Here is a 144,179-nt window from a genome sequence, read left to right as displayed (position 1 = left end):
GAAATTCCGCCTCATCCCTGTTTTAAAGGATCGTCTCTTTACCCTGAGGTTGTGCCCTCAGGTTCTAGTTTGTCCTACTAGTGGAAACACCCTCTTCACATCCACTCTATCCAAACCTTGAAGTATCCTTTAAGTTTCAATGGATGAGCAATTGAGAAACCCAGGTTTATGTCCTAGGCACCTGAGTTCAAATTCCACTATGGCAGATGATGAAATTTGAATTTTGTGAAAATCTGGAATTAAAAGTCTAATGGTGACCATGACACCATTGTCAATTGCTGTAAAAAGCCACTGGGGCAACACAGTGGCATAGTGGTTAACACTGCTGCCTCACAGCGCCAGGAACCCGGGTTCAATTCCGGCCTTGGGTCACTGTCTGTGTGGAGTTTGCACATTCTCCCCGTGTCTGCACGGGTTTCTTCCAGGTGCTCCAGTTTCCTCCCACAGTCCAAAGATGTGCAGGTTATTTTGATTGGCTATGCTAAATTGACTCGAAATTGGTGTCATGGGGATTAGCAGGGTAAATATGGTGGAGCTATGGGGATAGGGCCCGGGTGGGATTGCGGTCAGTGGTGGCTAGATGGGCTGAATGGCCTCCTGCTGCATTGTGGGGTTTCTATGATTCTATGTTCAGTAATGTCCTGTCGGGAAGAAATCCTACCATCCTTACCTGGGCTGGCCTACATGTGACTCCAAAGCCAAAGCAATATGATTGACACTAAAACGCCCTCTGAAATGGCCTAGCAAATCACCCAGTTCAAGGGCAATTAGGGACGGGCAACAAATGCTGGCCCATATCCCATGAACGAACAAAAAAATGAAAGTACATAAGAATATAAGAAATAGGAGCAGGAGTAGGCCATCTAGCCCTTCGAGCCTGCCCCGCCATTCAATAAGATCATGGCTGATCTGTCGTGTCTCAGTTCCACATTCCCGCCCTCTTCCCATAACCCTTAATCCCCTCGCTTATCAAAAACCCATCAACCCACGTCTTAAAAATATCTAGCGAGGCAGCCTCCACCACTTCAACGGGCAGAGAATTCCAGAGATTCACCACCCTTTGAGTGAAGAAGTTCCTCCTCAACTCTGTTCTAAACCGCCCCTCCTTTATCTTGAGGCTGTGCCCCCCAGTCCTACTGTCCTTTCTGAGCGGGAAGAGTCTCTCCACCTCTATCCTATCCATCCCATTCATCATCTTATACGTCTCAATGAGATCTCCCCTCATTTTTCTAAACTCTAACGAGTACAAGCCTAGTTTATTCAGCCTCTCCTCATAGCTCAACCCCCTCAACTCCGGTATCAGCCTAGTAAACCTCCTCTGCACTCCCTCCAAGGCCAAAATATCCTTGCGTAAGTATGGCGACCAAAACTGCACACAGTACTCCAGCTGCGGCCTCACCAATGCCCTATACAGCTGCAGCAAGACCTCCCTACTTTTATATTCAATCCCCCTCGCTATGAAGGCCAGCATCCCATTCACCTTCCTGACCACCTGTTGCACCTGCAAGCTGGGTTTTTGCGACTCATGCACAAGGACCCCGAGGAGTCACACAGGAGTACGCCATTTAGCCTTTCGAGCCAACTCCACCATGACTGATTTAATAGTAATCTCAAATCTACATTCCACCTTTCTCTGATACACTATGATCTTATAAAGAATCTATCCACTGCTGCCTTAAAAATATTCAAAGACTTCGCTTCCGCCACCTCCTCAGGAAGAGAGTTCCAAAGACTCAGAACCCTCCGAGTGAAAATAATTCACCTCATCTCCATTTTAAATGGACCCCTTTTTTTTAAGTGACCCCGAGTTCTAGATTCTCCCACAATAGGAAACCTCCTCTCCTCTGCCATCCAGTCAAGGCACCTCAGGATTGTTATATGTTTTAATCAAGTTGCCTTTTACTCCTCTAAACTCCAGCAGGAATTGAACTTGTGCCACAGGCATTGGCTCTGCATTGATGAACCAGCTGTCCAGCCGACTGAGCTAACTGACCCTCCCAATGTATCCCATGATCCTTTACAACCTATCATGCGTTGGAAGGGAAGGAGTTAAAATTGAGGTTATTGCTTTTGGAGATTAGAATTTGCCTTCCCAATTCCCTCAAGTGGAGCCCATGCCCCCTGATTCTACTGGACAATGCGGGATAGTTAATCTTTATTGTCAACTCTGTTTTGGACCTTTGGCAAACATTAACTCCAAGTAACAAGATATAGGGAGAAATGAGTGGTACAATGCTTGACCTCACACAGTGCATAAACTGCTCATTCTGTGCAGAATGCCAGCATTCTATCTGAGCGCCACTCTTCCAGCACTCAGAGAATCAATTATTACGATGGAGCCACATTGATGGAGAACTTGTCCCACTGGTGTTAACGCACCTCTGATAGCAGTATGGTAGAAAACAGCGAAAAAAAATTAACTTCACGTATTGAAGTGCTTTTGTTATCATAGTTGTATGTGGAAAACATGGCAGTCAGTTTACAGACAGCAATGTTCCACAAATGGCAACAAAATATATTACAGATTTTAGTATGTTTTCACAAAACATGGGCACCAGTGGTTAGGTCAGCTTTTTTATTGCTCATTCATAATTGCCAAAACTAAATGTAAGACTAACTCAGAAGAAGAATATAATCATCAATCTGAAACACAATTTCAATACTGTTTTCTTATACTAACAGGTATGAGAAAGGTCCATCATGGCTTACCAGATGTTACTGAAGTGATTAATGAAAACAGTCAAGACGCGACAGAGCCAGAAATAGGTTAGAGCATGAGACATCTGTATAAGCATTTATCTCCATGTAGTTGTGAAGGAAAGAAAATAGCTTCGTTAAAAATAAGAGCCGGAATTTCCCTGTTGTTCACGCCCAGCCACCGTGTGATGTAATGTCCCACTCCGATATTATCGATGATGGGTGAAGTAGGTATTGTGATCTGGTCTCCTTTCTGGCAACCAACTAAAAGACAGGTCGTGAATTTATTTTTATTAGAGGAGAAACATTCTGTTGACGAAGGAGCAGGAAGTCTCCTCCAACTTGATAGGTTTCACAATCCCCCAACCAACTCTGAAGAACTTTCCTGAGGATCACTGCCAAATTCCATTTGAAGAGTGGCTCTGCACACATCCAATAGGATCCTTCAAATTTTCATCCAGATTCATGAACAGAGAAGATTGAAGAGTTAAAAAAAAAACATTGTGGGCCGAAGGGCCTGTTCCGCGCTGTAATGTTCTATGTTCTTAATGTTCTAAGACTTGGTCTGATTTTTCTCTCTTTCGGTTTGTTATTTAGATAGTTAGATAGTGATTTCCCATTGATTTAGATAGTTATTTCCCAGTGAGCTCATTGATTTGATTTGATTTGATTTATTATTGTCACATGTATTAGTATACAGTGAAAAGTATTGTTTCTTGAACGCTATACAGACTGTTTATCTGAAGGCGGTGACTATCCGCTGGAGCAGATTTCCAGAACCACTTAGCCGCTCTCATGTATTGAACCCAAGGAGCTATTATTCATGCATGGTGTAAATGTTGGCAAGTTATTGTACTACAAGGAAGAGTTACAGGCAAAGGCTGACCTTGTGTTAGCAAGGCAACAGTACAGGTCACTGAAGTAATTGAATAAGAATACAGAGTAAGAGGCTGGGCCAATTTTTCTATCACAGAACTGTGGGCATTGAAACCAACTGTAACAGCCAGCTAAGGTTAACTAAAATAATATATGTTGCTTCCTGGCATCTGATATCCCTCACTGCATAGGTGTCAACTTGCTTTCTAGCATGGAATCAGCAAGAGCTCAAAATACAGAAGCCCACTAATGAAGAATTTAAATATGTTTTAATATGTTAATGGTGCAATATCAGTAAAAGTGGTCTTATTTTAAGTTATCCCAATGCTATGCCTGTTGTGAACCTGGAATGGTTCTTTTTATTTTAGTTTATTTATGCATTAGTGTCACAAATAGACTTACATTAACACTGCAATGAAATTTCCCAGTTGCCACACTCTGGAGCTGTTCAGGTACACTGAGGGAAAATTTAGTTTGGCCAATGCACCTAACCAGCACGCCTTTTGGACTGTAGGAAGACACTGGAGCCCCCGAAGGAAACTCATGCGGACGGAGAGAGAATGTGCAAACTCCATGCAGACAGTGACCCAAGCCAGGAATCGAACCCAGGTCCCTGGTGCTATGAGGCAGCAGTGCTAACCACTGTGCTGTGGTGATGCCCTTTGGGACACAGTATGGGGGCAATCTGTGACTTGACTTTTGACCAGCATGTTTGGAAGGAATAGGTGACTACACACCTATGTTTTGTTATAGGCTAGCAGATAGAAATTGCTGTCATCTGACATGGTAGGTGGACATTTAGTGTAACATCTCATCTGAAACATGGCACCTCTGATAATGCAGCACTCTCTCAGTGCTGCACTAGAATGTCAGTCAAGGTATTGTGCCAGGTCTCTGGAAGGGAACCGGGGCACAAAGAATATCATAAATTAGCTGGCAAGGCTAAGCTTGACATAGTAAGTACTCTGGAATCCAAAATTGATGAATGTTGAGGATTTGCAAGTAAATGTCACCATTACTCCAGGAGTTCAGTTTCCATGTTTTATGAAGGTATTATCTTACAATCTGTAGCACAATGCATCTGTTGTGATATTATGTACCTTTAAGGATGCCTGCATTAAACCGCTTTCAATGCTTTGCCACTTTGAGGCAGTAATGTGTTGGACTAGTCCCATGACTTGTAGTCAGTCTACAAGCAGCAGGAGTGAAACAGAGTGAAAAATGAGCTTTTTTCCCAGGTGGATGAGGCAACTACTAGGGGGCACAGGTTTAAGGTGCGAGAGGCAGGGTTTGAGGGAGATGTACGAGGCAGGTGGGTGCCTGGAACCCGCTGCTGGGGAAGGTAATGGAAGCAGATACAATAATGAGTTTTCAGGGGCGTCTGGACAAATACATGAATAGGATGGGAATGGGGGAGTATGGTCCCCAGAAGGGTAAGGGGTTTTAGTTCAGTCTGTTTGTATGGTTGATGCAGGCTTGGAGGGCCAAAGGGCCTGATCCTGTGCTGTCATTTTCTCTGTTCTTTGTTCTTTGAAATTCAGATGTATTAAATTTCCAACTTCACTGTATTTATTACTATATTTTACTTATTCTTACTTTTATTTTTCCACCTCCTTCCCAAGCCCCCACAACCTCCCCCCCACAACCAACCCCAGAGCCAACTGCCACACTCCGCAGGTAGTCCCCTAACAATCTGTACCTTTGTTCTGCCATTCACTCATTCCGATCTCTTATCGGACGCTCTTCCTACCTTTCTCAATCTATATCATTCCCGGATCGGTCACATGAGAAAGGAGGTCGTTTGGTGATTTGGCTCGTTCCATTCTCCTCTTGTGCTTTTCTTGTAGTCCTGCAATTAATTTATTTCCCTCTTCCAAACTCATGACCACTTCCATCTAGAAGGACAAGGGCAGCAGATACATGGGATCATCACCAACTGCAAGTTCCCCTCCAAGCCTCACACCATCCTGACTTGGAAGTATATCGCCATTCCTTCACTGTCACTGGGTCAAAATCCTGGAACTCCCTCCTTAATATAACTAAACCACACGAACCGCAGCGGTTCTAAAAGGCAGCAATCAACCACCTCTTCACGGGCAATTATGGGGGTGGGCAAGAAAAATGCTGGCCTTGCAATCAGTGCCAATACCCCATGAAAGAATAGAAAGGAGGTTTTAACCAAATTCCCCTTGGGAAGCCAAGATTGAATCCACTGCTCTGGCAGGCAGTACATTTTAAATCACAATCATTGACTGTGAAAATAATTTTTTTCTCAAGTGGTTTTATCCAATCACTTATCTGGTTCTTGGGCCTTAAGAAGTAAAGTTTATTTATTAACACTGCAGTGAAGTTACTGTGAAACTCCCCTAGTCGCCGCACTCCGGCACCTGTTCGGGTTAATGCTTTTAACCAGCATATCATTCAGGCTGTGGGAGGAAACCCATGCAGACATGGAAAGAACGTGCAAGTTCCACAGACAGTGACCCAAGTCAGGAATCGAACCCGGGTCTCTGGCACTGTGAGGCAGCAGTGCTACCCACTGTGCCACTGTGATGTCCTTGTGCCAATGTGAAGAACTTCTCTCTGTGGATAGAAATAACAAGCATCAGGGTCATTTGTACAGAAGGCTAAGAATAAGATGAATAATTGTAAACGAATGTAACTATAAATATAAAGTTAGAAGATTAGAAAGAGCGATTCTCCTCTGAAGTAAAGATTATAAACAAAGCGTAGAGTTCATCTGCTGGGCGAAGATTCAAGATGTTTATAACCTTGTCTGGACATAACTGTGTGCGCAGGACAACAACATCCTGTGGTATAGGATATGGTATACTCTCTAATACAAATCAGTCCTGAAAAATCAGGGGGGCAATTTTCCCTAAAGAATTCTAAGTGTCAAATTCAGGTAAAAATCAGAGTAAATCCCGCTGTTTTCTTCAGCGGGAGTTTCAGAATGAATCTTCCTCGCTCTGTGCACCGCAGAGTACGCTAGTATGAATCATGTGAGAAATCAGTGGGCGGGCCAGGGCCTATTCCTGCTGGAGAGGTGGGCATGACATGGAGATGCCGGCGTTGGACTGGGGTAAACACAATAAGAAGTCTGACAACACCGGGTTTAAGTCCCGCCGATTTATTTGATAGTAAACTCGCAAGCTTTCGGGGTTTGTCCCTGCGTCAGGTGAATGGAGAGTTCTGGCCTCAGAGGTGGGCAGCACAGTGTGGCAGCACAGAGGGATCTGGGCGTCCTTGGGCATACATTACAAAAAGCTAGCATGCAGGTGCAGCAGGTAATAGGGAAGGCAAATGGAATATTGTCCTTTATTTCGAAGGGAAAAATAGGGAAGTTTTGCTAAAACTGTACGAGGCACTAGTTTTGCCACACCTGGAATACTGTGATCAGTTTTGGTCCCCTTATCTACGGAAAGATATACTGGCATTGGAGGCAGCGCAGGGAAGGTTCACTCATTTGATCCCAAGGATGGAGGGATTTTCTTGTGAGGAGAGGTTGACTCGGTTGGGCCTGTACTCATTGGAGTTTGGAAGAATGAGAGGCGATCTTATTGAGACATATCGGATTCTCAGACGGATTGACAGGCTGAATACTAAGTGGTTGTTTCCCCTTGTGGGAGAGTTTAGGACCAGAGGACATAATCTCAGAGTAAGGGGGTCACCCATTTAGACACAGATGAGGAGGAATTTCTTCTCTCAGGGGGAATTCGGTGGAATTCGGTGGAATTCTTTACTGCAGAAGGCTGTAGAGGTTGGGTCATTAGGTATATTCCAGGCTGAGAGAGACAGATTTTTAATCAGTAAGGGAATCCAGTGTTATGGAGATATGGGCTGCGATTCTCCCAAAACCACTGAACTGGCTGGAAAACTGTTCTAAGTCTCGACTGCTTGTCAGTTCAGCTTCTCACCCGCATCTCCGCACTCTGTGCATTGCAGAGGGCCCAATTGTGAATCTCATTAAAACCTAGGGGCCTATTCGGGCCGGAGTCTGACTGTTCTGCAACTCTCTGCATGCGCAGTGGCCCTGATCTGTCAGTCTCCCCATTTACTGGCCAGCCTGCTCGCTGGGTAGCCCGGGACACCCGCAGTGCTGCCTCTCCAGCCCCTCCCATTGTGGCCCCCACAACAATTCCCCGGCCATCCCTGATCTCCCCCTCCACGGAACGGCCCGATGTCCAGCCCACCCACCCACCTCCCCCCCCAACCTTCCCCCCCCAGCAGTGGTGATCCCCTCACCCCCCCCCCCCTCACCCTGGCAGACCCCCTTCTACTCCTGCTCACCCTCTCCCCTCTGCAGACCACTCGCCCCACCAGCCTGCCTCAATCACTGCCCTCCCTCCATCCCAGATTGAACCCAATGCAGAGTGGCAGAGGGACCCCCCCCCGCCCCACAACTGCACCCCCCCCGCTGCCCCCACCCCACCAATTGCACCTAGACCCTGCCCACAATAGGCCCCGCCCTCTTGGAACTACCCGATGCCCGGTGGGCAGTGCCAAGGTGCACCCTGGGCATGGGCACTTTGCCTCTTGGGCAGTGCCAGTGGACGCAGGCTAGCACTGCCAGGCCGCCCGGCCCTCTGCGGGACCCCGATTGACCCTCCCTTCATTCTGGCAGAGTCTCCCACTGAACGCGGGGAGCTCTTCTAAACCCTGCCAGAATGAAGTACTCCTGGTAGGGTGGGAGATTCGATCGGGGCCGGTAAGTTCCCGATTGATTTAAAATGTATTAAAAAAAGATTTAAATTACTAACCTGCCTCCCCGCCGGTTTCCTGTATGGTCTGACCGGAGACTGTTCGCCGGCTCTGGGGGAGATGCGCACGCGTTCCAGACGCATCCTGGAACAAGGCTGCATCTCCCACCCCGACCCACCAGGAAAGTTACGGGTTGCGATGGGAGAATCGTGGCCACGGTGTGGGTTAGAGCCATGGGTTAATATATCAGATCAATCATGATCTTACTGAATGGCACAGCAAACCCAATGGGCCGAATGGCCTACTTAAGCTATAATCTCATGATCTTCTCCGAATCTAGGGGCCTATGGAAACTGCTTTCCATATTCCTCCTGGTGTTTGACAAAGTGTTGGCCAAAATTCACTTTCACAGCCTTTTTTTTGCTCAGTGAATGTCTCCGTTCTGATCTCTTAAGGGGGCCACTATCAGCACCCTTTTTGGCCATGATCACCACCATTTAAATTCTTTTTCGTAAAATCATAGAATCCCTACAGTGCCGAAGGAGGCCATTCGGCCCATTGGCACTGCACCAACAACAATTCCACCCAGGCTCTATCCCCTTAACCCCACATATTTACCCTGCTAATCCCCCTGACATTAAGGGGCATTTTAACATGTCCAATTAACCTAACCCGCACATTTTTTTGTCTGTGATATCTTTCTAAATTCCAATCCCCAGCCCCCTCCTCACAACAGTATAAATCTCACCCTATTTTCTTTGTCTTTAGCTCTGACGAAGGGTCATCCAGACTTGAAACGTTGGCTCTATTCTCTCTTCACAGAAGCTGTCAAGCCAGCTGAGATTTTCCCGCAGTTTCTGCTTTTGTTCCAGATTCCAGCATCCACAGTATTTTGCCTTTATGTCCAAAAGGGCCTGTTAGTCTGTTAATCCCTATTGGTTGAGGGACAAAGATTTCCTATCGGATAACAAAAGAATCACTTTAACACTGTTGTTAACACTGTGTTGATCTGAGGCCAGTGGGAAAGTTCCAACTTCTTATCGTACAATGTTTGCCTGTTTTCCATTGCTGAGTTTGCACGTCAGCTTGTTTAGTCTAGGTTTAATTCAGTTTGCGTGACTGATTGTCCATGTTGCTGCTTCATTGCGAGAGGCATCCAAGAATTTTAAAGTGAAGCTGTATCATCTTGCATTATGTTCCGCTTTTTTGCACATTAAGCCTTGCTCAACCCACTGTAGGACATTCTGGAACGCTGACTGGGAGTCATGTTCCTTTCTGTCCTGGGAGGTTGGTACGAGTTGAGACATGTGGCTACAGAATATTGCCTTTGTGATCAGATTATTGATCTCTTGTCGTGAATCAAGGTTTATTTCCAGGTGAATGTTTTGCATTTTTGTTGGGAAATATGCATTTGAAGTGCATAGCAATCTGTGAGCAGTGTGTGCGGGAATTAAGTTACAGCAATTGTGGCAGAAAGCTCTTTCATAAGAACATAAGAACATAAGAAACAGGAGCAGGAGTAGGCCATCTAGCCCTTGGAGCCTGCCCTGCCATTCAATAAGATCATGGCTGATCTGAAGTGGTTCAGTTCCACTTTCCCGCTTTCTCCCCATAACCCTTAGTTCCCTTGCCTACCAAAAACCTATTTACCCGTGTCTTAAATATATTTAGCGAGGCAGCCTCCACCACTTCAACGGGCAGAGGATTCCAGAGATTCACCACCCTTTGAGTGAAGAAGTTCCTCCTTAACTCCGATCTAAACTGCCCCTTATCTTGAGGCTGTGCCCTCTAGTCCTGCTGTCCTTTCTGAGCGGGAAGAGTCTCTCTACCTCTACCCTATCCATCCCTTTCATTATCTTATACGTCTCTATAAGATCCCCGCCTCATCCTTCTAAACTCCAACGAGTACAGACCCAGTCTATTTAGTCTCTCTTCATAGTCCAACCCCCTCATCTCCGGTATCAGCCTAGTGAACCTCCTCTGCACTCCCTCCAAGGCCAAAATATCCTTGCACAAGTGTGGTGACCAAAACTGCACACAGTACTCCAGCTGTGGCCTCACTAGTGCCCTGTACAGTTGCAGCAAGACCTCCTTGCTTTTATATTCTATCCCCCTCGCTATAAACATAAGAACATAAGAAATAGGAGCAGGAGTAGGCCATCTAGCCCTTCGAGCCTGCCCCGCCATTCAATAAGATCATGGCTGATCTGTAGTGGCTCAGTTCCACTTTCCCGCTTTCTCCCCATAACCTTTAATTCCCTTGTCTATCAAAAACCTATCTACCTGTGTCTTAAATATATTTAGCGAGGTAGCCTCCACCACTTCAACGGGCAGAAGATTCCAGAGATTCACCACCCTTTGAGTGAAGAAGTTCCTCCTCAACTCCATTCTAAACTGCACCCCCCCCCCCATCTTGAGGCTGTGCCCTCTAGTCCTGCTGTCCTTTCTGAGCGGGAAGAGTCTCTCTACCTCTACCCTATTCATCCCTTTCATTATCTTATATGTCTCTATAAGATCCCCCCTCATCCTTCTAAACTCCAACAAGTACAGACCCAGTCTATTCAGTCTCTCTTTATAGTCAAACCACCTCATCTCCGGTATCAGCCTAGTGAACCTCCTCTGCACTCCCTCCAAGGCCAAAATATCCTTGTGCAAGTGCAGCAACCAAAACTGCACACAGTACTCCAGCTGTGGCCTCACCAGTGCCCTGTACAGCTGCAGCAAGACCTCCCTGCTTTTATATTCTATCCCCCTCGCTATAAAGGCCAGCATCCCATTCGCCTTCTTGATCACCTGCTGCACCTGCAGACTGGGTTTTTGCGACACTCATGCACAAGGACCCCCAGGTCCCTCTGCACCGTAGCATGCTGCAGCTTTTCGCCCTTTAAATAGTAATCCCTCCTACTATTATTCCTGCCAAAGTGGATAACGTCACACTTGCTAACATTGTACTCCATCTGCCAGGTCCTCGCCCACTCACTCAGCCTATCTCGATCCCTCTGCAGACTTTCCACACCCTCCGCGCAATTTGCTTTTCCACTTATCTTCGTGTCATCATCAAATTTCGACACCCTACACTCAGCCCCCTCCTCCAGATCATCTATATAAATGGTAAATAGTTGAGGCCCCAGCACCGATCCCTGCGGCACTCCACTAGTCACCAACCGCCAATCAGAATAGCACCCATTGATACCAACTCTCTGCCTCCTATTAGACAACCAATTCTCTATCCACACTAACACCTTACCCCCAACTCCATGCCCCCTAACCTTCTGAAGCAACCTTTTGTGCGGCACCTTATCAAACGCCTTCTGAAAATCGAGAAATGCCACATCCACCGGTTCCCCTCTGTCTACAGCACTAGTCACATCCTCATAGAATTCCAATAAATTTGTCAGACACGACTTCCCCTTAACGAATCCGTGCTGCGTCTGCTCTATCAAACAATTCTTCTCAAGATGCCTCGCTATTTCTTCTTTGATGACGGATTCAAGCATTTTTCCAACAACAGACGTTAAACTAACCGGCCTAAAATTCCCTGCCTTTTGCTTGCTACCTTTTTTAAACAGCGGCATAACATTAGCCGTAAAGGCCAGCATACCATTCGTCTTCTTGAACACCTGCTGCATCTGCAGACTGGGTTTTTGCGACTCATGCACAAGGACCCCCAGGTCCCTCTGCACCGTAGCATGCTGCAGCTTTTCGCCCTTTAAATAGTAATTCCAATGATTGCTTACTCAGAGAAGTGACTAATCTAACATTGTTTCAGTTTCTTTAACACTGTGACCCCAGCCATGACCACGGCCAAGGGATGAACGAAGGCAAGTACAAGAATTCATACCAAAAACAAGATATGGCCACACATTATGCTAATGATGGAATAGAAAGAGACAGTTTTCTATAGGATGAGAAAGGACAAAAAGCTGTGCCATGATTAGTGGACTGTGTGTGTAAATTAAGGATTAGAATGTTGCTCATTTCTCATTTGCTGTGATGAATTATAACTGCAATCATTTGTATGAATCAACAGAACACCAAGCAGTGGGATAAGAGTCTATAGATAAACCATTACAACCCATCTGGTTCACTGATGCCCTTGAGAGAAGGAAATCTGCTGTCCTTATTGATCTGGCCTACATGTGACTCCAGATTCACAGCAATGTGGTCAACCCTCAAAATGCCCTCAGACGATAAATTCTGGCCAGCTAGCCATGCCCATATTCCACAAACAAATATATATTTCTAAAATCCATTAAATTGGTATCGTTTACACTCCTTTCTGGGTTAGGAACAAGTGAGTACAATATATGTGCAGATTTCCACATTATTGTAAACACTTCAGTTTTGAACAGAATTCAGAGGAAGTATTGTATTGATGCACTGCCTTGCCACATCACAGAGGAGTGTCTAAAAGATGCATTGTCACACGTGGCAAACAGTTTTTATTCAATAAGATCTCACAAAACAGCAATAACATACATGAAAATATACAGCCAGCAAGATCCCACTATATGTGTATTCTCCTTGCACGCAAGTAATAATGTTTGGAAGATGGAATACACTCAGTATCATAGTGTTGATTGTACCCAAGTCGATGACAAATTTACATGTGAAGAAAAACAGCAACGGGTAGAGATGAGCACACTCTTATTTCTACCTCTGCCTTCTTTGCTCCAGTCAGTTCTGTGGTCTTGCCCACACACCCAGGGCGATACATTTCCAGGAATATTTAAAGGAATGCTTTGCTACTTTCCCAGACAATGGGAGATATTTTGGGCCTTAACATCCTTGGAGTGGCAACCAGAGGTGGGTTGTCATTGTTCCTTGGGAGCACTGAAGAGAGGCAGCGATTTGCGAGTAGAGAGCTTGTGGGTGAGTAGAGCGATTTTTTAAAGCTAACTTTTTACTAGTTTTTTCTTTAAATTTTACACCGGAAGCAGTTGCAAAGACACTCGGGTAGAGTTTTTTTTTAACATTTAAAAGTTTACTCACCTCGGAGATTCGACCTCATTGTTCCTTGGGAGCACTGAAGAGAGGCAGCGATTTGCGAGTGGAGAGCTTGTGGGTGAGTAGAGCGATTCTTTAAAGCTAACTTTTTACTAGTTTTTTCTTTAAATTTTACACCGGAAGCAGTTGCAAAGACACGCGGGTAGAGTTTTTTTTTAACCTTACTATAAATTAGAGCGGTGAGGAACCCCGATACTCTACATAGGTAGAATATCCCAACCCTCCCCCCTCCTCTAACCTAAAAAAGAGAGAGAGAGAGAGAAGGGCTCTGACTGAGAGCAGGTAAGTTTGTTTTTGTTTTTGAGTGTGCTGTAAGGGCTTTGGCTCACAGGGCCAAAGAGATAAGGGTGAGGCAAGGTAAGTTATAAGTTTTTTTTTACTTTTTCCTCTGGGTTACTAAAAAGGGGCAAGTATGGGTGTGAGGCCAGTATGTTGTTGCCAGTGCAACGTGTGGGAGGTCTTGGAAGCTCCTGGTCTACCAGACATCCACACCTGTGCTCGGTGTGTGGAGCTGCAGACCCTACGGAACCAGGTTAAGGAGCTGCAAATGCAGCTCGAGGACCTTCGGCTCATTAGAGAGAGTGAGGAGATAATTGACAGGAGCTATCAGCAAGTAGTCACACCAGGGCAATGGGAAGAAGGCACGTGGGTAACTATTAGGAAGGGGAAACCTCAGGTGATGGAGACCACGCCGGTGGATGTCCCCCTTCAAAATAAGCACTCCTGCCTGAGTACTACTGGGGGGGACAGCTCATCTGAGGGAGGCAGCAGTGGCCAGGTCTCTGGAGCTGAGCCAGTATGTCAAAACATTACAAAAGAAAGCAAAAAGGTAGTGTTAATAGGGGACTCCACAGTGAGGGGGGCGGACAGGCGTTTTTGTGGACGTAGACGTGAGTCGCGGATGGTGGTTTGTCTCCCTGGAGCTGGGATTCGGGATGTCTCTGGGCGTGTCCCAGACATCCTGAAAGGGGAGGCTGAGGAACCGGAGGTTGTAGTGCATATAGGTACTGCTGATGTAGGCAAGAAGAGGGAGGCAATCGTGAAAAGGGACTATAGGGAACTGGGTAGGCAGCTGAGGAAGAGGAAAGCAAAGGTAGTAATCTCAGGATTGCTGCCTGTGCCACGGGAGAATGAGGGCAGGAATGGAATGTGAAAAGTAAAAGGATGAGAAGAGAAGGGATAGGACCTATAAAAGGTGAAGGGGGAAAGGTCTGTCTGGAACCAGAAGAAATGGCAGAGGTGCTTAATGAGTACTTTGCCTCAGTATTCACGGTGGAAACTGATCTGGGAGATTTTGCTACAGGTTTGCAGCAGATGGAAAAGATTGAGTATGTGGATATTAAGGAAGAGGATGTGTGAGAACTTTTGAATTCTATCAAGATAGACAAGTCGCCGGGACCAGATGGGATGTACCCCAGGATACTGTGGGAGGTGAGGGAGGTGATTGCAGAGCCCCTGGCGATGATCTTTGCATTGTCGATGGAGACGGGAGAGGTTCCGGAGGATTGGAGGATTGCGGATGTGGTTCCTATTTTCAAGAAAGGGAACAGAGATAGCCCGGGAAATTACCGACCGGTGAGTCTGACCTCAGTGGTTGGTAAGCTGATGGAGAGGCTTTTGAGGGACAGGATTTATGAGCATTTGGAGAGGTTTGGCATGATCAGGAATAGTCAGCGTGGTTTTGTCAAGGGCAGGTTGTGCCTTACGAGCCTAGTTGACTTCTTCGAAAATGTGACTGAACACATTGACGAAGGAAGAGCAGTGGACGTGGTGTACATGGACTTCAGCAAGGCGTTTGATAAGGTCCCCCATGCAAGACTTCTTGAGAAGGTGAGAGGGCATGGGATCCAAGGGGCTTTGGCCTTGTGGATCCAGAACTGGCTTGCCTGCAGAAGGCAGAGAGTGGTTGTGGATGGGTCTTTTTCTGCATGGAGGTCGGTCACCAGTGGAGTGCCCCAGGGATCTGTTCTAGGACCCTTGCTATTTGTCATTTTCATAAATGACCTAGATGAGGAAATACAGGGATGTGTTAGTAAGTTCGCCGATGACACGAAGGTCGGTGGTGTTGTGGATGGTCTGGAAGGATGTCAGAAGTTGCAGCAGGACATAAATAGGATGCAGGACTGGGCGGAGAAGTGGCAGATGGACTTCAATGCGGATAAATGTGTAGTGGTCCATTTTGGCAGGACCAATGGGATGAACGAGTACACTATCAAGGGCAGGAGTCTTAGCAGTGTTGAAGAGCAGAAGGATCTTGGGGTCCGGGTCCACAGGACTCTTAAATCGGCCTTGCAGGTGGAGGATGTGGTCAAGAAGGCGTATGGTGTACTGGCCTTCATTAATCGAGGGATTGAGTTTAGGAGTCAGGAGGTAATGCTGCAACTTTATAAGACCCTTGTCAGGCCTCACTTGGAGTACTGTGCGCAGTTCTGGTCGCCTCACTATAGGAAGGACGTGGAAGCTATTGAAAGGGCGCAGAGGAGATTTACAAGGATGTTGCCTGGATTGGGAGGCATGCCTTACGAAGATAGGTTGAGGGAGCTGGGACTCTTCTCCCTGGAGAGGCGTAGGTTGAGAGGCGACCTGATAGAGGTTTATAAAATGTTGAGAGGAATAGATAGGGTGGATTCTCAGAGACTATTTCCCCGGGTTGAAATGGTCGCTACGAGAGGACACAGATTTAAGGTGCAGGGAAGCAAGTACAGAGGAGATGTTAGGGGTAAGTTTTTCACTCAGAGGGTGGTGAGTGAATGGAATCGGCTGTCGTCAGTGGTGGTGGAGGTGAACTCGCTGGGGTCTTTTAAAAGACTTCTGGATGAGTATATGGGATTTAGTGGGATTGGGGGTTATAGATAGGTCTATGGATTGGTAGGTATTGATGTGATCGGCGCAACTTGTGGGCCGAAGGGCCTGTTTGTGCTGTAGTGTTCTATGTTCTATGTTCTATGTTCTATGTCACTCCAATCAGGTTGGCACCCCTTCCTCGGTGTGAACCTGACTGCATCATTGGAGGGGGGAGCTGGGAAAATCATGTTCCAAGATCTCACAATCGCTGTTTTTGGCATTTCATGAGATTTAGTGGACACTGCAGGACTTATGCCCGCAGCTAACGTGGCCACTAAATTGCAACTAACGATTCTGAAGTCACGTGTAGGTCAGATTAGGTAAGGATAGCAAATTTCCTTCCCTGTAGGGCATTAGTGAACCAGATGGATTTTTCTGATAATCGACAATAATTTCATCATTAGATTTTCAATTCCAGATTTTTATTGAATTCAAGTTTCACCACACAGCATGGTGGGAGAACTGTCCTGTGTCTCTGGATTACCAGTCCAGGGACAATGTCATTCTGTCATCAGCTCTCCTCTGTTAGGGTTCCAACTTAGATTCTGTGCTCAAATAGCTGGAATGGGACTTGAACATGAAACCTCCAAACTCAGAAGTAAAGATCTTACTAATGGAGCCAGGGCTGACAAACAGAGGCACTGTTCTTCAGTTCAGCTGTTAAAGTGAGATCTTCTGTGCTTATTCTGAGATAAGTGAATTATACCATCAAATCTGCAGTGCAGAAGGGGGCCATTTGACACTGACCACAATCCCTCCAGCCCCTATTCCCGTAACTCCTTATATTTAAAGCCCTAATTCCCCGACACTAAGCTGCAATTTAGCATGGCCAATCAACCTATCCCGCACATCTGTGGACTGTGGGAGGAAACCGGAGCATTTGGAGGAAACCCACGCAGACACGGGGAGAATGTGCAAACTCCACACAGACAGTCACCTGAGGCTGGAATTGAACCAGAGCTGTGAGGCAGCAGTGCTAACCACCGTGCCACCCCAAATTATGTGAGGTCTGATGGGACCAATGAAAGAAGAACAGATGATCTTGCTGGCTGTATATTTTCATGTATGTTATTGCTGTTTTGTGAGATCTCATGGAATAAAAACTGTCTGCCACGTGTGACAATGCATCTTTTAGACACTCCCCTGTGATGTGGCAAGGCAGTGCATCAATGCAATACTTTCTCTGAATTCTGTTCAAAGCTGAAGTGTTTACAATGATGTGGAAATCTGCACACATGTTGCACTCAATTGTTCCTAACCCAGAAACGGGTGTAAACAATGCCAATTTAATGAATTTTAAAAATATATATCTGTTCCTGGGATATGGGCATCGCTGGCTGGCCAGCATTTATTGCCTGAGGGCATTTTGAGAGTTAACCACATTGCTGTGGATCTGGAGTCACGTGGAGGCCAGATCAATAAGGATGGCAGATTTCCTTCTCTAAAGGGCATCAGTAAACCAGATGGGTTTTTAATGGTTTATCTATAGACTCTTAATTCCAGATTTTTATTGAATTCAAATTTCACCATTTACCATGGCAGGATTTGAACCTGCAGAGCACAATAGTTAGCACTGCTGCTTCACAGTGCCAGGCACCCAGGTTTGATTCCTAGCTTGGGTTACTGTCTGAATGGAATTTGCATGTTCTCCCTGTGTCTGCGTGGATTTCCTCTGGGTGCCCCAATTTCCTCCCTCTTTCTGAAAAACATACATTGACTTGAACAGGCACCGGCTGTGGTGACTGGGGGAATTTCACAGTAACTTCATTGCAGTGTTAATGCAAGCCTTACTTGTGACTAACAAATAAACTTTAACTTTACTCTGGGATCCCAGAGCATTGCCCTGCGTCTCTGGATTACTAGACCAGTGATAATACCACTGCGCCACTGCCTGCTCTATATTAAAAAGGTTAAAATAGGAGACTTAAGGCCTGTAAAAGCATTTCTTTGACCAAAGCAGACCAAGGATTTTGCGTTTGTGTACAATCTGAAAAATGGATTCAATGCATCCCAATTTCCAGCTGGCAGTCTCTTGAGGTGTTGCCGGCATGGATATTCCAGCATGGATGTGCAGTAATTTAGGCTTTTCTCTAGTTAGAAATATCTGCTAGACTAAAGTACAGCATAAATCAATTAGGCCTGGGCTAATATCTTATGTTTATAAATTGGATATGGGATGAGCTGAATTCAAAAGAAAATATCAAGTCTTGTCCATTAAATAGGGTTGCTCACTACAATTCCATCAGCTATTGGTTCTGTGAGGTGATTGCAGCTTTGAAAGAAACCTTGGAAGTAGTTTTGTAATGTGAACATGGATTATTTCAGAAAGTTTAAGAAAAGTGCATCACAATATCAAGGGCATCTGGCAACTAAAAATATCCAGGTATGTGGGGCGGCACACTGGCGCAGTGGTTAATACATTGCTGCCTCATGGCACCAGGGACCTAGGTTCGATTCTGGGCTTGGGTCACTGTCTGTGCAAAGTCTGCACATTCTCCCCGTATCTGCGTGGGTTTCCTCCAGGTGCTCTGATTTCCTCCCAAAGTCCAAAAGATGTGCTGATGAGGTGCATTGGCCATGCTAAATTCTCCCTCAGTGTACCCGAACGGGTGCCGGAGTGTGGCAACTGGGGGATTTTCACAGTAACTTTGGAAGCCTTACTTGTGACACTAATTAATAAACAAACAAATAGTAGTTGCTAATGGGCATTCATTCCCATGAAACGATTGGTGATCTTGTCAGCGTCAGCAACGCCTCAGTTGACAGCTCTCTTGTCTTTCAGTCAAAAAGTTATGGGTTCGGGTCCAATTTCAGAGACTGAACTTAAAATTCAAGGTTCACCCTCTAGTACAGCGCTGAGGAACTGCCGCCTTTTACATAAAACCCTGAAGGCTCCAGCAGATGGAAGTAAGAGATTTAGAACTCTCTCCAGTGTTCTGGCCAACAAATACTGTTCAACCGAAATGGGGCTGGATGTTGCGTCTCTCGGCCGGGTAAGGTCGGTAGAATGGAGACTGAGGGGTTCACTTGCTTCTGTCCCTGCTGTTTCAGCTCATCCAATTAGGTATCGGATTGAAAATTGGTGGAGCAAAGTGGGGAGGAGGGGGGGGGTGGATGGAGGCTCCGTACCCAAATGGAACCGTAGGCCAGGAAGTCTCGTGGGGTCATGCCACAAACAGGAAGTTAGTCACCTCTACCGGTTTAAAAGCCCCTGGCTCTCTGAATTTCTTTTAAAGCCTTGAAGAAACAGTCAAAGGAAAGTGATGAAAAGATATGCAGTTGTTGCCCAGAATCTGCTGTTACATTCAGACATGGTCCCTATGGCAGGCTTTTCCTTCTGCCACCCTGGCACAGCTGCCAGTAAACATGCTAAACCTATTTCATGCCCCATGCTTGGAAAGTGCAGCAGGTCACGCAAAATGGTGGGTGATTAGGTTGGTAGCCAACTCAATAGCTCGTTAATGGTAAATGTCACTATGGTGGGTGGGCTTCCGATTTCCAGAACCCCTTGCCCTGGCGAATTTTGCAAATTGGCACGATGACATGTCATTGCCGACCCATCACGCCTTATTTTACATTCAGCTGATCCGAAAGGAAACGAGAAGGGGATATTCTGCACTCTCCACGGCATGGTTCCTGCGGCAAGAGGCAGCGTGCCCAGTGCCTGCTGTGAGGGGTCTGCAGGATTGGCACAGTGGCACAGTGGTTAGCACTGCTGTCTCACAGCGCCAGGGTCCTGGGTTCGATTCCTGGCTTGGATCATTGTCTGCATGGAGTTTGCACATTCTCCCCATGTCTGCGAGGGTTTCCTCTGAGTGCTCTGGTTTCCTCCCACAGTCTGAAAGACATGCTGGCTAGGTTCATTGGCCATGTTAAAACCTCCCTCAGTGTACCTGAACAGGCACCACAGTGTGGCAACTAGGGGATTTTCACAGTAACTTCATTGCAGTGTTAATGTAAGCCTACTTGTGACACGAATGAATAAACTTTAACTGTGATATAAATTTTTGATGGTTCTAAGGTTTTCAATGAGCATCTTTCCTACATACTGGATTCTATATATCATGAAAACTGCTACTGAGAAACACTGAAAATCTATATACATTACACCTTCTGCATTCCTTTTACCAAATTAATTGATCACTTTGAATAATTTGCATGGGTTTAATGTGTTCCCTACAATATTATTGAGAATCAGCTGAGCCACAGCTTCATTTTCACTGGAACAGTTCTAAAGGGAAATAAAGGGTGTAAGCAAACGGGTGACAAGGTGGCATTGCTGCCTCATAACTCTGGGACCCGGGTTCGATTCCCAGCTTGGGTCAATGTCTATGTGGAGTTTGCACGTTTGCCCCGTGTCTGTGTGGGTTTCCTCTGGGTGCTCCGGTTTCCTCCCACAGTCTAAAGATGTGCGGGTTCGGTGAATTGGCCTTGCTAGAATTATAAAATCCTGACAATGCAGAAGGAGGCCATTCAGCCCATCGAGTCTGCACCGACCTCAATCCCACCCCAGCCCTGTCCCCGTAACTCCACATATATATCCTGCGAATCCCCTGACATTAGGGTCAATGTAGCATGGCCAATGAACCTAACCAGCACATCTTTGGCGTGTGGGTGGAATCCAGAACACCTGGAGGAAAACCACGCAGACACGGGGAGAATGTGCAAACTTCACACAGGCAGTGACCCAAGGTGGGATTGAACCCGGGTCCCTGGTGCTGTGTGGCAGCAGTGCTAACCACTGTGCCACCTTGCTGCCCAAATTGCCCCTTAGTGTTCTGAGATGCATAGGTTAGGGGGACTAATGGGGTAAATATATGGAGTTAGGTAAATATATGGAGTTATGAGGCTTGGGTACCATTGTGGTGAAGGCTTGATGGGCCTCCTTCTACGCTGTAGGGATTCTATGATTCTGAAATACTTAGAAAGGAGAATCCTGAACTGATTCATCAAACATACGTCATACTTCCCCACACAGCACACTTTGGCACAGACATGCAGACTCGCAAGCAGTTGAATTTCACAGTCAGAAGCTGTTTACATTGCTGTTTTGATTAAGGATACTCCCTTATCTCCTACGCTGTCTTAGTGTCTATTTGTGCAGAGACAGTTAGAAAATTATACTGCAGCAAAGAATATATTAACAGTTCAAAAGCAATGTGACCTTTGATCATTTGATAGTTCAAAAGTGCTGCTTGAATTTCATGGACTTTTTTCTGGGGGGCAGGGGGTTCCTTTGGACCTTTTGCCCTCTCAGCTGGTTTCCAGCAAGTTCTGTTCCAGTTCTCTCCCTTGCGACCCTGATGTTGAAGGGGAAGGTGAAATATTAATAATCTGCCCTTGTTGAGCTTCATAACTTGGTTGCCAACATTCAGGTTTAATGCAGGGATCTGTTTATCCAGCTTAATGTAGTTTCATTCTGCGCTCACTCCAGAATAGCAGCGATAACACTTGGCTAGATGGCAATACTTCAAATATTTATTCACAATTAGAAATAAATTTAATCCACCAAAACACTGCAACACTGAGAAAAACATCCCTGGGAGTTCCACTCTTTTTTTTCTGTGTTAGAACATAACTAAGTAGCAGCGAATAAATATTAAATTGGGTAAACAGATTAAGGCAGATTGCATAAAGAGAAGGTCGTAGGGGATGAGAGTGGCAACAGAACTTTCTAGAAACCCATTGGCAAAATGGCCACTAATCACATTTTACCAGAGGTTTTATCGCTGCCACAAAACCTCTGTAGAAACTTTACGCGGCACGCAAGGGGAGACCATACTGGGTTAATTCGTGATGGATTAGCATCCCAAAAGAATTAATGCCCCAAAATGATTAAAGTCCCTAAAGGATTAATGCCCCTAAAAGATTAATGCCCATAAAGGAACTCAGGCTCTGTTATTTATTTATTCGTGTTGCAAGTAGACTTACACTAACACTGCAATGAAGCTACTGTTAAAATTTCCCAGTCGCCACACTCCGGCACCTAATCAGGTACACTGCGGGAGAATTTAGCATGGCCAAAGAACGTGCAGACTTCACGCAGACTGTGACCCAAGCCAGGAATTGAATCCAGTTCCCTGGCACTGTGAGGCAGCAGTGCTAATCACTGTGTCACCGCGCTGCCAGCAATTAAGATCACAAGATATAGGAGCAGAAGTAGGCCATTTGGCCCATCGAGTCTGCTCTGACATTTCATGAGACCATGATCGATCTGATGTGATAATCCTCAACTCCACTTTCCAACTTTATCCCCCAACTCTCGATTCCCTTACTGTCCATCTCAGCCTTGAATGTATTCAATAGCCCAGGCTCTGTAGCCCTCTGCAGCAAAGAATTCCACACATTCACTACTCTCTGAGAGAAGAAATTCCTTCTCAACTCTGTCTTAAATGGGTGACCCCTTACTCTGGGATTATGCTTTCTGGTCCTAGAATGTCAGATAGGATAGTGGGTGAATAAAACTGCTGTAATAATTTAAGGAACAGCTGGATGTTGGGAAATCTTCCTGAGGGATGAAGGGCTGAATGGCTTTCTTCCTGGCATCATAGAATGATACAGCACAGAAGACGGTAATTTGTCACATAAACCCCCTTGAAAGGCCTGTCCAACAATGTCCATTTCTCTGGCCCTTTTCGTCATAGCCCAGAATATCTTCCTCTTCAGTCATTTACCTCACTCTCTTCAGACTGTTACTAATGAATATGCTTCCATCAACTTCTCCGGGAGTCAATTCCAGGACACAACAGCCCACTGCATAATTAAAAAAATATCCTCATGCCGTCCCTGGTTCTTTTCCCAGTCAACCTTAATTTATCCTTTGGTTACTTGACTCTTACGTTGCAGAGAACCACTCATGTTTTAAGCTGTCAAAACCCCGTTTATGATTCCGGACACCTCTCTCGAATTTCAATCCAAGGTCCCCCGCTCTGAGGAAAACAAATCTTTGCGTATGAAGTCCCTAATTCCTGGAATCCTTCTGGCCAATCTCCTCTGCAATCTTTCCAAAGCCTTGAACGCCTCCCTAAAGTGTGACATCCAGCATTGAACACAGTACTCCAGCTGAGGCTAATGGTTTTCGCTCCACTGAGAACTAAGAACAAAGAAAGTAGAGCACTGGAACAGGCCCTTCGGCCCACTAAGCCTGTGCCGACCATGCTGCTCGAACTAAACTAAAAGAAGAAACCTTCTGCCCTTATTTGGACCCGATCCCTCTATTCCCTCCCTATTCATGTACTTACCCACATTCCTCTTACTGTGTCTTGTGTTACCGACTGTACATTTAAATTGCCTTCATGAGGAACTTTTTTTTGCCACTGGTAAATCATTAAAAGAAGACACCAAGGAATAGAATTACTCCAATTGTGCTGATGGAGCTAAAGTTTGACGATGGGTCCAGTCACTGAGTGAACAGCTCATAAATCCTCTCTACTTTGAAATGAAAGGGCTGTTTATTTTACGTGGATTAATGCTTCCATTAAGACAGCAGACAGGAGAACTCGAGACAAGCTCAACTCTACAATAAAATCAGCAAAAGTATTTCCCCAGCTTACGTTGGCCAATATTTTTAAAAGCCCTCTTTCACATTGCAACACGAAGGCTAGGGATGAAATGAAGGTGAGGTGAAACATATTGGGAAAGAAGTGGTGTGTAAGATGAAAGTCAAAGCAAGCAAGCGTTCTCTTTCATGACGTTCTTCAAGCTTTGATAAGGAAATAAAAACTGGGGGACGTGGGCTGCTGATTCACTTACACAATCGCACAAAGTCAACATCTTGCACAAAGTGAGGCCTTCAGAAAACAAATGAGTTTTTATTAGTGCTGTTTCATGGGGGAGTGTTGGTCACCAGTGCAAAGATAGAAACAAAGAAAATAGGAGCAGGAGTAGGCCCTTCGAGCCTGCTCCACCATTCACTTTGATCATGGCTGACCATCTAATTGAGTAATATTTTCCAGTTTGGGTGGCATAGTAGCACAGTGGTTAGCACTGCTACCTCACAGTGCCAGGAACCCAGGTTTGATTCCCAGCTTGGTTGACTGTGTGGAGTTTGGACATTCTCCCTGTGTCTGCGTGGATTTCCTCTGGGTGCTCTGGTTTCCTCCCACAGTCTAAAAATGTGCAGGTTAGGTTGATTGGCCATGCTAACTTGCTCCTTAGTCAAGAGGATTAGAAGGATTATGTGGGGTTACGGGGATAGGACCTGGGTGGGATTGTTGCCAGTGCAGGCTTCTTGGGCCAAATGGCCTCCTTCTGCACGGGATGAATTCTATGATTTTATGATGATACAACTTCCCCCCTTTGATCCCTTTAGCCCCAATATATCTAACTCCTTCCTGAAAACATACAGGGTGGGATTTTCTGCGCACCCCACTGTTTCACAGTTGCAAAGGGAGCTTGCTCATCGTTTTCCTGTTGAATGTACCCCTCACCATTGGGAAGCCTGTGGTGGGGGTGTGCCATCGGCGTGGAACCAGAAGATTCTGCAGGCATGAACAGCTGGAAAGTTCTAGCCACAATGTTTTGGCCTCAACTACATTCCGTGGCAGAGAATTCCACAGGCACAACACTCCCTGGATGACAAAACTTCTCCTCATCTCTGTCCTAAAAAGACCATATCCTTAGGCTATGACCCTTGGTTCTGGACTCCCCTACCCGTTGGGAACATCCTTCTTGCATCTATCCTGTTTCATCCTGTTAGAATTTTATAGCTTTCTATGAGATCCTCCCTCATTCTTCTAAATTCCAACAAATATAATCCTTATTCCCTCCTCACTGGTCAGTCCTGTCATCCTAACAATCAGTCTGGTAAACCTCTGTCGCATGCGTTCCACAGCAGGAACATCCTTCCTCAGGTAAGGAGACAAAAACTCACAATGGGCAGGATCTTATAGCCTCAATCACCCCAAAACTGTAATATCCTGCCCAAGGTCAACAGACATTTCCATTATCCACCCTTCACCCATTCTGATTCTTGTGGCGGGGATGGGGGGGATGGTAAAGTTCTGGTGAATGTTCCAGATGTGGTGTCACCAAGGCCCTGTATAATTGCAGCAAGACATTCCAGCTCCTCTTGCCATGAAGGCTGATGTATCATTTGGCTTCTTCACCGCATACTGCATCTGCAAGCTGAATCATTTCAGCCTCTTCAAAAATTAAACCCATATGAATGTACAAGTTAGGGGCAGACGTAGGCCATTTGACAGACCTTGCTCTGTCATTTGATAAGATCATGGCTGATCTGATGGTGACCTCAACTCTGCTTTGCTGTGTACCCTTCATATCCTATGACTCCCTTGTTAAAATGTTCTCCATTGCAATCTGGGGAAGAGAAACTGAGAATAAAATTCTTCTCTATCTTAAAAAAATTAATAGAACCATAGAACATTACAGCACAGAAACAGGCCTTTTGGCCCTTCTTGTCTGTGCCGAACCATTTTTCTGCCTAGTCCCACTGACCTGTACCTGGACCATATCCCTCCACACCCCTCTCATCCATGTACCTGTCCAAGTTTTTCTTAAATGTTAAAAGTGAGCCTGCATTTACTACTTCATCTGGCAGCTCATTCCGCACTCCCACCACTTTCTGTGTGAAGAAGCCCCCTGCCGCAATATTCCCTGTAAACTTTTCCCCCTTCACCCTTAACCAATGTACTCTAGTTTTTTTCTCCCCTAGCCTCAGTGGAAAAAGTCTGCTTGCATTCACTCTATCTATACCCATCATAATTTTATATGCCTCTATCAAATCTCCCCTCATTCTTCTACGCTCCAGGGAATAAAGTCCTAACCTATTCAACCTTTCTCTGTAACTCTGTTTCTCAAGTCCGGCAACATCCTTGTAAACCTTCTCTGTACTCTTTCAATCTTATTAATATCCTTCCTGTAATTAGGTGACCAAAACTGCACACAATACTCTAAATTTGGCCTCACCTATGTCTCATACAACATTCAACTCTTATACTCAATACTTCGATTTATAAAGGCCAATGTTCCAAAAGTACTCTTTACGACCCTATCTACCTGTGACGCCACTTTTAGGGAATTATGTATCTGTACTCCCAGATCCCTCTGTTCTACTACACTCTTCAGACTCCTACCATTTACCTTGTATGTTTTACCTTGGTTTGTCCTTCCAAAGTGTAATACCTCACACTTGTCTGCATTAAACTCCATCTGCCATTTTTTAGCCCATTTTTCTAGCTGGTCCAAATCCCTCTGCAAGCTTTGAAAACCTTCCTCACTGTCCACTACTCCTCCAACCTTTGTATCATCAGCAAAGTTACTGATCCAATTTATCACATGATCATCCAGATCATTGATACAGGTGACGAACAACAGTGGACCTAGCACTGATCCCTGTGGCACACCACTAGTCACAGGCCTCCACTCAGAGAAGCAATCCCCCACAACCATTTGCTGGCTTCTTCCATTGAGCCAATGTCTAATCCAATTTACTACCTCTCCATGTATACCTAGCAACTGAACCTTTCTAATTAATCTCCCATGCGGGACCTTGCCAAAGGTCTTACTTAAGACCATGTAGACAAGACCCACTGCCTTCCCTTCATCCACTTTCCTGGTAACTTCTTTGAAAAAACTCTAAAAGATTGGTTAAACATGACCTACAACACACAAAGCCATGTTGACTCTCCCTAATAAGTCCCTGTCCTTCCAAATATTTGTAAATCCTATCCCTTAGTACTCCTTCCAATAATTTATCTACTACTGACGTCAAACTTACTGCCCTATAATTTTCCAGATTACTTTTAGAGCCTTTTTTAAACAACGGAACAACTACCCTCCAATCATCTGTCATCTCACCCATGGACACTGACATTTTAAATATATCTGCTAGGGCCCCTGTAATTCCAACACTAGTCTCCTTCAAGGTCCTAGGGAATACCCTGCCCGTTCCTGGGGATTTTTCTACTCTGATTTGCCTCAAGACAGCAAGCATTAGTCACAAGTAAGGCTTACATTAACACTGCAATGAAGTTAGTGTGAAAATCCCCTAGTTGCCACGCTCCGGTGCCTGTTCGGGTCAATGCACCTAACCAGCACGTCTTTCAGACTTTAGGAGGAAACCAGAGCACCTGGAGGAAACACATGCAGACACGGGGAGAATGTGCAAACTCCACAAGTGACCCAAGCTGGGAATCAAACCCGAGTCCTGTAGCAGGCGACGGTGCAGAGGGACCTCGGGGTCCTTGTGCATGAGTCGCAAAAACCCAGCTTGCAGGTGCAGCAGGTGGTCAGGAAGGCAAATGGGATGCTGGCCTTCATAGCGAGGGGGATTGAATATAAAAGTAGGGAGGTCTTGCTGCAGCTGTATAGGGCATTGGTGAGGCCGCAGCTGGAGTACTGTGTGCAGTTTTGGGCGCCGCACCTGCGCAACGATATTTTGGCCCTGGAGGGAGTGCAGAGGAGGTTTACTAGGCTGATACCGGAGTTGAGGGGATTGAGCTATGAGGAGAGGCTGAATAAACTAGGCTTGTACTCGTTAGAGTTTAGAAGAATGAGGGGAGATCTCATTGAGACGTATAAGATGATGAATGGGATGGATAGGATAGAGGTGGAGAGACTCTTCCCGCTCAAAAAAGACAGTAGGACTAGGGGGCACAGCCTCAAGATAAAGGGGAGGCGGTTTAGAACGGAGTTGAGGAGGAACTTCTTCACTCAAAGGGTGGTGAATCTCTGGAATTCTCTGCCCGTTGAAGTGGTGGAGGCTGCCTCGCTAAATATTTTTAAGAAGCGGGTTGATGGGTTCTTGATAAGAGAGGGGATTAAGGGTTATGGGGAGAGGGCGGGAAAGTGGAACTGAGCCACAACAGATCAGCCATGATCTTATTGAATGGCGGGGCAGGCTCGAAGGGCTAGATGGCCTACTCCTGCTCCTATTTCTTATGTTCTTATGAAGCAGTGGTGCTACCACCGTGCCACCCATGAACTGGAAACTCTTCATTTTTAAGCAGTGTCCTTTAGTTCTAGTCGCACTCATAAAGAAATTGAAATATCTTTTCAGCATCCACATTGTCAAGTCCCCTCAGGATCTTATATGTTTCAATCAAATAATCTCCGAGCTTTCCAAACTCCAATGGATACAGGCCTTGCTCAACCTTTTCTCATAAGACAACCCCTTCATTCCAGGAATTGGTTGAGTGAATCTTCTCTAAGCCGCTTCTAATGCTACGATATCCTTTCTAAAGTAAGGAGACCAAAATGTACACAGTACTCCAGCTATGGTCTCACCATAACCAACCTTAACCTGAATGCATTAATCCTGCACAACCATAGCAAAACTTCCATAATTTTGTATTTCATTCTTCTTGCAATAAACAACAACACTCCATTTGCCTTCCTCATTACTTGCTGTATCCTCAAAGCATGTACCAGAACACAATATACCTCAGGCAAGGAGGAATTGGTAGGGCTAGGGAACCGTGGTGCACCAAAAAAGTTGATTCGTTGGTTAAAAAGAAAAAGGAGGCTTATGTTCGGATGAGACGTGAGGGCTCGGGTAGTGCACTAGAAAGCTTTAGATTGGCTAGGAGGGAGTTGAAGAGTGAGCTAAGAAGGGCTAAAAGAGGATACGAGAAGACTTTGGCTGATAGGGTTAAGGAGAATCCTAAGGCGTTCTATAGGTATGTCAAGAACAGAAGGTTGGTTAGGGCAAGATTAGGGCCAGTTATAGACAGCAGAGGGAAGTTATGTGTGGAACCGGAGGAGATTGGAGAGGCATCGAACCAATATTTCTCTTCGGCGTTCACGCAGGGGGACATGGATATAGCTGAGGAGGACACTGGGTTGCAGGGGAGTAGAATTGACAGTATTACAGTTGATAAGGAGGATGTGCTGGATATTCTGGAGGGTTTGAAAATAGATAAGTCCCCTGGTCCGGATGGGATTTACCCCAGGATTCTCTGGGAGGCAAGAGAAGTGATTGCAGAGCCTCTGGCTCTGATCTTCAGGTCGTCGTTGGCCTCTGGTATAGTACCGGAAGATTGGAGGTTAGTGAATGTTGTCCCATTGTTTAAGAAGGGGAACAGAGACTTCCCCGGGAATTATAGACCGGTGAGTCTCACTTCTGTTGTGGGCAAGGTTTTAGGAAAAATTATTAGGGATAGGATTTATAGTTATTTGGAGAGTAATAAATTGATTGGAGATAGTCAGCATGGTTTTGTGGCGGGTAGGTCGTGCCTTACTAACCTTATTGAGTTTTTTGAGAAAGTGACCAAAGAGGTGGATGGGGGTAAGGCAGTGGACGTGGTGTATATGGATTTTAGTAAGGCGTTTGATAAGGTTCACCATGGTAGGCTTCTGCAGAAAATGCAGATGTATGGGATTGGGGGTGATCGAGGGAATTGGATCAGGAATTGGCTAGCGGATAGGAGACAGAGGGTGGTGGTTGATGGTAAATATTCATCATGGAGTTTGGTTACGAGTGGTGTGCCTCAGGGATCTGTTTTGGGGCCACTGTTGTTTGTAATTTTTATTAATGATCTGGATGAGGGTATAGTTGGGTGGATTAGTAAATTTGCTGATGACACCAAAGTCGGAGGTGTGGTAGATAGTGAGGAAGGGTGTCATAGTTTGCAAGAAGACTTAGACAGGTTGCAGAGCTGGGCCGAGAGGTGGCAGATGGAGTTTAATGCGGAGAAGTGTGAGGTAATTCACTTTGGTAGGAATAACAGATGTGTTGAGTATAGGGCTAACGGGAGGACTTTGAATAGTGTGGATGAACAGAGGGATCTAGGTGTATGTGTACATAGATCCCTGAAAGTTGGGAATCAAGTAGATAAGGTTGTTAAGAAGGCATACGGTGTCTTGGCGTTTATTGGTATGTAGGGTGTCGAAATTTGCTGATGACACCAAGATTGGGGGAAAGGCAAATTGTGCGGAGGGTGTGGAGAGTCTGCAGAAGGATCTAGATAGGCTGGGCGAATGGGCCAGGAAATGGCAAATGGAATTTAATGTTGGCAAGTGTGAGGTGGTCCACTTTGGTAGGAAGAATGGTAGGAAGGACTATTACTTACGTGGCGGAAAACTGCAGCAGGCGACGGTGCAGAGGGACCTCGGGGTCCTTGTGCATGAGTCGCAAAAACCCAGCTTGCAGGTGCAGCAGGTGGTCAGGAAGGCAAATGGGATGCTGGCCTTCATAGCGAGGGGGATTAAATATAAAAGTAGGGAGGTCTTGCTGCAGCTGTATAGGGCATTGGTGAGACCGCAGCTGGAGCACTGTGTGCAGTTTTGGGCGCCGCACCTGCGCAAGGATATTTTGGCCTTGGAGGGAGTGCAGAGGAGGTTTACTAGGCTGATACCGGAGTTGAGGGGGTTGAGCTATGAGGAGAGGCTGAATAAACTAGGCTTGTACTCGTTAGAGTTTAGAAGAATGAGGGGAGATCTCATTGAGACGTATAAGATGATGAATGGGATGGATAGGATAGAGGTGGAGACTCTTCCCGCTCAAAAAAGACAGTAGGACTAGAGGGCACAGCCTCAAGATAAAGGGGAGGCGGTTTAGAACGGAGTTGAGGAGGAACTTCTTCACTCAAAGGGTGGTGAATCTCTGGAATTCTCTGCCCGTTGAAGTGGTGGAGGCTGCCTCGCTAAATATTTTTAAGAAGCGGGTTGATGGGTTCTTGATAAGAGAGGGGATTAAGGGTTATGGAGAGAGGGCGGGAAAGTGGAGCTGAGCAGCGACAGATCAGCCATGATCTTATTGAATGGCGGGGCAGGCTCGAAGGGCTAGATGGCCTACTCCTGCTCCTATTTCTTATGTTCTTATGTTCTTATGATTGAATTTAGGAGTCGCAGCGTTATGTTGCAACTGTACACAACTCTGGTGCGGCCGCACTTGGAGTACTGTGTGCAGTTCTGGTCCCCACATTACAGGAAGGATGTGGAGGCTTTGGAGAGGGTGCAGAGGAGGTTTACCAGGATGTTGCCTGGTATGGAGGGGAGGTCCTATGGGGAGAGGGTGAGGGATTTGGGGTTGTTTTCGCTGGAAAGAAGGCGGCTAAGAGGGGATCTTATTGAAACATATAAGATGATTAGAGGTTTAGATAGGGTGGATAGTGATAGCCTTTTTCCTTTGATGGAAAAATCTAGCACGAGGGGGCATGGCTTTAAATTAAGGGGGGGTAGTTATAGGACGGATGTCAGGGGTAGGTTCTTTACCCAAAGGGTGGTGAGGGATTGGAATGCCCTGCCTGCTGCAGTTGTAAATGCGCCTAGTTTGGGGGCGTTTAAGAGATCCGTGGATAGGTTTATGGACGAAAAGGGATTGGTTTATGTTAGTGGGTCATTGTTTTTTAACTGGTTGGCGCAACATCGTGGGCCGAAGGGCCTGTTCTGCGCTGTAATGTTCTATGTTCTATGTTCAGTACCTGAGTTCTGCCATGTTTCTCTATTCAGATAAAATGTTACCTTTCTATTCTTACCAAAATGACAAGTTCACATTTTCCCACATTATTCTCCACCTGCTAGTTTTTTGCCCACTCATTTAACCTGTCCAAATCCCTTTGCAGATGCCTAATGTCCGCTTCGCAACTTACTCTCCAACCTGCATTTGTAACATCAGCTAAATAGGGTAGAGGTAGAGAGATTCTTTCCGCTTAGAAAGGAAACCAGAACTAGAGGGCACAACCTCAAAATAAGTGGGGGGGGTGGAATCAGTTTAGAACAGAATTGAGGAGGAACTTCTTCACTCAAAGGGTGGTGAATCTCTGGAATTCTCTGCCCGTTGAAGTGGTGGAGGCTACCTCGCTGAATATATTTAAGTCACGGGTAGATAGGTTTCTGACAGACAAGGGAATTAAGGGTTATGGGGAAAAGGCAGGAAAGTGGAACTGATCCACTTCAGATCAGCCATGATCTTATTGAATGGCGGGGCAGGCTCGAAGGCCTAGATGGCCTACTCCTGCTCCTATTTCTTATGTTCTAAACCATATATTTGGTCCCTTCATCCAAGATATTGATGTAGTCTATAAATAGTTAAAACCCCAGCACTGATCCCTGTGACACTTCATCAATTACAGCTTGCCAACCCATAAATTATCCTCACATTCTACTTCCTTCCTGTTAGTTAACCAATCCTCTGCCCATACTAATATGTTACCTCCATACCATGAGGTTTTACATTGCGTAGTGATCTTTGATGTGGCACTTTATCAAATGCCTTTGGAAATCCAAGTACATCACATCCATGTTGCTTGTTACATCCGCAAAGAATTCTAATAAATTAGTCAAACATTGGAGTGAATTTTCCCATTCCACTCGCTACGGGAATCATAACTTGCCAGAGGCAGACGATGAAAAAGTTTGTTGACCTCGGGTGGGATTTTCCAGTTTCTGGGCGAGCGCAGCTGGAAAATCCCATAGGATTTCCCATTCATGAAACCTATGAACTCTGCCCCACTGCACTGATATAATCTAAGTGCTCTGCTATAACCTTAATCATATATTTCTATATTTTCCCTGTGGTAGATAGGCTAACTGGCCCTGTCATTTCCAGCTTCCTGTCTCCCTTCTTTCCTGATAGGAGAGTTGAATTTGCTATTTTCTAATCTGATGGGATCTTTCTAGATTTGAGGGAATTTTGGAAACATACCCAATGCATCTAATTTCACCACATACACTTCTTTTAGGGTGAAATCATAGAACACAGAACTGGACTCATGTGGAGATGCCAGCATTGGACAGGAGTGGGCACAGTAAGAAGTCTCATAACACCAGGTTAAAATCCAACAGGTTTATTTGGAATCATGGGCTTTCGGAGTTCCATCATCAGGTGAGCAGAGAGTTGGGTTCACAAGCACAACTCACACTGGCAAAGGCACAATTGCAAGATAAGGATTGGAATGTGAGTCTTTTCAGGTAATCAAATCTTTACAGGTACAGACAGTGCGAGTGGGGAGGGGGATAATCACAGGTTAGAGAGGTCTGAATTGTCTCAAGGCAGGATAGTTAGTAGGATTTTGCAAGTCCAGGCCAAATGGTGGGGGTTATACACAATGTGACATGAACCCAAGATCCTGGTTGAGACCTTCCTCATACATGCGGAACTTGGTTATCAGTTTCTTCTCAGCGAATCTGTGTTGTCGTGTGTCTTGAAGGCCGCCTTGAAGAGCGCTCAAATGGTAGAGGAACAGGCCCTTCAGCCCATGGTGTTGTACTGAACATGACGCCAAATGAAACAAATCCCTTCTGCCTGCCCTTGGTCCATATTCCTCAGATCATGAGTATTGGTCAACCTTTATTCTACAATATTCTACAACCCTACAGTACAGAGAGAGGCCATTCGGCTCATCAAGTCTGCACCAACCACAATCCCACCCAGGCCCTACCCCCATACCCCCACATATCTTACCCACTAATCCCTTTAACCTAGGTATTGCAGGATACTAAGGGACAATTTTAGCATGGCCAATCCACCTAACTCGCACACCTTCGGGCTGTGGGAGAAACCAGAGCACCTGGAGGAAACCCACACAGACATGGGGAGAATGTGCAAACTCCACACAGACAGTGACCCGAGTTGGGAATTGAACCCAGCTCCCTGGAGCTGTGAAGCAGCAGTGCTAACCACTGTACCGTGCTCACCTTGCCCTGACAATTATAATTGCTTTAAGTTTCTCCCTTTCATCTCTTGATTTACAATCATCATCTCTGGGATGGTATTTGCATCTTCTATGGGAAGGCAGGCAAGTTGGGGCAATCTTGAATCTGCGTTCACCGTCTGCAGCAATGCCGGTGGAGGGGATGGTGAAATCCGGTGAGATTACGATTTCTGAATTTCTCCACCTCTCACCGGCATTGTAATCTGGCGCAGGCCCACAACAGGTGCGAACCGGATTTAAATATCTTTCATGACATTTTTATATTATTAAACATCCCCCCGCCAGATAGCGAGCCCCTAGCATATTCTCAAACCGTGCCGATGCAGCTTGCAACGGGTTCGATAAGGACATGAACCTGTCAAGGGGATCATCCAGGGGAGTAAAGGTGAGCACAGCCCCCCGGGGGGGGGGGGGGGGGTGGTGAAAGACATAGCCAGGCGATGTCCCATCAATGCCTCGTGGCATTGCCTCTTGGCACAACTTGTCTTTGTGAGACTGGCATGATCTGCACATTCCTTCTCCCAAATTCTGACCCTCTCCCTCTCTTTATAAGCTCTGCACACAAAGTCTGCCTCTCCTCTATCCCTGTTTTAAACCCTTTCCTGCTCCCTCAGAGGTACTGGTATTCTGAAATTTGGAACCACAATAGCAATGTAACCATGGCAAGTTGCTTTAATAATGCTCAATGATCCACACAAATTTACAGTCGTTGAGATTGCACAACCTTATTGCAATGAAAGCACTTTTTACTTGAGTTTTTTTTCACAAGTAGAACGATGGTGTTTGGGGACTGAGTCTTGGCCCCTCAAGGTTGCCAAGTTTCTAACATTCCCAGATCCATACCGTTCCCTGAAAAGTGCATGTGAAATGTCCGTGCACCTTACCACCTGAATGCAGATCCAAGGGGGAAATTTTCACCTGAGCTGCCCATTGGGAAAGTTAAAGGGATCGGATGTGACAACGAACATAAGAAATAGGATGAGGAATAGGCCCTTGGGCCCCTTTAACACTATACCACCTTCCAATGACTTCATGCCCGACCGTTGACCTTAGTTTTCCACTGATTCCCATGTTCCGTAATTCCCCTAGAGCCCAAACAGCAGGAATGTAGGCCATGCTAAGAAATTGTCCCTTAGTGTCCTGGGATGCGTAGGTTAGAGGGATTAATGGGTAAAATATGTAGGGATATGGGGATAGGGCCTGGGTGGGATTGTGTTCGGTGCAGACTCGATGGGCCGAAGGGTCTCTTTCTGCACTGCAGAGTTCTATGAATAGAATCTATGAATCTCTGGCCCTCTAGATGGAGAACGCCAATGACCAACAAACCTCCCCCCACCAACACCGCCCCAATCCCCTCCCCCTCCCCACCCCCAAACGAGGAAATTTCTCCTCATCTCAGTTCAAAACATCCAGCCTCTTATCCTGAGGCGAGAGGCCCTCCAAACAGGAATTCAGCACCTGTCTTGCTAAGCCTCCTCAGGTCACTCTGAAGTCACTGGTGGAGTATAATATATCAGTTCCTATTTAAAGTTGAAAGCAATGTTATTTCATAGCAACATAATAAAAAAAAACCCGTGACGGTTGTAGCAGGCAGGACAGGACCATGCAAAGGCCTGTTGATATCGGGCAGGATTTTCCAGTCATGCGGTGAGTGTGGCTGGAAAATCCCATCCATTGAATTTGCAGCAAGTGGAAACCTTCCTTCCTGCCCCAACATCATAGCTCCAATGGGGCAGTAATCACAAAAGTGATGGGTGTCACTGACAAGGTCGCAGTGAGTCAAGGGTGTTGGATGAAGAGAGGGAGGGGGGGGGGAGAAGCGAAACAAGCTGCCGGAGAACCTGTAGTTGCCTGGAAAATGGCGGGCCTGTGAACCTACAGATTTCACTAGTTTTACAGCTTGAACATTGAGTGCATACCAGACTATTTGTGGGGCTTGGTTCTGAGGCATTAAGTTGCAACAAACTATACCGCTGCTCATGGACAATGCACCGGGGGGTGGCAGAAGGAGTAACCACAAAGGGTGACGCCATCTTTTAAAGTGTCAAGCCCACTTCCGTACTCCTTTAATACATACACATTGCCTTAAGTTATTTTTAGCAGCTTTTGATAATAGATTAACCTCAATAATCTTTGGTTCCAAAGTGAGAATGGCTTTCAAACTGAGAAACACGATATTGCAATTCTAAATGTGTAAAAATAAAACTTTGCATCCTCGACAAAAAATGTTTCAAAAGCTCCAAGCCTCATTTTTAAGTTTGCCCACCCAGGCAGAGCAGGGAGGGAAGTTTTGAACAGATTGGGAGGTGGGCTACTTTCCCATTCTACCCCCTTCCCAATTTAACTGAAAGGAATTTTAAATTTCAGGTAGCAAAGCACGGGCTTCTTTAAACATATCAACGGAGCTGGATGACGCCAGTGGGGCCTGATGTGCAACTCTAGCCTGAGGCCTGGCTGAGCAGTGGTAGTTTTCCCACCAGGCCAAACCTGAACAATGCCCAGGGTTAGGAGAGGCTGCCTGATAGGTTTGGGGGCGGGGGGGGGGGGGGGGGGGGGGTGCGGTGGGTAGGGGAAGGACAGATCTATGACCTGGATGATCCTCTAGATCCCATCAGGAAATCTTTGGCTACCACGTGCACTTTTCCTTCAACATGGATTCTTCTCCATCTTGATAGGCTCTGTACACCGTGTCCTACTGAATCTTAAAGGCCCTGAGACTTTGTGGAGGGTACTCGTAGTTCACCTTTCCGCCCCAAGCAACTCCAAACAAGAGCCCTGGCAGATCCCTGCGCTAGGCCGAGACCAGGTGAAGCCCAGGTAGGTCAGGTCCTACACCACTTTTCCAAGGTACAGAGGTCACACAGCAGGAGGGTCGGAGAAGGGCCCGACCGTTCCCCCTGTCAGTGTGTGAACTTGAAACTGATGATGTTGGGCTGACGGTGGCAAAGTGGTTACCATTGCTGCCTCACAGCGCCAGGGACCCAGGTTCAATTCCAGCCTCGGTCACTGTTTGTGTGGAGTTCGCACATTCTCCCACCCTCTGCGTGGGTTTCCTCCAGGTGCTCCAGTTTACTCCCATAGTCCAAAGATGCGTGGGTTAGGTTGATTGGACGTGTTAAATTGACCCTAGTGTTGGGGAGATTAGCAAGGAAAATGTGGGTTAAGGGAATAGGGGTTGTGGTTGATACAGACTCGATGGCCAAATGGTCTCCAACTGCAGGGCAGAGCTTCTATGAATTTAATACTCACTCCCTTACAGCACTGTTACACTGCAGCAGCTCAAGAAGGCAAATCAGCACCACTTTCTCAAGGGATGGGCAATAAATGCTGGCCTAGCCAGTGGCACACCTCCCCGCAAATTAATTAAAAAGAACATTGCCATGATAAGGAATCATAAAGCCTAGAAAGACATTGTTTTGGCTCATTGCACTTGAGCTAAACAATGGGGCAAGAACAGAATAGAAAGAGAGGTCTGGATATAAACAGGTGCAGAGGATTCAGGAATATCTGAAAATGCGTCTACTGTCATTGACAGGTTTCCCTGCTCAAAGCTCAGCCTGATTGGCTGATTTAACCTTCAGGCGGGCAGGAGGGGACTTTGGAATAGGCAAGTAAGGCCCATGGATGCAATGAAGCATTCTGGTTACTCTTAGCCCACAAGCAGTGCTATAAATACACTTGCTTTCTCCCTGAAGATTTCCATGCCTCCTTTGAGTTATCAGGTATGCCCAACAACTGGGAAACCTAGCCAACCAAGGCTGGACTCGTCAACCCTGCCAATATTTAAAAGGTCAGCTCACCTCCTGTGAGATTATTGGCCTTCTTGCCCTTGTCCTACCTCAGCAAAGTCTGGAAGTGGGGTTGGCATTCAAGTATTCAGAATTTTAGCATGTGTTCTGACCCCAATCCACCAATTTTTGGGACTTAAAATTCAGCCCAGAAAACACCAAAAGAAAAGCCTACCTATGGATAAAAAAAATTAGAAAATAATACAATGTATGATAATATTATTTGTTTAAAAAGTCTTGGAAATTGGGGGAAAAAAAGCGTTGCGATTTTAAGCTCCTCAGTGTCCGTCTAAACTATAATTGTGCAAAATGCACAATTATTTCATGTTGCAAGTCCCTTTTGATTATAAAAATGGAATTAAATAATTTAAAGAAATAAAAGGTTAATATGCTTTATGCAGGCCAGGGCAAAAAGATATTCAGGAAAATGAGCAACTTGTGGCCATTGGGCATTTGTGTGAAGGCACAGTTTCAGCTGCAAGGGTTTTATTTTCACTCTGAGTGTTCATAGAGGGAACTCAGAATTTGCAAACTGCGTCATTGGCAGGATTGGCACTGTAGTATCACGGGCAGGACACGCTTTATTTCACTTCTGGCTGCTTCAACATGGTCTCGTAGACCTCAAAGTGGATTCCCTTCGTCTTGGTTATCTTCATCACTGCCCCGTTCAGTTCCTCATCTTCGATTATTTTCATCAGTCCCTGAACGATTAACGATGGTCTGCAAACCACAACATTTCGATTTTAGTGTTTTTTAAAATTCACATGGGCCTCGCTGGCTTGGTCAGCGTTTATAGCCCATCCCGAGTTGCCCTTGGAGGGTAGTTGAGAGCCAACCACATTGCTGTGGCTCTGGGAGTTACATGTAGGCCAGACCAGGTAAGGACAGCAGATTTCCTTCCCTGTAGGACATCTGTGAACCAGATGGGTTTTTCTGACAATCGGCAATGGTTTCATGGTCATCCACAGATTCTTAATTCCAGATTTATTTTAATTAAATTAAAATTCTACCATCTGCCCTGGCAGGATTTGAACCTGGGTCCCCAGAACACAAGCTGAGTTTCTGGATTAATAGGTCCAGTGATAATACCACAAGGCCACGGACTCCCTTTAAAACTGGGTTTCTTTGTAAACATTTCTACATGCACCAGCAGTTTAAAGTTTATTCGTGTCACAAGTAGTCTTACATTAACAATGCAATGAAGTTACTGTGAAAACCCCCTAGTGTTCACACTCCGGGTACACGGAGGGAAGATTTAGTCTTGCCAATGCACCTAACTAGCACGTCTTTTGAACTGTGGGAGGAAACTCACACAGACACGGGGAGAACGTGTAAACTCCACACAGACTGTGATCCAAGCTGGGAATCGAACCTGAGACCCTGGTGCTGGTGCCAATGCGCCATTAGGGGCATCTCCTTAAATACAAGAGAATGAGGGGTGATCTGGCTGTGGCGTTGTCAATGCTGAGAAGGATTTGATAGAGTGGGTACAGAGAAACTATACCCTCTGGTGGGGAAATAAGAAGAAACAGGAGAACATAACCTGTGGAATTCTTTACCACAGAGGCCTGTAGAGGCTGGAGTGTTAAGGTTGAGACAGACAGATTTTTAATCAGTAAGGGAATCGACGGTTATGGGGATAAGATAGGAAAGTGAGGATTATCACATCAGATCAATCTTGATCTCATTGATTATGTCCACTGGAATCTGGAAGGCTGAGAGGCGATCTCATAGAAACTTCTAAAATTCCAACAGGCTTAGACAGGGTAGATTCAGAAAGAATGTTCCCAGTGATGGGGGAGTCCAGAACTAGGGGTCATAGCTGGAGGATAAGGGGTAAACTGAGGTGAGGAGAAATTTCTTCAGCCAGAGGGTAGTGAATGTCCAGTGACAATACCACTGTGCTACTGCCTCCCTCTGGGATCTGCTGGCCACGAGGCTGCAAGCCTCTGTAGAGCCTTCTCCTGGAAAGAAATGTGTGGTTTTAACTGGTGAACAAGAATTATTACATTAGGGTTGCCTGCAGCTCTAGATATCATTACTCCACAGCATGGATCTAATTTGAACCAAATGGAATCATCACAGAACCAAGTCAAGGTCAATACCATTGAACACGCAGTCAATGACAAAGCCCCAAGATGTGATGTTATGCTCAGATGTGATCACTGGCTAGTTTTCTGCTCACTGAGGTAAGGAACCTTATTAGAGGTGCATGCTGCATCCATGTTCCTCTGGCTATCAGCCCCATCTTCCAGACTCAACTCATGCCCAACTCCATCACCCGTCCTGTTTCACATCCCATTCAGCCATCGCCCCAGCAATTGCCAGTTTGGATTGGCTCCCGGTCCTGCAATGCCTCAATTTTAAGATCTGATTGTTGTGTTCCAATCCCTCCTCAGGGCCCCTAATCACGCTAGGGACCCGGGTTTGATTCCCAGCTTGGCTCACTATCTGTGTGGACTCTGCACGTTCTCCCCGTGTCTGCGTGGGTTTCCTCTGGGTGCTCCTGTTTCCTCCCTCAGTCCGAAAGATGTGCTGGTTAGGTGCATAGGCCATGTTAAATTCTCTCTCAGTATACCCAAACTGGCATCGGAGTGTGGTGTCTAGGAGAGTTCCACAGTAACTTAATCGCAGTGTTAATGTAAGCCTACTTGTGACACCAGTAAGTGATCTTTTAACTGGATAAAACCACTGGAATAAAGCCAGATAAAAGCCACACGCAAAGCATAATCCTCCACCATTCTGGCCAACTCCAGCATGATGCCACCTCCAAACACATCTTCCCTTCACTCCCTCTGTTAGCATTCCCCAGAGGCCGTTCTCTCTGGGATAACCTAGTCCACTCCTCCACCATACCCAACCCCTCTTGTATCACTCATGGCACCTTCCCTTTACCTCTTCTACGCTCACCATCCAAGGTCCAAAACATTCATTCCAGGTTAAGCGGCGATTCGCTTGCACCTCTTTCAATTTGGTGAATTACACTCGCTGCCCCCAATGTGGTCTCCTCTATCTCGGAGAGACCAAGCGTAGGCTGAATGGTCACCTTGCTGAGCATCTTCGGTCTGTGCGCAGTCAGGGCCCTGACCTTCCTGTTGCTTACCATTTCAACATACAATCCTGCTCCCATGCCCACATGTACGTTCTTGGCCTGCTGCGGTGTTCCAGCGAAGCTCAATGCAAACTGGAGGAACAGCATCTCATCTTCCGGCTAGGCACTTTACAGCCTTTCAGTCTTAACATCCAATTCAACAACTGCAGGTGATTTGCTCTACCCCACCTCTCCCCCTTTGTTTTCATTGTATTTTGTTTAAATTTTTACTGTTCTCTACCTTATATTTCTTTATTGTCTTCCTTCATTTTTCTCCCCCCCACAACTCTTTCCCCCTACTTTATCCCCCCCCCCTTACCTTCTCTCCCGCTTTCCTTCCCCTTTTCTAAATCTTACCTCTGCCCCGTCCATTCCTCCCTCCCCCAGTATCTTCAGCTGTCACAGCTCTCGACTCAGCTTCTCTGCTGTTTGGCCGTTCACGTCCTTTTATTCTCTCTGTGGACCGCCATTGACAGTCTTTTCCTCTGGTTTCTGTGGCTTTGACTCATCTTTCATTCCCCCCAGCCCCCCTGCAGTATAAATATCCCCCACTTTCTACACCTTTTAGCTTTGACAAAGGATCACCTGGACTCGAAACGTCAGCTCTTTTCTCTCCTTACAGATGCTGCCAGACCTGCTGAGATTTTCCAGCGTTTTCTCTTTTGGTGACAGACTTTTAACAGTCTGATAACTCGGCATTCCTCCAGTTCTGGCCTCTCGTGCTTTACCCATTCCCTGCTCCTTTCCACTGGTGAGCTCGCCTTCGGCTGTGTATCCCATCGTTAAAATGATCCACCTCCTTCTTATCTTTTACGAGGCTCCTTAAAACTCTGAGACCATCCCTTTGGTCATTTGTCGACAGATCATAAAAGAATCCTTACGGTGCCATTCAGCTCATTGAGCCGTCACTGACAACAATCCCGCCCAGATTCCATCCCCACAGTCCCACCTATTTACCCTCTAACCTGCGCATCCCGGGACACTAAGACACAATTTAGCGTGGCCAGTGTACCTAACCTGCGCATCTTTAGACCATGGGAGGAAACCGGAGCACCTGGAGGACACAGAAGACTCCGCACAGGCTGTGACCCAAGCTAGGAATCGAATCTCGGTCCCTGGTGCTGTGAGGCAACAGTGCTAACCACTGTGTCACCGTGCTGTTCCTGCCTGATTATGTTCTTGTGAACAACCATGGGGCACTTTTTTACATTGAAGGTACCAAATCATAGAACCCCTACAGTGCAGAAGAGGCCATTCGGCCCATCAAGTCTGCACCAGCTCCCTGACAGAGCACCCCACCTTGACCTTCTTCCCCACCCCATCCCCGCTACCCATAAATTTCTTATGGCCAATCCACCCAACCTACCTATCTTGAGGCATGAAGGGGCGATTTTGCATGACCAATCCACCTAACCTACACAGCTTTTGACTGCGAGAGGCCCCTGGAGGAAACCCACACGGACAGGGGGGGGAAAAAATTGTGCAAGCTTCACACAGACAGTGACCCAAGCTGGGAATCGGACCGGGGTCCCTGGCTCTGTGAGGCAGCGCTGCTAACCACTGCGCTACCGTGCCGCCCAAGGCAAGTTGTTGATGCTGGTTGCGTCATTTCCCATCTTTTCCCCAACCAGTATCATCAGCAGCAGGCGACGGTGCAGAGGGACCTCGGGGTCCTTGTGCATGAGTCGCAAAAACCCAGCTTGCAGGTGCAGCAGGTGGTCAGGAAGGCGAATGGGATGCTGGCCTTCATAGCGAGGGGGATTGAATATAAAAGTAGGGAGGTCTTGCTGCAGCTGTATAGGGCATTGGTGAGGCTGCAGCTGGAGTACTGTGTGCAGTTTTGGTCGCCGCACTTACGCAAGGATATTTTGGCCTTGGAGGGAGTGCAGAGGAGGTTTACTAGGCTGATACCGGAGTTGAGGGGGTTGAGCTATGAGGAGAGGCTGAATAAACTAGGCTTGTACTCGTTAGAGTTTAGAAAAATGAGGGGAGATCTCATTGAGACATATAAGATGATGAATGGGATGGATAGGATAGAGGTGGAGAGACTCTTCCCGCTCAGAAAGGACAGTAGGACTAGGGGGCACAGCCTCAAGATAAAGGGGGTGCGGTTTAGAACGGAGTTGAGGAGGAACTTCTTCACTCAAAGGGTGGTGAATCTCTGGAATTCTCTGCCCGTTGAAGTGGTGGAGGCTGCCTCGCTAAATATTTTTAAGACGCGGGTTGATGGGTTTTTGATAAGCGAGGGGATTAAGGGTTATGGGGAGAGGGCGGGAATGTGGAACTGAGCCACGACAGATCAGCCATGATCTTATTAAATGGCGGGGCAGGCTCGAAGGGCTGGATGGCCTACTCCTGCTCCTATTTCTTATGTTCTTATGTTCAAAGCTTCAAACTCAAAGAATACAGTTCCAGATATGTTGGTTTAGCGCAACGTTGAACACGAATTTCAAAAAGCAAACTGAAGTATGAAAAGAAACAACTTGCTGAGCAAAACAACATTAAGTAATAAATAAAGCAGAGTTTTATAAATGGGTGAGCTTGCACATAGCCAGAATTTTACCACACCACCAAAAATGGAATCAAAGCGGGTGAGGGGTACACCATGGAAAGGTCCGTTGGCCTCGAGGGGCTTCAGAATGAGCAAGGCCGTAAAATCCTGCCATTTGCCCAGCTCACTCCCAGTCTCAGGGTGCTCACACACTCACCCCCACCCCCTGTGTGAGTGGGTGTGACTGCATGATGCTATGTGTGTGTGTGGGGGGGAGGGCGGGTGAGAGTCCTGATCCAGGCACTCAGCCACATTGCTGTGGCTCTGGAGTCACACGTCCACCGGAGCGGGTAAGGACGGCAGATTTCCCTCCCTCAAGGGCAAAGATCTATCGCGGTGATGCCCCGATACCCCACCTCGATCACTGGCCTCCCTCCCTCTGTCACCATACCCGGCTGCAGAGTGGCAGCAGGACCCCCACCCCCACCGCCCAGCAGCTCCACCCCAATTAGGCCCCGCCCCCTTTGGCCCCATCTCCGGTGGGCAGTGCCAAGGTGCCCCCCTGGGCTGTGCTGGGGGAGAGGGGGGAGGGGGTCAGGCTGGCATGGTCAAGCTGGCAATGCCCAGGGGGGCACCCATCCCTTACTCGCGACCTCTTGCGGGGTCTCCATGGCGCCCCCTTCAAACCAGCGGGGTTGGGCTGTCAGATCCCGGGTCATGGGAGTTATTGTTAAACCCACTTGAGTGAAACACTCTTCGTGGTCGGAGGGGGCGGGGAAGGTACTGGAGAGGCCAGCGGGCTCAGAGACCTCTGTCCCAGGTCCCAGGTCGCCATGACTATAATTTATTCAGCTTTGTGGCAAGTTCTGGCACGGAGCTGATGACGTCGGAAATCTGGCAACCTCAGATGCGTGGAGGCTGTGGTGCGTGCAGGGAGCATGGCTCCCCCTTGAGTCTCCCGGGATAATTGCGCCCCCACCCACCCCCTGGGTTTTCAAATATCAAATTTCACCATCTGCCACGGTGGGATTCGAAACCAGATCCCCAGAGCATTACCCTGGGTTGCTGGATCACTAACCCAGTGGCAATACTGCTATGCCACCGCCTCCCCATATAAGTTTCATTACGTTACATTTTCATCCCTAAAACTATACTTACTCCAGTATTCCGTAGTGTTCAATCAGGTTTTGGACAGCATCCTTGAATATATAATACTTTCCCATAATTTGCTCAGAATTGACAGAGTCCAGAAGTGGTGTAGCAACAAAGGCTGGGCAAATTGTGTTGATCCGAACTCCATAGTCCAAGGACTTTGATGTTGCCTGAAAAGGAAGCCACTGCAGAGTTAACATTCGCCAGACACTGCGGTTCTGCTGAGTGCACCTTGTGCGCAGAGAAACAAGAACAAGCACATATTGGTTAACACTGCTGCCTCACAGCACCAGGGACCCGGATACGATCCCCGGCTTGGGTCACTGTCTGTGCAGAGTCTGCACGTTCTCCCCCGTGTCTGTCTGGGTTTCCTTCGGGTGCTCTGGTTTCCTCCCACAGTCCGAAAGATGTACTTGTTAATTGCATTGGCCACGCTGAATTCTTCCTCAGTGGAACCCAAACAGGTGCCAGAGTGTGGCAATGAGGGGATTTGAAAAGGTCGAAAGCTTAAAGTTTTTAGGTGTCCAGATTACCAACAACCTGTCCTGGCCCACCATGCTGACATTATTATTAAGAAAGCCCACCAACACCACTACTTTCTCAGAAGACAAAGGAAATTTGGCATGTCAGCTACGACTCTCACCAACATTTACAGATGCACCATAGAAAGCATTCTTTCTGGTTGTATCACAGCTTGGTATGGCTTCTGCTCTGCCTAAGACCGCAAAAGGTCGTGAATGTAGCCCAATCCATCATGCAGACCAGCCTCCCATCCATTGGCTCTGTCTCCACTTCTCGCTGCATCGGCAAAGCAGCCAGCATAATTAAGGACTCCAAGCACCCTGGACGTTCTCTCTTCCACCTTCTTCCGTCGGGAAAAAGATACAAAAGTTTGAGAACACATACCAACCGACTCAAGAACAGCTTCTTCCCTGCTGCCATCAAACTTTTGAATGGGCCTATCTCACATTAAGTTGATCTTTCTGGACACCCTAGCTATAACTGTAACATGACATTCTGCACCCTCTCCTTTCCTTCTCTATGAACGATATGTTTTGTCAGTATGGCATGCAAAAAAAAATACTTTTCATTGTCTGCTAACACATGTGACAATGATAAATCAAGTGGTCACAGTAACTTCATTGCAGTGTTAATGTAAGCGTCCGTGTGACACTACGAATTATCTTTAAATTCTTTTTACAGTACTTGCTAGTTTATCCTCATAATATTCCCCCTCCTTATTTTCCTGATCATCTTCTGTTGGTTTTATACCTTTCCCTATCCTCAGGCTTACCATTAATCTTTGACACATTGTGTGGTGTTTTTTTTCTTTCAGTCTAATACCATCCTTAACTTCCTTGGTTAACAATGGTTCATTAATTCCCTTCAGACAATCCTTCTTCCTCACAGTGACAGATCTTTGTCATGAGTGATGGTTGAGGTCAAAATGCAGAAAGCTTAACTCTCTGCTGACCAGGTGAGTGGAAAGGTCCATTTTTTTTATTCATCTCTGGGACTTGGGTGTCACTAGCTGGCCAGAATTTATTGCCCATCCCAATTACTCTTGAACTGAATGGCTTGCTGGGCCATTTCAGAGGACAGTCAACCACACTGCTGTGTCTCTGGAGTCACAAGTAGGCCAGACCAGATAAGGACGGCAGATTTCCTTCCCTAAAGGGGCATTAGTGAACCAGTTGGGTTTTCCCGACATTGATTTCATGGTCACCAGTAGATTCTTAATTCCAGATATTTTTTATTGAATTCAAATTCCGCTGTCTGCCATGGCGGCACCGAACGCCGGTACCCAGAACATTAGCTAAGTTTCTGGATTAACAGTCTTGCGATAATACCACTGGGCCATCGCCTCCCCTTTTCATCACTTAGTGCAAGAAGTTGTGTATCGAGACAACAGGCTTGAAGGCATCTAAAAACATGGCCACCACTGCACCAATGAGACTGGGAGAAAAGAATGTACTCACTGCGATAGACCTTGTGAATCCCACCACGCCATGTTTTGTGGCTGTGTACACTGGTGCATGTGGTGATGGGAATAAACCTAAAGCAGAAATAGAGAAATAAAAAGAATGGAGTTTACAACAACACCTTGCATTTATATAGCGTCTTTGATGTGGTAAAATGTCTCAAGGTGCTTCAGAGGACTGTTACCAAACAAAATCTGATTCAGGCCACATGAGGAGATATTGATATCGGTGATTAACATCATAGACCATAAGCCCGTAAGATATAGGCGCAGAATTAGGCCACTCAGCCCATCAAGTCTGCTCCTCCATTCAATCATGGCTGATTTTTTTTTTCTCATCCCTATTCTCCTGCCTTTTCCCCATAACCCCTGATCCTCTTATCTATCTCTGTCTCAAAGACACTCAGTGACCTGGATTAAAAGAGGTAGGTTTCAATGAGCGTTGTAAAGCGGGAGAGAAGATTGAAGATACGATGAGGTATACGGAAGGAATTCCAAAGCTATGAGCCTAAACAGTGCCAGGGACTCGGGTTCAAATCCTGCCTCGGGTCACTGCCTGTGTGGAGTTTGGACATTCTCCCCATGTTTGCGTGGGTTTCCTGCGGGTGCTCTGGTTTCCTCCCACACGTCCAAAAACGTGCAGGTTAGGTTGATTGGCAACACTAAATTGGTGTATCTGATCAGGCGCCGGAGTGCGGCGAGTCGGGGATTTTCACAATAACTTCATTGCAGTGTTAATGTAAGCCTGCCTGTGACACTAGTAAATAAACTTTAAATATGCAGCGTTAAAGGAATAGAGGGGTTGTTGTCAGTGCAGGCTCAAAGGGTTGAAAGGCCTCCTTTTGCACTGAAGGGTTTCTATGATTCCGTGATATTCATACTGGAGTAGAGGTTATAAATTTTCAATGGGTCCAGGAGGTCAAGAGTGATAAATGAGTTAGGCTTGGTGCAGGATGGGATACAGGCAGCCGAGCTTTAGATGAGCTGGTACTTAAGGAGCTTGGAACAACAGGAGGTTGCCGCGGACAGCATTAGAATATCAAAGGTTTTAGCAACAAGAGGGATGGTGGTGGGTGATGATATTAATTAGGAAGTGGCTGGTCTTGGTAATATGAGGTTGGGCTAAAGAAGACATTGATGATATGAACAGCCTGGATAAGCCTTAGAGTCTGGCCTTGGAGGGCGACGGTATGAGTGGCAAGATTTTGAGACGGTCACATAGAAAATGATTTTGATCTCCGTATTTAAATTGGGAAAGTTGCGACAGTTTGTCAGACCACGTAGGCAATTGGGAAGGGTTGGGGGTGGGGGGAGGATGATGCCATAAATGGTGAAGACTTTAATTTGGGAGTTGATGTCTGTATGGAAGCTCCATATCTGCATATGATGCCACCTAGTGGTTGCATGTGGTTCATAGAATCCACAGTGCAGAAGGAGGTCATTTGGCCCATCGATTCTGCACCAACAACAGTCCCACCCAGGTCCCATCCTCGTAACCCCATTTATTTACCCTCCTCATGCCCCTAACACTAAGGGGCAATTTATCACGGCCAATCAGCCTAATCTACATATCTTTGGAGTGCGGGAGGAAACCGGAGCACCTGGAGGAAAGCCAGGCAGACATGGGGAGAATGTGCAAACTCCACACAGGCAGGCACCCGAGTCCTGAATTGAACTCAGGTCCCTGGCACCATGAGGCAGCAGTGCGAACCACTGCGCCACCGAGCCGTGGAAGATGACAAGGTGGTCAAGGATAAATATTTGGGAGAAAAGCTGGCGATGTTCTTGCTACAAAGAAATGGGTCAAAGTGGAAGCATGTGAGGGCAGTCCTAATGAGCACGAGACTTGGGAAAGGGAGGTGCAGTCATCTGTGTGGACGGTTTCCAGAAGCTCAGGAAAACAAGGTGACATTGTGCAACACAATTAATTCTGACTCTAGTCACAGATGTAACCATTCCTGATTTGCAATGTTATTATTCACTGAGTCTTATTCTTCTGCCGTGGCCCCACCTTAGTGACCTGGACGTCTGCCACTATTATTTTCTGTGTTGTAAAGCCATTTTACACTAGATTGTGTACAACCTGAGTCTAGCTGAGCCATTCCAACTCAGCATCTTGCTCTCATGCCCACATGTCCATTCTTGGCCTGTTGCAGTGCTCCAGTGAAACTCAAACTGTAGTGGGCACCACCACCTCATCTTCTGACTAGACACGTTACAGCCCTCAGGGTGCAATATTTGTGTGAACTTTTCGCTCCGTCTTAACTTTTTTATGTTTTGTTTGGGTTGGATGATCAGTCATGATCATAATGATTGGCAGGGCAGGCTCGAAGGGCTGAATGGCCTCCTTCTGCTCCTATGTTCTGTGTTTCTATGTTTTCTTTGTTTATCCCAATGCAATCTCCCCCCTCCCCTACCCCGCTTCCCCTTCACTGGGCCATCTGTCACTTGTTCCTAACTCTGACCCTTGATCTCCGATTAACAAATTCTAATATTTTATCTTAATGCCTCCTTAGTTTTATCCTTGGCACTCCCTTTGTCTTGTGCCCAGGCATCTTTGTCAATCTCTCCTTAGTTCTGACCTGTTCTGTCCTATCTCCTCCGCTCTCCAACTAGATAAATCATCGCATTCTACCCCTCCTCAGTTCTGAAGAGCAGTCATCCAGACTCAAAACATTAGCTCTTCTTTCCTCCCTCCACTGGTGCAGTCAGCCCTGAGTTCATCCAGTATTTTCTCTGCTTTTATTTCAAACTTGATCCAACCCACTTCACGTCAAAGAAATTGGTAGCCTGGATAAACCACAGCATTTGGGAGATTCACCAACATTTCTCTAAAATTGGTGGTGCAGTGGACAGTGAATGTCTAAGATTACAATGGATTTTGATCAACTGGGCCAGTGGGCCGAAGAATGGCAGATGGAGTTCAATTCAGATAAATGACTTTTTGGTAAAATAAACCAGGGCAGGATTTGCACAGTTAATGGCAGGGTCTTGGTTCTCTCCGGTGAGGATGATGTACAGTCCCCATCTTTGAACAGACTCAGTATACGTGAATTCTCATTTTAGTATGATGATTTGGTTCCTGCCCTTACTGGGGTAGGAATGCGCCTAAACCACCGCTCTCCAGTTCCTCTCTGCTCCAACACAATCTGCGCCATACGCAACGTGGCTGGAAAACCGTGGCCAACATCTCTGCTAATGCAGAACTCCCTTCGCCCTGGGCTGAAATGTTTGCTGGGAGTAAATTCTCAAGCCCTGGAGGCAACCTTGACCCCATAACCTTCCAACTCAGAGCTGAGAACTGGCTAAACCAATCAAAGGAGGTTTCTCAAGGTGTCAGAAGTTTGATTGGATTTCGATTTATTATTGTCACGTGTATTAACACACGGTGAAAAGTATTGTTTCTTGCGTGCAATACAGACAAAGCACACCGCTCATAGAGAGGGAAATGAGAGCGTGCAGAATGTAATGTTACAATCATAGCTGGGGTGTAGAGAAAGATGAACTTAATGCAAGGTAAGCCCATTCAAAAGTCTGATGGTAGCAGGGAAGAAGCTGTTCTTGAGTTGGTTGGTACGTGACCTCAGACTTTTGTATCTTTTTCCTGACGGAAGAAGATGGGAGAGAGAATGCCCGGGGTGCGTGGGATCCTTAATTATGCTGGCTGCTTTTCTGAGGCAGCGGGAAGTGTAGACAAAGTCAATGGATGGGAGGCTGGTTTGCATGATGGATTAGGCTACATTCACGACCTTTTGTAGTCTTGAACAGAGCAGGAGCCATACCAAGCTGTGATACAACCAGAAAGAATGTTTCCTATGGTGCATCTGTAAAAGTTGGTGAGAGTCGTAGCCGACATGCCAAATTTCCTCAGTCTTCTGAGAAAGAAGTGCAGCAAGATGGAAAGATTTAAGAGAATTCTTGAGTCTGGGGCAAGGCAATTGCAATGCTCTCTGGTACTGCGAGTAAAAAGGAGGGAAGAGGCCGGAAGCCAGTGAGCAGAGGACCTGACTGAGATGCAGGGCCAGAAATAGTTACGTGGCAAGACCAAGCAACATGTATTTATACAGATCTTCAAATGTCACTAAACGCGCTGGCTAAGCTTCAAAAATGGCTTTAAACGGACAACTTCAGCAGCCAATTTGTACACAGCAAAGGCCCACAGAACAGCAATAAGTGACCTGGTAATCTGGTACAGTGGTGTTGTCTGAGGGATTAGAATCGATCGGGGAAGTAGGAGAGTTTGCCTGCTCTGCTATGTACAGATAAGGTGGGACAAAGCGAGTACAGAGGGATTCTGCAGTATGCTTCAGGCACACTTCTTGTACGTGGACAAATTTAACTTGACACCCTGCCTAATCGAATTGGCAAACCTCTGCACTGCTCCCTCACGCTCCAAGTGTTTAACCACAAGGTGATCAGGCTTGCGCTGCTCTGACTAGTTGCCAGTGACGCAGCTCAAGAAAGTACTTAAAAACAATGCCATCAATCTCTAGAATAATAGAACCCACAGCATCGTTACAGTGTGGAAGAAGGCCATTCAGCCCATCGGGTCTGAACCGACCACAATCCCACCCAGGCCCTATCCCCACAGTCCCACATACTTACCCTGCTAATCCCTCTAAGCTACGCATCCCAGGACACTAAGGGGCAATTAAACCCAACCCACACATCTTTGGACCGTGGGAGGAAACCGGAGCACCCGGAGGAAACCCACGCAGACACGGGGAGAACATGCAGGCTCCGCACAGACAGTGGCCCAAGCCGGGAATCGAACCCGGGTCCCTCGCAGTACAAGGCAGCCGTGCTAACGGCTGTGCCGCCTCGAGAGCTGCAGTTCAGTGTGCTGACCCAACATCACGCTCCAGCTTCACAAACAGAGCAGCAGTGACTGAATGGAGCCTGCTGAGGAGGGCGAGGCAGGTAATGTGACACCAGCAATGGATATCAGAGGTGGCACAAAGGCCTGCGTGATGTGACACTGACCCTTCCATTGTCGGAGTGGCTCACTACCAAGAACAGCCTAGAGGTGCTAAAATTCCCCGGCGTTGACTCATCCAGTCACGTTATCCCCTATTCCCTGCCAGGTAAATGCTGACGCAGCTTGGGAAAGGGAAAAGACGCAAGTGAAGCGAATCGTCCGGAGTTTGAAATACGCACTGAAGGAGGATCCAATCCGAATGAACAAAGGTGCCAGTTAAAAAGCAAGCGGAAATAAAAACAGAACATGTTAGACTGGCAGCTTCTGTAGGGAGAGAAACAGAGGTAATATTTCAGGCCTGTAACCTTTCACCGCCCCCCCACAACCACCAAACCCCCGCCCCCCCCACCCCTCCACCCCCCAGGAGCGCTCCATTTCCACTCCAGCTGGAGACTCTTGGCTACATTCATGACTGGCCCGATCTTATCATTTTGATTCCAAGCGCTGAATCTGGGAGTCTTTCCAATCCGACTTTCAGACCCACTCTCCGGCGCCCCCTATACGCACTTTGCCTGAAAAAAGAGCAGCGATTCTGAATCGCGCTGAAGAAGCCTGTGGGCAGGGCTTATCACGCCCGAAACCCTGCAGCTCCGATCGGAGCCTCCAACTGCGCACGCGCACAGGAAAAGCATAGAAAAAAAACGCTCCCTTGAGCCACATCGCTCCCGGGCCAGATAAAGCGCCCCCGGAGCGATGGCCCCAAAGATGTTGCCCCAGCTCCACAACATAACTGTCCCCCTTATCCACCCACCCCCCCCTCCCCCCACAACCAGACTGATCGTGACTCCCTGCCCCACTTTCACCCCCCCCACCGATCGCACACAGAGTGGCAGCGGACCCTCCCTACACCCCCCCTCACCAGAGAACGATCTGGCCTCCACCTCATCCCCCCCCCCCCCCCCCACCCACCCACCAGAGAGCGCTCAAACCCGCCTCCCTCCTCCTCCAACCCCCCCCCACACCAAAGAACGATCTGGCCTGCCTCCCTCCCCCCTCCACCAGAGAGCGACCAAATCCGCCTCCCGGCCCTCCCACCACCAAAGGTCCATCTGACACCCCCGCCCACCCTACCGCACCGATTTGAGTCCAAGCTTACCTCTTCAGAAGCTGGAGCGCCCAAAACGGACCTTTCCCAAGCAGGTCTGTTTTGTGCCGAATCTGGATGGGTGAACGCGATGGTAAAGGGGGAAATGCTGGTGAAGTCTGGGTGTGCAGCTCATTAAGTCAATTTAAATGCATGCATTTAATTTGACGTTGCGCCTGTTTTGGGCGTGGTGCCAATCGTCGCCATTTTGGGTGCTTGGTAAAGGGGCAACGGGCATGGAGGCGGGCGCAGATCACGCAACTCAGCTCAAGCCCAACCTTACCAAGCTTGTGCGCCCAAGAATGGGTGCAACTTGTTGGTAAAATTGGGCCCTATGTCTATCAATGCAATAACCAGATCACCATTTGCACCATTGTTTAATCACCAATTTTTTTTTTAAATGAAAGTGTTCAAAGAAAGTTAAAAACACAGTTTCATTTTAATGTCCCTCGGGTTTGTTTCCCCCATGTTGCTTCAGCACGTGGGATTGGAGATAGTGTGTTGAGATGGATAGGAAACTAGTTGGTCAACAGGAAACAAATGGGGTGGCACAGTGGTTAGCACTGCTGCCTCACAACACCAGAGACCTGGGTTCAATTCCACCCTCGGGTTATTGTCTGTGTGAAGTTTGCACATTCTCCCCGAGGCTGTGTGGGTTTCCTCCGGGTGTTCCGGTTTCCTCCCACAATCCAAAGGTGCGCAGGTTAGGTTGATTAGCCATGCTAAATTGCCCCTTGGTGTCAGGGGGATTAATGGTAAATATGTGGGGTTATGGGAATAGGGCCTGGATGGGATTGTTGTCAGTGCAGACTTGATGGGACGAATGGCCTCCTTCTGCACTGTAGGGATCCTATGAAAGCATAGAATTAAACGGGTCATTTTTCCAAATGCCTGACAGTGATTAGCAAGGTGCCGCAGGGATCGGTGCTCGGGCCCCAGCTATATTAATGATTCAGACTACTGAACTCAACGCAATATCTCCAAACTTGAAGATTTTAAAAGTTTATTTATTTATTAGTCACAAGTAAGGCTTACATTAACACTGCAATGAAGTTACTGCGAAACTGAAGTTCTGGCGCCTGTTCGGGTCAATGCACCTAACCAGCACGTCTTTCAGAACGTGGGAGGAAATTGGAGCATCTGGAAGAAACCCATGCAGATACAGGGAGAACATGCAAACTCCGCACAGAGAGTGACCCAAGCCAAGAATCAAACCTGGGTACCTGGCGCCGTGAAGCAGCAGTGCTAACCACAGTGCTACCGTGCTGCCCCACACAAAGCTGGGTGGGAGAGTGAGCTGTGAGGAAGATACAGAGATGCTTCAGTGTGATTTGGATAAGCTGAGTGAATAGGCAAATACATGGCAGATGCAGTATAGAATCATAGAATCCTACAGTGCTGAAGGGGACCATTTGGCCCATCAAGTCTGCACTGCCTACAATCCCAGCTGAGCTGTATCCCCACAACTCCATCAATTTACCCTAGCTAGTACCCTAGCCAATCCATCTAACCCGCACATCTTTGGACTGTGGGAGGAAACCGGAGCACCCGGAGGAAACCCATGCAGAGAACCTGTAAACTCCATACAGTCAGTCACCCAAGCCGGGAATCGCACCCGGGTCCCTGGCACTGTGAGGCAGCAGTGCTAACCACTGTGCCACCAAGGATAAATGTGAGGTAGCAAAAACAGGAAGATGGGTAATTAATTACCTGAACGGCTATAACTAAGAGAGGCGAATGTGCAGCGCGATTTGGGTGTCCTTGTGCGCCAAGTGCTGAATGAGCAAGAAAGTGGGAGAGATTCGGGCCCGTTTTTTGGGCGAGTTTGAAAATACAATCTTATGACACTGGGTGGGATTTTACGCCCTTGTTTGCCCAAAACTGTAAAATCCTGCCCGAGTTCAACGGACCTTTCCACGGTCCGCTTCACCCGCTCCGATTCCCACGGGAGGCGGGAAGGTAATATTCCAGCATCTGTTTTGGACAGAAGTGTGATTCTCACCAGTGGGGGTGTGGGCGTGAAGTCTGGGCTGCAAAGTGCATGGGACACCATTGCACAAATGCCCCAATCTCCATTGGGAACTCTCCTGCCACCCCTCCCACTGACATTGCCCCTGCACCATCGCTGCCCCCACCCCCCACCCCACCACTGCCAATTGGTAGACTTTCTAAAGGGTTTTTAACATTCGAAATCTGTAATAAAGATTAAAAAGTTTGTAATATAATTAAAGGCTTGTTACCATTTTACTTAAATTTTATTTAAACCAACCTCCCATCCATTGACTCTGTCTTACACTTCCCACTGCCTCGGAAAAGCAGCCAGCATAATTAAGGACGCCACGCATCCTGGACATTCTCTCTTCCACCCTCTTCCTTCGGGAAAAAGATACTAAAGTCTGAGGCCATGTACCAACTGGTTCTTCCCTGCTGCCATCAGACTTTTGAGTGGACTTACCTTGCATTAAGTTGATCCTTCTCTACACCCTAGCTTTGGCTGTAATACTACATTCTGCACTCTCTCATTTCCTTCTCTATGAATGATATGCTTTGTCTGTATAGTGTGCAAGAAATAATGCTTTTCACATGTGACAATAATAAATCAAATCAAATCAAATCAAACCCATAGTTCTACAGTCACTGTTTGCAAATTTTAAAATCAATATTAACACAAAGCGCTTTCTGAAAGCGGGATCGAACTTCCAAAGAAACAGTTTAGGATTCTGTTTGAACATGTGGAGCAGTAACACGCCTTGTCAAGATAAGATTTCCACAGCTCCAGGTGAAGCAATGAAATATAGATCAAGCCAAAGCACAACAGGAAAATATTCCTACCTGCCAAATTCCGGGTGAATTATCAAGGCACAAGCCATGTTCTCAGCGGACAAATCCATCAGGAAGCAGTCAACAGGATTCAATAATTAGGATCCAGCCACACTTCTCCCTTCCCCCACTCCAGGCATGCTTCCAGCCAGAGGCAGTGTTTATGAGCAACACCGGTCAGAAAAAGGATCAGTGACGACAACACTGTTGATTTTTCACTTACTAACTCAGATGGATAGAAAATCTGAGTAGGTTTTGAGGCTCAGACTTTCCTGACTGGTGTGGACATGATGGGCTGAATGGCCACTTTCCGCACTGTAGCAACATAGTGATACTGACTCTCCATGTGCATCACTGCTTCCAAGAAGCACAGGATTGAGAAACAGGTGTCTTTATGGTGAACCTTTCACAGAACAATCAGGGAAGGACTGGGGAGGCGCTGTATTATCGCTAGACTATTAATCCAGAAACTCAGCTAATGTTCTGGGGACCCAGGTTTGAATCCTGTCAGGGCAATTGGTGGAATTTGAATTCAATCAATAATATCTGAAATTAAGAATCTACTGATGACCATGAAACCATTGTCAATTATCATAAAAACCCATCTGGTTCACTAATGTGAACTAACGTAATTTGGCATGGCGTGATGGCACTGTTGCTTCACAGCGCTAGAGACCCAGGTTCAATTCCAGCCTTGGGCCACTGCCTGTATGGAGTTTGAGCATTCCCCCTTTATCTGTGTGGGTTTCCTCCGGGTGCTCCGGTGTCCTCACACAAAGATGTGTGGGCTAGATTGATTGGCCATGCCCATCCATTGACTCTGTCTACACTTCCTGCTGCCTCGGCAAAGCAGCCAGCATAATTAAGAACCCCACACACCCTGGACATTCTCTCCTACTTTCTTCCGTCAGGAAAAAGATATAAAAGTCTGAGGTCATGTACCAACCGACTTAAGAACGGCTTCCTCTCTGCTGCTGATAGACTTTTGAATGGACTTACCTTGCATTCAGTTGATCTTTCTCTACACTCTAGCTACGACTGTAACACTACATTCTGCACTCTCTCTCGTTTCCTTCTCTATGAAGGGTATACTTTGTATAGTGTGCAAGGAGTAATACTTTTTTTTCACTGTATGTTAATACATGTGACAATAATTAAAACGAATCAAAAATTGACTCTTAGTGTAAGGAGAATTAGCAGGGTAGATATGAGGGGTTATGGGAATAGGACCTGGTGGCCAGTGCAGACTCAATACAGACATCCTTCTGTAAAGTAGGGATTCTATGAATGTCCTCTAGGGAAGGAAATCTGCCTTCCTTGCCTGGTCTGGCTTATGTGTAACTCCACAGTAATGTGGTTGATTCTCGACTGCCCTCCAAGGGCAATTAGGATTGGGCAGTACATGCTGGCCAGCCAGTGATACCCATGTCCCATGAATGAATAAAAAAAGCTGTGACAGGGCACTGTACATGGGCACTGTGAGGGGGCACTGTACATGGGCACTGTGAGAGGGCACTGTACATGGGCACTGCACATGGACAAATATTCTTCCAAGGCATGCATAATCGAGGAATAAATATTTCATGAAATGACTTGCATTTATAGTGAACCCTCCCCCAAAGAAATGGTTTTGTTTATTTTTAGGACGGCACGGTGGCACAGTGGCTAGCACTGCTGTCTCACAGTGCCAGGAATCCGGGTTCAATTCCAGCCTCGGGTCACTGTCCGTGCGGAGTTTGCACATTCTCCCCGTGTCTACGTGGGTTTCCTCCGGGTGCTCCGATTTCCTCCCATATGCCAAAGGTGTGCGGGTTAGGTTGGCTGGCCATGCTAAATTGACCCTGGTGTCATGGAGACTAGCAGGGTGAATATGAAGGGTTATGGGAATAGGGCCTGGGTGGGATTGTGGTCGATGTAGACTCGATGGCCTCAGTGGCCTCCTTCTGCACTGCAGGGACTTTATGATTCTATGATTCATGACCTCAGAACGTCCCAAACTGCTCTGCAGCTAGTAGAGTATTTCTAAAAATGTGGTAAATAAGAAATGTGGCAGCCAATCTGCAAGGGTCTCCCAAATAGCAATGAGATAAATGACCTGATTTTAAGTGGCATTTATTTGAGGGATGAACGTTGATCAGGGCAGCTCCCTTGTTATTAAGTAGTTCCATCACAGCTTATGTCCATTTGAGAGTGTAGTTGAAGCCTCTCTGTAATACTTCATGCAAAATATACGAACCTGGTCAGCGTCTTTTAAAATATATATTTAAAACAGAGAAACGGTTAAACAGGGTTTCAAATAGTGCAGAAACTGGGAGTCAAAAATAATGTTCAAACACCAAGTCTGCGAGGGGAAATGGTTCACCAGAAAGCAAGGAAATGTAAGTGGCAGCCTAGATTCTGCATTCAGATTCTGGTATGGGGCTTGAACATCTGTTCTGCTTCAAGGTCAGGATGCTAGTCTGTTTGATGACAGTTATATTACACCTTCTGCATCACTGTAAATTGATAGCTATTTAATACCTGGGCACAATGTTCTGTAGCAGGGCGTTTAGCCGTGTCTGCCATTGACTAAACCTGCCCCCGTCCTTCTCAGGTCAATGCTCAGAAAGTTGTTGAAAGTGAGGGAGCTGATAATGGGAGACAGTGACTGAATAATAAAGCTGCAAAGACTGTGAGCAGGAGAGCAAATGAAATCCCAAATCAGGAGCTGAAAGGAAATCTTAAAAATCAGAGAATGAAAAAGGAGGGGGTGAAAAAAAAATCTACCAGCAAAGCACAACAGCAGAAGACAAGACCCCAAATTTACATAGAAACTGGAAGCAGGAGTAGGCCATTCGGCCCTTCGAGTCTACTCTGTCATTCATTGTGATCATGGCTGATCATCAAATTCAATATCCCAATTCCCCTTTCCCCTAGCTATCCCTTGATCCCTTTAGCACCAAGAGCTATATCTAATACCTTATTGAAATCAATCAATACTTTGGCATCAGCTACTTTCTGTGGTAGTGAATTCCACACATTCACTGCCCTCTGGGTGAAGCAATTTCTCCTCACCTCAGTTCTAAAAGGTTTACCCCTTATCCTCAAACTGTGGTCCCTAGTTCTGGACTCCCCCACCATCGGGAACATTCTTTCTGAATCTACCCCAATCTTGTTAGAATTTTACAAATTTCTATGAGATCCCCTCTCACTCTTCTAAACTCCAGTGAATATAATCCTCATCCACTTGGTCTCTCCTTATATGACAGATCTGCCCTCCCAGGCATCAGCCTAGTAAACTTTCACTGCACTCCCTCTATAGCAAGGGTGTCCTTGCAGATACGTACACCAAAACTGCACACAATACTCCATGTGTGGTCTCACCAATACCCTATACAACTGTAGCAAAATATCCCTATGCCTATATTCAAATCCTTTTGCTATGAAGACAAACATATAATTTGCCTTCTATACTGCTTGCTTACTTTCAGCGATTGATGCTCGAGGACTCCAAGATCTTGTTGAGTATCCACCTCTCTCAATTTACATCCACTCAAGTAATACTCTGTCTTCCTATTATTGCTAACAAAGTGGATAATCTCACATTTATCCACATTATACCGCATCTTCCATGCATATACCCACACACTCAACCTGTCCAAATCACGCTGGAGCCTCTCTGCATCCACCTCACAACTCACCCTCCCACCCAACTTTGTATCATTTGCAAATTTGGAAATAATACATTCAATTCCCTCTTCCAAATCATTCATATATAATGTGAACAGTCTGTAAGTTACTTTCAGGCATCAGAGATGATGATTGGCAGTCATGATGTTAGGAATATTTGTGTGCATCGTCACAAGACTTTTCTGCGGTGAGTTTAATATAAAACTAAAGCTGAAATTTTCTGGCCTTTCCAGCCAGCAGGATCCTTTGGTTTCATAAGACACAGAAGCAGAATTAGGCCACTCGGCCCATCAAGTCTGCTCCATCATTCAATCATGGCTGATTTTTTTTCTCATCTCCATTCTCCTGCCTTTTCCCCATAATCCCTGATCCCTTCATTAATCAAGAACCTATCTATCTCTGTCTTAGAGACACTCAATGACACAGCAAAGAGTTGCACAGATTCACCACTCTCTGGCTGAAGAAATTCCTCCTCATCTCTGTTTTAAAGGATCATCCCTTTAGTCTGAGGTTGTGCCCTCTGGTTCTAATTTTTCCTACTAGTGGAAACATCCTCTCCACGTCCACTCTATCCAGGCCTCGCAGTATCCTGTAAGTTTCAATAAGATCCTCCCAATAAGATGCTTCTAATCTCCAATGAGTACAGACCCAGAATCCTCAGCCGTTCCTCATATGATAAGCTCTTCATTCTAGGGATCATTCTTGTGAATCTCCTCTGGACGGTTCTGCCGATGGTGACAATCTGCAGTGTGATCCTTGGCGACAGTGGGTAAGGGCACGTAAAAACAGAGCGACTAGAAGATCCGGCTGCCAGACAAGATGGGTCACCCCAACCATCATAAACTGTGCTGCGAGCCGGGTTGGGGGGGGAGGGGGGTGGGGCTTGGGGGGTTGTGTGTGGGGGGGTGGGGGGGATTGATGGCGGCAAGTTTTGGCAACACTAATAGCGGGGAAAATCCAACAACAAATTTTGGATATTGACACTTGGTCACACATCTACTAGTTGTCTGATAATAGCCATACTATTTGCCCACAGCTAATGGTGGGAGCCATTTTTTTTTGCTGTTGCCTTAACGGTGAAACCTGGCTTGTTATTGCTGCAATGCTGATTGCTGGTGAACGGGGTGCAGGGAGTCCTGGCTCATGAGTGAGATTTAAATAGGCAGATGTAAAAAGGGAGACAGATACTTTTCCAAACACAAGAAAACAGGGAGACAGGAAATAGAAGCAGGACTGGGCCATCAGGCCCTTCAAGTCTGCCCCTCTATTCAATATGATCATGGTCGATCTATGCCGGCCTAAGCTTCTTTTCTGTGCCATTTCCCCATCGCCCCTCTATTCCTCGATCTATCAAATATTTATCCGCCTCCATTTTAAATATTGCTGATGATCCAGCCTCCACTACCCTTTGGGCAGAGAATTCCAGAGATTCACCACCCTCTGCGAGAAGAAATTTCTACGCACCTCAGTTTTAAATGGCAGGACCTTTACTTTGTGGCAATCTCCCCTTGTTCGAGAATCTCTCACTCTTCAAAAATCCAAGGAATACAGACCCAGACCACTTAGTCTCTCTTGGACAACCCTCTCATCCCAGGAATTAGCCTGGTGAATTTGGACTGCTTCCAATGTTACCTTTTTAAGGTAAAGAGACCAAAACTGAATGCAGTATTCTGGGACAGGCCGCACCAACACCCTCTACAATTGGAATAAAACCTCCCTATTTTTAAACTCCAAACCCTTTGCAATAAAGGCCAAAATGTTGTTTGCCTTCTTGTTGGATCTGTCTGCTCGCTTTTTGTGATTCATGCACTCGAGCACCTAGATCCCTCTGCACTTCACTCGCCTGCAGTTTCTCTGCATTTAGATAATAATCCACCTTTTGATTTCTCCTACCAAAGTGTGCAATGTCACACTTCCCCACATTGAACTCCATTTGCCAAGTTTTCACCCAGTCACCCGATCCATCTATATCCCATTGCAGAATCGTAATATGCTCATCACAACCTGCCCTTCTAGGTGGATATATTTTTATCATTGGCAAATTTGGAAACCTTACATTCTGTTCCTTCCTTCAGGTCATTAATGCAAATAGTGAACAATTGCGGGCCAAGAACTGATCCCTGCAGTACTCCACTAGTTACATCTTTCCTCTCTGAAAAGAACCCATTTATTCCAACTCTCTGTTTTCTATGTGACAGCCAGTTTTCAATCCATGCTAACACACGTCCTCCCATTCCACGAGCTTTTACTTTGTACATCAGCCTTTTATGTGGCAGCTTGTCAAATGCCATTTGGGAATCTAAGTACACTGTCCTGAGATGCGTAGGTTAGAGTGATCAGTGGGTAAAATATGTAGGGATAAAATATGTGGGGGTAGGGCCTAGGTGGGATTGTGGTCGGTGCAGGCTTAATGGGCCGAATGGCCTCTTTCTGTACTGTAGGGTTTCTATGATTCTATGATTTTTCCCATGACGAGTTCCCCGCTATCTACTCTCCCTGTTGCATTCTCAAAGAATTCGAGCAAATTTGTCAAACCTTTGTTGACTAGGGTTGATTATATTCAGCTTTCCTGAATGGTTAATTATTTCCTCCTTGATTATTGATTCCAGAATCTTGCCAATAATGGATGTTAAATTAACTGGTTGATAGTTTCCTGCCTTTCTCCTTTTGAACAGGGGAGTCACATTGGCTATCTTCCAATCTTCTGGAACCCTCCTGGAATTTAGTGCGTCGTGAACATTTTTGAAGCAATGGGTCCAATACATTTGCAGCCACTCCCATTAAAATCCTGGCATTTAGTTCATCGGGTCCTGGCAGTCTGTCCAACTTTAGTCTCTTGAGCCTCTCTAGTACTGCATCCCTTGTGATTGGGATTTTTGTAAGTTTTACCATGTTATTCAAAATCAGTCCACCTGGTACCTTAGGGATATTTTAAGAAGTTTCACAACACCAAAGTTCAACAGGTTTATTTGGAATCCTGAGCTTTCGGAACGCTGCTCCTTCATAAGATGAATGGAGAGATAGGTTCACATATGCAGACAAAGACACAAATGCAAGATAATTACAGATTGGAATGTGAAGAACAGTTGAAATGTGGGTCTTTATTGGGAATCAAGATTTACATGTAAACTGTAAACACTTGCACTCCAACCATTTTTCACATTAGGGATATTTGCAATGTCTTCTACAGTGTAGACTGATGCAAAAAAAATTATTTGGCATATCTGTCATCTCTTTGTTTACTGTTATCAGTTATCAGTAGAAGTCTCCCATTTACCTTAGCTGCCTGCATCCTATTCCTCAGCAATGCTGGGTCACGATATAAAAGCAGTGCATAGTGATGTCGAAACATGAATAGCAAGGGCAGGAAGACAAGGGTGGGAGTGGTCTCCAGACCCCTGAAATGTGACGTCTCAAGAAGTCATAAATGGGCAAATATCAAGGGCATGTTTGAAGGCAACTATAATTATCATGGGAGATTTTAGTCTGCATATTGATTGGATAAATCAAACCGGCAACAGTAGCATAGGAGAATTTGTGGAGTGAATCAGGGGTTGCTTTTTAGAGCAGTATGTTATGGAATCTACCTGGGAAGGGATTATTTTAAATTTGGTTTTGTGTAATGAAGAAGGATTAATATGGGATCTTGTGGTTAAAGATGCAGGCCGCCCTAACAGTATAGCCCCCACTTTCTGCAGCACTGATGCCAATGTCACACAAACTGACACCCACTTTTCCTACATGTTTTCATCTGCCTAATTTTATGTACCCTTTGCCAATTTGCATGTGGCCCCAGTAATAATCCAGAGATTATAAACTTGGAGACCCTGTTCTTTAATTTAGTGCCTAACTCCTCAATATGCGAAGACAGAACCTCCTTCCTCGTTCTACCTCTGTCATTGGTGCCTACACGGACCACGACCACTGATCTTCCTCTCCCGCCACTAGTTCCTCTTCAGCCTAGGGCAGATGTCCTGAACTCTGGCACCAGGAAGACAACACACTCTTCTAGATTCTCGATCTTGGCTACAAGGAACAGTGTCTGTTCCCCTGACTATACTAACTGATGGCTACACTTGTCTTTTCTATCCCCGTTTGAACAGCTCGCTGAACCACAGCGCTGTGGTCAGTTTGCTCACCCTTCCTACAGTCCCCTCTCTCATCCACACAAGGAGCAAGAACCTCAACAAGGGCTGAGTTTCCTGCAGTGCTGTTGCTGAAGCCCTCGCCCTGCCTCACTCACAGTCACACCGTCCTGTCCTGACCATTGGTCATTAATCTAAGGGATGTGACTACCTCCTGAAACAGAGCGCCTAGATACCTCTCCCCCTCCCGGATGTGTCGCAGTGTCCGAAGCTTAGACTCCAGGTCACCAACTCTGAGTGGCAATTCATAGGAATCATAGACACAAAGAGAATGTGCAGACAGTGACCCAAGCCGGGAATCGAACCCAGGTTCCTGGAGCTGTGAAGCAGTGGTGCTAGCCACTGTGCTACCGTGCCGCCCCAAGCAACCAACACTTGCTACAGGTGCATTCATGAGAAACCGCAAAGGGGTCCACCAGCTCCCACATCATGCAGGCACAGCACATCGCTTGGCCCCACATCCCTATCTTATTTAATTAGTGTTTTTATAACAAGACTTTCAACTGTTTTAGCTTTTTAAATCTGTACTTTCAACTGTTTTTAATCAGCAAAGTACTTTTCCTTATTACATTAAAGCAATTTAGAATAGGTAATTTAAATGAACAGCTATTTACCAGCCAATGAAATTACCGTTTTCCTGTGAAAGAATCATAGAATCCCTACAGTGCAGAAAGAGGCCATTAGGCCCATCAAGCCTCAGTACAGTGTGTCCTTTGCAGGTTCTGCTCTCTCCATTCCCAGAAGGTGAGTGAAAGCCCCGAGCCTGGCTCTATGTTTATACTCTGTCCTGTACAGTGTGTCCCTTACCAGTTCTGCTCTCTCCATTCCCAGAAGGTGATTGAAGGCCCCTAGCCTGGTCCTCTATTTATCCTCTCTTTAGTATAGTGCGTCCCTCGCTGGTCCCAGAAGGTGAGTGAAGGCCCCGAGTCTGGCTCTATGTTTATCCTCTCTCCGGTACAGTGTGTCCCTCCCAAGTTCGGCTCTCTCCATTCCCAGAAGCTGAGTGAAGGCCCCCAGCCTGGCTCTCTATTTATCCTCCCTCCTGTTAGAGTGTGTCCCTCGCAGGTCCGGCTGCCTCTGTTCCTGGAAGGTAGGCACTGGGTATCTTCAAACATTCCAAAAAACATAGTGATGTTGTACACAGCGTGAAACAGACTTTGAATTGCAAGGAGTTATGATGCTCACGACTCAACTGGTGCAACTTTGAAGATCCGAGACTGTGACTCATTCGAAAGCAATCAGGGAGAGCTGCGATAAAATATCGTCAGATCTCCATTTAATTGCTCAGTGGAAAAACTGACTCGCAACATTGCTTCAGAACAATGTGTTTTTCACTGAAATGACCCGGTAGAGTTCCACAGGGAAAATGCAGTGAGGTTGCCTCATTTGTGAGGGAGACCAGAATTGACGTCTGGATTTTCGCTAAGGCAACTGGCTCCAATTGGGAAATTCCTCAACTCATCAGACCCTCCTCAGTTTATCAGACCCCGTTAGAGCTGAGGAGAGGACGGGCTGGAAGCAGGCCACTGATGCCCGGATCAGGGGTAAGGAGGATGATGGGTGAGCATTAGAGTAGGTTGGTTAGAAGGCCCCATCAGTTCCTTGGGTCAGTGTCCTAATATTTTAGAAGCTGTTCAGCCTTCTAGTCCTCACCGTCCATAGCCCAGCAAACACTCCATGCCACCTCCATATAAACCCGTGCCCCCAGCCGCCCATCATGACCCCTTTTGCCCCCATGCTACCTCTAAGGCAATGCCGCACCCCACCAATTTCTCCTCATACCTCCATGTCCCTTCATGCCACTAACTCTGAAAAGTTAGAGTAACATAATGAAAGCAATAGTAAAACATTGACAATTCGCTGTCAAGTTAATAAGCTTGGAGAATGGCAGTGAGGTTTACTGCTCAATGTAAATAAACTATCGTTTCTTTGTGGCTATGCCACATTGATGGAGAAATCATCAGTAGAGAAATCATCAATGTAACATAGCGAATCACTCAGTATGCACCCTGGGCAGATCTAGGAACCATGGGGAGAGAAAAGAAAGCTTCTAAAAATCTAAGTTTATTTATTCATCACAAGTAAGGCTCAAATTAACACTGCAATGAAGTTACTGTGAAATTCCCCTAGTTGCCACAGTCCAGCGCTTGTTCAGGTCAATGCGACTAACCAGCACGTCTTTCAGAATGTGGGAGGGAACTGGAGCACCTGGAGGAAACCCATGCAGACATGGGGAGAATGTGCAAACTCCACACAGGCAGTGACCGAAGCCGGGAATTGAACCCGGGTCCCTGGCGCTGTGAGGCAGCAATGCCACTGTGCCACCATGCAACCCATACAGTTCTCATTTATACACTTTTGGTATTAAAAAAAAACTCCCATTCAAAAAACCAATTAGCTCTCAATCTTCTCAGATGGCTAATCTCTTAGAACAACAATCTTCTATACAGATGCAACATCAACAACAGGTAATTCTTCAACAGCATCATTAAATGATCACCAAATGATGATCTCAGAAATCCCGACTGAGATAAAACATCCGTCAGGACATAATAACAGCCTTGAGAAAACATTAACAATGAACTCACTGCAAACAGGCGATTTTTAAAGCATCTACACCAAATGGCCTGTCAATCAAAGCAATCCAGCAAAGAGTGTTTTTAAAACCTCTCACTGACAGTATCAGCATGCTTTCTTCATATTTGAAAAACAGGGGTTTTTTAAAAAAACCTTCATTTATATTGTTATTTACTCCATCAATTCATGACATTGTGGATGTTACAGGCACAGGCTTGGGTGGGCTGAAGGGCCTGTTCCAGTGCTGTATTGTTCTCCAGATTAAGATCCTTGCAACAACCAAAATAGGAACTCCACGCCCTACTGCGTGTGACTTGCCTGTCTGTGTGAATCACGTCCCGCTGCCTCCTTTCTCCTGTCGTCAGTTATTGGGTCTGTTGGAAATGGAGGCGGGACATCTGTATCTGGGTCCCATCCACCATTTTGAAGGCCCACAGCATCTTCCCAACTGCATGAAAATCCGGCAGTAGGTTAATGATAATTCCAATAGGGAATTCAGCGGGAAACATCTTTATATAGAAAGTAGAATTCGCCATTACAAGGAATGGTTGAGACAGATCGCCCGGTGCTTTCAGAGGGAAAAAGCTAGATAAACACATAAAGTAGGTGAGGGTAGAAGGATATGCTGACAGGGTGAGATAAAGTATATTGGAAGGAAGTTCCTGTGGAGCATAAACCTATTGGATTTGTTTCCGTCCTGTTCAACTCTACAATAAAGGAAATGGTCCACATTTGGGTGGCACAGTGACACTGTGGTTAGCACTGCTGCCTCACAATGTCAGGGACTCAGGTTCAATTCTCTGGCTTGGATAACTGTCTATATGGAGTTTGCACATTCTCCCCGTGTCTGTATGGGTTTCCTCTGGGTGCTCTGGTTTCCTCCCGCAGTCTGAAAGATGTGCTGGTTAGGTGCATTGGCCATGCTAAATTCTCCCTCAGTGTACCCAAACATATGCTGGACTGTGGCAACTAGCGGATTTTCACAGTAACTTCATCGCAGTGTTAATGTAAGCCAACTTGTGACACTGATAAATAAACACCCCCCCCAGTTTGGCTTAGCTGCAAACAATGACGAATTCCTTTTTCTCTTTGAGAAAATTCCTTCTGGTAACAGAACTTTCCACATCAACATTGTTAATCTTGCCTATTAAAGTACATCATTGGCTTCTATATGAAAAGCATTGGAATGCCTGCTTATAAAACAAATCTAAAAGCTGATTTTTCCATGGGAATGTTTGGGGTCAACTTGTCCATGCACTATTCATTGGAAATCATTAAAGAGGTTTAAGTCACTCTGACCAGAACTATCCTCATTTTATAAGCCGAGATATATGTCGTTCACCAAGTGAACTGATGCAAATGCACTCTTAAAAAGGAGTAATGCCTCTCAAATCAAGCATCAGCGGAAATGTTTCATCATGTTTCCGTGCTGTAAACCTCTGTGACTCTATGTATCATTGCATACAGCAAGATTAACTGCTTGTGACTTTTTCTTTTATTCACTCATGGGACGTGGGCATCGTGAGGCCAGCATTTATTGCCCATCTCTGAGTGTATTAAGAGCCAACCACATTGCTGTGGTTTCTGGAGTCACATATAGGCCAGACCAAGTAAGAGCGACGGATTTCCTTCCCTAAAGGATATTAGTGAACCAGATGGGGTTTTACACAAATTGACAATGGTTTCACGGCCATCACTAGACTTTTAAACCCAGATTTTTATTGAATTCAAATTTCACCATCTGCGGTGATGGGTTTTGAAACCGGGTCCCAAGGATCTGACACTGGTTCTCTGAATTTCTAGTCCAGTGACAATACCACAGTTGACAATATGCCACTGAAAATGTGATGACTGATTTGCCATCAGTCACAAATTTAATAGTGATGTGATTAAAATAAAGATGCAAACTGATAGATGCTGCTTTTATTCAGTACTTTGGCCTCTGAGTTCTCCGGTTTCCTCCCACAGTACGAAAGACGGTCTGATTAGGTGGATTGGCCATGCTAAATCCTCCCTCAGTGTGCCTGAACAGAGTGTGACAACTAAGGGATTTTCACAGTAACTTCATTGCAATGTTAATTAAATGGGGGAGGCAATGGCCTAGTGGTATTAGTTTAGTTGTAGTTTAGCTTTTTCAGTTTATTTATTAGTAACACCAGTGAGCTTCCATTAACACTGTAATGAATTTATTAAGAAAATTCCATAGTTGTCACACTCCAAAGCCAGTTCGGTACACAGAGGGAGAATTTAGCATGCCCAGTGCACCTAACCAGTGCATCTATCGGACTGTGGGACGAAACCAGAGCTCCAGGGAGAGACCCATGCAGAGAGAGAAAGTGCAGACTCTGCACAATGACCCAGGCTGGGAATCGAACCTGGGGTCCCTGGTACTGTGAGGCAGCAGTGCTAACCACTGTGCCACCATTCCGCCCCTCAGCTAATGTTCTGGGGCCTGGGTTCAAGTCCTATCACGGCAGATGGTGGAATTTCAATTCAATATAAAATATCTGGAATTAAGAATCAACTGATGACCTTGAAGCCATTGTCGATTATCAGAAAACCCATCTGGTTCACTAAGGTCCTTTAGGGGAAGGAAATCTGCCGTCCTAACCTGGTCTGGCCCACATGTGACTCCAGAACCACAGCAAGGTGGTTGACTCTCAACTGCCCTTTGAAGTGGCCCAGCAAGCCACTCAGTTCATGTGCATGTAGGGGCGGCACAATGGTACAGTGGTTAGCACCAGGGACCCAGGTTCGATTCCCAGTTTGGGTCACTGTCTGTGTGGAGTTTACTCTTTCTCCCAGTGTTACTGTAGAATTTCTCTGGGTGCTCCGGTTTCCTCCCACACTCCAAAAATGTGTGGGTTAAGTGGATTGGCCGTGCTAAATTGCCCTGTAGTCGGGGGATTAACAGCATAACTTTGTGGGATTATGGGGATATGGCCTGGGTAGGACTATGGTTGGTGCAGACTCGATGGGCCGAATGGCCTCCCTCTGCACTGGAGGAAGTCTATAATTCTGTGAAATAGGGATGGGCAATAATTGTTGGCCAACCAGCGATGCCCATGTCCCATGAATGAATAAATAAAAATGTAAACCAACTTGTGACATTTTAAATATCTTGTGAGAGGCAAAAGGGACGATATTATAGTCGAGGCTTTTTTCCGAGTGGGTCTTTATCTGAAATTCTGCTGATGAAATTCCCCAAAGTTGACGGAAGCCCCATCTTTAAGAGCTGCTTCAATTCCACTGTATGACTCGAAGGTGAAACACCTTCATTTATATTAATGATATTATATTATATTTATATTAATGATTTGGATGAGAATACAAAAGGCATGGTTAGTAAGTCTGCAGATGACACTAAGATTGATGGCATAATGGGCAGTGAAGAAAGTTATCTCCAATTGCAGTGGGATCTTGATCAACTGGGCCAGTGGGCTGACGAATGACAGATTGAGATTAATGTAGACAGATGTGAGATGATGCATTTTGGTAGATTAAACCAGGGCAGGATTTACTCAGTTAATGGTAGGGCGTTGGGGAGAGTTACAGAACAAAGAGATCTAGGGGTTCATGTTCATAACTCCTTGAAAGTGGAGTCACAGGTGGACAGACTGCTGAAGAAGGCATTCAGCATGCTTGGTTTCATCGGTCAGAACATTCAATACAGGAGTTGGGATGTCTTGTTGAACTTGTATAAGACAATGGTAAGGCCACACTTGGACTACTGTGTGCAATTCTGGTCACCCTATTATAGAAAGGATATTATTAAACTAGAAAGAGTGCAGAAAAGATTTACTAAGATGCTACCAGGACTTGATAGATTGAGTTATAAGGAGATGCTAAATAGACCGGACTTTTTTCTCTGGAGCGTAGAAGGCTGAGGGGTCATCTTATAGAAGTCTATAAAATAATGAGGGGCATAAGTCAGCTAGATAGTCAATACCTTTTCCCAGAGGTAGAGAAGTCTAAAACTCGAGGGTATTGGTTTAAGGTGAGAGGGAAGAAATACAAAAGTGTCCAGAGGGGCAATTTTTTCACAAAGAGGGTGGTGAGTGTCTGGAACAAGCTACCAGAGGTAATAGTAGAGGCAGGTACACTTTTGTCTTTTAAAAAGCATTTAGATAGCTACATGGGTACGATGGGCATAGAGGGATATGGGCCAATTGCAGGCAATTGGGGTTAGCTTAGGGGTTTAAAAAAAAGGACGGCATGGGTGGATTGGGTCGAAAGGCCTATTTCCATGCTGTAAACCTCTATGACACTGCCCACGCCATCGAAGCACAAGGCTTGACAGCCTAACATTTCAAAATAATTCACTTCAGGAGGAGACGCCAAAAAAATGTCCATTCAATAACTCTTCGGAGTTGGCAATGTTGCGAGGTTAGCAGTTTACTGTGATTTAAGCACAGCAGAATGTAACAATTCAGCAAGCAGAAGAGGTCTGAAAACCTGAACCGATAAATGTTGAATAATTTACGTGGGATTAGCAGCCAGGGACAACAGAATGGTCTCAACTGCCCCAGGTCTGTGAGGAGAATGATCCAGAGCACACACAGGAAGTGCACGGAGAGAGATCTTGGCAGCGAAATGGGGTCACCAGCTGTCCAGGATTGCCTCGGAGTCTCCAAGAACTAAGTTAACTCAAATGGGTGTCACTTCATTCCACTCAGGTTGACAGTGATCAAAACTGAACTTGCGAGCAGTCCAATAAGATTTGGAACAAAAATTGTTTTTATAGAAATTCAATATTACCTCAAAAAAAAATAAACCAGATGCAATAAATTAGCTATAATTTACACAAGAGGGGCAGGTCCCGAAACAAGATGCACAACGCAAACGAAATAATTAAATCATTCATAACACCAATTCATAAATTCTATGGGGATGACCAACACCCAGTGTAAGGCTCTGAGAAATACAGAGGGCAATCTGCCAGGAATTCGGGTCTACAACAGTGTCACCGGGATTCAACCAAGTAATAGGTTAAATATGATTTCAACCTATCAAGCTACAAAAGGCTTTCCAAATTTGAGTGTGTAGATACGGAGCAACCATTTCCTCTGCTTTTCCCGCACAGAGGGTGGTGGGTGCCTGGAACTCGCTGCTGGGAGAGGTAGTAGAAGTAGATACGATAGTCACTTTTAAGGGGCAAATGCAAGGAACTACAAAAGGTCATGAATGTAGCCCAATCCATCAGGCAAACCAGCCTCCCGTCCACTGATCCTGTCTACACTTCCCGCTGCCTCGGGAGAGCAGCCAGCATAACTAAGGACCCAGACATTCTCTCTTCCACCTCTTTCTGTTGGGAGAAAGATACAAAAGTCTGAAGTCACGTACCAGCTGACACAAGAACAGCTTCTTCCCTGCCGCCACCAGACCACTGAATGGGCTTACCTTGCATTAAGTTGATCTTTCTCTACCACCCTAGCTGTGACCATAACGCTACATCCTGTATCCCTCCTTTCCTTCTCCCTGGAAGGCAAAACGCGGATAAAGCGGCCTGGGAGCCAAAAAGCGGGAGCGATGGCCCTCACAGATATCGCCCCCACCCCCACAACATCACTGTCCCCCTTGTCCACCATCCCCGCTAACCAGGCCGACCGTGACCTTCCGCCCCTCTTCTCCCCCCGCACTGATCGCCCGCAGAGCGGCAGTGGATTCCTGCTGCCCCCCTCCCCGCCCCCGCCAGAGATCAATCTGGCCCCCCACCCCCTCCTCCACCAGAGAATGATCAGGCTGCCCTCCCACCAACCCATAGCCCCAACCGCACCTGGGAATGATCCGGCCTCCCTCCTCTCTCCCCCACACCAGAGAGTGATCGGGCCTCCCTCCCCCACCTGCTCATCAGAGAATGATCGGGCCTCCCTCTTCCCTCCCCCCCGCAGCCCCCCCCCCCCCCCACAACAGAAAATGATCGGGGGTCCCTGCCCCCACCACCCCCCAACGCACCAGGGAATGATCTGACCTGCTTCTCTCCTCCCCTCCCACACCCTTCCCAACCAGAGAACGGTCTGACCCACCTCCCTCCTCCCCCCACCCCCCCAGCAGCGAATGGTCTGACCCGCCTCCCTCCTCCCCCCACACCCCCCCAGCAGCAAATGGTCTGACCCGCCTCCCTCCTCCCCACACCCACCACCAGCAGCGAATGGTCTGACCCGCCTCCCTCCCCCCCACACCCCCCCAGCAGCGAATGGTCTGACCCGCCTCCCTCCTCCCCACACCCACCACCAGCAGCGAATGGTCTGACCCGCCTCCCTCCCCCTCCCCCTCCAGCAGCGAATGGTCTGACCCGCCTCCCTCTTCCCCCCACCCCCCCAGCAGCGAATGGTCTGACCCGCCTCCCTCCCCCTCCAGCAGCAGCGAATGGTCTGACCCGCCTCCCTCCCCCTCCAGCAGCAGCGAATGGTCTGACCCGCCTCCCTCCCCCCCCCCCACACCCCCCCAGCAGCGAATGGTCTGACCCACCTCCCTCCTCCCCCCACCCCCCCAGCAGCGAATGGTCTGACCCGCCTCCCTCCCCCTCCAGCAGCAGTGAATGGTCTGACCCGCCTCCCTCCCCCCACACCCCCCCAGCAGCGAATGGTCTGACCCGCCTCCCCCCACCTCCACCACCGATCTGAATCAGACAGACATTGGAAACTCTGAACTTATCTCTTCAGAAGCTGGAATGCCTGAAACTGACCTTTGCCGAGTGTGTCTGTTTTGTGCCGAATCCGGACGGGCGAACGCGATGGTAAAGGGGGAGTTGCCGGTAAAGTTGGGTGGGCAGCCCACTAATTCAATTTAAATGCGTGCAAATGCAAATGCGGTTCAGATCGCGGCCATTTTCCCGCCTTGTTAAAGTGGGCATCTGCGCGGACGCAGGTGCGGATCGCGCTAACCGTCTCACGGCCCACTTTACCAAGTTTTCCCTCCCAAAAACGGGCGCGATGCAATGGTAAAATCAGGCCCTTGGTCTCCCAAATGGCCATTGGGTCAATCGACAGTATTGGCGCAGGCAGAAGTTCCAAAAGATTTCATTAAAATTTCATAAAATCCCCTACAGTGCAGAGGGAGGCCATTTGGCCCATCCAATCTGCGCCAACCACAATCCCACTCTGGCCCTATTTCCGTAACCCCACATATTTACCCAGCTAATCTCCCTGACAGTTAGGGAGAATTTAGCATGGCCAATCCACCTAACGCGCATGTCTTTGGAGTCTGGGAGGAAACCGGAGCACCCAGAGGAAACCCACGCAGACACGGGGGAGACTATACAAACCCCACCCAGGCAGTGACCTGACGCCAGAATTGAACCCATGGACCCTGGCGTTGTGAAGCAGCAGTGCTAACCACTGAATGAAATAAAACCGGGTAAATCGAGTTGAGATTCAACTTGTCCGTTATTTATTTGAATAATGGAACTGCCTTGAGGGACTGGATAGTCTACTTCTTTCCCTCTGTTTGCTGCATGTTTGGTGTCTGCCCGAGAGTCTTATTTCCTTCTTTTCAGCCCAACGAGTCTACACCGACCACAATCCCCCCCATAACCCTATGTATTTACCCTAGCTAGTCCCCTTAACACTACGGAGCAATTTAGCACGCCCAATGCACTTAACCCACACATCTTTGGACTGTGGGAGGAAACCGGAGCACCCGCAGAAAACCCACACAGACACGGGGAGAACGTGCAAACTCCACATCGACAGTGATAATCGAACCAGAGTCCCTAGCCCCGTGAGGCAGCAGTGCTAAGCACTCTGCCCCCGTGCCACCTCCGAAAACCTACCATTTTCTTATCCGTCTATTACTTGATTTTCCAACTTTGAACTGACTGGAAATTTTAGAGTCTGAGCCAAGACCAAAGAAACTATTTCAAAATGGCCACATTCCAAGGAGAAGGTGAGAAACAAATAGGTGGAGTGTGAAGAGAGAAACAAACTCAGGGAGTGTGAAAAGAGAGACCCCCCCCCCAATCGTCGCCTCTGTCGATTACCCCTCCTCCACTCATTGCTGATCGCTGCCTCTACCCCCGATCGCCACCCCCATTGATCAGCTCACCACCCCTCTCTGCAGACTTCCCCTCTACCTTTTCCATCAATGGAACCTCCACCCTCTTAGGCCCTGCCCCCTACCCCACAACAACCCTCCCCCCCCACCCTCCAGTCCCTTGCTGTTAACACATTCTGCTACTTTACTTTCAGATGGTGCTGACCTTTATTCTGCTTTTAGCACATTCTGCTATTTTGCATTCAGCCACTGTTGACCTTTATTCTACTATTAGTACCTGTTATGGAGCAATGCTTTGTGTTTTTAATACTGTCAGCAGTATGACTCCCCTTGGTTTGTGTTTCATGACATCTTTGTCATTTCACCTTCTAACCCATCCCAAATCTTCGCTTTGGCTCCAGCTGCATCCCTACCATTTTTAACAGCGTAAAACCCATCATGTTCCTGCCACTCTTCAGTTCTGAAGGAGAGACATAACTCTGTTTCTCACGGATGCTGCTACAGCCACTGAGCTTTTCCAGTATTTTTTTGCTGTGTGGGCCTGCTCCTCTTGCTGCTTGACACAAATGAAGGACTTCACCACCCCCCCGTGACCGTTTGAGCAGAAATCTCATCTGCGCTCTCCTTATCATATGCAGAGCTTTGCAAATCTTCAGAATGTGTCCCAGAATCCAAAAATAACAATGTTAAAGTGTGAATGACAGCTCAGCAAGAACGACAAGCCACAGAGGATGTTTGTTCTCTGGGAACAAGTGATATTGGCTCGTGACTTCAGCAAGAGGAAACTCAGAGGTGGCAAGATAATGCTAAATTGACCTTAGTTTGCTGAATTTCTGGTTTATTCAGTTTGTAAGCATTTAATACAAATCTAGCTGACATTAGAGAATCAAAGTGCTTTGCCTGATTAGAACATTGCCAAATATTCATTCCAATATTCCGGTGAAATTATTAAAGGAGATTTTTAAAATGTGGGCACAGTAAGAAGTCTCACAACAGCAGGTTAAAGTTCCAATGGGTTTATTTGGAATCAGGAGCTTTTGGAGTGCTGCCCCTTCATCAGTTGGGCGGACTCCACTGACCTGGTGAAGGAGCAGTGCTCCAAAAGCTCGTGATTCCAAATAAACCTGTTGGACTTTAACCTGGTGTTGTGAGACTTCTCATTGTGCCCATGTCAATCCAACGCCGTTATCTCCACATCATTAAAAAAAATAGACTGAAGTGGCCAAACATTGAAGCCTGTTCTAGAAACAGAAAATATTGGAAAAACTCAGCAAGCCACGTCGCATCTGCGGCGAGAGAGAGAGACCGAGTTAACGTTTCCAGTTGCTGTCCTTTCACAGAAGTTGGATAGTGTTAGAAATATAATAAGCTTTAAGCAGCAAAAGGAGGGAGGGTGGTAAAGAAAGCCAAAGGGAAGAGGTGTGATAGGGCGAGAGGCAGGGGAGATTAAACGGCAAAAATGCTGGTGGTGTAGGACTAAAGGGGATCGGGGGAGTGTTGGGGATAATGGGAAGAGATGAAGGATGTGCCTAGAGGAGGTGTCAATGGCAGAAATGTGAAAAAATGCTGCCCAAAAGGAGGGAAAAAATAAAAGAGAAAAATCCAGACCAAAATCAAGTCTCTTTTGGATAGCAGCTATTCATCTTTCTACCAATTGCACCTCCATGTGATGCATCCTTTGTTTGGTTTCTTAGCCCATTCTGGCTTGTGCAAGATGCTCTTTTGGAAAGTCGGTGCAGACTCGATGGGCCGAATGGCTTCCTTCTGCACTGTAGGGATTCTATGATACAATTCCAGATTATTAATATAATTTCTTAAGTTCCACCAGCTGATGTGGTGGGATTCCTGCTCTCATTCTCACTCCAACTGATTTTTGTCATTTAGTCTCTTTTTAATTTCTTCTACTCTACAGTAGACCTTCCCTTTTGTTCTTTCCCACACTCTTTCACTTGTTGAAAACTTATTACGTTTCTAACACCCCAGCTCTAAAAGAGTTTTGGGCCTAAAGTCTTATCTTTGCTTCTCTCTCCGCAGTTGCTGCCAGGCCCGCAGACTATTTCCATTCATAACACAGTACAGGGCAGGTATCCCTGAATCCCGGAGCACTACCAATGGGGTCACACGATGCGCCACCTTGCTCTAAGACAGTGGTCTCCAAACTCCGATCCGGATGCGGCCTGCTGCGGGCCGGATGTGGCCCGTGGGCCGTAGTTTGCAGACCCCCGCTCAAAGACAATCTGTAGTATTCAGCGTTGCTAATAGCATGACTGTATATTAATGACCACCTACCACCTCTTCTTAACAAGCAGTTCACCTTCATCCTGCTATCATGTTGTGCGGCGACCACTGATTCCACATTTTCCGCTGCCCTGTTTCCGCCCTCGCTCCCACCCCTGACCATCCCTATCTGATTTTCAGTTCTTAGAAACACAAGACCGCCCAACCACAAAAACCTCAAGAGGAAGCGAGAGAGGAACACCATCCCCAATTGAGGAAGAAACTCCCACACTCGATCCGACAGTCGCAGGAAACAGCTCAGGCACTGTGGGAAGTCCACAGAAAAGTGGAGTGTGGAAATCTGCGTGCAGCAAATCACGAGTGGAGTGCGTCAGGCCAGCGGGATAGTTCATGAGCCAGGTCACTGCAGGGCAAGACGTGTTCTACTTCGGGGATGTCGATGAGAAGTTCGATTTGGTGAGTTGCAGGAGGATGCCGATAAGCAAGCATACCAAGATCTTAGATAGGCAGGGCCACTGCTAGGCTAACAGGTACTCACCCACACGGTGATCGGTGCGCGCTGACACACCAACTCAACACTGCTGAAATGGGAGCCCCTCGCCCTTTGCCCTGCACCTCTTGCCATTGACATGTGGGGCCCTCAAAGCCACGTGTGTGTGATGACGACCCACATGGTTGGAAATCCCACTATTACGACAAGGCAATATAGAATCATAGAATCGTTAAGTGCAGAACGTAGAACATTACAGCGTAGTACAGGCCCTTCGGTGTTGCACCGGCAGTGGAACCAATCTACTGACCCTCTAACCTAAACTAATCCAATGTTATCCATATGCCTATCCACTGACCATTTGAACGCCCTTAATGTTAGCAAAGGAGGAGGCCATTCGGCCCATCGAGCCTACGCCAACATCAATCCCACCCAGGCCCTATGCCCCCTAACCCCACGTGTTGACACCGCCAGTCCCCTGACATTAAGAGTCAATTTAGCATTGCCAATCAATCTAACCCACGTTAGATTGATCTTCGGCGTGTCGGAGGAAACCCACGCAGACACGGGGAGAACGTGCAAACTCCACACAGATTGTGACCCAAGTCGGGAATCGAACCCGGGTCCCTGGCACTGTGAGGCAGCGGTGCTAACCACTGTGCCACCGTAATTTGCCTGATCATCCTATTTCTTAGCTTGGACGGAATACAGTGAAAATGCCTCGCTTCACATACAGTTAACAGAGCCAAACAAATGAGCTAACAAATCTGGACTTGATTAGCTCGGTTGGCTATACAACTGGTTCGTGATGCAATGTGATGCCAACAGGGTGGGTTCAATCCTTATGCCAGCTGAGATTGTTCATGAAGGCCATGCGTTCTCAACCTTGCCTCTTGCATGACGTGTGGTGATCCTCAGGTTAAATCAACACCAGTCAGCTCTCCCTCCTTAAAAGGGGAGAACAGGCTATGGTCATCTGAGACTATGGCAACTTTTAACTTTACCTTACTAAAGTGAGTAACCTCGCATTTCCTCAAACTATACTCCATCTGCTACCCTGTTGCTCACTCAGTAAACCTGTCGGTGCCTGTTTGCAGTAAATTTGACCGCTGTTTTATCATTTTTATGCTGGGTGGACTTGAAACTGGGAGCGTTTCAGATCCGTTTTCTGGGTGTATTTTCAGCCGCCCACCCCCACACCCGCACCCCCCCCCCCCACCCCCTCCCCATATGCAGTCTGTCTGTAAAAATATCAGCGAGCCTATTGCTCACTGCAGAAGCTTGTGGGTGGGGCTTCATGCACCCGAAACAAAGAACAAAGAAGAAAATGAGAGCACAGGAACAGGCCCTTCGTCCCTCCAAGCCTGCTCTGACCATGCTGCCCGACTTAGCTAAAACCCCCCTGCCTAAAACCCTGCGGAGGGAGGCACTGCGCATGCGCAGGCCTCTGATGCTAACACGTACGCGTATATTAACCTACCTCCCGCCCGTTTCCGGGGTGAGGCTGACCTGCTGGAAATGCAGCCCTCGTAAAAATGGCGCTGATCGCGAAAACCGGTGCCAATTGCGCTAAGCGTTTTACGCCCAAATTTACCACCGTGTCACGCCCGAAAATGGGTGCGACATGATGGTAAAATCGCCCCCTTTGTATCCTCCTCACAGCCTGCATCCCCACGTAACTTCCTATCATGAGTAAATTGTGATACGTTACCATCCATCTCTTTGTAAATAACTGAACCCCCATCACTCATCCCTCGTCCCCACTCCACCAACTTCAGTTTGCTGACTTGAAAATCGCTTGTTTATCCCTTATCTTGGCTTCCTGTCCATTCGGGGAGCTGCAACTTTCCATCTTACCAGAGGCTTCACAGGCAAACTGCACCGTTTATGAGATAGCACATTTTCCTTTGGCATCAGTATTGTGGGGGCGTGGAAAACCGAGGTTAAGAAACATTCACACAATGTATCAACTTTGTCAACCTGCCAACTTTGCTTGTCCATCAGCAGAACATCAGATAGATGCAGAAACCTATTGTTATACTCGAGTTATCAAAACAAACTGAGAAACACAGGGGATAAAGATGCATCATGGGGATGCATATAAGCAATGAACAAAACTTGGTGACCAATAAATGTGCAGGTTAGGTGGATTGGCGATGCTAAATTGCCCCTGAGTGTCAGGGGGGACTAGCTAGGGTAAATGAACAGGATTATGGGGATAGGGCCTGGGTGGGATTATGAGTGGTGCAGGCTCGATGGGCAGAATGACCTCCTTCTGCACTGTAGGATTCTGTGCTTCTATAAGTACAGGAAGAGATATTTCTGGAATTGAACTAAGTAAAACTTGAAAGATTATCAACATTATTGGTATTTTCTTTCCCAGGAAAGGGTCACTCTAATTGTGAGGTCTATGGGTTGGAAGTTTCTCTGGGGCGGGATAGGTAATCTCAACCTCCACTGCCACAAGTCGTTAATGACAAGTGACTCCAGCTCCACAGCAATGTGGTTGGATCTGAAATGCCCCTCTAGTTCAAGGGAAATTAGGTACAGGTAATAAATGCTGGCCCAGCCAGCCCGCCTGCTGTGAATGAGTAAAACAGAAAAGGAGAAATGATTGTTCCTTTTGAAACGCGCATTCTTGGACCTATCCTTATGTGCGGGGTGAAGGCGTGAGACATGTCATTCTTTTAAGCAATAATCTGTACCATCAACTAACTAAAGATGCTTATCCTCCAACTCAGCACAGTATGTTTTGTCTGTATAGCGCGCAAGACACAATACTATTCACTGTATATTAGTACGTGTGGCAATAATAAATCAAATAAAATCAAATCAAGCATAATACAGCTAGCATGAGTAAAATAATATAATCTGCTGATAATCATGGAGGCATTGAGTGCAGAAAAAAGCCCCTCAGCCCATCAAGTCCACACCGACAATAACTACCACTAAAGTAGATACCATAGAACCCTACAGTGCAGAAAGAGGCCCTTTGGCCCATTGAGTCTGCACCGACCACAATCCCACCCAGGCCCTACCCCCATACCCCTACATATTTTACCCACTAATCCCTCTAACCTACGCATCCCAGGACACTAAGGGGAAATTTTAGCATGGCCGATCAACCTAACCCGCACATCTTTGAACTGAGGGAGGAAGCAGGAGCGCCCGGAGGAAACCCACGCAGACATGAGGAGAATGTGCAAACTCCACACAGACTGTGACTCGAGCTGGGAATCGAACCCGGGACCCTGGAGCTGCGAAGCAGCAGTGCTAACCGCTGTGCTACCATGCCGCCCAAGTAGTCCCATTTTCCTGTGCTTGTCCCATATCCCTGAGTATTACGGTATTTCAAGTGCTCATCCAAATACCTTCTGGTCTCCACTAACTCCCCAGGCAGTGCATTCCAGATTCTCACCACTGGCTGGGTTAATTTTCATAGAATCATAGAATTCCTACAGTGCAGATGGAGGCCATTCGGCTCCCACTCATCCATGTAACCCCCACGTATTTATCTTGTTGATTCCTCTGATACTAAGGGGCAATTTAGCATAGCCAATCCATGCTAACCCACACATCTTTGGAGTGTGGGAGGAAACGCACGCTGACACTGGGAGAACATGATGTGGAGATGCCAGCGTTGGACTGGGGTACATAAGAACATAAGAAATAGGAGCAGGAGTAGGCCATCCAGCCCTTCGAGCCTGCCCCGCCATTCAATAAGATCATGGCTGATCTGTCGTGTCTCAGTTCCACATTCCCGCCCTCTCCCCATAACCCTTAATCCCCTCACTTATCAAAAACCCATCAACCCGCGTCTTAAAAATATTTAGCGAGGCAGCCTCCACCACTTCAACGGGAAGAGAATTCCAGAGATTCACCACCCTTTGAGTGAAGAAGTTCCTCCTCAACTCCGTTCTAAACTGCCCCCCCTTTATCTTGAGGCTGTGCCCCCTAGTCCTCCTGTCCTTTCTGAGCGGGAAGAGTCTCTCCACCTCTATCCTATCCATCCCATTCATCATCTTATACGTCTCAATGAGATCTCATTCTTCTAAACTCTAATGAGTACAAGCCTAGTTTATTCAGCCTCTCCTCATAGCTCAACCCCCTCAACTCCGGTATCAGCCTAGTAAACCTCCTCTGCACTCCCTCCAAGGCCAAAATATCCTTGCGTAAGTGTGGCGACCAAAACTGCAACGCAGTAAGAAGTCTCACACCACCAGGTTAAAGTCCAGCAGGTTTATTTGGTAGCAAAATTGATATTTGGTATTTTGCTACCAAACTGGTACTACTTGGTATCTTGCTACCAAATAAACCTGTTGGACTTTAACCTGGAGTTGTGAGAATTTTTACTGAGAGAACATGCAGAGTCAACACAGTCACCCGAGTTCGGAGTTGAACCTGTGTGAACGGATGGGGAAAGAAAACAATGTTCCCTTGAACAGTTAACTAATGACAAGTAAAGGTTCACTCGTTACAGATTTCACTCTGACAGAGCTGCTGCAAGCTTGATTAGAAAAGTTAAGAAAATCCTCAGAAAGTAAAATGTGTTTCCCAGCAAACGACAGGCACTGAAGGATGGATGAATCACCGATATTCAGAAACCCATGATTCATCCTTCATCAAATGGGCTGCTGAGTGTAATGCTCTCATAAATATTACTAACACAAAGTGAAGGGAAAGACTGAAGATATTTTAAATCTTGCAACTGCTGGAACACAGCGGCACAAAGGTTTGATTCCTGGCCTGGGTCACTATCTAGGCGGAATCTGCACGTTCTCCCTGTGTCTGTGTGGGTTTCCTCCGGGTGCTCCGGTTTCCTCCCACAGTCTGAAAGACGTGCTGGTTAGGTGCATTTGCCGTGCTAAATTCTCCCTCAGTGTACCTGAACAAGTGCCGGAGTGTGGCAACCAGGGGATTTTCACAGTGACTCCATTGCGGTGTTAATGTAAGCCTGCTTGTCACACTAATAAATAAACTTTAAATACTTAACACATCACTCTTCATTCACCAAGTGAAAAGGCAAAAAAATGTTTGGAGCCTATCCCTTCTTCAAAACACAATGATTTCCATTCCTTTCACAACCACAAGATGTTTCAACGTACTTTGCCGATAGCGAAATACTTTTGCAGTGTAGACCCTGCTCTAATGTGGGAAATCCAATTGCCAATTTTCACACAGCAAGCTCCCACAAAGAGCAATATGATATTGGTTGAAGGATAAATATTGGCCAGTACAGGGGTGAGAACACCCCCCCCTCTTCTCTAGTATAGTGCCTTGGACGCTTTACGTCCATCTGTGAGGGAAGATTATGGCCTTGGCTTAATATCTCATTCAAAAGATGGCAACTCCACCATTCAGGTCTGAGTCACATGGAGCATCGCACGCACTTGAGTTACCAGAGTGGACTTTCAACCTTTATCCTTCTGTTTCTGAGGCACGAGTGCAAACAAGCAATCCACAGCAGACACTAAAGGTAAACATTTGAATCGAATTTGAAAACATTTGCCTGACAAACCAGATCTGCTGATATGCAACAATCTTGTTGGAATGTCGAGAGTCAAGACAGTTTGCATTTGGCGTGGAGATTTTCGAGCCCAGTGCTAGTGGGAAGGAATCTGCAATACTGCTGCTCTCCACATTTTGTTCACAGCTTTTAAAATTGCTTCATTTCAGCCATCATTTCCTCGAGTAGAGGCCGCGCCATCTTAAATGAGTCTCACACATTTCATTTAGTTAACAACCCTGTAACCATTTTCTGCTTTTCTTTCCAGTAAAGTAGCAGGACGTTGCCTGGTTTGGAGGTCCTTAGCTAAGAGGAGAGATTAGAGAAATTTGTTTCTTTTCACTCGAACGGGGAAGGCTGAGAAGTGACCTGATTGAAGTTTACAAAATTATGAGAAGATTGGTAGCGCTAGCTGTTTTTTTCAAACAAAAAAAAATTCACTTGAAAAAAAAAATCTAACCACCTGCTCCTGTCCCAGTTGGCAGGCACTCTGTTTTGAAATTGAAATGAGTGCTTTCTGCCCTTTCCATCCTGGAGGGTAATGGACTATTTGGGACAGCCATTACTGGTGAGGGGTGAAGCTTAGGAGGATGTTAAACGAGCCAGGAGCTGCGCTGTCACCAGCGAGACTGAAGGCTGAGTCTTCCGACCAGCCTGCATCCCCCACTGCACTCCTGTACTGGCTTGCAGCTCCCAAACTGCAGCACAAACCTGACCCGTACAGGAAAATTGGCACAATCCTGGGCCAAGTCACACACCAGTCAGTGGTAGAATTTAATGGCCCAACTCACAAAATGCCCCGACGAGGGGAAAATTTAGCCCTTCCTCTCCATGCTCGACTTTTTAATCTTTCTGTGTCATCTAATTCCATTAAAGTGTTTGCCTAAATTACAGCCCTCAATGGTGAGGAACTCTGTCCTTGACATTATAGAAACATAGAAAATAGAAGCAGGAGTAGGCCATTCGGCCCTTCGAGCCTGCTCCACCATTCATTGTGGTCATGGTTGATCAACAAATTCAACATCCTGATCCTGCCTTCGCTTCATATCCCTTTAACCCCGAGAGCTATATCTAACTTCTTCCTGAAATCACACAATGTTTTGGCCTCAACTGCTTTCTGTGATAGTGAATTCCACACATTCACCACCCTCTGGGTCAAGAAATGCCTTCTCACTTCAGTCCTAAAAGGTTTACCCCTTATCCTCAAATTATGACTTCTAGTTCTAGAATCCCCAGCCATTAAAAGCATTCTTTCTGAATCTACGCTGTTTAACCCTGTTAGAACGTGATAAGTTTCTATGAGATCCCCTCTCATTCTTCTAAAATCCAATGAATACAATTCTAGCCGACTTAGTCTCTCCTCATATGACAGACTTACCATCCCAGGAATCAGCCTAGTAAACCTCTGCTGAACTCCCCCTATACAGCAAGGACATCCTCCCTGAGATAAGGACACCAAAACTGCACACAATACTCTAGGTGTGGCCTCACCAATGTCCTGTACAATTGCAGCATTGATGCATGTCTTTCTGGATAGGTTCCATCTCAAAGCCTGTTTTTCTTAAGTGGAATTACAGTACGGGATGTAAGTTCTGCTCTTGCTGTGCTCCACAACACAGATCATGGAGTCTGCACACGCCCGACCTGCAGTGATAGAATCAGAGAGCACCAAACGAGGTCTGTGACTCCAGTGTGTCTGCGTCAGCTATGGAAGGAAAGGAACTACCAAATTCAGTTCCGCTCACCTTTGCTTTTTCCTCAAAACTGCAGAGAAGGGGGAACCAAAATGTGGGACTTTTGTTCTAAAGCCACAACCACCATAACCAGAGGAATTATTTTCCCCCTCAGCTGAACAACCTTCCACTCGATGGCAAAGTAAGTCTTTCCATTTGAAAGCTTTTCTGGAAACTTTTGCCAAAATTGTTTTCTTGCTAAATAATCTGACTCAGCAGCAACATTTCTGTTCTTAAGGAAACCATCAAAGATGCCTTCTTACCTGATAAAGATGACGTGTTCACAATAACTCCTCCTTTTCCGCCATTTTTTCGGCTCATATACTCCAGGGCTAGGTACGTTCCCCTTATCACTGAGGTCTGGCGGTTAGAAAGCACAACTTAGTTTAAATCAGCACGGTTACCTGCTGATAAAGTGCAAATCTGGGTTAGATAGTCAGCGACGCGATGGATTCCCGCATTAACCTTGTCATTTACAAGATATTTAATTCCTAACAGTGACCTGTCTGGGCATAGTGGCACAGTGGTTAGCACTGCTGCCTCACAGTGCCAGGAACCTGGGTTCAATTCCGGCCAAGGGTAACTTCCCATGTGGAATTTGCAGGTTCTCTGCATGGGTTTCCTCCCACATTCCGGGACCTCTTCAGGTCAGTGCACTGGTTAAGCGCACGGACCTGAAGAGGTGCCGGACTGTGGCGATTAAGGGAATTCTGCAGTAACTTCTTGCAGAGTTAATGTAAGCCTTACTTGTGACTAATAAATTTACTTTATCACTGCCAGTGCCAGGGACCTGGGTTCAATTCCAGTCTAGGGTAACTTCCTGTGTGGAGTTTGCACATTCTCCCCATTGTCTGTGTGCATTTCCTCCCATGATCCAAAGATGTGCAGGTTAGGTGTATTGGCCATGCAAATTTGCCCCTTCATGTCAAGGGAGATTAGCAGGATAAATATGTGGTGTTCTAGGAATGGGGCCTACATGGGATTGCTGACGGTATAGGCTTGATGGGCTGAATGGCCGTCCTCTGCACCGTCAGGAGTCTATGACATGTTTAAGGAGCTTGGGCATATGTTAGCATGACTTTTTTTCCTGTAAGAAGTCTCACAACACCAAGTTAAAACCCAACAGGGTTATTTGGTAGCAAAGGAGAGGCTGAATAAATTAGGCTTGTACTCGTTAGAGTTTAGAAGAATGAGGGGAGATCTCATTGAGACGTATAAGATGATGAATGGGATGGATAGGATAGAGGTGGAGAGACTCTTCCCGCTCAGAAAGGATAGTAGGACTAGGGGGCACAGCCTCAAGATAAAGGGAGGGGCGGTTTAGAACGGAGTTGAGGAGGAACTTCTTCACTCAAAGGGTGGTGAATCTCTGGAATTCTCTGCCTGTTGAAGTGGTGGAGGCTGCCTCGCTAAATATTTTTAAGACGCGGGTTGATGGGTTTTTGATAAGCGAGGGGATTAAGGGTTATGGGGAGAGGGCGGGAATGTGGAACTGAGCCAAGACAGATCAGCCATGATCTTATTGAATGGCGGGGCAGGCTCGAAGGGCTAGTTGGCCTACTCCTGCTCCTATTTCTTTAGTTCTTATGTATGTAAAAGCCACTAGCTTTGGAGCACTTGCTACCCAGGTGAGTGGGAGTTCTATTCACAAACAGGGCATATAAAGACACAAACTCAACTTACAGAATAATGATTGGAATGCCAGTCTTTACAGGTAATCAAGTCTTAAAGGGACAGACAATGTGAGTGGAGAGAGCATTATAGAGATGTGTATTGTCTCCGGACAGGACAGTTATTGAGATTTTGCAAGCCCAGGCAAGTCGTGGGGGTTACAATTAGTGTGAAATGAACCCATGATTCTGGTTGAGGCCGTCCTCATGAGTGCGAAACTTGGCTATTGGTCTCTGCTCAGCGACTCAGCACTGTGGTGTGTTGTGACTTGGAGAATGCTTACCTGAAGATCTGAGCAGGGATGGGCTACTTCAGGAATGGACAAAAACCATTAAAATGCATTGAAGCAGGGTAGAATTCAAGGGATAGTGAGCCAGTGTTCAACATTCAGAGATGTCCTGAGGGTAAAGCGAGTTAGTTTGAATTGGCAAGCAAGTCAATGCAAATTTTGGGTAATTTACACAAAAAGAAAAGCCAGTTAGGAGAAGGGGAGACTTGTTTTTTTCACACTCAGCAAGTTACGGTGACCTGGAATGAGCTCCCTGAAAGGCTGATGGGAGGATTTTGATTTTACAATAGAATTCGACATATACTGGAGGAAGAGGAATATAGAGGACTATGGGGAAAGAGCCAAGGATGTTGATAAAGAGGATAGCTCCTTCAAAGAACCATGATGAGCTGAAAGAATTGTACTGCACAGGATGAAAATCTATGGTACGTTATTCTAAATGGTTTAAAAACGTTCAGTTCATGGAGAACGGGCGGAGGGAAGAAAACCAAGGTCTATGTAGGTAACTTGGGAACAGGTGCCGATAAAGGGGAACTAGAGCGTGCATTCAGCTACTACATAAGAACATAAGAAATAGGAGCAGGAGTAGACCATCCAGCCCTTCGAGCCTGCCCCGCCATTCAATAAGATCATGGCTGATCTGTCGCTGCTCAGTTCCACTTTCCCGCCCTCTCCCCATAACCCTTAATCCCCTCTCTTATCAAAAACCCATCAACCCGCGTCTTAAAAATATTTAGCGAGGCAGCCTCCACCACTTCAACGGGCAGAGAATTCCAGAGATTCACCACCCTTTGAGTGAAGAAGTTCCTCCTCAACTCCGTTCTAAACCGCCCCCCCCTTTATCTTGAGGCTGTGCCCCCTAGTCCTACTGTCTTTTTTGAGCGGGAAGAGTCTCTCCACCTCTATCCTATCCATCCCATTCATCATCTTATACGTCTCAATGAGATCTCCCCTCATTCTTCTAAACTCTAACGAGTACAAGCCCAGTTTATTCAGCCTCTCCTCATAGCTCAACCCCCTCAACTCCGGTATCAGCCTAGTAAACCTCCTCTGCACTCCCTCCAAGGCCCAAATATCTTTGCGCAGGTGCGGCGCCCAAAACTGCACACAGTACTCCAGCTGCGGCCTCACCAATGCCCTATACAGCTGCAGCAAGACCTCCCTACTTTTATATTCAATCCCCCTCGCTATGAAGGCCAGCATCCCATTCGCCTTCCTGACTACCTGCTGCACCTGCAAGCTGGGTTTTTGCGACTCATGCACAAGGACCCCGAGGTCCCTCTGCACCGTCGCCTGCTGCAGTTTTTCGCCACGTAAGTAATAGTCCTTCCTACCATTATTCCTACCAAAGTGGACCACCTCACACTTGCCAACATTAAATTCCATTTGCCATTTCCTGGTCCATTCGCCCAGCCTACCGAGATCCTTCTGCAGACTCTCCACACCCTCCGCACAATTTGCCTTTCCACCAATCTTGGTGTCATCAGCAAATTTCGACACCCTACACTCGGTTCCCTCCTCCAGATCATCTATATAAATGGTAAAAAGCTGAGGCCCCAGCACCGACCCCTGGGGCACTCCACTAGTCACCATCCGCCAATCCGAATAGCACCCGTTGACCCCCACTCTCTGCCTCCTATTTGACAACCAATCCTCTATCCACGCTAACACCCTACCCCCAACTCCATGTCCCTCGACCTTCTGCAATAACCTCTTGTGAGGCACTTTGTCAAACGCCTTCTGAAAATCTAGAAAGACCACATCCACCAGCTCTCCTCTATCCACCGCCCCAGACACATCCTCATAGAACTCCAATAAATTTGTCAGACACGACTTCCCTTTAATGAAACCGTGCTGCGTCTGCTCTATCAAGCAATTCCCTTCAAGATGCCTCGCAATTTCCTCCTTAATGACAGATTCTAACATTTTACCTACCACAGACCACTACTACGGACCACTGAGGACAGTCTGGATAGCACGGAATCCCCCTGGTTTTGCTTTGTGGAGTTTCAGGAGCCTCCAGATGCTGAAGATACTGTTGGTGGTTTGGATGGCAAGGTAGTTTGTGGCTCAAGTGTTCGAGTGGAACTGTCAACAGGGATGCCTGGGCGCACGCTCTTTGAGCGGCCACCAGCACGCCGACCCTTTGACCCAAATGATCGATACTATGAATGTGGAGAAAAGGGTCATTATGCTTATGACAGTCATCGCTGCAGCCGACGCAGAAGGAGCAGGTCCTGCACTAGATCATGTTCACGGGGAAGAAGGTATACCCGTTCACACAGGCGTAGCCCTGGTAGAAGGTCCAGGTCTTTTCCTTCTCGGCGGAGCCGCTCATTTTCACCAAGAAGGTCTCGATCATTTTCTCCTAAAAGGTCCAGGTCGAGATCAAGGTCACAGTCCAGATCCAGGTCTCTGTCAAGGCAGAGAAGCCAGGTCTCTATCCCTCAGAAGATCCAAGCCTGGATCTCCGGTTCGAAGTCGCTCAAAGTCTAGATCACTTTCAGCAAAGCGAAGTCGTACACCATCTGAAAACTCTCGTAGAAGTGCAAGTCCTGACCGAAATGACTAAGTTGGAAAGCAAAACTTTACAATGAATGTTTTCTGTTTACATTCTTGGAAGTTGTCTGGGAATCTTCATTCTTTGTGGGTTTTTGATTAGATTTTAAATGTAAGGGCTTGTTTCTAACTTAATTTTTCATGCTTCCTTTTCCCTCTGTGGAAAACATATGGCGCGGGTCGGACTGATTTTTTTTAAAGGAATACACATATTAGAGTAGAGACTAAATCCAGTAACCTGCATTTATTTTTTCCTGCATAACCGTGTTGTATTTTGTTCTAATATCAGATTCCTGTTGAAGTGTATCACATTTTTGTATCTGGAAATAGAAATAAATAAATTGTCCTGAAAAAAAAAGGTTTAAAAACTACACTGTGCCAAATTGCCCCTTAGTGTCCACAAAGGCATCGGTTAGGTGGATTAGCCACGCCAAATGTGCGGGGTTACAGGGACAGGGTGGGGGAGGTTATGGAGATTGTCCTGGGTAAGATGCTCGTTCAGTGAGTTGGTGCAGACTCGATGAGCCAAATGGCCTCCTTCTGCACTTCAGAAATTCTATGATTCTAATCTGACTTTCGGGTATAAAATGAGAGTTTAGAAAGGTAACTCCTTAATTGTAAGTTGGCATTCCTTTGAAGTAGTCATTTTAGATCGTTACTGGGACTGTGGTCCATACTAGTCAACATATTTTGTATCTCAAATTAGTTCAAACATGCTCTGTCTTTATTTTGGTCATGCTTTTCTGTTTATTTAAGACTTTTTTTTATTAAGCAATATCTGATCATTATTGCTACAGCTGTTGTTTAGGGTCTTGTCTTTTAACGTTGAGCATCAGTGCAAGCAATGATGATAACATTGCAGACTCAGGCTCCTATTTTACAGGGTAAACACACCGCTTTGTTTCTTCTCTTGCCAGATCATCCATCACTATGATCCTGGAAGATGTAATTTCTGTCAATCAATCTCTCCTGTCTTCCACCCTATCCAAGACCTTCAAAAACCTATCACATCTCCGATTTTTCCCAGTTCCGATCCAGGGCCATAGATCGGAAACAGCAGGTGGGATTTTACGGTCTTGCTCATCCCAAAACTGTAAAATCTTGCCTGAAGTCAATTCTCCTTTCCATAGTCTGCCGTTCACCTGCTCTGGTTCCCGTTGTGGGCGGAATGGCAAAATTCTGGCCATTAATTTTATTTATCTCTCTTTGTATTTGCTGCCAGACCTGCTGAGTATTTCCGGCATGTTCTGGTTTTGTTACAGATTTCTAGCATCCCCAGGATTTTGCTTTCTGAGGGTTACCACGTGTCAACTGGGCCTCCTTGGAATGGAGCTTTTAAAACACCAGACTGTTTAAATAAATCAAGGGCCATCAAGTCAACTCCACTTCTCAAAATGTTAAAACTGCTTGCAATTGCAGCTTGTTGCGAGTGAGAATGACTCAGGACTGCCCTTTCAAAACTCACATGCAACAAAGTAAGATATCAAGGTCATCCCCAGGGAATATAACAGGGACCTAGCAAATGTACAACAGAAGTAATTCTGTACACAAACGGAAGACACAATATAACCATGGCCTAAAGCAATTTTCCTCAAACAAATGTGAAAAAAAAATCAATGAAGTCCTAATTTTTAACTGGGAAATAACTGATTCTAAACTTTATTGGTGGTGTAAATATGTTGCATGTTGATATAAAGCAGTCTTTTTCAAAAGCTCATTTACAGGATGTGGGCTTTGTTGCCCGTCTCTAATTGCCCTTGAGCTGCCTTCTTGAGTCGCTGTAGTCCCTGTGGTGTAGATACCCTCACAGTGTTGTTAGAGTTCCAGGATTTTGACTCAGTGAAGCAAAGGCAATATACTTCCAAGTCAGGATGGTGAGCGGCTTGGTGCTGCTTTACATCAGCTGCCCTTATCCTTCTAGATGGTAGGTGGCTTGCTAGGTGCTGCCTAAGGAATCGCGGTGAGTCCCTGCTATGCATCTCGTAGACGGTTCACACGGCTGCCACTGTTCGTTTGTAGTGAAGGAAATGAATGTTTGTGGAAGGGGTGATGATCAAGCAGGCTGCTTTGAACTGATGGTGTCAAGCTGCTTGAGTGTTGCTGGAGCTGCGCCCATCCAGGCAAGTGGAGAATATACCATCACACTCCTGACTTGTGCCTTGTGGATGGTGGATAGGGAATGATTAGACAAATTACTCGCCGCAAGATTTCTAGCTGCTGATCTATTCTTGTAGCCACAGCATTTATAAAGCTAATCCAGTTCTGTTTCTGGTCAATGGTAACCCCCAGGATGTTGATAGTGGGGGGTTCAGAGATGGCAATGCCATTCAATAGTAAATATGACACTTGTGTGGTGCGAATGTTACTTGTAACATGTCAGCTAAGCCTGGACATTATAGTCTGAATTATCAGTCACACAGCTTGGAGAGTAGCCAACAGAGCCTGTTCCCAAAGAAAACTGAAATTCAGCACCGTCTTTAATTATCAGGACTCAAACTTATTCTTAATCATAAATAATACATGAATAATAATCCATTTAAACTCATGAAATAGAATCATAGAATCCCTACAGTGCAGAAGGAGGCCATTTGGCCCATCGAGTCTCCCCCTGACACAAGGGTCAATCAACCTAACCCGCACATCTTTGGAGTGTGGGAGGAAACCGGAGCACCAGAAGGAAACCCTCACAGACATGGAGAGAATGTGCAAACTCCACACAGACAGTGACCCAAGGCCAGAATCAAACCCGGATCCCTGGCACTGTGAGGCAGCAGTGCTAACCATTGTGCTGCCGGGCCACCCTTCATCCATGATGCATTCCCAAGCAACGCAAGACTGGATCAAAAATACAATCACTGCAATTTTTAAGCCACCAAGAGCAAGTTCGAAAATAAAGAGGGGTCTCTGCTTCATCAACCAGGGCAAACAATAACCGTGAGGTAACCCTCTTCTTACCAAATTAATGTTGATTGTCTTCTCCCAGTTGTTCTCATTGTTGATGCCAGCATTGTTACACACTATATCCAAACTTCCAAAGTCATCCACTGTCTTCTTAAAAGCACCTAAACGCAAGACAGAATTGTAGAATAGTACAACAATGTGCCAGCTCTTTCAACACGCAGTCCAACATATCCCACTCTCCTGCCCTCTTCCATTATAGCTGCAGTATATTTATCCTATTAGCATTTGAAAGTTATGATGAACTTGTCTCCAGCACAGGATCAAGCAGTGCATACCAAATCCCATGCAATTTGCTTTTGTTTTATTTGTTCATGGGATGTAGGCATCGCTGGCTGGGCCAGTATTAATTGTCAATCCCCAAAGGATAATTAAGAGTCAGCCAGACCAGGTAAGGGTGGCAGATTTTCTTCCCTAGAGCACATTAGTGAACCAGATGGGTTTTTATGACAATCAACAATGGTTTTGCAGTCATTGGTAGACTTTTAATTCCAGGTATTTATTCAATTCAAGTTTCACTCTCTACCGAGGTGGGATTTGAACCCAGGTCCCCACAGCATTACCTTGGGTCCCGAGATGATTAGCCCAGTGACAATACCATTATGCCTCTGCCTCCCCATGATGTAGAATCTGAGAAACAAATCTTTCTTATGTTGAGTGAAAAACCAGGAGAGTCCCATGTCGGCTTTTTTTTTGGGAAGGCTCGCCACATGGCAGGCCCCACCCCCAGGATCAAGTATCCAGATGATTCCAGCGAATCACAGACTGGCTTCACTCCATTCCTTGGCCTGCACTGGCACCATTGGAGAGGTGGTGGTAGCTGCCGGTACTGCACCCTCCCGAGGCCTCAATTCGAGGAGGGACCCAGGCACAAGTGTGTGATGGTGATAGAGAGGGGGATGGGGTTTATCAGGCGGGGGGGGGGGGGGGATGTGGACGCATTAAGAGCAGTGAGGGGAGGCGATCAGCAGACCCTCCCTCTTCCCCTGCTGGGTCCCTCAAAAGGCCTGGGTTTGCATTTAGGACTTCCTGCGCGATGAGCACCCACCGCCTGTTAATATCAGGGGCAGCAGAATAAGGCCTTAAGGGGACTTTAGTTGCCCACTTTAGCGTTCCAATTGGCAGTGAGGCAGGATGGCCATCCCCAAAACATTCCTGTCACAGCGCAGCACTGGAGGGAAGTCCCACCACCCTGCTACCTGATTAAATGCCTGTACCCCCTACGCCCAACACCAGCCCCCCCCCCCCCCCCCACCCCCACCACCACCGCAACTCCACCCCACCCACTCTATCAAACTCCTCATGAGGGAGGACATTAATTCACACACAGCATCTCCAGTCTAAATCTGTGTCCTTCTGCCAACCCAAAGAATATCTCTTTATTTATTCCATCCAAACCTTTCATGACTTCACACACCTCCCTACTGGAAGAACCTTGCTGGAGAAAATAACTTTGATGATGTTCACTTCCTTGCAAATGGCTGGTTAATGCAAACAACACTGTTCATTATTTGAACATATGACAAGTAAATTTGCCCATTCTCCTCATGTGCTCATTCCATTTAGAGAATGGTTTAAAGCCTATTAAATCTCTGGTCTTTTCTTTTGCCTTGGTCTGAATTTTGGCCCGAATTATGTTCCTGCAACTTTTTTCTACATTAAAGGCATTTTATAAATACCTGTTGATTTTTATTCTATTGCCATTTATTCGCCCCTGTCAGAAAAACATAAGAACTAGGAGCAGGAGTAGGCCATCTGGCCCCTCAAGCTTGCTCCGCTATTCAATAAGATCATGACTGATCTTCTTGTGGACTCAGCTCCACTTACCCACTTGCTCACCATAATTCCTAATTCCTTTACTGTTCAAAAATCTATCTATCTTTGCTTTACAAACATTTAATGAGGTAGCCTCAACTGCTTCACTGGGCAGGGAATTCCACAGATTCACAACCCTTTGTGTGAAGAAGTTCCTCCTCAACTCAATCCTAAACCTGCTCCGCCTTATATTGAGACCATGTCCCCTAGTTTTAGTTTCATCTGCCAGTGGAAACAACTTCCCTGTTTCTATCTTGTCTATTCCCTTCATAATCTTATATGTTTCTATAAGATCTCCCCTCATTCTTCTGAATTCCAATGAGTATAGCCCCAGTCTACTCAGTCTCTTTTCATAAGCCAACTCTCTCAACTCCAGAATCAACCTAGTGAATCTCCTCTGCAACCCCTCTAGTGCCAGTATATCCTTTCTCAAAGAAGGAGACCAAAACTGTACACAGTACTCCACATGTGGCCTCACCAGCACCTTATACAGCTGCAACATAATCTTGCTGTTTTTAAACTTCATAAGAACATAAGAACATAAGAAATAGGAGCAGGAGTAGGCCATCTAGCCCTTCGAGCCTGCCCTGCCATTCAATAAGATCATGGCTGATCTGTCGTGTCTCAGTTCCACATTCCCGCCCTCTCCCCATAACCCTTAATCCCCTCGCTTATCAAAAACCCATCAACCCGCGTCTTAAAAATATTTAGCGAGGCAGCCTCCACCACTTCAACGGGCAGAGAATTCCAGAGATTCACCACCCTTTGAGTGAAGAAGTTCCTCCTCAACTCCGTTCTAAACCGCCCCCCCCTTTATCTTGAGGCTGTGCCCCCTAGTCCTACTGTCCTTTCTAAGCGGGAAGTGTCTCTCCACCTCTATCCTATCCATCCCATTCATCATCTTATATGTCTCAATGAGATCTCCCCTCATTCTTCTAAACTCTAACGAGCACAAGCCTAGTTTATTCAGCCTCTCTTCATAGCTCAACCCCCTCAACTCCGGTATCAGTCTAGTAAACCTCCTCTGCACTCCCTCCAAGGCCAAAATATCCTTGCGTAAGTGCGGCGCCCAAAACTGCACACAGTACTCCAGCTGTGGCCTCACCAATGCCCTATACAGCCGCAGCAAGACCTCCCTACTTTTATATTCAATCCCCCTCGCTATGAAGGCCAGCATCCCATTAGCCTTCCTGACCACCTGCTGCACCTGCAGGCTGGGTTTTTGCGACTCATGCACAAGGACCCCGAGGTCCCTCTGCACCGTCGCCTGCTGTAGTTTTTCGCCACGTAAGTAATAGTCCTTCCTACCATTCTTCCTACCAAAGTGGACCACCTCGCACTTGCCAACATTAAATTCCATTTGCCAGTTCCTGGCCCATTCGCCCAGCCTATCTAGATCCTTCTGCAGACTCTCCACACCCTCCGCGCAATTTGCCGTTCCACCAATCTTGGTGTCATCAGCAAATTTTGACACCATACACTTGGTTCCCTCCTCCAGATCATCTATATAAATGGTAAAAAGCTGAGGCCCCAGCACCGACCCCTGGGGCACTCCACTAGTCACCAACCGCCAATCCGAATAGCACCCATTGACCCCCACTCTCTGCCTCCTATTTGACCACCAATCCTCTATCCACGCTAACACCCTACCCCCAACTCGATGCCCCCTTACCTTCTGCAATAACCTCTTGTGAGGTACCTTGTCAAATGCCTTCTGAAAATCAAGAAAGACCACATCCACCGGCTCTCCTCTATCCACCGCCCTAGACACATCCTCATAGAACTCCAATAAATTTGTCAGACACGACTTCCCCTTAACGAAACCATGCTGCGTCTGCTCTATCAAGCAATTCCCCTCAAGATGCCTCGCTATTTCCTCCTTGATGACGGATTCTCACATTTTACCTACCACAGACGTTAAACTAACCGGCCTATAATTCCCCGCCTTTTGCCTGCCACCCTTCTTAAACAACATCCCTCTAGCAATGAAAGACAAAACTCTATTTACCTTCTTAATTAACTGCTGCACCTGCAAAACAACATTTTGTGATTCATGCACAAGGATACCCAGGTCTTTTGAATAGTCAGAAGCTTTTTCCCAGGGTGGAAGAGTCAATTACTAGGGAACATAGGTTTAAGGTGTGAGGGGCAAGGTTTAAAGGAGATGTACGATGCAAGTTTTTTGCACAAAGGGTGGTGGGTGCCTGGAACTTAATGCCGGGGGAGGTCGTGGAAGCAGATACGATAGTTTTAAGGGGCATCTAGACAAAATACATCAATAAGGTGGGAATAGAGGGACATGGTCCCCTGAAAGATAAAGGGTTTTAGCTCAGTCGCGCAGCATGGTCGATGTAGGCTTGGAGGGCCGTAGGGGCTGTTGTAATTTTCTTTGTTCTTTGTTCTTCACAGTAGCATGCTGCAATTTTTTACCATTTACATAATAGTCCATCATCTTGCTGTTATTCCTATTAAAATGGATGATCTCAAATTTAGCAACATTGCACTCCTTGCCTACTCACTTAGAACATAGAACATAGAACATTACAGCACAGAACAGGCCCTTCGGCCCACGATGTTGCGCCGACCAGTTAAAAAAAAAACAACAACAATGACCCACTAACCTAAACCAATCCCTTTTCGTCCATAAACCTGTCCACAGACCTCTTAAACGCCCCCAAACTAGGCGCATTTACAACTGCAGCAGGCAGGGCATTCCAATCCCTCACCACCCTCTGGGTAAAGAACCTACCCCTGACATCTGTCCTATAACTACCCCCCCTTAGTTTAAAGCCATGCCCCCTCGTGCTAGATTTTTCCATCAGAGGAAAAAGGCTATCACTATCCACCCTATCTAAACCTGTAATCATCTTATATGTTTCAACTTAAACTATCTATATCCCTTTGCAGGCTTTCAGCATCCTCTGCACACTTTGCTCTGCCACTCATCTTAGTGTCATCTGCGAATTTTGACACACTACACTTGGTCCCCAACCCCAAGTCATCTATGTAAATTGTAAACAATTGCAGTCCCAATACTGATCCATGAGGCACACCACTAGTCACTGATTGCCAATCAAAAAAAAATCTATTTATCCCCAATCTTTACTTTCTGTCAATGGTGATACATTACCTGTAACACAATGCACCTTTATTTTATGCAGCAGCCTTTTGTGTGGCACCTTGTCAAATGCCTTCAGGAAATCCAGCTCCACCACATCCTCTAATTCCCTGTTGTCCACTACACTCACAATGTCTTCAAAGCATTCCAATAAATTAGTTAAACATAACCTGCCTTTCATAAACTCATGCTGATTCTTCCCAATGGGACAATTTCTATCCACATATCTTGCTATTTCTTCCTTTGTGATAGATTCAAGTTTTTTCCCTACTACAGAAGTTAAGCTAACCAGCCTTTCGTCTACCTCCTTTTTCAAACAGTGGCGTTTTATTTGCTGTTTTCCAATCTGCAGGAACCACCCCACAGTCCGGTGAATTTTGGTAAATTACCACTAGTGCATTTGCTATTTCTCCCACCATCTCTTTTAGTACACTGGGATGCATTGCATCAGGGCCAGGAGACTTGTCTACTTTTAGTCTCATTAACTTGCCCAACACCACTGCCTTAGCCTCCTTGACATCAACTTTTGGCATGTTATTTGTGTCTTCCCCTGTGAAAACTGACAGAATATCTGTTCACTGCCTCGACAATTCCCTTATTTTCCCTTATTAGATCCATCTTCTCATCCTCTAGAGGACCAATGTTTAACTTAGCCATTCTTCTTCGTTTTATATATTTGTAGAAACTGTTGCCATGTTTATATAATCTGAGCTAGTTTATCCTCATAATCTATCTTACTTTTCTTTATAGCTTTTTTCATGGTTTTCTGCTGACCATTAAAGTTTTCCCAATCCTCTAGTTTCCCACTAATCTTTGCCACTTTGTACGCACTTTCTTTCAATTTGATATCCTCCTTTATTTCCTTAGATATCCGTAGCTATCTCTTTTCTCTACTGTCCTTCCTTATCACTGGTATATATTTTTGCTGAGCACTGTGAAAAGTCGCTTTGAAAGTCTTCCCCACTGTTCTTCAATTGTCACATCATAAAGCCTTTACTCTCAGTCTACCTTAGCCAACTCCTCACCCATCCCTTTGTAGCCTCCTTTGTTTCAGCACAAGACACTGGTATTGGATTTTATCTTCTCACCCTCCATCTGTATTTTATTTTCAACCACACTGTGATTGCTCCTTCTGAGAGGATCCCTAACTGTGAGATCATTAGTTATTCCTGTCTCATCACACAGGACCAGATCTAGGATATCATGCTCCCTCATAGGTTCCACTACATACTGTTCAAGGAAGCTATTGCGGATAATTCTATGAACTCCTCCTAAAGGCTGCCTTAATCAACATCTAAATTAAAATCCCCCACGATAATTGCCATAGCATTTTCACACGTATCAGTTGTTTCTTTGTTTATTATCCACCCCACTGTGATGTTATTATTTGGTGGCCTATAGACTACACCTATCAGTGACCTTTTTCTCCTTACTATTTCTAATTTCCACCCAAATGGATTCAATCTATTTTTCCATAGAACCTATATCATCTTTCACTACCGCCCTGATGTTATCCTTAAATATCAGAGCTACACCACCTCCTTTACCTTCCTGTCTGCCCTTCTGAATGGTCTGATACCCCTGGATGTTCAACTCCCAGTCGTGACCATCCTGCAACCATGTCTCTGTAATGGCCACTAAATCACACTCATTCATGGTGATTTGTGCCGTCAACTTATCTACCTTATTTCAAATGCTATCAGCATTTTGGCAAACTGTCCTTATGCTAGTTTTTATTACCTCCTTTTTGAATCCTACCTCCATTAGTAACATCTCCTAAGTTCTCCGACCTTTTAATACTTTTCACAATTTCCCATATAGTTGAACCCTTGGCACTACACGCTAACCTGCTGCTTTGCCTCCCTTTATCCATTATACTTCCCGCAGTTTTCTTTCCCCCACCCCATTTGCTAGTCCATCTTTAATATTTTAGATCTTCATCTCATTCCCTGGAGGATGCTATTATTGACCTGGCTTCAATAGTCCCTCACATCTCCATTCTCACGATAGTTACATAGCACCAATCTATTATAAGAGACCTTCTGAAGCAATACAGGACTGTTCTGAAACAACTGTGGTTAACTATTGACCTTAATACATGAGGAAGATAAAAAGACTTGGGCCTGAACTTTAAGGATGGAAGTTTGATACCGCCATTCGAAGAGTTAACAGGGAACACAGCCCTGCCAGTCCCGGCTGCCTTACTGCAGATTTACCCATTAATGGACATTGATTGGCATTAGGCTGGACCTCTGCCCCTCTCTCAGGAAGAAGTCCCACATTGGTGTGCTGCCACCCAAGCTGATGAGTTGTCAATGCTTCATTTGCTACAGCAACAGCGCTGCAGTGGCCAGACGTGCAAGAGGAGGCCTGAACCAAGCCCAGGAAATGGCAAGTGTCTGGGATCCTGGGGCATGGAGAAGGCCCAGGAAGTTGTATGGGAGAAGGATGATTATGGCTCTGAGGGAGGCAAGGGTGGGGAGGCCACCAGCCCAGTTAGAAAGGACTCCCGATGGAGGAACACCCCCCCCCAACTGCCCAATGTAACCATAGTCCTGCCTCGGATTTAACTTGGATTATTCCCAGCCTTCCCCAGGTTGCGGCTTGGAAATGGCCCATTAGTGCTCATTGATTGGGTGCATTTAAGGATCTCAGCTAGGGCAAAAGTGGACTTCCTGTTCGAGGCTGGGGAAATGGGGGGGGGGTTGGTGCATGGGGACCCAGAGGGAATCCTATTCCTGTAATTTCACGCCGTCCCCACCATTAAAACACCGACTGTGCGGGAGGCGGTGGGGCGGGGTGGCAGTGGTGGTGTGTTAGGGAGCAGCATAAACTACTGCCCTTGCATTTTTATAGTGAATTTCACAGCCATCACACCTCTCGAGTTTCTTTCCAGCCACGGAAGTGTTCTTTTTCAAAGTGTAATGTAGGAAAGGCAGTGACTGATTCACACAAGCTCTCTCACAAACAGCAAAGTGATAATAATCAGATAATGTGTTCTTGTGATGTTGTTAATTGAGGAATAAACATTGGCCAGGACACCACAGAGAGAGGAAGCATGCAATGTCCAAGGGCATCATCAAGGACTTCCATGCTTGTTGGACACCACAGGGACTGGGATTTATTGTTGACGCCTTTAATCACATTTTAGTTTGATGTTTTAAATTTCCTTTCCATTTTATTTTCTGTTTCGGGTGGTTCCCTTCTTTTTGGGGGCTGCTCCTTTTAACTTGTCCCTCAGTTAATTTGATTTAGCCTATTCCTTCAGTCAATGGGATTGACACGAACGTGGGTAACTACCCTGATCTTCTTCGGAATAAGGTCAAGTGATCTTTCACATCTGAAAGTTTATTTATTAGTGTCACAACTTGGCTTACGGTAACACTGCAATGAAGTTACTGTGAAAATCCCCGAGTCGCTACACTCTGGTGCCTATTCGGGTACACTGAGGGAGAATTTAGCATGGCCAATCCACCGAACTAGTACATAGAACCATAGAAAATTATAGCTCAGAAACAGGCCTTTTGGACCTTCTTATCTGTGCCGAACCATTTCTTGCCTAGTCCCACTGACCTGCACTTGGACCATATCCCTCCACACCTCTCTCACCCCTCCACACGCCTCTCATAGAACATAGAACATAGAACACTACAGCAAAAACAGGCCCTTCGGCCCACAAGTTGCGCCGATCACATCAATACCTACCAATCCATAGACCTATCTATAACCCCCAATCCCATTAAATCCCATATACTCATCCAGAAGTCTTTTAAAAGACCCCAGCGAGTTCGCCTCCACCACCACTGACGGCAGCCGATTCCATTCACTCACCACCCTCTGAGTGAAAAACTTACCCCTAACATCACTTCTGTACTTTCCTCCCCGCACCTTAAATCTGTGTCCTCTCGTAGCGACCATTTCAACCCGGGGAAATAGCCTCTGAGAATCCACCCTATCTATTCCCCTCAACATTTTATAAACTTCTATCAGGTCACCTCTCAACCTTCGTCTCTCCAGGGAGAAGAGTCCCAGCTCCCTCAACCTATCTTCAAAAGGCATGCCTCCCAATCCAGGCAACATCCTTGTAAATCTCCTCTGTACCCTTTCAATAGCTTCTACGTCCTTCCTATAGTGAGGCGGCCAGAACTGCGCACAGTACTCCAAATGAGGCCTGACAAGGATCTTATAAAGTTGCAGCATTCACCCAAGCTGGGAATTGAACCCGGGTCTCTGGCACTGTGAGGCTGCAGTGCTAACCCCTGTGCCACCCAGGCAGATGCCCACAGTTCAACATCTCAACCAAATAACCACAGTCTTTGTGTTGCACTCGAGCGTCAGCATTGAGTTCTGTGCTCACGACCTGGAGTGGGACTTGAACCAAGAACATTGTGATTTGTAGAATCCCTACAGGAAAGAAGGGGGCCATTTGGTCCATCGAGTCTGTACCGACCACAATCCCACCCAGGCCCTATCCTTATAACCCCACATATTTACCCTGCTAATCTCCCTGACACTTGGAGCAATCTTAAATGTATTCAAAGAGGCAATCATTAGAAATGAAAATGTTTCATAGGCATGAGATTACATTTAGTTGATATACAAATAGCTTGGACGCGTGTGTACGTACATTTGACAAAGGGTACATAGAAACATAGAAAAACTACAGCACAATACAGACCCTTTGGCCCACAAAGTTGTGCTGAACATGTCCCGACCTTAGAGATTACTAGGCTTACCTATAACCCTCTATCTTATTAAGTTCCTCATTACGAGACTTACCTAAAAGTCTCTTAAAAGACCCTACTGAATCCGCCTCCACCACTGTTGCCAGCAGCCCATTCCACACCTCTGTCTGAATGAAAAACCTACCCCTGACATCTTCTCTGCACCTACTCCCCGGCACCTTAAACCTGTGTCCTCTTGTGGCAACCACTTCAGCCCTGGGTACGTCAAACACATTTATCAATCAGTAACATGCACTCCATTATAAATCCAATACATGCTGCAGATCATATTACACTCAGTACAGACAGGAGGTCAAATCCATATCCTGATCCACTTACATTTTAACTCTTCCTCTGATCCCACATCGCATGCGATGAATAAACTGCTGCCTGCATCAAACTCCTCATCCAATGCCTTCTTGCAGGCATGGCCAACACTTGCGTTCAAATCCACAAGTGCCACCTAGTCGTGGTAGCGAGGTGGGGACAGGTAGGGCAAGGTGGGGCGTGGGGCAGAAAAGAGAAGCAGAGAGGGGTGCAGGGGGGCAGAGTGGGGACAGAGGGGATGAGGGCAGGGGGAGAGCAGAGAGGGGTGGGCAGAGACGGGGGACAGGTAGGAGGCAGATGGGTGCAGGGGAGTGGAGAGGGGTGGGCAGAGAGGTGCAGGGGAGCAGAGAGGGGTGGGCAGAGAGGTGCAGGGGAGCAGAGAGGGTTGCGGGGGGGGGGGGGGTGGGGGGGGCAGAGAGGATGGAGGCAGAGGAGTGGGCAGAGAGGTGCAGGGGAGCAGAGTGGGGGGGAGGTGGTGGTGGGCAGAGAGGATGCAGAGGGCAAGTGTGGATGAGAGAGGGAAGCACAGGAAGGGGGGAAAGGAGGGGAGAGAGAGTAAAAATAATTATATTCAACAAGATAAAACATTAGCCCTGGCATCTTCAGAATCATTTTCAGGTTGGGGTTGGGATTCAGGTTGTGGCTGGGATTCATGTTAGGGTACAGGTTGGGGTACAGGCACAGGTTGGGGTACAGCTACAGGTACAGGTTGGGGTACAGGTACAAATACGGGTACAGGTTTGAGGTTCAGAGATGTACCTTTGCTCCGTGCCTCAGGAGAGCCTCAGTAAATGCTCTGCCGATCCCCTGAGCCGCTCCTGTCACCAGCGCCACTTTGCCAGTCAGATCCATCCCGCTGCCCCCGGGCGCTGCCAGCTCCTCCAACCCGGCTCGGGAGCAGGTCGGAGTGGGAGTGGGAGACGGAGAGCACTCCAGTGTCACAGGCAGAGGCAGGCAGTGCGCAAACTTCAGCAACTTGTCTCACTGCCTCTCACGCACACTGATCGCTGCTTTCATCTTCCTCAGTGTTTGTATCACGTGCTGAGCGATTGATCAGGGAGGTGAAGCAGCACAAAGCAGTGTGAGGTCACACAGCACCCACTGTATACAGCACCCACTGCACACAGCACCCACTGTATATAACACCCACTGTATACAGCACCCACTGCACACAGCACCCACTGTATATAACAGCCACTGTATACAGCACCCACTGTATATAACAGCCACTGTATACAGCACCCACTGAACACAACACCCACTGTATACAGCACCCACTGCACACAGCACCCACTGTATATAACAGCCACTGTATACAGCACCCACTGTATATAACAGCCACTGTATACAGCACCCACTGAACACAACACCCACTGTATACAGCACCCACTGCACACAGCACCCACTGTATATAACACCCACTGTATACAACACCCACTGAACACAGCACCCATTATGTACAGCACCCACTGCACACAGCATCCTTTGAACAGAGCACCCACTGTATACAGCACCCACTGTACACAGCACTCACTGCACACAACACCCACTACACACAACACCCATTGTATATAGCACCCACTGTATACAGCACCCATTGTATACAGCACCCACTGTCCACAACACCCATTGAACACAGCACTCACTGCACACAGCACCCACTGGACACACAGCTATTGTATGCAACACCCACTGTACACAGCACTCACTGTATACAGCACCCACTGTATACAGCACCCATTGTGTACAGCACCTACTGTACATGACACCCATTGAACACAGCACCCACAGTATACAGCACCCACTGTATACAGCACCTGCTGAACACAGCATCTACTGTACACAGCACCCACTGCACACAGCACCCATTGAACACAGCACTCACTGCACACAGCACCCACTGTACACACAGCCATTGTATACAGCACCCATTGTATACAGCACCCACTGTACACAGCACCCATTGTATACAGCACCCACTGCACACAGCACTCACTGCACACAGCACCCACTGGACACACAGCTATTGTATACAGCACCCACTGCACACAGCACTCACTGCACACAGCACCCACTGGACACATAGCTATTGTATACAGCACCCACTGTACACTGCACCCACTGTATACAGCACCCATTGTATACAGCACCCACTGCACACAGCACCCACCGTACACAGCTCTCACTGTACACAGCACCCACTGTATATAGAACCCACTGCACAAAGCACTCACTGCACAAAGCACTCACTGCACAAAGCACCCAGTGTATACAGCACCCACTGCACACAGCACACATTTAACACAGCACCCACCACACACAACACCCACTGCACAGAGCACCCACTGCACAGAGCACCTACTCCACACAGCACCCACTCCACACAGCACTCACTCCACACAGCACCCAGTGTATACAGCACCCAGTACACACAGCACCCACTGTACACAGCACACACTCCACACAGCACCATTTGCGCACAGCACCCATTAAGTGCCTTCCCTCCACATAGCACCCAGTCCACACAACAACCACTTCACGTAGCACCTACCACGCTTAGCACTCCTTCCTCATTGCACCCGCTGCACACAGCATCCACTGCACACAACACCTCCTCCACACAGCACCTACTCAAACTCTCTCCCTCCACACAGCATCCACTGCACACTGCACCCACTGCAGACAGTGCCCATTGCACACAGCACTCACTGTACACAGTACCCATTGCACACAGCACTCACTGTACACAGTACCCAGTGCACACAGCACTCACTGTACACAGTACCCATTGCACACAGCACTCACTGTACACAGTACCCATTGCACACAGCACTCACTGTACACAGTACCCAGTGCACACAGCACTCACTGTGCACCGCATCCACTCAAACCCCTCCCTGCACACGGCATCCACTGCACACACCACTCCACACAGCACCCACTGCATACAGCACCCACTGCACACAGCACCCATTTCAGACAGCACCCACCCCACACAGCACCCACCCTATACAGCACCCACTCCACACAACACCCACTCCACACAGCACCCCCTCCTCACAGCACCCACTGTGCACAGCACCCACTGTGCACAGCACCCACTGCACACAGCACCCACTGCACACAACACCAATCCACACAGCATGCACTCCATACCACCCACTCCACACAGCACCCGCTCCACACAGCACCTGCTCCACACAGCACCCGCTCCACACAGCCCACTCAAACCCCTTCCCTCCACTCAGCACCCACTCAAATCCACTGCACTCAGCACCCACTCAATCCTCCTCCACACAGCACCCACTCAAACCCCCTCCCTGCACTCAGCACCCACTCGAACCCCCTCCATACGGCACCCACTCAAATCCTTTCCATAATCACGACCCCCGCCCAAACCTCTTCCCTCCACATAGCAGCCCATCCAAATCCAATGCAAACCTGCCCTCACTCCACAGACTACCTGAACACAATGCGAGACCCCTCCTCCTCCCTTCACTCAGTAACCCACTCAAACCCAATGCAATCCCCCTCCCCTCACCACTGCATCCCAATCAAGCACCTTTCTCCATCTCTGCCCTTCCCTCTCTGTGAGTGTGCCTGGGGGGGTGAAATAGTCACTGTTTTAATTTCTTCCCTGCAGCAACTTAACAATCTGCAAATATGTAATTTGCATATGTGCTGTATACAGTGGGTGCTTTATAAGACCCTTGTCAGACCCCACTTGGAGTACTGTGCGCAGTTCTGGTTGCCTCATTACAGGAAGGATGTGGAAGCTATTGAGAGGGTGCAGAGGAGATTTACAAGGATGTTGCCTGGATTGGGAGGCATGTCTTATGAGGATAGGTTGAGGGGGCTAGGTCTTTTCTCCCTGGAGAGACGAAGGTTGAGAGGTGACCTGATAGAGGTTTATAAAATGTTGAGAGGAATAGAAAGGGTGGATTCTCGGAGGCTATTTCCCAGGGCTGAAATGGTTGCTACGAGAGGACACAGGTTTAAGGTGCTGGGAAGCAAGTACAGAGGAGATGTTAGGGGTAAGTTTTTCACTCAGAGGGTGCTGGGTGAGTGGAATTGGCTGCCGTCAGTGGTGGTAGAGGCGAACTCGCTGGGGTCTTTTAAAAAACTTCTGGATGAGTATATGGGATCTAATGGCATTGGGAGTTACAGATAGTTCTATGGCCTGGTAGGTATTGATGTGATCGGCACAACTTGTGGGCCGAACGGCCTGTTTGTGCTGTAGTGTTCTACGTTCTATGTTCTATGTAATTGGCACAAATTCCTCCAAAACTTGAATATGTGCAATGTTGACAAACACATGTTTGGGAAACAAATTGACTTTATCTCCTGTCACATAGCCTTGCGTAATAAAGGGTGTGCGTTTTTCTGGCGCCTTCCCTCTCACCATGGATGAGATGCGACTTGATAGAGGTGTATAAGATGATGAGAGGTATTGATCGGATGGATTCTCAGAGGCTCTTTCCCAGGGCTGAAATGGCTGCCACAAGAGGACACAGGTTTAAGGTGCTGGGGAGTAGGTACAGAGGCCGCAGCTGGAGTACTGTGTGCAGTTTTGGGCGCTGTACTTATGCAAGGATATTTTGGCCCTGGAGGGAGCGCAGAGGAGGTTTATTAGGCTGATGCCGGAGTTGAGGGGGTTGAGCTATGAGGAGAGGCTGAATAAACTAGGCTTGTACTCGTTAGAGTTTAGAAGAATGAGGGGAGATCTCATTGAGACGTATAAGATGATGAATGGGATGGATAGGATAGAGGTGAAGAGACTCTTCCCGCTCAGAAAGGATAGTAGGACTAGGGGGCACAGCCTCAAGATAAAGGGGGGGTGGTTTAGAACAGAGTTGAGGAGGAACTTCTTCACTCAAAGGGTGATGAATCTCTGGAATTCTCTGCCCGTTGAAGTGGTGGAGGCTGCCTCGCTAAATATTTTTAAGACGCGGGTTGATGGGTTTTTGATAAGAGAGGGGATTAAGGGTTATGGGGAGAGGGCGGGAATGTGGAACTGAGCCACGACAGATCAGCCATGATCTTATTGAATGGCGGGGCAGGCTCGAAGGGCCAGATGGCCTACTCCTGCTCCTATTTCTTATGTTCTTATGAGATGTCAGGGGTAAGTTTTTCACTCAGAGGGTGGTGGGTGAGTGGAATCGGCTGCTGTCGGTGGTGGTGGAGGCAAATTCGATAGGGTCTTTTAAGAGACTTCTTGATGAGTACATGGGACTTAATAGGATTGAGGGTTATAGGTAAGCCTAGTAGGTATGGATATCATTGGTGCAACTTGTGGGCCAAAGGGCCTGTTAGTGCTGTAGTTTTCCTACGTTCTATGTCAGGGATGGCTGTTGCTGGCAAGGCCCGCCTTTATTGCCCATTCCTAATCGCCCTTAAGAAGGTGGCAGTGAGCTGTCTCCTCGAACTGCTGCAGTCCATGTGGTGCAGGTATACCCACAGTGCTGCTAGGGAAGGAGTTCCAGGATTTTGAACCAGCGACCCTTCACACAGCACCCACTGTATACAGCACCCACTGCACGCAGCATCCACTGCATACAGCACCCAGTTGCACACAGCACCCACTGTATGCAGCATCACTCCACACATCACCCACTTCACACATCACCCACTGCACACAGCGCCCACTTCACAGAGCACACTCCCACACAGCACCCACTGCACACAGCACCTCCTTCACAGGGCACCCACTTCACAGAGCACACTCCCACACAGCACCCACTGCACACAGCACTCACTCAAAGCGCCTCCCTGCAGACAACACCCACTCCACATTGGAGGGGGGTGTTATCATGTTTTTGCTGTACATCTTGAGGATGGTACACACTGCTGCCACTTTGTCTGTGGTAAGGGGAGTAAGTATTTAAGTTGATGGATGGGGTGCCAATCGAGCAGAGTTGCTTTGTCCTGGGTGGTGTTGAGCTTCTTGAGTGTTGTTGGAACTGCACTCACCCAGACAGGTGAGATTATCCCATTACACTCCTGACATATGCCCTCTAGATGGTGGGCAGGTTATGGGGTGTCAGGAGGTGAGTTACTAGCTGTAGAATTCCCAGCCTCTGACCTTCTCTTGTAGCACAGTGTATATGTATAGAATCCATCAGTGCAGAAGGAGGCCATTCGGTCCATCGAGTCTACACCGAGCACAATCCAACCCAGGGCCTATCTCCACAGCCCCTTGCATTTACCCGAGCTCATCCCCCTGACACTAAGGGGCATTTTAGCATGGCCAACCCACCTAACCAGCATATCTTTGAAATGTGGGAGGAAACCGGAACACCCAAAGAAATCCATGCAGACACAGAGAAAATGTGCAATTTCCACACAAGTGACCCAAGCCAGGAATTGAACCCGGGTCCCTGGTGCTGTGAGGCAGCAGTGCTAACCACTGTGCCACTGTGCCAGCCTCGCCCATTTATGGTGGTGGTGCAGTGGTATTTCCTCCGGGTGCTCCAGCTTCCTCCCACGGTCTGAAAGACATGGTGGTTAGGTGCATTGACCCAAACATGTGCCAGAGTGTGGTCAGTCGGGGAATTTCGCAGTAACTTCATTGCAGCGTTAATGTAAGCCTTACTTGTGACTAATAAATAAACTTTAACTTTGTGAGGTGCTGTGGGCCATCAGCAACAGCTGAATTGTAGTCAACCACAATCTGTAACGTCACAGCCCGGCATATCCCCCACTCAACCATTACCCTCAAGCCAGGGGATCAACGCAGGTTCAATGAAAAGTGCAGGAGGGAATGCCAACAGCAACACTAGGCATACCTAAATATGAAGTGTCAACCTGGTGAAACTACAACACAGGATCACTTGCATCCCAAAAGCAGCAAGCGATGGACAGAGCTGAGCGATCCCACAACCAATGGGTCAGACGTAACTCTGCAACCCTGTCGCGTCCAGTCGAGAATGGTGATGGACAATGAAACAATTCACTAGAGGAGGAAGCTCCACATATATTCTAATCATCAATGATGGAGGAGCCCAGAACATCAGTGCAAAAGATAAGGCTGAAACATTTGCAACAATCTTCAGCCAGAAGTGCCAAGTGGGTGGTCCATCTCGGCCTCCCCTGAAGGTCCCCAGCATCTCAGACGTCAGTCTTTAGCCAATTTGACCCACTCCCTACGAAATCAAGAAATAGCTGAAGGCACTGGATGTTGACAATATTCTAGCAATAGTCCTGAAGACTTATGTTCCAGAACTTACTGCCAAGCTGTTCCAGCACAGCTAGAATTGTAGGAGAGCAATGTGGAAAATTGCCCAGGTATGTCCTGTACACAGAAAACAGGACAAATCTAAACCACTCAATCATTGCCCCATCAGTCTACTTTCAATCAATCATCGATAAAGTGACAGAAGGGGTCACCAACAGCACAGTCAAGTGATCAGGAAATTACTCAGCAATAATCTGCTCAGTCATGCTTAGTTTGGGTTCTGTCAGGGCCACACAAATCTTCATCTCATTATAACTTTCATTCAATCATGGACAAAACAAATGCAGAGATGAGGTGAGAGTACCTGACCATGGCACCAAGGTAACATTTGATCGAGTGTGGTGTCAAGGAACCCTAGCAAAACTGGAGCCGGTGGGAATCAGGGGAAAACAGGCTGGACACACACCTGGCACAAAGGAAGATGTTTATGGTGGTTAGGAGTCAGTAGTCTCAGCTCCAGGACATCACTGCAGGAATTCCTCATGGAAGTGTCCCAACCATCTTCAGCTGCTTCATCAACGACCTTCTTTCCGTCATAAGGTCAAAAGTGGGGTTGTACACTGATGAGTGCACAATGTTTGGCACCATTCTTCAGATAATGAAACAGTTCACGCCCAAATGCGTCAAGATCTGGGAAATACCCAGGCCTGGGCTGACAAGTGGCAACTAACATTCACACCACACAAGTGCCAGGCAATGCTCATCTACAATAAGAGAAAACCTAATCATGGCATCTCAACACCAAATGTGTCAAGAGATATGGGGAGTGATATGAAGTATTGAGATAGAACATAGAACTCTACAGCGCAGTACAGGCCCTTCGGCCCTCGATGTTGCGTCGACCAGTGGAACCAATCTAATGACCCTCTAACCTAAACTATTCCAATGTTATCCATATGCCTGTCCACTGACCATTTAAATGCCCTTAAAGTTGGCACGTCCACAACTGCTGCAGGCAGGGTATTCCACACCCTTACTACCCTCTGAGTAAAGAACCTACCTCTGACATCCGTCCTATAATTACCACCCCTTAATTTAAAGCTATGTCCCCTTGTGTTAGCCATCACCGTCCGAGGTAAAAGGCTGTCACTGTCCACCCTATCCAATCCTTTGATCATCTTGTATGCCTCAATCAGGTCACCTCATAACCTTCTTCTCTCCAATGAAAATAACCTCAAGTCCCTCAACCTTTCCTCATAAGACCTTCCCACCATACCAGGCAACATCCTGGTAAAGAGGATGATAGAGGATCCTGATAGAAGATCAACCATGATCATGTTGAATGATGGAGCAGGCTTGATGGGCCGAATGGCCAATTCTTGCTCCCATTTTCTGCGCTTCCATTACCTTCAGCTGCATTACCGTTGCTGAATCCCTCACTGCTTCAGTATCTGAGGAGACACAAATGGCACTGAGCATTGTGCAATGATCTGCAAACATCCCCCATTCTGACATGATGATGGAGGAAAGGTTGTTGAAGCAGCTGAAGATGGGTACATCTGGGACACTTGCCTGAGGAGTTCTTGCAGTGCTGTCCTGAGACTGGGATGGTTCACTTCCAACAACCATAACCATCTTCCTTGGTGCAGGTTATGGCTCCAAGCAGTGATGAGTTCTCCCTTTATTTCAAAATACAATGGAAAAAGAACAAAGAACAGTACAGCACATGAACAAGCTCTTCAGTCCTCCAAGCCTGCACCCATCATGATGCCTGCCTAAACTAAAGCCGCATGCACTTAAAGAGTCCATATCCTTCCATTCCCATCCTATTCACGTATTTGTCTAGTTGCCCCTTAAATGTCACTGTTGTACCTGCTCCCACCACCTCCCCAGGCAATGTGTTCCAGATATTCACCACCCTCTGTGTAAGAAACTCGCCTCACACATTTCCTCTAAACTTTTCCCCATGCACCTTCAACACAAGTACTTGACTTTTCTACCCTAGGAAAGAGCAGCTGACTATCCACTCTACCCAGACCGCTCATAATCTTGTAAACATCTATCAAGTCGCCCCTTCAACCTCCTTCATTCCAGTGAGAACAAATCGAGTTTATCCAACCTCTCCTCATAGCTAATACCCTCCAGACCAGGCAACATCCTGGTAAACCCCTTCTGTACCCTCTCCAAAGCATCCACATCCTTCTGGTAGTGTGTACTGGTAGCTATGAAATTTGCCTTTCATTTCAATTTTATTAAGGCTCCTTGGCACTGCACCCAGTCAAATGCTGTCTTGATGTCAGGGGGAGTCACTCTCAGCTCACCTCTGGCATTCAGCTCTTTTGTCCATATTTGGTCATAGACTGTAAAGAGTTCAGAATCTCAATGGCCCTGGCTGGGGAGACTGATTATTGCTGAGTAAGTGCTACTTGAGAGCATTATCAATGATAACTTCTATCACTTTGCTGATGATAAAGAGTAGGCAGATAGGGCAGTAATTGGTTGGATTGGAGTTGTCCTGCTTATTGAGGACAGGACATATCTGGGCAATTTTGTAGATTGTGGGGTTGATGCCAGTGTTGTAGCTCTACTGCAACAGCTTGGTAGATGTGTGACTAATTCAGATTTGATTTGATTTGATAACCACTGGAACAGGTCAACAACAGTCGCCATCTCCCTGGCCTTGCATGCAACCATGGAACACCTAGGTAACAAAGGCACCTATGTCAGACTCCTATTTATCAACTACATCTCAGCCTTCAACACCAGTATTCCTCATCTCCAAACTCCTTGGCCTGGGGCTCAGTTCCTCCTTCTGCAACTGGATCCTAAACTTCTTAACCCATAGACCACAATCAGTAAGGATAGGCATCCTCCACAATCATCCTCAACACCAACGCTCCACAAGGCTGTGTTCTCAGCCCTCTGCTATATCCTTATACACCTATGACTGTGTGGCCAAATTTCCCTCCAACTCGATTTTCAAGTTTGCTGATGACACCACCGTAGTGACTCAGATCTCAAACATTGACAAGACAGAGTACAGGAAAGAGATAGAGAATCTGGTGAACCGGTACGGCAACAATAATCTCTCCCTCTATGTCAACAAAATGAAGGAGATTGTCATCGACTTTAGGAAGCAAGCCGGACATTCTCTTTTCCAACTTCTTTCATCGGGAAAAAGATATAAAAGTCTATGGTCACCTACCAACCAACTCAAGAGCAGCTTCTTCCCTACTGCTATCAGATTTCTGAATGGACCTTGCATTAAGTTGATCTTTCTCTATACCCTAGCTATGACTGTAACATTATATTCTGCACTCTTTCCTTTCCTTCTCTGTGAATGGTATGCTTTGTCTATAGCGAGCCAGAAACAGTACTTTTCACTGTATCTCAATACATGCTGACAATAATGAATCAGATCAAGTCAAGAAGATCTGGCACTTCCAGCAAATCCTTCACCCTTGCCTTTCACACTAACGTGCCGGGCTTCCCAAACATTGAGGATGGGGTTATTTTTGAAGCCTCCTCATCCTGTTAGTTGCTTAATTGTACATCTTGATTGAAAGCGACAGGGCAGCAGAACTGAACCATTTGCTCTGCTTTCTATCCTCCACAGATGCTGCCTGACCTGCTGAATGTTTGCAGCATTTTCTGCCCTTCCTCATGCGGAGATGTGACCTGATCCCTGTGCTGCGGGATCACAGTCACTCCAAGGTGCCTTTTCCGTTATTTAGCATGCACGCCATCCCGGTTGTAGCTTCATCAGGTTGACTCTTGTCATATTTCGTTGCTGATCCTGGCATGCCCTGCTATACCCCTCATTGTTCCATCAGGCTATATTTAAATCTTTTTTATTTGATTTGATTTGATTTATTATTGTATTGGTATACAGTGAAAAACATTATTTCTTGCACACTGTGCAGACAAAGCATAATGTTCATAGAAAAGGAAATGAGACAGAGCAGAATGTAGTGTTACAGTCATAGCTAGGGTGTAGTGAAAGATCAACTTAATACAAGGTAAGTCCATTCAAAAGTCTGACAGCAGCAGGGAAGAAGCTGTTCTTGAGTTGGTTGGCACGTGTCCTCAGACATTTGTATCTTTTTCCCAACGCAAGAAGGTGGAAGAGAGAATGTCCAGATCATGTGGGATCCTTAATTACGCTGGCTGCTTTTCCAAGGCAGCGGGAAGTGTAAACAGAGTCCATGGATAGGAGGCTGGTTTGCCCGATGGACTGGGCTTCATTCATGACCCTTTGTAGTTTCTTGCGGCCTTAGGCAGAGCAGGCGCCAGACCAAGCTGTGACACATCTAGAAAGAATGCTTTCTGTGGTGCCTCTGTAAAAGCTGGTGAGAGTAGTAATGGACATGTCAAATTTGTCTTCTGAAAAAGTAGAGGCGTTGGTGAGCTTTCTTAACTATACTGTTGGCATGGGGGGACCAGGCTAGGTTGTTGGTGATCTGGACACCTAAAAAATGTCTTTTTTCCTCAGTACAAAGTCTCACAACACCAGGTGAAGGCCTAACAGGTTTATTTGGAATCAAAGAACAAAGAAAATTACAGCATAGGAACAGGCCCTTCAGCCCTCGAAGTATGCACCCACCATGCTGCCCAACTGAACTAAAACCCCCTACCCTTCTGGGACCATATCCCTCCATTCCCATCCTATTCATGTATTTGTCAGATGCCTCTAAAAACTCATAATCGTATCTGTTTCATTACCTCCCCCAGCAGCAAGTTCCAGGCACAATGTAAAAAAGCCTGCCTTGTACCTCTCTTTTAAGCTTTTTCCCTCACAACTTAAACCTGTGCCCCCTAGTAATTGACTCTTTCACCCTGGGAAAATGCTTCTGACTATCCACTCTATCCAAGACACATCATCTTGTAGACTTCTATCAGGTCGCCTCTCAACCTTCGTCGTTCCCGTGAGAACAAACCAAGTTTCTCCAACTTCTCCCCATAGCTAGTGCCCTCCATACCAGGCGACAGCCTGACAAATCTTTTCTGCATTCCCTCCGAAGCTTCCACATCCTTCTGGTATTGTGGCAACCAGAATTGAACACCATATTCCAAGTGCGGCCTGTCTAGGGTTCTATAAAGTTGCAACATGACTTACGAATTTTTAAACTCAATGCCCTAGCCAGTCAAGGCAAGCATGCCATATGCCTTCTTGACTACCTTCTCCATCTGCATTGCCACTTTCAGTGACCTGTGTAGCTGTGCACCCAGATCCCTCTACCTGTCAATACTCTGAATGGTTCTGCCATTTACTGCATGTTTCCAATCTGTATTAGACCTTCCAAAATGCATTACCTCACATTTGTCCGGATTAAATTCCATCTGCCTTCTCTCCGCCCAAGCCTCCAACCGATCTATATCCCATTGTATTCTCTGACGGTCCTCATCGCGATCTGCAAATCCACCAACCTTAATGTCATCTGCAAATTTATGAATCAAACCAGTTACATTTTCCTCCAAATCATTTATATATAATACAAACAGCAAAGATCCCAGCGCTGATCCCTGAGGAACGCCACTGTCACAGCCCTCCATTCAGAAACGCACCCTTCCACAGCTCCCAGCTTTCTTCTATGACCAAGCCAGTTCTGTGTCCATCTTGCAAGTTCACCTCAGATCCCGTGCGACTTCTCCTTCTGCACCAGTCTGCCATGCGGGACCTTGTCAAAGGTTTTACTGAAGCCCATGTAGACAACATCCACTGTCCTACTCTCATCAATCAGCTTCGTCACTTTCTCGATGAAGTTAATGAAACACGACCTCCCCTTCATAAAGCCTCTTGCTGATATATTCACTTATTTCCAAGTGGGAGTAAATCCTTTCTCGAAGAATCCTCTTCAGTAAGTTCCCTACCACTGATGTAAGGCTCACCAGCCTGTAATTACCTGGATTATTCTTGCTACCCTTCTTAGACAAAGGACCAACATTGGATATTCCCCAATCCTCTGAGATCTTCCCTACAACCAGTGAGGGTCCAAAGATTTCTCTCAAGGCTCCACCAATTTCCTCCCTTGCCTCTCTCAGTATTCTGGGGTACATCCTATCAGGCCCTGGGGACTTATTTAACTTAATGTTTCTCAAGAACCCCAATACCTCCTCCTTTTTGATCTCAACATGACTCAAACTATCTACACACCCTTTCCCAGAACCATCATCCATCAAGTCCTTCTCTTTGGTGAATACTGATGCAAAATACTCATTTAATACCTTGTCCATTTCCTCTAGCTCCATGCATAGATTCCCTCCTCTGTCCTTGAATGGGCCAACCCACCTCCCTGGATACTCTCTTGCTCTTTACATATGTATAAGAAACCTTGGGATTTTCCTTAATCCTTCTGGCCAATAACTTTTCATGAGCCCTTTCAGCCCTACTTATTCCTAGCTTAAGTTTCTTTTCACTTTCCTTGTATTCCACACTTGCTTTGTGTGTTTCCAGCCTCGTAGCCTTGGCGAATGCTTCCTTTCTCTCTTTGATGAGGCTCACAATATCTCTTGTTCCCAAAACTTGCCATATTTATCCTTCATCCTCACAGGAGTGTGCTGGCCCTGAATGTCTATCAACTCACAATTGAAAGCCTCCCAAATACCAGATGTTGATTTGCCCTCAAACATCTGCCCCCAATCTACATTCTTCAGTTCCTGCCTTATATTGTTGTAATTAGCCTTCCCCCAGTTTAGCACCTTAACTTGAGGACTACAATTACCTCTATCCATCCGTACTTTAAAACTTACTGAATTGTGGTCACTGTTGGCGCACTGCTCCCCTACTGAAATATTGATCACCTGGCCGGGCTCATTCCCTAATACCAGGTCCAGTATGGCCCCTTCCCTTATTGGACTATCTACATACTGTTTCAAGAAGCCTTCCTGGATGCTCTTTACAAACTCTGCCCTATCCATGTCCCTGGCACTAAGTGAGTCCCAGTCAATATAGGGGAAGATAAAATCTTCCACCACACCAGCACTGTTACTTGTACACTTTACCAAAATCTGCCTACACATCTGTTCCTCTATCCGCCGCTGGCTGTAGGGTGGCCTGTAGTAAACTCTCAACATTGTGACTACACCCTTCCCATTTCTGAGCTCTACCCATATTGCCTCACAGTATGAGCGTTCCACAGTGTTCTCCTGCAGTACCACTGTGATATTCTCCTTAACCAGGAGTGCAACTCCCCTGTCCCTTTTATATCCCCCCATCCTGCCTGAAACATCTGTATCCTGCAACGTTAAGCTGCCAATCCTTTCCTTCCCTTAACCAAGTCTGTAATAGCAACAACATCGTAGTTCCAAGTACTAATCCGAGCTCTAAATTCATCTGCGTTAACTTTTAAGTACTAATTAATCCAAGCTCTAAGTTCATCTGCCTTACCTGTTAATCATGAGCTTTTGGAGCACTGTTCCTTCACCAGGTGCCCGGGGAGGTCGGTTTCACAAACGTGGCATATATAGGCAAAGACCCAATTGCAAGATAATGGTTGGAATGCCAGTCTTTACAGGTAATCATGTCTTTACAGGTACAGACAGTGCAAGTGGAGAGAGGGATAATCACAGATTGAAGAAATGTGAACTGTCACAAACCAGAACAGTTAGTAGGATTTTGCAAGCCCAGGCCAACCAAATAGGGGAGATTACGTCTAGTGTGACATGAATCCAAGATCCCAGTTGAGGCCGTCCTCATGCATGCGGAACTTGGCTATTAGTTTCTTTTTTCTCACCGCAGATGTGACCTGGCCTGCCCAGGATTTTCTGTTTCTGTCTTGCACTTCCAGCATCCGCCATATTTTGTCGATGTGCCGTTTCTGCTGTCCTCTGTTGCACTGAGTGGGAAAACAAATTCTGTTTTGGCATTGATGGCTTGGTAAAGGTGGAGAGGGTTCTCTGCGGCATTGTGCAGTTGCTGAATTTGGCCACATGATGGTGTGTAACCTGGATGACCACTTCCAACCCATTTGGAGGAATCCCGAAACGTTCCACATTTATTTGCTCCGATTTTCTTTGACACGTTAATCAGTCATCCATACGAGAAATCACTGTACAACTGGCATATTAATCTGATGTGAATTTGTAATTATTTTATAGTTAGCAACAACATTCTAAAAATGTAATCTGTCCGATCATGATAAAAACTCACTTGCTGATGATACATATTTTGAAAAGCAAAACATTTTCAGAATCATGGGGAAAGAGCAGGGACTTTGGGCCAATTAGATAGTGCTTTCAAAGAGCTGGTATTGGCATAATGGGCTGATTGGCCTCCTCATGCATTGCATGCTGTAGGAAGGCAACCATTCCCCTTCCGTCCGTTTAAAGTTTATTAGTGTCTCAAGCCCGATGACATCAAGACTGCAATGAAGTTACTGTGAAAATCCCCCAGCCACCGCACTCCGAAACCTGTTCGGGTACACTGAGGGAGAATTTAGCATGACCAATGCACCTAACCAGCACGTCTTTTGAACTGTGGGACAGGTCAGCAGTCAAGCAAGTCCAACAGCTGATCATTAGGCATGTCTTTGTGCAGGTTCTATAATATGGCCAACACTTTGCCAATGTTATCTCATTCCTCATCACATGTTCGCACCTTCTAAGGAACAAAGTCTGTGTCTACCTTATCGACCTTGTTAATCTTACTGTTTTGGGTGAATGATTAATGGAGAACATACTAATCTTCCAGAATCATGTGTTATTTTGCTGCGATTAGAAGACCATAGAATCTCTACAGTGCAGAAGGAGGCTATTTGGCCCATTGATTCTGCACCAACCCCATAATCCCACCCGGCGCCTATCCCCATCACTCCATGTATTTGCCCCAGCTAGTTCCTCCGACACTAAGGGGCAATTTAGCATGGCCAATCCACCTAACTCGCACACCTTTGGACTGTGGGAGGAAACCGGAGCACCGGAAGGAAACCCATGTAGACACGGGGACAAAGCGCAGACAGTGACCCAAGCTGGGAATCGAACCCAGGTCCCTGGTGCAGTGAGGCAGCCGTGCTAACCACTGTGCCACCGTGCTGCCAGATTGTTCAAGACTGTTGGGCTAAAGGACATAATTTTGTGCTACAAATATTATGTAGCATTTTAAAAAATCATTCACAGGATGTAGGCGTTGCTCACAAGGCTGACATTTATTGCCCATCTCCAAATGACCTTCGAGAAGGTTGTTGCAAACTTGAACTACAGGAGTCAGCTACTGTTGCAATTATGCAGCAAGTGTCAGGTATTGATCCGGTGATAATGTGTGACTCAGAGGGGAACCCACAGCTGGCAACGTGCCTGCTACACTTGTCCTTTGAAGTGGTGGAGGCTTGGAAGGTGTTGTCGGCGGTGGAGGGTGTGAACGTTAGGTGGTGAAAGGGGTGCCGACCAAGTGGACTGATTTGTCCTTGATGGTGTGGAGCATCTGGAATGCTGTCAAAGCTGCGCTCACCCAGGCAAGCGGAGAATATTCCATCACACTCCTGACTTGTGCCTCGTGGGTGGAACCAGACAGGCTTTGGGGAGACCAAACAGTCCTTTGCATCTGCTCTGCTACTCAATGAGATCAATACTCCAGTACTCTTTAACCTCACTTTTGTGTCCTGTATCCACATCCATGAAATCATTTTTATTATTGTCGCTGATTCTATATAGAGCAAAATGACAACATTTCATATAGAATCATAGAATCCTTACAGTGCAGAATGAGGCCACTCGGCCCATCACATCTGCCCTGGCGACAATCCCACCCAAGCCCTATTCCCATGATCCCACATATTTACCCTACTAATTCCCCTGACAATTTAGAATAGCTAATCAACCTAACCCCCACATCCAACAAGACTACTGACAACAATTTGGTTTAGTTGGCATTGGATGAAGGAGAAATGTTGTCCAGGACATTAGGTGAACTTCCCGCTTTTCTTTGCCTTGTACCATAGCATCTTGAAGATGGATTTGCTTACAGAGTTTGCAAGAGAAACCAGAGGACTACATCTCCACTGTTGCTACACTGAAATGTAAGTCTCCCCAATGCACTCAAGCTTTGGAGAAAGGTCTCAAGTTATATCTGACTCACAAGAAGAAAGGACACATAACATTTCAGGATGTGGGTCAAGTTCTGTAAGGCATTATTAGTGCAACTTTAGTGGTCGCTATTGTCAGTGCAGACTCGATGGGCCGAAAGCCTTTTCTGTGCTCTGTGACTCTATGGCATACAGCAATTTTGAACTTATCATTGCCTCAGTGAGTTTTGAAACAGTTTAATACCAATGAAGTATTTTTGACATTTTCTTTTCAAAGTTTATTTATCAGTGTCTCAAGCAGGCTCACATTAACATTGCAATGAAGTTACAGTGAAAACCCCCTAGTTGCCAAACTTCCGCATCTGTTCGGGTACACTAAGGGAGAATTTAGCATGACCAATGCAGCTAAACAGCACATCTTTCTGACTGTGGGATGAAACCAGAGGAAACCCACACAGACAAGGGGAGAATGTGCAGACTGCACACAGACAGTGACCCGAGGCTGGAATCAAACCCGGGTCCCTGGTGCTGTGAGGCAGCAGTGCTAATCATTGTGCCGTCATGTTTGCAAGGCTGTTTATAGCATAGTAGAGTGAGACTAATTAGCAATCCAAACTGGCCAATGTACTCTCGATCATCAGTAAAACATCATTAATAGTGCTATCAAACCTGTTGAATATTAACCCACTCATTGAGTATCTGTATTCTCAGATCTGAGTTGCAGCCAAAGGAAGTCATTCAGCCATTCAAATCTGTGCCACACCTTTGAAAGCAGATAAAGATTTACACATGAAAGAAGTGGTGATTGGTTGGCAAGTGGACTCTGATTGGTAGTGGTGTTGCTCTGGAGAATGCATCAGTGGACAGGTAACAGCCAAGTTTTTGTTTAAATTCAAACCAAGCAGAACAACACTGATCGATCAGGTCATTGCCTGAGGGAATGAACTAGGGAATGACCATTCCACAAGCTTTTGTTTAGTTGAGCGAGGCACAAAGTGTGGACATGTTCCTCATGTCTACAAAGGCCCGAACCCTACGTGTGACTTTGTAGTTTCTATCACATGTAAGTGAGCCACATTCTGAGGGTGACTGATCATCAGAGAGGGTTCACTTGATTCATTCTTCGGGTGAAGGGTTGAAAAAAGGAAGAAAAGTTGAACAGGTTGAAGTAATACCTATTGCAGTTTAAAAGAAAGAGCAATACTGATTGAACCATATAGGATCCCAAGGGGACTTGATAGAGGAGATACTTGGAGAATGTTTCCACTTGTAGGAAGATTCGAATGAGGTGACACTGTTTAAGAATAAGAGGTCTACCTTTTAGAATTACAGAATCTATACAGTGCAGAAAGAGGCCATTCAGCCCATTGAGCCTGCACCAACAACAATCCCACCCAGCCCCTATCCCCGTAATCAAATGCATTTACCCTGCCATATTCTCATCCAAATCATTAATATAAATGACAAATAGCAGTGGGCCCAGCACTGATCCCTGAGGCATAGGATATATAAGTAGAGTTTTCGCGATAGGGCCTGGGTGGGATTGTTATTGGTGGGCAATTTAGCATGGCCAAGCAACCTAACTCATACATCTTTGGACTGCTGGGGCACCCAAAGGAATCCCACGCAGACACAAGGAGAATGTGCAAACTCCACACAGACAATGACCCAAGGCTGGTATTGAACTGGGGTTCCTGGCGCTGTGAGGCAGGAGTGCTCACCACTGTGCCATCCCTGTTCCTGTATAAATTTTAAAATGGCTGTTTGCACTTCCACTGAGATGGAGAAAAGGGGATATCTTTTCTCTCAGAGTGTTGCTGGTCTATGAGAGAGCAGTGCGGTGGATATTGGAGCGGTGGGTAAATTTAAGGAGGAGTTAGACAGATTTTTGATTGGTAATGTGTTGAAGGGTTGTGGGGAGAAGGCAGGAAAATAGGGATGAGGAGTATATCAGCCATGACCGAATGGCAGAGCTGACTCAATGGGCCGAATGGCCTACGTTTGCTCCTATATTAAGTTTGATGGCACAGTGGCACTGTGGATAGCACTGCTAACCTCACAGCACCAGGAACCCGGCTTTAATTCCCAACTGGGGTCACTGCCTGTGTGGAGTTTACACGTTCTCCCCTGTGTAGACAGGTTTTTGACAGACAAGGGAATTAAGGGTTATGGAGAAAGTGGGAATGTGGAACTGATCCACTTCAGATCAGCCATGATCTTATTGAATGGCGGGGCAGGCTCGAAGGGCTAGATGGCCTACTCCTGCTCCTATTTCTTATGTCCTTATGTGTCTGCATGGGTTTCCTCCAGGTGGTTTGGTTTCCTCCCACATTCCAAAGATGTGCGGGTTAGGTTGATTGGCCATGCTAAATTAACCCTAGGGGTTATAGAGTCATAGAGGGTCATAGAGCTTTACAGCATGGAAACAGGCCCTTCAGCCCAACTTGTCCATGCCGACCTTTTCTTCAAAACCCCTAAGCTAATCCCAATTTCCTGCATTTGGCTCATATCCCTCAATATCCATCGTACCCATGTAACTATCTAAACGCTTTTTAAAAGATAAAATTGTACCTCCCTCTACTACTATCCCTGGCATCTTGTTCCAAACACTCATCACCCTCTGTGTGAAAAAATTGCCCCTCTGGATACTTTTGTATCTCTCCCCTCTCACCTTAAAGCTATGCCGTCTAGTTTTAGACTCCCCTACATTTGAGAAGAGATATTGACTATCTACCTTGTCTATGCCCCTGATTATTTTATAGACCTTTATAAGGTCACCCCTCAGCCTCCTACGCTCCAGAGAAAAAAGTCTCAGTCTATTCAGCTTCTCCTTATAACTCAATCCATCAAGTCCCAGTAGCATCCTAGTAAACCTTTTCTGCACTCTTTCTAATAATATCTTTTCTATAATAGGGTGACCAGAATTGCACACAATATTCCAAGTATGGTCTTACCAATGTCTTGTATAACTTTAACAAGATGTTCCCAATTCCTGTATTCAATGTTCTGACCAATGAAATCAAGCATGCCGATTGCCCTCTTCACCACTCTGTCCACCTGTGACTCCACTTCCAAGGAGCTATGAGCATGTACTCCTAGATCTCTTTGTTCTGTAACTCTCCCCAGTGCCCTACCATTAACTGAGTAAGTCCTGTACTGGTTCAATCTACCAAAATGTATCTTCTTGCATTTGTCTAAATTAAACTCCATCTGCCATTCATCAGCCCACAAGCCCAATTGATCAAGACCTCATTGCAATTGGAGATAACTTCCTTCGCTGTCCACTATGCCACCAATCTTGGTGTCATCTGCAAACTTACTAACCATGTCCCCCTATATTCTCATCCAGATCATTAATATAAATGACGAATAACAGTGGGCCCAGCACTGACCCCTGAGGAACACAGTTAGTAGGGTATATAAGTAGGCTTGTGGCTATAGGGCCTGGGTGGGATTGTTGTTGGTGCACTCGAAGCACTGAGTGGCCCCCTGCACTGTAGGGATTCTACGATTTTATGATTTCTATGAACTTATGAAAGGGTAGCCAACATTCAGATGTCTCCTGTTTCTATAAGTAATCTCCAGAGCAAATACAAGTCATTGTGTATTTCTTATGAGTCGGATGTATTCATTCAGGAGGGGAATGATAATCTTGAAGGTCACCCCAAGGTCGACTCCCGATTTGTCAGAAATCTGAAGATTTGCTTCATGATTGTTCAATTATGGTAAATATTTGATTGTGTAATACTGTGTACAGTTCTGGTCACCCAATGAGAGAAAGGATACTGTTAAACTAGAAAGAGTGCAGAAAAGATTTACTGGGATGCTACCCGGACTTGATGGTTTGAGTTATAAGAAGAGGATGGATAGACTCGGATCTTTTTCCCTGGAGCATAGAAGGTGAGGGGTGATCTTATAGAGGTCTATAAAATAATGAGGCGCATTGATCAGCTACATAATCAATATCTTTTCCAAAGGTAGGGGAGTCTAAAACTAGGCAGCATAGGTTTAAGGTGAGAGGGGAGAGATACAAAAGTGTCCAGAGGGGCAATTTTTTCACACAGAGGGTGGTGAGTGTCTGAAACAAACTGCCAGAGGTAGTAGTAGAGGCAGGTACAATTTTGTCTTTTCAAAAGCATTTAGACAGTTACAGGGGTAAGATGGGAATAGAGGGATATGGGCCACATGTGGGCAATTGGGATTAGTTTAGGGGTTTGAAAAAAAGGCAGCATGGACAAGTTGGGCTGAAGGGCCTGTTCCCATGTTGTAATCCTCTGTGACTGTATCTGTGGGCCTCACTATATCTGTGTTAACTTGGTGCCTGTGCTTTCTGCCAGGGTTTCAGGCATTGTTTGATTTTCTCTCTCCTTCAAATGACCAAGTCTGTCAGCTTGTGAATGCTTAGCAAACTCTTCTCAACTTCCCAGGTTCCTTATTGTAACCCAGATGACTATGCTAATCTCTCTGCTATAAATAGCACAAGAAGAACTTAAGGTTAACTCAAGTGTTCTCTGATTACAATCCTGCAGCAGAACTTCAAGGTGAGAGCAGGACTGATTCAGTGTAGCTGCTATTCTGAAGATGAGTGGGTGAAATAGGCTGGTTTTCCCTTCAGTTCTTCAGCTGAGATATATTAGAAACTCGTGTTTTAATTTTAAGAGCAGCCCCTTTGTCGTCTATCAGATCATGCCAGCTAATTGTAAGTGCTCAAGTTGCGTCTTAGAGTTTATGGTTTCAATTACAGGAAGGATTTGTGGGGAGGTATGACTCCTTCATTACATTCCAAAATCCAAGTAAATACACTAAATATTGTGAATGGATACATTCAATGGGGTGGCCAGATTTGAAAGAAAGAGGATAGGAAACTCCTGTGTATGACAGGTAATTCTGAAATTTAGAAAAAAAGTCAGAAATATGGATATGTGTGTGTGCATATGTTGGTGTGGGTGTATGTTTGCATGTGTGTACATTTATTTATTATGTGTACACGTGTGTGTCTTTGTGTTTATTGTGTCCGTGTGTTTGTTGGTGCATGCCCTTGTGTGTGTTTGCTATGTGTGCTTGAGTGTGTTTGAGTGTGTTTGTGTTTGAGTGTGCTTGTGTGCGTGTGCTTATGTGGGTGCGTGTTTGTGTGTGCATGAACATGTGCATGTGTGTGTGTTTGAGTGTGTTTGTTGTGTGTGTTTGTGTAGGTGTGCATGTGTGTTCATGTGTGTGTGTGTTTGCATGCATGTCTGCATGCAGGTGTGTTTGTGTGTGCTCCTACATATGTGCACACATGTGTCTACGTGTGTGCAGGTGTGTGTGATTTATGTTTATATGAGTGTGTTTGTGCATGTGTGCTTGTGCATGTGTGTTTGCCTGTGTGTTTGCATGTCTGCTTGCATGTGTGCATGCACATGTGTGTGCATATGTATGTGCACACATGCATGAGTATACAAGCACACAGGTGTGCATATGTGCACGTGTGCATTTATGCATATGTGTTTGTATGGGTACTTGGGTGATTGTGTGTGTGTGTGTATGTGGGTGTATGTGCATGTTTGTTTTTGGGCATGCATGTTTGTGTGAGATGAGCGAAGCCTGGCTGGTGTTGCCTGTGACATTCATTACTTGATTCAAACAGGCATGTTTTTGAACCAAACGCAGAGAGTTCCTTTTGTTTTAACATTTGGTATTTCAAAATAAAGACAGTTCAGAAAAATGGAGCAAAGTTTGGATGAAAGTGAACTAGCTGTCTTCCAATGTATTAAAAAGATGTTTTACCATCAGAAAGGAAGACTTACATTTATATAAAGCATATTTAGAACATAGAACATTACAGCGCAGTACAGGCCCTTCGGCCCTCGATGTTGCGCCGACCAGTGGAACCAATCTAATGACCCTCTAACCTAAACTATTCCAATGTTATCCATATGCCTATCCACTGGCCATTTGAACGCCCTTAAAGTTGGCGAGTCCACAACTGCTGCAGGCAGGGCATTCCACGCCCTTACTACCCTCTGAGTAAAGAAACTGCCTCTGACATCCATCCCATAATCACCACCCCTTAATTTAAAGCTATTTCCCAAGCACAAAATGCCTCAAAGCGCTTTTCACTTAATGGAGCACTTCTGATGTGTGCTCGCTGTTGTAATGTAGGGGGACATTGGACATAACTCCTCTGTTCTTCTTTGAATTAGTCATGGAGTCACAGAATCAATAGCATCAAAACAGGTCCTTTGGCCCAACTTGTCTGTGCTGCCCAGCTTTTACCACTAAGCTAATCCCAATTTCCCAAGTTTGACCCATATCCCTCTATATCCATTCTACCAATGGAACTGTCTAAATGCTTTTTAAAAGACAAAATTGTACTTGCCTCTCCTGGAAGCTTGTTCCAGACACTCAACACCCTCTGAGTGAAAAAATTGCCCCTCTGGACCCTTTTATATCTCTCCTCTCTCACTTTAAATCTCTGTCCTCTAGTTTTAGACTCCCCTACCTTTGGGAAAAGATACCTTGTCTATGCCCTTCATAATTTTATAGATCTCTATAACATCACCCCTAAGTCGCCTACGCTCAAGGGAAAAGCCTATTCAGCCTCTCCTTGTAACACAAACCATCAAGTCCCAGTAGCATCCTAGTAAATCTTTTCTGCAATCTTTCTAGTTATTAATATCCTTTCTATAATAGGGTGGCCAAGACTGTGCACAGTATTTCAAGTGTGGCCTTACCGATGCCTTATACAGCTTTAACAAGATGTCCCAACTCCTACATTCAACGTTCTGACCAGTGAAACTAAGCATGCTGAATGCCTTCTTCACCACCCTGCCTATCTGTGACTCCACTTTCAAGGAGCTATGAACCTGTATCCCCTAAATCTCTTTGTTCTGTAACTCTTCCCAATGGCACTACCATTAACTGAGTAAGTCCTGCTCTGGTTTGATAGACCAAAAAGCATCACTTTGCATTCATCTAAATTAAATTCCATCTGCCATTCACCACCCCACTGGCCCAATTGATCAAGATCCCATTGCAATCCAAGATAACCTTCTTCACTGTCTGCTATGCCACCAAACGTGGTGTCATCTGCAAACTGCTTCTCAGATACCATTGGCTCTGCGAACCATTGGGCATCATACTTCAGTGGGGTAGAATAGCTCATGCCTCTTCTCCACACTGCATCCAATAGCCGGGCCTGCTTACCCTCTGAAAATCTGAGGGCACTTCTCCTCTGTGCCACCTTCCTGGCATGACTGTCTGCGTGTCCATACTTACAGATGATATAAAGCTCTGTCTTGTTCAGGGAGTCCAGGTGCAGTCAGTCTAGGCCACTCATAGGCTTGTTAGATAAATTTCATGGTGCATATAATGTACAGGTAGCATGGTTTCAACTGAGGGAGAGCCATCTCCAAAGATCTGATTGAGTTAACTCAACAAGGTGCTGTGTCCAGGGTGACAGGAAGATGCAATGCTGAAGGCCTCATTCAACAACAGGGAATCTTTGCAGGCATGGGGTGTTCAGGTCAGTGGGGGATGGGGAGCCCGGGAGGCTGGGCATCCAGCGATGTCCTGGTCAGTGGGGGAATGAGGAGGCCAGTGATCTCCAGTGATGTCCATGTGGGTCAGTGGGGGATGAGGAGGCCAGTGATGTCCATCTGGGTCAATGGGGGATGAGGAGGCCAGTGATGTCCATCTGGGTCAATGGGGGATGAGGAGGCCAGTGATCTCCAGTGATGTCCATCTGGGTCAATGGGGGATGAGGAGGTCAGTGATGTCCAGGTTGGGGGAGGGAGGGCGGTGAGTGGGGAGGACAGCAATATGACCAGCAGTCTCCGTGGGGTGAATGAGAGGGCAGTGATGAGACCAGCAATGTTCATGTGGGGAGTGAGAGGTCAGCGATTTCAACGCTGAGAGGATTTGTTTAGTGATCTCCCAGAGATCAGCGCATGTGCAGTGGCCACTCAACGCAATGATTTCAGTCTCTTCAGCAGGTATACGTCCCACCCACACTTTTCAGACTGAATCATGCTAAGACATGCTACAATGCGCAGAGTGTAGGAGATTCATTCTGAACATCTCACTAAGAAAATCGACTGGAGTTACTCCAGTTTTCACGCAAATTTGGCACTCTGAACTTTTTGGGGGGAATCTGGTGGTGGCGATTTGGGAACCCAATGGGCTGCTCCAGGGCTGCTGGGGAGATTGGGCGGGTGGGGTAGGGGAGTCCTGGCCTCTGTACAATTATTCTAATATGAGTACATATTCTTTGTGCTCCTGACAAAGTCTGCGGCATGCACCATTACACTGGCGACAAGGATGGAGTGGATTATGATGATGCAGGTTTTAATTGAAGTCTGAAGGAAAAAGATACTCACCCGAGTGTCTGTTCTGGGGTGAATAGACCCAGTGAGGTGTTGAGATAGTGCCTGACTCTGAATGATGCAGGTAGGGGCAGCAATTGCAATTACAAAGAAACTCTGGGGTTTTAAGGAGAAGGAAAAATTAAATTAAAAAAAAATCAAATAGAAAATGCTGGATCTGCTAATGAAAATAACAAAGGAAGGAAAGGACACATCAAAAGAAGGAGAAAAACATGGTTTCTCCAGGCAGCTAAAGGAAAAGAATTTGCAGAAATTGCTGAGGGAGTTTTCTATCAGCACAAAGGAGAGGTTCAAAGGGTTTGAAGAGACGTCTAAAAATTAAAAAGAAATGTTCAAAGGAGGACCTGTCAAGTTTGTGCAAATCTTCAAAAGTGCGGGAAAAGCGCTCACAGAGAACCGGCAGTTTAAAAAAGAGTTGACAGTCTTAAAGCAGCAATACATTTAAAAAGGCAATATATTTAAAATAGGAATATATTTAATACAGCAACCACAAGTTAAAAGAATGGGCAATGGACAGGAAAATTGGAGAAGACTCCAGATAGAGGGCAACTCTCAAAAAAGGTCTACAAGCAACAAAGACCTCAGAGGAAACACTAAGACCTCAGGAATGAGGTAATGCCAGACATCAGAGGAGGCAGAGAGGCTTCAGGGAAGAGACAACACAAGACCCCAGAAACAGGTCACTGAAAAACTCCAGAAGGAGGGCACTCAAAGACCCCAGAAGGGGAGCAACAATGAAAGGCTGCAGAAGAAGGGCAGTCATCTCTCCCTCAATGACAACAAAATAAAGGAGATTGTCATCAACTTCAGAAAATGCAGTGGAAAACATGCCCGTTTATCAATGGTGATGAAGTAAAAATGGTCAAGAGCTTCAAGTTTTAGGCATTAAGATTGCTAACAACCTGTCCTGGTCTCTCCATGCAGACAAGATAATTAAGAAAGCTCACCAACTCTCTACTTTCTCAGAAGACTAAGGAAATTTGGCATGTCAGCTACAACTCTCACCAAATTTTACAGATGCACCATAGAAAACATTCTATCTGGTTGCATCACAGCTTGGTATGGCTCCTGCTTTGCTCAAGACTGCAAGAATCTACAAAAGGTCATGAACATAGCCCAATCCATCACACAAATCAGCCTCCCGTCCATTGACTCTGTCTACACTTCCCGCTGTCTCGGAAAAGTAGCCAGCATCCTGGTGTACTCTCTTCCACCTTCTTCCATCAGGAAATAGATACAAAAGTCTGAGTTCACGTACCAACTGATTCAAGCACAGCTTCTTCCCTGCTGACTTTTGAATGGACCTACCTCGCACTAAGTCGATCTTTCTCTACATCTCAGTTATGACTGTAACACTACATTCTGCAATCTCTTGTTTCCTTCTCTATGAATGGTATGCTTTGTCTGTAAAGCATGCAAGGAATGATAATTTTCACTAATACCAAATCAAATCAAATCAAAAAATACCAAATCGAAACACTAAATGACCAAATGAAACGCAACAGAGAATAACAGAATGTAAACAAGCCAACACTTCTTCAGAGACAGACCCAACCAACAGTGAAACCACAAAGGGTTTGTCTGAAGTTAAGACCAGTAGAAATGAAGATTCTATTTGTGAAATGTATATCTCCAGTAGGAACATGATAGATTCACCTCAGAGGAAATGTAGAAATTAAAAACTTCAATTTAGGAACTATTGGATATGAAGAGGAATCAGCAAAAAGAGTTACAGTTCCAAAGAAGACTTTAAAACAACAGGATAAGATGATTGACAGCAACCTTCTATTAAAAAAATACAAAACATTAACAAAATAAGCTTAAGAAGAAATTAATGAGAATATGGAAAATAAACAGATCCTTGAAGAAGCAACCAGAAAATTCAAATAAGTCCAGTGAAGAATTGAATGAGGAGAATACAATATTTAAGAAGGAATCTTGCCGTTGTACAAGACATTGGTGAGGCCACATCTGGAGTATTGTGCTCAGATTTGGTCGCCTTGCTACAGGAAAGATGTTATTAAACTGGAGAGAGCGCAGAAGCGAATTACAAGGATATTGGCAGGACTCAAGGGACTGAGTTATAAGAAGACCTTCTTCTTTCTTTCGAGCGTAGGAGACTGAGGGGTGATTTTAAAGAGGTGTATCAGGTCATGAGAGGCATGGATAGAGTGAATGCACTCAGTCTTTTCCCCAGGGTTGGGGAATCGAGAGCTAGAAGTTTAAGTTAAGAAGGGAAAGAGCTAATGGGGACCTGAGGAGCAACGTTTTTACACAGTGGGTGATACATATGTGGAACGAGCTGCGGAGGAAGTTGTTGAGGCAGGAACGTTGATAACATTTAAAAGACATTTGGACAGATGCAGGGATAGGAAAGGTTTAGAGGGATATGGGCTAAGTGCAGGCAAATGGGGTCAGCTTAGATGGGGTCTTTGGTCAGCATGGACCAGTTTGGGCCGAAGGGCCTGCCTCTGTGCCATATATTCTATCATTCTGTGATAATGAGGAACAAAGAACAAAGAAGAACAAAGAACAACACAGCACGGGAAACAGGCCCTTCGGCCCAACGAGCCTGCGCCGCCATCTTAACAATGTGTTTTTCCTCCTCCACCCTTGACCCATGTCTATGCTTATGGTACCCCCATTGGAAAGCAGATTAAAGGGAGAATAATTTAGGGACAATTTGTTACACCAATCAGCCCAAGAGCACATCTTTGGGGTGTGGGAGGAAACCGGAGCACCCAGAGGAAACCCACGCAACCACAGGGAGAATACGCAAACTCCCACTGACACTGGCCCAAATCCATGTGTCTGCACAGCAAACAGTGATAGTCACTGAGCTGTCGTGGTGCCCATCAGCTGGTCCAGTTTTAAGCGTACGCAAATGACGCGAGGTACTAGGCTACTCTCGAAACATCCAAGAGCAGCCCACGCACGACCCACCATGTGCATGCCCCTCGTTAGACAACAAGGTGGACCGACGCGCCTGCGGAGTAAAAGAGAAAAACATCAACACGTGTAACAGTTCAGGAACGTCCCGAGGAATTAACCGATAAGGTTGAAACATTGAAACTGACAGCAGGATCAGCAATTCAGTCAGAGAAAGAAAGTGAGATTACGGGCCAGGGCAAGGTTGCTGAAATGGTCACGCAAATGGGAAAGCCGCAAGCCTGGTATGGAAGAGTTCCATACGAGACTATATTTATAACTGTATATGGTTTAAGCCCACCAGTAAAGATGTTTACATTTAAAGCCACACAAGCCTCAATTTGCCACAAAGTAATCTTTTTCAATCTGTAAGCACCAACATACCTGAATACCTGATCGACCTGTTATATACATATCAAATGTCCCCATGGAAGCAAATAATGATGAATTTCCTGTGCCAGGAGTGGTACTTCAGTTCCTGTTAATGTCAATCCTGTGAGGGCATCTCAGAATACCGACTTGCATCATTCTACAAGAAACAGGAAACCCTCTCAGAGAATCAATTTACATTTTTTCCATTCGGGTGCATAATGTTTGAAAGAGTTAAAGGGGAAGGGATCTGATAATTTCCTTTTAAGGGAAGCACAGCAGAAGCGGATCACCCTGGTTTGAGGGAGCAACTGGGACTGAGAGTTGGTAGAGGCCCCGGGGGGGTGGAGCTCTCTGTTAGGCAGAGGACACCGAGAATGCATGTAGTGGATGTACATGGACTAGGGCAGTTGTTGGGCTGCTCCAAGACAGCCAGGCAGGTTGTCGGCCTCTGTACAAGCTTCTCCTTATTAATAAATACTTTGTGTTCCTGATAGCCTGTGGCATGCAATATTACAGAGTGTAATCAATAAAACATAGAAACATAGACGATCGGAACAGAAGGAGGCCATTTGGCCCTTCGAGCCTGCCCCACCATTCATTATGATCATGGCTGATCATCCAACTCAATAGCCTAATCCTGCTTTTTCCCCATAACCTTCATTTCCGTTCATTCCAAGTGCTATATCCAGTCACCTCTTGAATACATTCAATGTTTTGGCATCAACCAGTTCCTGTGATAATGAATTCCACAGGCTCACCACTTTTTGGGTGAAGAAATGTCTCCTCATCTCTGTCCTAAATGGTCTACACTGAATCCACAGACTGTGATCCCTGTTTCTGGACTCCCCCACCACCAGGAATATCCTCCCTGCATCTACCCTCTCTAATCCTGTTAGTATTTCATAAGTATCTATGAGATCCCTTCTCAAAAGCTTGTAGATTGTAGGTCGGAGGGTGTGAGGGGCGTGGGATGGCTGGGGTCAGTTAGTTTAGCAGGCTCAATGGCCAGACTGTGGTGCAAAGTAACACCAACAACGTGGAGACATGTCCTCTCATGAAAAAAAAAACTCAAGCAAGTTCTTTAAAGATGACTTTAAAGATCCCATGCCACTAATTGAAGAGAGGAAGGGCAAATCACTCAATACACCGATCATCACAGTAGCACAGTGGTTAGCACAGCTGCCTCATAACCCCAGGGACCCAGGTTCCATTCCCAGCTTGGGTCACCGTCTGTGCAGAGTCTGCACATTCACCCCTTGGGTTTCCTCTGGGTGTCCTGGTTTCCTCCATGAATCCGAAAGATATGCTGGTTAGGTGCGGTGGCCAAGATAAGTTCTCCCTCAGTGTTCCCGAACAGGCACTGGAGTGTGGCGACAAGGGGATTTTCATGGTTAATTCATTGCAGTGTTAATGCAAGCCTACTTGTAACATGAATAAACTCTTAAAACTTTTGAACATTTCTGTTAATCAGCACCACCAAAACCAGACTAACAAGTCATTCATCGCGTACACTGCATTGGATCTTATGATGAATAAATTACTGACTGCATTTGTCTATATGACAGGAGGAAGCCTGTACCAATATTCTTCATTGCATACAATTTCTATTCCTATGTCTGCTGACAGAGGAACTCTTCCCATCTACAGATGGGCACAGTAAGAAGTCTCACAACACCAGGTTCAAGTCCAACAGACTTATTTGGAACCATGAGCTTTCGGAGCACTGCTCCTTCCTCACCTGAGGAAATTCATGATTCCAAATAAACCTGTTGGACTTTAACCTGGTGTTGTGAGACTTCTTACTGTGTTTACCCCAGTCCAATGCTGGCACCTCCACATGACACCTTCAAATGGATGGGGAAGGAAATAGTTAAATCAGCTTCTTGAGATGGAGGCAAAGTGCTGCAAAGCCTTGTTATTTATGCTTGGTTGTTTTCACCGCACCGTTTTATGCATTCAAAAACCAATGTCTGTTTTCAATGAGAATTAATTGCCCAGTTTGCCAAACGTAATCAACACAAAAAGCGTTCCTCAGGCAATTAATCCTTTGTAATAAATGTGTTTGTCTTTGGAGAACACGTGTTTCAGTGACACTGTTCATTGTTTGTAGTCGGGTTTATTGACGTAGTTTAATCACTAAAGACCACTGATCGCTTTTTGTCGATTGAATATTTCTTCTACAATCAGGCACTTGGGTCAAAGGGCAACTTTACTTCTGAATGCAGTTCCCCAAGATAGTCACATGTCGAATTTTTTCCAGTCTGTTAATTGTAACCAGCTGTAAACATTCCCTCACTTCTGCCGTTTTGACCTCCTGAAATATTTCCGTTGGCATCAGCAGTTTACACATGCAACACAAAGATTGACATGAAACGAAAAAAATCGTTGGTTTAAAATATGACAGTTTTACCTCTGAGCTGCTGATTATCTGAAACGGACAGGAACCATGTTGCAATATTTTTCAAAATTCATTTTTATTCATTCGTGGGACATGGGTGTCGCTGGCCATGAGAAGGTAATGGTGAGCTGCCTTCTTGAATCGTTGCATTCCAGTGCTGTGGGTTGACCCACAATGCCGCTAGGGAGGGAATTCCAGGATTTTGACCCAGTGACTGCAAAGGAACGGCGATACATTTCCAAGTCAGGATGGTGAGTGGCTTGGAGAGGAACTTGCAGATGCTGGTGTTCCCATGTGTCTGCTGCCCCTGTCCTTCTAGATGGAAGTGCTCATGGTATTGGAAGGTGGAATGTTTGGAATACTGTCACAGCTTATGGTTTTGGCTTATTGTGGGGGTGGAAGCGAAGGGGGTGATATATTGCCTCGGATAGAATCATGGAATTACAGATTCCCTACAGCGCAGAAGGAGGCCATTTGGCCCATCGAATCTGCACCGACCACAAACCACCCAGCCCCTATCCCAATAAGAACATAAGAACATAAGAAATAGGAGCAGGAGTAGGCCATCTAGCCCTTCGAGCCTGCCCCGCCATTCAATAAGATCATGGCTGATCTGAAGTGGATCGGTTCCACTTTCCCGCCCTCTCCCCATAACTCCTAATCCCCTCTCTTATCAAAAACCCATCAACCCGCGTCTTAAAAATATTTAGCGAGGCAGCCTCCACCACTTCGACGGGCAGAGAATTCCAGAGATTCACCACCCTTTGAGTGAAGAAGTTCCTCCTCAACTCCGTTCTAAACCGCCCCCCCCTTTATCTTGAGGCTGTGCCCCCTAGTCCTGTTATCCTTTCTGAGCGGGAAGAGTCTCTCCACCTCTATCCTATCCATCCCATTCATCATCTTATACGTCTCAATGAGATCTCCCCTCATTCTTCTAAACTCTTAACGAGTACAAGCCTAGTTTATTCAGCCTCTCCTCATAGCTCAACCCCCTCAACTCCAGTATCAGCCTAGTAAACCTCCTCTGCACTCCCTCCAAGGCCAAAATATCCTTGCCTAAGTGCGGCGCCCAAAACTGCACACAGTATTCCAGCTGCAGCCTCACCAATGCCCTATATAGCCGCAGCAAGACCTCCCTACTTTTATATTCAATCCCCCTCTCTATGAAGGCCAGCATCCCATTCGCCTTCCTGACCACCTGCTGCACCTGCAAGCTGGGTTTTTGCGACTCATGCACAAGGACCCCAAGGTCCCTCTGCACCGTCGCCTGCTGCAGTTTTTCGCCACGTAAGTAATACTCCTTCCTACCATTATTCCTACCAAAGTGGACCACCTCGCACTTGCCAACATTAAATTCCATTTGCCATTTCCTGGCCCATTCGCCCAGCCTATCTAGATCCTTCTGTAACCCCATGTATTTACCCCAGCTAGTCCCCCTGACACGAAGGGGCAATTCAGCATGGCCAACCCACCTGGCTCGCACATCTTTGGATTGTGGGAGGAAACCGGAGTGCCCAGAGGAAACCAGTGCAGACACGGGGAGAACGTGTACCACACTCCCCCATTCCCCCCCCCCCCCCCCCCCACTCCCCTCCCCCCCGTCCTCCCCTGAACTCCCTTGATGGTGATGAATCATCCAGACAGGTGTTGTTGGGGGGGGGCGCTGCACATGCTCCAACTGACATGGGTAAAATGAGGAATCATGAGGTTGAATATCTTGGATGACTAATAGCTGAAATGCAGGAGTAGGGCAGTTGGGGGTTGGAGGTCACATGACGAAACCTCCAGGAATGCATCTGGTCAGGGTTACAAACGTCAAATTTGACGTGTTGTGTAATGTACGTTTACAAGTTTTCCTGAATGAAGTATATTTGTTTAAAACCTGTCAATCTTACCAGCGGTGCCCCATATCGCGAGAACGAACGATAAGAGAGGAATCTGATTTAGATTACACAGGGGGATTTTCCAACTGAATGCTTCCTCAGGGTACCCTACCGCGGTGATCTTGACCAGATATTTGGCTGTTTGTGTGTGCGGTTTGCTGAACTCCACCACAATGTATTGGCACAGTGGTACAGGAATCTCCGAGACACACTGACCGTGACTGGGTCTCCACAGCGTGAATCAGAGAGTCAAAAAATGATTCACTATAACCTACGGTTCCCACCCCAATACAAAGTTCAGGCAAATTTTACAGTATTTCTTATCTGACTTGAAATTAAAATTAGTTTAATTAAAACATGGGAAATAAATGTTGTGGAAAAACTCATGCACATCAGGTTTACAGATCTTTGGAATCCACAGACGCACAAAGAGACCACGTCACAGACCCTCACACACCGAGTGTCAAAGACCCTCGCAAATAGAGTGTTACAGACCCTCACACAATGTGTCACAGACTCTCACACACTGAGTGTTACAGACCCTCACACAGTGTGTCGCAGATCCTCACACACTGAGTGTCACAGACTCTCACAGAGTGTCACAGACCCTCACACAGTGGGTCACTGACCCTCACACACTGAGTGCGTCACTGACCCTCACACACTGAGTGTCACAGACCCTCACACACAGAGTGTCACAGACCCTCACACAGTGTGTCACAGACCCTCACACACAGAGTGTCACAGACCCTCACACAGCGTGTCACAGATCTTCACACACTGAGTGTCACAGAGCCTCACAGAGTGTGTCACTGACCCTCACACACTGAGTGTCACAGAACCTCACACACAGGGTGTTACAGACCCTCACACAGTGTGTCACTGACTCTCACACACTGAGTGTCACAGATCCTCACAGAGTGTGTCACAGATCCTTATACACTGAGTGTCACAGACCCTCACACAGTGTGTCACTGACCCTCACAAACAGAGTGTCACAGATCCTCACACACTGAGTGCGTCACAGACCGCCTTTGGTTAGTGATGAGCTTCACGATAAGTTTGGTGAAGAATGGTGAGGGAAGCGGATTGGCTTTTGGTGCTCCTTATTGCCACACGGTCTGGCAACTCTGGACTCACCCGGGGCAAATGAACATGGGGGTGAGTGTCCACTGTCACATAGCTTTGTGTTGTATTCACTGTGACTTTAGTGAACCAGAAAAATGCTTGCATTTTATGCTGTGGGACTGTGATTTTTTTTCCCAAAGGCTTTTTGGCCTAATTCTGGATATTCGGCGCCTAATATTTTTGGCCTGGTGATCACCATTCCCTTCGTTAATGCACAATGCCGCATTCCACCTTCTCACAGTGACTCAGATGAAAATAAAACAGGATTCAGATCACATGCTGCATTACAAATTACATTTCCTTTCTGGAGTTCATCTCAAAGGGTGTCATGGTGGCACAGTGGTTAGCACTGCTACCTCACAGAGCCAGGGACCTGGGTTCAATTCCAATCTCAGGTGACTGAGCGTGCGGAGTTTGCATGTTCTCCCTGTGTTTGTGTGGGTTTCCTTTGGGTGCTCCGGTTTCCTCCCGCGCTCCAGAGATATGGGGGTTGGGTTGATTGGCCATGATAAATTGACCCTCGTGTCAGGGGCATTAGCAGGATAAATATGTGGGTTTATGGGAATAGGGCTTGGGTGGGATTGACTCGACGGGCCGAATGGCTTTCTTCTGCACTGTAAGGATTCTATGACTCAAATGCATCTTGTCATTCTTGAATCTGAAGCAGGGCTTAGCCCTTGGAATATATCATGAGGCACAGTTCATGTTGCTGTGGGCAATGTACCTGTATCAATAAGGAATATTCTTCAAAACAACAATTGCATTCAATTTTTAACTTTTGTTTTCAATAATCAAGGCTTTTCCTCACATTCCCCCTCACCTTGAAGGTAGATATCTTTGAGTGCCAAGGTGTCCAGATCACTAACAATCTGTCCTGTCCCCTCCACACTCTTACTATAGTTAAGAAGCCCACCAAAGCCTTTACTTCCTCAGAAAGGTTAAGGAAATTTGACATGTCCGCTACGACTCTCATCAATTTCTACAGATGCACTATAGATAGGCATTCTTTCCAGATGTATCACAGCTTGGTATGGCTCCTGCTCTTACTCAAGACTGCAAGAAACTACAAAGGGTTGCGAATGCAGTCCAATCCGTCACGCAAACCAGCCTCCCATCCATTGACCCTGCCTACACTTCCCGCTGCCTCGGGAAAAGCAGCCAGCATAATCAAGGACCCCACTCACCCAGACATTCTCTCTCTTCCACTTCTTCTGTTGGGAAAAAGATACAAAAGTCTGAAAAATGGATACCAACTGATTCAAGGACAGCTTCTTCACTGCTGTCATCAGACTTTTGAATGGACCAATCACACATTAAGCTAATCTTTCCCTTTAGCCTTTCGGTTACTGCAACATTATATTCTGCACAGCCTCCTTTCCTTCTCCCCGATGTACTCTATGCTATGTTTAGAGTGCAAGAAACAATATTTTTCACTGTATCCCAGTACACATGACAATAATAAATCAATCAAGAAACAATTGCTACTTCAACAATTCTTCCAATTGTTGACATTAAGAAGGTTTTCTCATCAACATGTTAATCTATTCCCCTCTAAATACTTGCTGTAACTCTGCCACCAACGCCTTCTGCTAGGTTTTTCTCAATCTGCACTTGTGTTCTGACATTGAACTATAATCTCTGGTTCCCTCAACACCGCACTGAAGTGTCATCATAGAACTCCTATAGTGCAGAAGCAGGCCATTCAGCTCATCAAGTCTGCACCAATCACAACCCCACCCAGGCCCTATCCCCATAACCCCACTTACTTACCCTGCAAATCCCCCTGACACTAAGTGGCAATTTAGCATGGCCAACCAACCTTTCCCTCACATCTTTGGACTGTGGGAGGAAACCGGAGCACCCGGAGGAAAGCAACGCAGACAGGGGGAGAATGTCCAAGCTCCACACAGACAGTGTCCCAAGCCGGGAATTGAACCCTGGTCGTTGGTACTGTGAGGCAGCCTTGCTAATCACTGTGCCGCCGTGCCGCCCCCATCATATTAGATGTTGCACTCTGTAATCTGGAATGGGAAGGTGAAGCCATGTCTTTCTGACTCAGCGTCAATGAAGCTGTGATCAGTAAACTGGGCCTTGATTTGACTGGATTTTATACATGGTGTGATGAAGGGGTAAACATGGCCTGGAGATTGCACTCAGCCGTTGATGTAACCAGGGTGAAACCTAGGTGTTTTTGTAAAATGATTGATTCATGCTTCCAAGTATTATGTACAAAAAAAATCACTTAAAACTACAATGTTCGTGTTTACAGTCCTGATTAATGCCCACTGTGTCAGCGTGACTCAGCACTCTCGCCTTGAGTCAGAAGGTTGTGGATTTACGTTCTACTCTGAGACTTGAACACAAAATTCACTTTCAGTGGGCATTACATTGTTGGAGGTGTCCATCCATAAAATGAGATTAAACTGAGAGCCTGCCTGCTGTCTTGGAGACTTGTAAAAGATCCAGTCCGGCACTATTTCGGAGAATAGCAGAGAAGTTATACCTGGTATCCTATCCAACAAGATACCACATGGAAGACTTGAATTTTCTGAGGAGGTGGCCAGGTGTGTAGATGAAGGTAGTACAGTCAATGTAGTTTATATGGATTTCAACAAAGTCTTTGACAAGGACATGGGAGACTTGTAAAGAAGGTAAATTCAGATGGGATATAGGGTAATTTGGTTAAATGGATTCAAAATTGGCTCAGTTGTAGGAGACAAAGGGCGATGACGGAAGGCTGCTTTAGTGACTGGAAACCAGTGTCCAGTAGCACACCGCAGCAATCTGTGTTAGGCCCCCTATTGTTCACCATTCATGTAAATGACATTGATGATTATGTGGGGGCTAGGATTAGTAAGTTTATGCATGACACAAAGATTGGACAGATGGCTAACAGTGAGACAGAGTGTCTTAGGTGACAATGAGAAATAGATGGAATGGTCAAATGGACAGATAAGTGACAGATGGAATTTAACCCTGAAAAATATGAAGTGATATTCTTTGGAAGGAGTAATTTAACCAGAAAGTACTCAATGAATGGTAGGACACTAGGAAATTCTATGGAACAAAGGGGACTTGGCGTGTTTGTCCATAGATCTTTGAAGGTGGAGGGGCATGTTAGTAGGGTAGTGAAAATGGCATATGTTACACTTGCCTTTATCAATCGAGGCAGAGATTACAAAAGCAGGGAAGCCATAGTGGAGTTGCATAGAACTTTGATGAGGCCACAGTTGGAGTACTGTGTGCAGTTCTGGTGGCCACATTATCAGAAGGATGTGATTGCACTGGAGGGGATGCAGAGGAGATTCACCAGGATGCTGCCTGAGATGGAGCATTTGAGTTATGAAGAGAAGTTGTATAGGATTGGGTTGTTTTCGTTGGAGCAGAGAAGACTGAGGGGTGACCTAATGGAGATGTACAAGGTTATGAGAGACATGGACAGAGTGGATAAGGAGCAGCTGTTCCCCTCAGTTGAAAGATCAGTCACGAGGGGACGTAGGCTCAAGGTGAGGGCCAGGAGGTTTAGGAGGGATGTGAGGAAAAACTTTTTTACTTAGAGGGTGGTGTCAGTCTGGAATGCGCTGCCTGGGAGGGTGGTGGAGGTGGGGTGCCTTTGAAAAGTACCTGGATGAATACTTGGCGCACCACAACATTCAGGGCTATGGGCCAAGTGCTGGTAAATGGGATTAGGTGGGAGGTCAGGTGTTTCTAATATGTCAGTGCAGACTCGATGGGCCGAAGGGTCTCTTCTGTGCTGTATGTTTCTATGATTCTCTGATTCTCTGGATATTTATCTCTTAATCAACATCTCAAAAAACAGACGGGGGCAAGTTTTCCGTTGTGCTCGCCATGGGAATCGTAGCAGGTGAGGGGTGGACCATGGAAAGGTCCGCTGACCTCGCGGGATTTTTTTTGGTTTTGGGGCAAGTACAGCTGGAAAATCCCACCCAAGGTCACATTGCTGTTTATGGGATTTTGCAGTGTGCAAATTGGCAGCTATCTTTCCTCTCATTACAACACTGTTGATTTGATTTGATTTACTGTTGTCACACGTGCTGGAATGCAGTGAAAAGTATTCTTTTTTACTCTATGTTCATAGCAAACAGGGGAGAAGGAAAGAATAGGGTGCAGAATATAGTGTTGCAGTTACAGAGAGGGTGAAAAGATCAGCTTAATATATGATAGGTCCATTCAAAGGTCAAAGATTTATAAAGCTCACTGGAATGCTGTATGACCATGATAGGCACTATACGTTCATGTCTTATTTACTTGTAACTCTCAGTAGAAACTTGTTCTGGTCTTACGCTGTATTTGCAATTTCACACACCGCACCCAATACCAGGCCAGATACCGCTGGATGTTTTGCTGTGAATATCATTTTGTGAGCCTAACACATGTGGCATTGCAACAGTGTGTGAAGATGATGGATACTGTTAGTGAGGCTTTAACATAGAAACTTAGTAAATAGAAGCAGAAGAAGGCCATTTGGCCCTTCAAGCCTGCTCCGCCATTCTTTATGATCCTGGCTGATCATCCAACTCAATAGTCTGATCCTGCTTTCCTCCCATTTCCTTTGATCCCCTTCGCCTCAAGGGCTATATCTAACTCTTTCTTGAAAGCATTCAATGTTTTGGCTTCAGCTATTTTCCATGGTAATGATATCCATAGGCTGACCACTCTCTGGGTGAAGAAATTTCTCCTCACTCTGTCCTAAATGATTTACTCTGTATCCTTGGACTGTGACCCCTGGTTGTGGACACTATTGGAAAACATCCTTCTGGCATCTATCCTGTCTAGTCCTGATCAAAGTTTGCAGGTCTCTATGAGTTCCCCCCTCTTCTGCACTCCATCGAATACAATCCTAACTGACTCAACTTCTCTTCATATGTCAGTCTCACCATCCCAGGAATCAGCCTGGTAAACAGTCTCTGCAATAGAGAAAGAACATTCTTCCTCAAATAAAGAGGCCAAAACTGCCCACAATACTCTAGGTGTGGCTTCGCCAGAGAAAGATAGAACCCTACTGTGCACAAGGAGGCCATTTGGCCCATCGAGTCTACACCGATCACAATCCCAGACAGGCCCTATCACGAGAAACCCCATGCGTTTACCTTAGCTGGTCCCCCTGACATTAAAGGACAATTTAGTGTGGCCAATCCACCTAACCAGCACTGGATCACCCGGAGGAAACCTACGCAGACACGGGGAGAAAGTGCAAACTCCACAAAGACGGTGACCCAAGGCTGGAATTGAACCAAGGTCCCTGATGCTGTGAGGCAGCAGTGCTAATACTGCCTCTGTAGGCAATACCAATGCACTGTAAAATTGAATCAGTTTGGTTTGTGTGTGTCTGAAGGAGCTGGCTGTGTGTTATACTGTTGTCTTTTCGCAAACTGTCTCCAGAGCAACGCACAATCTGTACCATCTCTCGTCCTTGGAAAAGTTTAAAATGCAACAAATGAACGGGATTCAAAACAAATGTGAAACGAATGAACAAATAGACAGGGCACAGTGGGTTTGGATCCTTGCGATCCGGTCAGGTATGTTCCCTCGTGACAGACCCTTCAACTGTGGGGAATAATTGCTCCTCATCCACTCTGTCCATGTCTCTCATAATCTTGTACACCTCGATCAGGTTTCTCCTCAGTCTTCTCTGCTCCAACAAAAACATCCCGAGCCTACGCAGCCACAGAATCTTGTCCATTGTGCTTTTTAAAAATCAGGGACAAGTGTGAAATAAGAAAATAAGCATCTTTATTTTTTAAACTCGCGAAAAGCTTGTTGTTGGAATTATTTAAATTGGGGCAATAACTCTGAGGATAAAAAAGATAAAAAATCATTCTCACAAAGAAAATACACTGACAACAAGCAGTAAGAAAACACTAATTCTGCCCATGACACATGCTTATCATAACCTTCATGACCTGGGTATCAGATGCGGCTTGTCAAAAGGCAATGCTTTCAAGTTCCACTCCAGGCACTTGAACACAAACTCTAGGCTGAATATCCAGTGTGTTACTGAGAGGGTGCTACACTATTGGATGTGCTGTCTTTAGATAAAGCATTGAACTGAGACCCTACCTACCCTCTTGACTGGAAGTTCAAAATAACTTGGCATTATGTCAGAGAAGTGCAGGGGAGTTTTCCCAGTATTTTGGCCAATATTTATCTCTCAACTAACATCACTGAAACTAGTTATTGATTGTTTTCAAAATCTTGCTTGTTGAAGCTCTGGAAATTGGCTCCCATGTTAAAACTACAGTTCTGCTTCAAAATGGTTCATTTGCCATGACGCCCATATGAACAGAAGCTGAGAATAATGTGTCATAAAGGTGCATTTTAATTTCTATGCTTGCCACCATCAATGTTCTGCCTGACATATTCTAATGTAGATGTTTCACAGCTTGGTATGGCTCCTGCTCTAACACAAAACCACAAGAAATCCGAAGAGCTGTGAACGTAGCCCAACCATGCAAACCAGCCCTCCTGTACATTGAGTCCATCTACACTTCCCGCTGCCTCGGGAAAGCAGCCAGCATAACCAAGGAACCCATGCACCCGGGACATTCTTGGTTCTATCTTCTTCTGTTGAGAGAAAGATACAAAAGCCTGAGATCAGGTACCAACCGGCATGGTGGCGCGGTGGTTAGCACTGCTGCTTCACTGTGCCAGAGACCCAGGTTTGGGTCACTGTCTGTGTGGAGTCTGTATGTTCTCCCCGTGTCTGCGTGGGTTTCCACTGCGTGCTCCAGTTTCCTTCCACAGTCTGAAAGACGTGCTGGCTAGGTGGATTGGCCATGCTAAATTCTACCTCAGTGTTCCTGAGCAGGTGACGGAGTGTGGTGACTAGGGGATTTTTATGGTAATTCACTGCAGTGTTAATGTAAGCTTACTTGTGACACGAATAAACAAACTTAACTTAACCAACCAGCTCAAGAACAACTTCTCCCCTGCCGCCAACAAACTTTTGAATGGATCTACCTTATACAAAGTTGATCTTTCTCTCCACCCTAGCTGACACTACATTCTGCACCATCGCCTTTTCTTCTCCTGATGTATATTTTCTTAATTTATTTATTCATTACAAGTAGGCTTACAGTCACACTGAAGTTATTGTGAAAATCTCCTAGTCGCCACACTCCGGTGCCTGTTCGGGTACACTGAGGAGAATTTAGCACGGCCAGTGCATGAGCCAGATGCTTTGCCTCTATAGAATGCAAGAAACAAGATTGTTCACTATATAATAAAGCATGTGACAATAATAAATCAAAATCAAATCAAAAAACACGGCAGGTTAGCTCACAAGTCCTAGTGTGAACCTTGTGATTGCGCAAGAATTAGTCATAGACAAAACGTTCATTTGTGTCACAGTGTCTTTGACTGAAGGGCACTCCAAGTGCACTTTCTGCGGATAATCTATCATCACATTCACGTTGCAAGATTAATTGCTGCAACTTATCCAAACATAATTTGGCATTGATTGCTCTACAGTCCACAAGTTGTGTATATTGTAAAGGGCACCACCAGCAAACACTGCGATTATTTTTCTTCCTCTTCACGGGTGGCTTTCAACAAAATTGTTGAGTGCACTTTTCACGCTTCACTGAGGACCTGTTTGTAGGGAAAGTTTGATTTTCCCAGCAAAGCTTTTAGTCATGAAAGAACTATTTTAGGAATTACAATCTATTGGGTTTCGTACACGTACAATGACATGTGAATATAGAGTCATAGAATGCAGCCAAGGCCATTCAGCCCATCTAGTGTGAACTGACTAGAATGAAAGTGTCGCAAGCAGGCTTACATTAACACTGCAATGAAGTTACTGTAAAAATACCCCAGTCACCACACTCCTTGCGCCTGTTTGGGGTACATTGAGGGGGATTTTAGCGTGGCCAATGGGCCTAATCAGCAGATCTTTCAGACTGTGGGAGGAAACCAAAGCAGCCGGAGGAAACCCATGCAGACACGGGGAGAATGTGTAAACTCTGTACAGACAGTGACCCAAGCCAGGAATCGAACCTGGGTTCCTGGTGCTGTGAGGTAGCAGTGCTAACCACTGTGCCACCAAAGCTGAGGCAACTCCTGACTGAGACAGCAAGTGCACCAGATCAGAAGGAAGTGTGTCTATGGGTAGCGCAATCGATGTGATCTTCTTTTCTGTATTCGATTTTGAGTCGGGGAGGTGGGTGGGGCTGGGGAGGGGGGATGCGAGGGGGTGGGGAAAATGACGCAGAGTATTTTTTCTCCCCTTACTGCCGTTGTGTTTTTCCCTTGGTTTCCTGGCAGGAGATCACGTGGTCTGATCCTGGACAGTCGGACTAGAGGGCACAGCCTCAAGATAAGGGGGGGGTGGGGCACAGTTTAGAACGGAGTTGAGGAGGAACTTCTTCACTCAAAGGGTGGTGAATCTCTGGAATTCTCTGCCCATTGAAGTGGTGGAGGCTGCCTCGCTAAATATATTTAAGTCACGGGTAGATAGGTTTTTGACAGACAAGGGAATTAAGGGTTATGGGGAGAAAGCGGGAAAGTGGAACTGATCCACTTCAGATCAGCCATGAACTTATTGAATGGCGGGGCAGGCTCGAAGGGCTAGATGGCCTACTCCTGCCCCTATTTCTTACGTTCTTATGTTCAATAGGAGATAAGGGGAGGAAGGGCCAAGTCATGGTGCTCCAGTAGTCCTGGTGTGGAAGCAGGCATGATCAACAACCTCCCTTTCTCTCCTTCATCCCATTTTTTGCATACTCCAATACTTGTGATTAACCACACAGGAGCAACATTGTCATTTACAGCCTACCTCATGTTATTGTTCGTGTGTGTTCATCAATCTATCTACAAAATAGGTCCCACCTAACTCTGTCTGCTTTATTAGCATCCTCCCATTTGCCATTAAAGTGATGAAAGCAGTCTCCGCTGTCACTACTAAGCAACACATATGGCCCAGTGACCTGTTCATTGATATCTAGTTCATGTTC

General features: G+C 46.2%; 1 protein-coding gene and 1 pseudogene across 1 annotated transcript; one reads left to right on the top strand and one right to left on the bottom strand.

The window, feature by feature from the left end:
* Positions 1–36,299: 36,299 nt before the first annotated feature.
* On the bottom strand, positions 36,300–101,954 carry hpgd (15-hydroxyprostaglandin dehydrogenase). Its single transcript, XM_080189453.1, has 7 exons — positions 101,699–101,954; positions 100,952–101,075; positions 90,953–91,059; positions 83,742–83,838; positions 46,242–46,318; positions 44,269–44,432; positions 36,300–38,248 (listed from the first exon to the last, which is right to left on the bottom strand). The coding sequence occupies exons 1-7, from the start codon at positions 101,789–101,791 to the stop codon at positions 38,110–38,112; spliced, it is 801 nt and encodes a 266-aa protein (XP_080045579.1). The 5' UTR covers positions 101,792–101,954; the 3' UTR covers positions 36,300–38,109.
* LOC145343355 (uncharacterized) lies at positions 85,768–88,103 on the top strand (annotated as a pseudogene).
* Positions 101,955–144,179: the final 42,225 nt, after the last annotated feature.

Source organism: Carcharhinus amblyrhynchos, chromosome 5 (genome assembly GCF_965287045.1).
Source record: "Carcharhinus amblyrhynchos chromosome 5, sCarAmb.v2.hapA, whole genome shotgun sequence".
NCBI classification, from domain to species: domain Eukaryota; kingdom Metazoa; phylum Chordata; class Chondrichthyes; order Carcharhiniformes; family Carcharhinidae; genus Carcharhinus; species Carcharhinus amblyrhynchos.
The sequence above is the reverse complement of the archived record's forward strand: the minus strand, read 5'-3'. Positions and strand labels throughout refer to the sequence as shown.

Bases quoted from the DNA above. Each gene is read 5' to 3' on its own strand.
- hpgd (XM_080189453.1), bottom strand. From the start codon at position 101,791: ATGGATCTGACTGGCAAAGTGGCGCTGGTGACAGGAGCGGCTCAGGGG. The intron at 101,076-101,698 runs GTACATCTCTGA...TACCACGACTAG, and splicing joins TCCTGAGGCACGGAGCAAAG to GTGGCACTTGTGGATTTGAA. The intron at 91,060-100,951 runs GTAAGTGGATCA...TCTTGCGTTTAG, and splicing joins ATCAGAGGAAGAGTTAAAAT to GTGCTTTTAAGAAGACAGTG.